At 31.2% G+C, this 114629-nt stretch overlaps 6 protein-coding genes and 2 long non-coding RNA genes across 29 annotated transcripts in view; 6 read left to right on the top strand and 2 right to left on the bottom strand.

The window, feature by feature from the left end:
• Positions 1 to 10812: 10812 nt before the first annotated feature.
• On the top strand, positions 10813 to 15667 carry LOC129953189 (uncharacterized). Its single transcript, XM_056066075.1, has 6 exons — positions 10813 to 11006; positions 11129 to 11313; positions 11383 to 11589; positions 11670 to 11840; positions 13395 to 13448; positions 13518 to 15667. Exons 3-6 carry the CDS (start codon positions 11494 to 11496, stop codon positions 14646 to 14648), a joined length of 1452 nt encoding a protein of 483 aa, XP_055922050.1. The 5' UTR covers positions 10813 to 11006; positions 11129 to 11313; positions 11383 to 11493; the 3' UTR covers positions 14649 to 15667.
• A 5036-nt stretch (positions 15668 to 20703) lies between these two features.
• Positions 20704 to 40806, top strand: LOC129953272 (slo-interacting protein 1). Of its 2 annotated transcripts, XM_056066280.1 has the most exons (8): positions 20704 to 21384; positions 28860 to 29033; positions 30757 to 31566; positions 36352 to 36639; positions 36721 to 37855; positions 37947 to 38173; positions 38357 to 38989; positions 39138 to 40806. In XM_056066280.1, exons 2-8 carry the CDS (start codon positions 29004 to 29006, stop codon positions 39219 to 39221), a joined length of 3207 nt encoding a protein of 1068 aa, XP_055922255.1. In that variant the 5' UTR covers positions 20704 to 21384; positions 28860 to 29003; the 3' UTR covers positions 39222 to 40806. The 2 variants fall into 2 exon arrangements, with proteins under 2 accessions (XP_055922255.1, XP_055922256.1); XM_056066281.1 differs by lacking the exons at positions 20704 to 21384; positions 28860 to 29033 and adding an exon at positions 29427 to 29742.
• A 4579-nt stretch (positions 40807 to 45385) lies between these two features.
• LOC129953410 (dual specificity tyrosine-phosphorylation-regulated kinase mbk-2) lies at positions 45386 to 64454 on the bottom strand. Of its 18 annotated transcripts, XM_056066617.1 has the most exons (9): positions 63939 to 64086; positions 63048 to 63169; positions 58247 to 59358; positions 56804 to 58084; positions 55034 to 55983; positions 54200 to 54944; positions 53543 to 54043; positions 51340 to 51371; positions 45386 to 48935 (listed from the first exon to the last, which is right to left on the bottom strand). In XM_056066617.1, the coding sequence occupies exons 3-8, from the start codon at positions 59043 to 59045 to the stop codon at positions 51355 to 51357; spliced, it is 4293 nt and encodes a 1430-aa protein (XP_055922592.1). In that variant the 5' UTR covers positions 59046 to 59358; positions 63048 to 63169; positions 63939 to 64086; the 3' UTR covers positions 45386 to 48935; positions 51340 to 51354. The 18 variants fall into 18 exon arrangements, with proteins under 18 accessions (XP_055922592.1, XP_055922584.1, XP_055922580.1 ...); XM_056066609.1 differs by lacking the exon at positions 63939 to 64086 and adding an exon at positions 64379 to 64454 and having other exon boundaries at positions 56804 to 59358; XM_056066605.1 differs by lacking the exon at positions 63939 to 64086 and adding an exon at positions 64260 to 64390 and having other exon boundaries at positions 56804 to 59358.
• LOC129953412 (uncharacterized) lies at positions 63455 to 63871 on the top strand. Its single transcript, XR_008782520.1, has 2 exons — positions 63455 to 63675; positions 63742 to 63871. It is a non-coding gene; the product is annotated as an uncharacterized LOC129953412 (long non-coding RNA).
• A 3351-nt stretch (positions 64455 to 67805) lies between the features above and the next one.
• On the top strand, positions 67806 to 69928 carry LOC129953355 (uncharacterized). Its single transcript, XR_008782502.1, has 4 exons — positions 67806 to 68432; positions 68512 to 68630; positions 68687 to 68840; positions 68904 to 69928. It is a non-coding gene; the product is annotated as an uncharacterized LOC129953355 (long non-coding RNA).
• Positions 69929 to 73416: 3488 nt separating this feature from the next.
• LOC129953301 (AP-1 complex subunit mu-1) lies at positions 73417 to 78237 on the bottom strand. Of its 2 annotated transcripts, XM_056066362.1 has the most exons (7): positions 78096 to 78237; positions 77969 to 78039; positions 77722 to 77835; positions 76887 to 77657; positions 76599 to 76829; positions 73881 to 74006; positions 73417 to 73819 (listed from the first exon to the last, which is right to left on the bottom strand). In XM_056066362.1, the coding sequence occupies exons 3-7, from the start codon at positions 77761 to 77763 to the stop codon at positions 73721 to 73723; spliced, it is 1269 nt and encodes a 422-aa protein (XP_055922337.1). In that variant the 5' UTR covers positions 77764 to 77835; positions 77969 to 78039; positions 78096 to 78237; the 3' UTR covers positions 73417 to 73720. The 2 variants fall into 2 exon arrangements, with proteins under 2 accessions (XP_055922337.1, XP_055922336.1); XM_056066361.1 differs by having other exon boundaries at positions 77969 to 78237.
• A 5490-nt stretch (positions 78238 to 83727) lies between these two features.
• On the top strand, positions 83728 to 91710 carry LOC129953291 (transcriptional repressor protein YY1). 3 transcript variants are annotated; one of them, XM_056066332.1, is made up of 8 exons: positions 83807 to 83822; positions 83915 to 84169; positions 87558 to 87829; positions 87891 to 88044; positions 88112 to 88539; positions 88601 to 88823; positions 90345 to 90464; positions 90651 to 91710. In XM_056066332.1, exons 3-8 carry the CDS (start codon positions 87625 to 87627, stop codon positions 90763 to 90765), a joined length of 1245 nt encoding a protein of 414 aa, XP_055922307.1. In that variant the 5' UTR covers positions 83807 to 83822; positions 83915 to 84169; positions 87558 to 87624; the 3' UTR covers positions 90766 to 91710. The 3 variants fall into 3 exon arrangements, with proteins under 3 accessions (XP_055922310.1, XP_055922307.1, XP_055922309.1); XM_056066335.1 differs by having other exon boundaries at positions 83728 to 84169; positions 87906 to 88044; XM_056066334.1 differs by lacking the exons at positions 83807 to 83822; positions 83915 to 84169 and adding an exon at positions 84235 to 84441.
• Positions 91711 to 97980: 6270 nt separating this feature from the next.
• LOC129953352 (ankyrin repeat and sterile alpha motif domain-containing protein 1B) overlaps positions 97981 to 114629 on the top strand; it is a 19626-nt gene continuing 2977 nt past the window's right edge. Inside the window, exons 1-15 of the mRNA XM_056066479.1 lie at positions 97981 to 98885; positions 103808 to 103888; positions 103950 to 104106; positions 104279 to 104819; positions 104876 to 104981; positions 106381 to 106748; positions 106832 to 107033; positions 107156 to 107264; positions 107406 to 107592; positions 107733 to 108454; positions 111561 to 111739; positions 111803 to 112033; positions 112523 to 112664; positions 112735 to 112902; positions 113007 to 113144. Coding sequence (XP_055922454.1) covers positions 98782 to 98885; positions 103808 to 103888; positions 103950 to 104106; positions 104279 to 104819; positions 104876 to 104981; positions 106381 to 106748; positions 106832 to 107033; positions 107156 to 107264; positions 107406 to 107592; positions 107733 to 108454; positions 111561 to 111739; positions 111803 to 112033; positions 112523 to 112664; positions 112735 to 112902; positions 113007 to 113144 — 3435 coding nt within the window. The 5' untranslated portion in view covers positions 97981 to 98781. The remainder of the gene's footprint in view (positions 98886 to 103807; positions 103889 to 103949; positions 104107 to 104278; positions 104820 to 104875; positions 104982 to 106380; positions 106749 to 106831; positions 107034 to 107155; positions 107265 to 107405; positions 107593 to 107732; positions 108455 to 111560; positions 111740 to 111802; positions 112034 to 112522; positions 112665 to 112734; positions 112903 to 113006; positions 113145 to 114629) is intronic.

Below are 114629 nucleotides of genomic sequence, written 5' to 3'. Positions count from 1 at the left end.
AATCAACTGCCGAAGAAGGGGCAGTTATAGTTATAATTGAAATCAACCCGAAAAAATTGTAAACATAGGAATTTCGCTGTGTTTCCGTTTGATCAGAATTGGAAATCATATCACTCAAAGAAGTATTTTTTCTATTTTCCTGACAGAAATTCATTTTCCTGAAGAGCTGATTCTATTATGTCAAAAATGAACCGATCCGTTGGATTGATTTGTATTTCAACTCAAAAAATTCCCTTGACAGATTTCGGATTTCAGTCAGTCAATTTTGTTTCCAATGATAGCTACTACAATTAACTTTAAAAAATGCTACTGATTGGTTGTAATGTAGAAAATCAATGCTAGCTTTGCAGTGTTAAATTCAAAGCCTTGGACATTGATACCATTTAAATTACCACCTGGAATCTATACTACAAATTTACACTTTAAATTCATTTTCTGGGGGGAGGGGATGTGTATCATTGTCATGTGAACATTATTGCCTTATATTTATCCTGGGTTAACACAACAGGCATCGTTTAACGTTCAGTTATGTCTGCAGTTTTAAAACCATGTTTTATGAAAAGTTATAAACAAAGTTTATAGAGAATTTTATATTAAGAAAAATATATTTCCAATCTTTGTTTTTTTTTGTTTTTAGAGGTCTGGCAAATTTGAAACTAATAACATAATAACAACAAGAAAAACAGTTATTATGCTTATAAATACACTAATAAATACATTAAAAAAAATTGTTAGAGTTGTTCTATATGGATGTACATAGAATAGTATTATAATAGTCAAAATGTTTAAAATTTGAATTTAAACTTAAATTAAAAAATACTTAAATTGGATAAAACACGCTAGCAATATACCTACTTTACTTATTATTAGAACTCAAAAAGTACGTACCTTTGATAGTATGTACTCTAAAAACTATAGTAATAGGTATTGATACATATTAAAATGCAAAAAGCAGATGTATGTGTACATAAGTAATCAATTTTAACAACAAATAGATTGACAGATTTATTCATTTGTATGTGTATATATAAGTAAAAAAATAAAAAAATAAAAACCATTGAGCTTCTTTAAATGTTAACGAAAAATAAGCATATAGTTTAATTTACCTATTATTAAATAAATTTTAACAACAAAAACAAAAATATAATATGGAACAAAAATAAACTAGTTATATTAACAAACTGACGCAATAAAGAAAGGAAAAACACACAAATTTCCATAAAATTAAACACATAAATTAAAATTATTTTTCGAGGTCATATTTAAATGAAATAACAACAAAATATTCTAAAGTATATAACAAAATACATCAAAATTGCTAAATGTTAATTAAAGTAAATATGATAGAGAATCTATCTTATATTATATAATACTGTGAATTTTTAAAATTTAATATATAAATTATTTCCTAATTATCCCAAAAAAATTAAATTTATAATAATGTCCTCGAATGTTTCATAGTATTCTTATTCTAGTGCAGAATCTATCATTCGCAATTCCGCCATTAAAAAATAATTTAGATATATACATATCTATTATGTATATAAAACACGGAATCAAAGCAAAAGAAAATTTATTGTGTGCGGACTTCCGGTATGAAGGCATAGCATATTGAAATACCGATTGCAAGAAAAACAGCATTCAACATTTTATTTTAAATCATTCTTTTTTTCCGACATAAGTAGACGAACAATTTAAACATTCGATATTTTTGAATTTGTCTTACAATAAAAGTAAAACAAATTGTATTTTCGAAATCCACAAAATACCTTAACCAATTCACATAATTTAATATGATGAAAGAGAAAAAAATTTCTTTTGCATTTCAAATAATGCAAACTTCAATCCTAGATGCAAGAATTCTTCAAAATCACGATAATTTATGTAGTTGTGGCTTGTTTGGTAATCTTTATCTTCAATCTCGAATTCTTACACTTGATTTTGTGGTAAATGTTGACAAAAAAAGAATTTTAAAGAATACACCACCATAGTTTCTTTTTGCAGCCTTCAAGAGGTTACCAAGTTTATTCTGCACACCTACTTACTTAAGGTAGCTAAAGTCCTGTGTGAACTAGGGCCTGCACACCTGCAGTGATTAAATATCTCGTTGCTACATACATATATTAAAACAAAAACAAATATCACACCACTCATTATTGAGTTTAATAAAATTAACCACAGACAAAAATTATATTGAAACAAATCTCTAAAAATCTAAAATCTAAACAAGTCTAACTAACACCTTCTAAATTAAAAGAAATTTTAATAGAACAAATAACAATAGTATACTTTATTTCAAAAGTCAAACTTCAATGATTTTTGAATTAAAACTTTAAGATTAGAATAGCATTTTTCTAACAAAAACAATACTCATTGTATTTAAAAAAAATAAAAGATGAAACTTGATAAAAAAAAAACAACAATACTGGTGTAATTACTATAAATCTTAATCTCAATAATATTTTGAAAAATAAAAATAATTAAAAAACATAATTAAACCTGCATGCAAAAAACAAAAATTGAAACAACAAAATATTTGTATTTTCTCTTGCATTTTTGAACCCTCCCCCTTCATTTGATGATTTTATTAAAATATTTTATTGTTTACCTTTCACACAACAGACTTTGGATTTTTTTTATAAATTTTGAATAAACGGATCTGTTTGCCTTTCTTTAAATTGAATTTAAAATTATAAGTAAGAAAGAAAATTATATTTAAAAAATGATATCTAGTGCCTATTCAAATTAAATTATATTTAAAAAATAAAGATATATATGAAAAATTACAAAAAAAACGCTGAGGATGATTAAAAAAGAAGGTATATTTACTTGAAATATTTAAAAAACAAAAAGATATAAGAAAAATATAATACATACAAATAATACACACACACATAGAAAATTTAGTTGAAATTGAAAATGGTAGTAATGACAGACATTTTAAATACAACATTTATTATTTTAATTTCAACAATTGTTGATAAAGAAATGATTGTCAATACATACATAAAATCAATTAAAAGAAAAATAATAAACAACTAAAAATTCTTTGAAATAAAAATCAGTTTTTAAAGTTAAAAGGTTATAATATAATTAAATTAAATAAAAAGGAGAGATGAAAATAGAGCGCCTGGGATTGCTTTATATGCATTTGGAAATAAAAGAACACAAACCAAAAAAATAAAAACACTAGAAGCATAAAAAAGTCATCAATATACATACATATAGAAAATGTAATACAGAAGACGAAAATATATAATTATATTATTTATTTGCAATTCTTAAACATTTGCAAGTTTAATTTTAAATTAAAACAGAAAAAATAAAAAACAGACCTATTCAAATATAATTTGAAAAATAAAAATTTTGAAGATAGCATTTTTGTCATAGTTTACTAAACACAGAAAAATAAATAAGAATCTAATAAAATGAAGAAAAAAAAACTCAAGTATGTAAAAATTGTTTTTATTTATAAATCCGCAGTCCTATAAACAACAGGATCACTTTCACAACTTCCATATGAATATTAACACTCTTAGCTTTGTTTGAAGGTTTTAGCATAAATGATTATTTGTGGTTTGAACTTTGAGTATGTGGCTTTGAGCGAATTTCTTGAACCCTCTGCGACTGACTTAACCTAATTTTAGCAGTTCTACTGACCAAGTGCGGTTCCAGACTTTTTAATCATGTGTATTTTTTTCATTGGGGAAACAAATCAATCTTTACTGTTGATATTATTTAGTTTTGTTAATGAAAATGGACTAACTGGGCTTATTTTGCAAGAGAAAACAATAGAAAAGATATTTATGTTTTGCTATGTTTCCACCAAAGGATTATCTCAGTTTAGATTAAATAAATCTTCATGGTGTTTCCACTGGACAAGAAGATTTAAAAAGATTAAGTTAAATTGATTAAAACAAAACTATATTTTTTGTACACTCACATGCAAATAAACAGACCATAATGCATTATCTGCAAAACCAACTCCTCCGCACAGGTTTTTCTTTACAAATTTATACTCGACTCCGATCCCCGACGGGATTAGAGTCGAATCAAGCTCATTTCAACTCGCTTCAGGTATATACAAAATGGAGGCGAGCTTGAAGATCGCTTCAACACCACATGTTAATGTAGTAGTCTACGAACAAACCCCCTCCTGGAAGCCATTGTTAAATGAACTTTTTTTTATAGAATCCAATTTCCAGATGTTTTCTTACCATTTTTTCTTGAAAATTCTTTTTTTGCTAAGTTAATTTTAATTTTTGCAAAACTTTTCTATTTGTGTGTTTTTTTTATTATTATTCTGACAGATCTTCTTTCAGTTGTACCAATTCTTAAACACAAAAATCTGGCTACTGCGGATCGTTTTGTTAGCAATTTCTCACTGTACTGGAATTCCAAAATAACGAACTTAATGATTCCAAAAGGAACAAAATAACATAATGTTAAAAAATATAACAATGAAACCATTTTGCAATCAATACATTCATTTATTCACGTGATATCGATAATCGAATATGAATTTTTTCCAATATTGCGTACTATTTTTTGCAGATTTTAATTTTAAATTTTACTGTTAAATTTTTATACAAAATTTACTGAATGCCGAAAACTATGTTTTCTATGAGATGAAATCAGTTCGGACAGGGACGTCTTTAGACTTTTGGGGGCCAAAAAAAGTAGGTATAATATATTTTTTTTATTCTTAAGGTTAAGAAAATAATTTTAAAATAAATTTCTGTATTGTATATATACATAAATATTTTTGCTTTTCAAGGACTAAAAAACATATTTTTTTATACTTTTATAATTTTTTTAATTTACGTTCAATGATTGAACATTTTTTTTACAGTTGATTTTTGATAATTTTAATTGTTTTTTTTTGCTGATTTCTTATATATTTGTTTTAATTGTATGTAAGTTTATTCCTTAATATATATATTTAAATTTAAGTATACAATAAAATATTATCAAAGGCATACTTTTCTGACTTTTTCAGTCGCGAAATCATGAATTAAGTCATCAAATTCAATTTCAAAAAATCTACAGGCAGTTTCTACATTTGGAAATGAGTTCCCAATTTCATCCACTGTATTTAGACTCTACACTTTTGATATTGTAATAAGATCTTCATTTACATCTTTATTTAACCTCAAGTTTTTCTGCATTAACATCTCTATGGTATTTTTTTGAAAACTGTTTGCAAGAATTTTGCAACTCCACTGAAGTCAAATATTGGAATCGACAAAAAAAAGCCAAACAATTGTATCGTATTTTTAATTGCAATTGGAAGTAATAACGTCAATAATTGAAAAAAAAACGTTTATATTTTCAACTTTTCTTTCTCAATTAACTGGCGAATTTTGCAGGACCATCAAAATAGGTGGCACGTGAACTTCGTACTATTTTTCGTTGCATCAAGTCTTTATAATTAGCATCCGGATTCTGAATTTTGGCACACACTTCAAATATATTTAAAAAAAAAAAAAAAAAAAAAAAAAAAAATTTAAATGAAGTAAAATAGATCTTAGGGCCGAAAGGCATTAGTTTTAAGTGTTATAGTTTAACTTAGAGTGTCCGTATGGGACCATTAAGTTAGTTGTAAATTATGGATAATTAGGCTAGTTTTATGAATTTTTGTCTAGCTTTAAGATAGGTTTAAGATTGAATAAATAAAAATGAATTAGAAAAAAAAAAAAAAAAAAAAACACTTCAAATATATCAAATTTCTCCCTTTGATCATTTATAAAAGAACATAGTGAACAAAGCAAATTGGCAGCAACGTCAATCGTTATTGTTTCTCTTTGAAGGCTCTTGCTGGTTTTGTGAATTCTTTCTAATATTGTGCTCCAAGTTTCTGTTAAAATGATGAACTCCAGTTTTGACATTTTATTAGACAGGCTGTGTCTGGAGCTTGCTCTGGATCTCTAAAGATAGATGTCAAGGCTTCAGTAATTTGCTTATAACCATGACCATCTTGTTTCAGAAAGGCTTTTAAGAACTCTATGTGAAACTAAACATTCATTCAATTTATTCCAGCGATGGGTAGAAGCAAAAAAAAAGTTGTATATATTTGGAACACTCTAAAGAAATTTGTTGCTTCCTGCATACAACCAGCCGCATGAAGGCTTACTAAATTAAGAGAATGGGCAAGGTACAAAGGTAGCAAATTCGCACTTCTCCTTTAATCTTGGTGGCAAACCAGAATATTTTTCCGACATATTAGACGTATTATCATAGCTTTGTCCTCTACAATCCTCTATTGAAATATCATGATTTTTCAGAATTGTCAAGATTGTGTCAGCCAACTTTTGCTCTTGAATAGGTATACATTTTGAAAACATGGGACAGTTGCCAGAAGTTTAAGATGTTGCGGATGAAAATTTCAAGGGAACGGAGAGTAAAATGAAACTTGTTTTTCTGCTACTGTCTGCTAACCTTATTTCGATTTCTATATAATTCTTGTATAGATTCACTTTGAGTTTTTGGATTTGGGGGCCAAATAATTGTGGGGCCCTGAGCCCTGGCCCACCGGGCCCACGCCTAAAGACACCACTAAGTTCGCAGTCAGTATCACAAAATTTAAAATATGTTCTGAATCTTTCTGTATATCAAAATTTTCTCTATATCAAAATTAATTGAAGTCGAAATCTTTTCTAGTTCTTGAGATATGACATACAATCACAAACATCTCTCAAAAATTCTTTGATTTGGATTCTAGGGACGTCGACGTCGAGAAATGTAAAATTTTCAATTCGACAAATCAGACCGATTACAATAACATCCTATGTGCAGTTAAAAACTGCCCGGATTGATTTTAATGATAGCTATAACTGGCCCTTTATTAATATTTAAAAGTTGAAACACTTATAAGGATGTGCGACTCATTCCAGAAAAACAAAATGATTGGACAAATAAATGTAAACTTTTCCTATTTCTTAAAGGGATGGCTTATGGTTGCAGATGTAGACTTTCTGGCAGATCAAGAAGGTTATGAAATTCATGTGTTCAAATATGTACATACATATTTCATGGCTTACCAGAAGTAATATGTTTTATTTTTTGTTTGCATTTTATATTTTTGCGCTTTCAAAAAATATTTATAAATGCATCTAGCGTCTTTAGAAAAATGAGCATTTAACCATTATAGTGTGAAAAATTTAACCAGTTCAGCAGCAAAATACATTTAACCTTTTGTATACATAGACTCATCGAACGCTGAATTAACATCAAGTACATATTTCTATTATTTTATCTTATCTCAGAAAACACGGGAAGAATAGAAGCAAACACATTTTACGTCGATGATAATTTAAATGTCGAAATAGGTTTACCTTGGAGGATGAATCTGATAAATGAACAAACTCGATCACAAACATCGTGTGGCATTTCCTCAGCTTTTTTAAGCCCTTATATCAATGAAAAAAAACCAAAAGTTTCTACCAATTACAATTTTTATCAGCTCTGTCACCTCGAAAAACCGCAAAATCATAGAACCTCAGGGAGAAACATCTGCTTTTGGAAAAAACCTTGGTGGAAATCTTAAGATTGAAAAAGCAAACAGAGCTCAACCGCATCTCATCCTCATACCCCAAGCTTCAGCTTTAAATCAGATAAAAAAACATCAAGATCAAAAGCTTCACATTCACATGTTGCAAATTAAAATACGATATTTAAGTCAACTTAATATAAACGAACCAAAGGTATCTAATTCCAATAGAATTTGCATATGTATGTATTTTTCTGAAGAAAACCGAAGTTGGAATAAAATGTTGTCCATCAATTATGCAGGTTATCTTTTCTATACCTAAACCTACTATTACCACTCCCTATCGCTCATGTTTTCTTCTTAATAAATTTTGGGATGCTGTGGCCTTCAGCTCCGGCGATGGCTCTTATTAAAACTACCTACAAATAGGTATACCAGATAAATCTGGGTAAAGAATGAGATACTCTTAGCGGGCTATATGCTGCACAATAATAAAGTGGTATTCTCAGTTAGGTTGTAAGGTAAGCTTTATATAGGTACTTCGCCACAAGACTACGAACTAATGTTACGAGTTTCCTACCACCTTCCTTCTCGAAGTTTTTGTTTTGTTTTTAGTTTTATATTTTTGCAAACTCGCTTCATGTCTTTCGCGAAATACAGTGGGAGCCAAAGTAATAAGAATGAATCAATAAATTTTCCAAATGTTTGTTTAGAAATGTACTGTTACTTTTGGATTTGTTGTCAAAATTTTCCAGAGTCACTGAAAAATGTCTGTAAGTATTTTCCAAAGCGCCATTATTTTTATTTGCTTCAGCGGACAAGATAATATCACTGCACTGTAAGTTTGCAATATTTCTGGGAAACTATTGTTGGGTCTTCGAATTTAATATCCAAAGAAAAATTCACCAATCCTCTAGCGAAAATAATTAAAGAAGCCATTAAGTGTCCAACTGTCCATTTGCAACAACCATCTTGATAAAAACAGATTTGTCGTTGGAAATGAAGAAATAAACCCTAGACACTCCGTAAAAAATGTTGGGGTGTTTGTCTTGTAATGGAGTAGGCCCTATCTTTTGGACCAAAAATATTATGACCAAAGAAACGTATGTACCTCCAAATATTGGAAAACATTATGTCTGATTCATTCTTATTTTTTTGGCCAGAAAAAAGATGCATGGAAATGTTTTTTTTAATTCACATTAACAATTAGAAAAAATATTAACTACAATACATGTGATAATTTTTTACTTCTTATATGAAGTTTTTGTAATCGGTCCGATTTGTCAAAGATTTTTAAGGAGATGTCTGTGTTTGCGTGTGTACGTACGTCCTTAAGTTCAGGAGGTTTTTCGTCGTCCATATCTCAAGAACAAGAAAAGAAATCGACTTCACATTCATTTTTTGTACATAGATAATAAAGCGGAAAGATGCAAAAAGGACTTTTCTGTACGTTCTGGAGGTTATTTTTATCGTCCATATTTCAAGAACTAGCAAAAAAAATAGAATTTACATAAATTTTTGTACATGGATAATAAAGCGGAAATATGCAAACAGGACTTTTAAAACAATTGAGCGGGACTTTTTTTTAGTACAGCAATTTGAAAAAAATTTGGTTCAACCCCAAATACATTACGAACCAATAAATCTAGCGACTTCAATAGTATCATGCTTCAAGGACATGTAATTTGATGTTATGCGATAGGTATTATAAAATAATAATTAATAATAATAATTTTGAGACGAAATAGAATGCAAACAAAAAGAATAGATAATAATTTTAAAAAAAATGTATATAACGAAAAATAATGTTTAAAATATCTTTTTAGAAGATTTTTTTTTCAGAACATTGAACATTGGTAAATATTTATTTTCTACTTAAATATCTCTGAAATAAATAATATTGCTGCCTTTAAATGTATAAAAACCAATTGACAGTTTTTTTTATAAAAAATAAAAACTTTCAAAAAATACAACTAAAATTTTGGTAAAAAATGTCTCCAAAGAAATGAGTGTATTTACTTTAAAATTATTTGATTCTTCCAAAAACATTATTGTTGACATGTGTTTACTTTTTGATAAAAATTCCATTGGCATTTTTTCCAAAAAAAAAATGGAAACGGAAACGTGCAAAAAATCCCCTAATGTCAAAAAATGATTGAGTTTAAACTCTCTTCAATTCGTCAATAAAAAATGTTATTAAAATGTTTTAAAGCTATAAAAAATTGAAATAAGAACCTGAAACAGGAAATATTAAAAAGTACTAAAAATTTGTTTAACATCTTGAGAATATATGAAGATACTGGGTTCCAAGTTGTTTTATGCCATAGAAATATTGTCGCAACAATTTTAAACGATTTAATAAATTTAGCAATTTAATAACAATAGAAATTCAAGAAATGATTTACCTAATTTTAAACGATTTTAATATCTTACTATTTCTCAACAATTTGCTACTATAACTTTTAGCAATTTTGACATCTGTACAATTGTTCTTATAATAGCATTGGATGAAACGGTCAGGTCTTCAGTTGGGAATTCCAACTGTCACTTTTTAGACATCTTTGGATGCTCGCTTTTTAATAAAAGCCAATTACCAATTTACTAGCTAGCAAAACGGAAAGAAAGGTTTACAATATTCGAGTCCCCTAGTAAATTGTTAAATATTTAGCAAATTGCTAACTAGTAAATTGTTAAACCCTTGAAAATACATTGTTTAAAATTTTGCACCATTGTGTTTGATATTTTGAATTATTAAAAGACAGTGATTTCCTATAAGAATATATTAATTTAACTCCTCCAAGACATCTTTACATACAAAAGCTTAAACTACCTTGTTGCAAAAACTACCATTTGAACATTTTTAAACAGCTACCAATGTCAAGTTATCAGTGTGGATGGCATCCTAGTTTTTTTTTAAATTTTTTAAGACTTTTGTGGAAAAATTATAGTAACAGAATTTTACTCCTATTATTTTGGCCACCACTGTTTTTAGTTCTATATCTACAAGAAGTAAACTATAGTTGTTAAGTGCAAGTTAAGAAGCATTGAAAGTTAAAAACCAGAAAGAAGAAGGCAATTTCCTATTGAACAAGTTTTTACTACTATGTATCTTTTAAACGTAAAAAAAATACAAGTTGTTTTGTATTTTAAAATTTCTAATTAAAAATAAAGGTAATGGAATTCACGGACTAAGTCAGAAAAGGGGGTATACAAAAATAATAAAAAGACGAAGCTTATTTGATGAGAGAATTGTTTTTGTAGGTCATAATTATTATAAGATTATAACAACAGCAACAACTATTGATCGACTACGTTAAAAAATCACAACACTTCACCAACTTTACAATTTTCTGTTTGTTCTCTTCTATCACATTCTACCTCCAGCCTCCACCCGTCCTCCACGATCAGATCACCAAGATCACCACGATCACCACCGACCGCCCGCCCTGAAAAAGCGGTGATTGGACACTGGAGCTGAATGTAGCTGGTTGGTAGCGGTAGCGGTAGGTAAGGTTAGGTAAGTGCGAGTTGCGAAAGTATCTACATAAAAATAGAATTCAAGAAATGCAAACAAAATAAATAAATAAACTAACTGGAAGTTGTAGCAATATAATTTACAATTGTAAATTTTGCCAACAGGTGTTATAACGTGAAAGTGCGATTCTCGCGCATACATATATCTACGTACTCGTCGTTGTTGTCAATGTTGTTGGAGGCTCGGTGGCGTAAACACAAATACCTATTAGATATTTTTGTTTTCATTTTTTTTTTTTAGATTTAGTATTTGACCGACCTAACGCTTATCCAGATGATCTTGTTGTGAGGTAGTTCATAAGAGTTTTGTGAATGTGCAATAAGGAGAAACTTGTTATGTTTTTATTGTTTTTAAACAGAGGAATTATAATATATTGAACGGTATAACAATCAAAGGCTTTGGATAAATTCAAAGCATATTCTACAGAATTTTATAAACTTGAAGTATTTTAATTGAAATTGTAAACGAAATGAATAATGCTGCTATTGCGACGACTAAAGCAATAATTTTTGGATTGACGTTTGTGCAAATATTGTTGATAACTCAGGCCTATCGCGAACATAAGGTAAGGGCCCTTGATCTTGATCTTGATCTTGATTTGCATTCAAAAATGTATTCCTGAATGTACCTATATTTTGTATGTAGGTTCATAACATTGTCTTATATCCGGATAAACATTCGTGGTGCAAGACGACAACAATTAAACAAGTCATAAGCTATCCGGGATGTACATCTATTGAGATTGATAATAACGTTTGTGTTGGGGCATGTTTTAGTTATTCGATACCACATACTGAACCATCTGATCCGGGAGAGGTAAAAAATAAAGCATTTCAATACAAAAATGCACATCAGATATTCACAGAGTTCTTGTATATTCATAAAAATTGAAAAACCACTAAAGGTAACCGTTTTCGGCATTTTTTTAAAAATTGTTTGGACAATCATGAAAAAGTGAAAAATTTATCATGGTTTGTAAAGCCCATTCAGTTAACTTTTGTTTATTAATCTTAAAACTGTCTTCAAGCTATACGAACATTTATGAAAACTAACTTACTTATATTTTTACAACTTACTTACTGGCTAGATGCGAACTTATAGTGTAAGGTTAAGCAAAATTAATTTCATTCGATTATCTTCCTACCTTTTGTATCTCTCAAGATATACAGTGACGCAAAAAATAATATAAACAATGAAAAAACTAAACAAAATTCTTCACTATCATGTCCGTGTATTTCGGATCGAATTTGGAGTTACTTGAGTCTATTTAGAAAAACGAAAGACAAATTTGTTCAGAAAAGATGGAAAAAAATCATGTCGAAGGAAGTTCGATCCCAAATACACAGAGATGATAGTTATGGATTTTGACTTAAGCACTATGAGTTTTTGTAAGTGTCTTATCACCATCTGAAGCTAGGTAATTTCTTTTAAATTAAATAAAAACTTGTGCTGTGGACTCAATATGGACTCCAAATATCGAAATGAAATAAAAAGGATTCACGTAAGATAAGGAATCGAATAACTCATACAAGTTCTTATTGTTTTTTCCAGGGAAAATTATTGGGAAATACTTAAGAGATTTTTTCCTCTTGTTTAAGTTTAACAATTTGATTAAGCTGTAATATTTTTAAATTTGTTTATACTCTTCCCAATTTTCAAGTTAAGATTGTTTCTATTATTTTTTTCATCGCTGTGTGAAGAAAACTAATATGCTCTCATCACAACTTCTTCCCATGCTCAATTTCATCTTGCTTTTGATTATGAAGTTATTTGCAATCTTACATTCTGGGCCGATGCTCATGGTAAATTGAAAATTTAACAACTCCTTTTTTATTCAAAATTTCAAGGTCAAAATATAAATAGCAATATTAGAGTACGAGCCCGTAACTTAGTTATTTTATAGAAGTGCGTACCGCCAATAAGGTTTTTGAAATTCTAAATCAAGCCCATTGGCAAGATTTTTTGTTCTGTTCTTCTGTATTTATTAGCTTTAAAGAAGTCTTAAATGAATTGTAGTTTTGGTATTCGGAATGCTAGGTCTGCTATAAAATTTGCTATAAGATGTATTAATGGTCGGCTAAGTAAAACATTTTTGGAATTCAGCGCTCCAAAATTTTGCATAAGATCTGTCATTAAGTATAAATATGTATTTTTCAAAATTTACTTTCGTACTTTGTTTTCAAAGTTACTTAACAGAATATTTTAAAAATTTGAACTGCTGCATACCAATTTTGTAGGATCTTTTATTTTAAAATTCATAGCAGAGTAAAAAATTTCGCAGAACAAGTCTAAATACCTGTTCTAAGTAAACGAAAATCCAAATAATCTAAATTAATTTTTATTTTTTTCATTTATTCAAACAAATTGAAGGTAATCGTTCCATATTGTGACAGCTGTCAGCCCTCGGACACGACTTGGCATCAGGTAGAGATTTATCTGGAGTACAATAACAATACAATATTAAAACTACAATTTTTCAACACAAAAACATAGATAACTTTGCAGTGTAATAAAAACGATGACACACCATCACAGCTAATTAAACATGTTCAAATAATCCACAATTGTTCATGTACTTCGTGCGAGAAAGGTAGTATCGGCTTGGCGAAATTTCCTGAAAACAATGAAGATTTCTACTTGCAACAAAGTGCTGATGCTGAATTATTGGATGTCTTGCAATCCCGTCTAAGCGAGTCGAATCCAAATAATCCGGAAAATGATCATTCAAAGAAGATGCATTCGTTGCTCAATCATAAGCTGATAACTTTGCTGCGAAACATTCAAGTGAACAATTCTAACCATGATAAGGAGCAGTTGTTTGATTTGTTTAATGTTATGCAAGATCCAATTAAGCACAAGGGTAACGCTAAGAACATCATTGATTTTATTGAGACACTGCAAAACAATAAGACCGATTTGAACACAACGAGGCTTACTGAGATCCTTCTCAAGTTCGAATATCCTAAGCACTTAAAAGGTGATATTCCTGCTATTGCTGATGAGGTCGAGGCAAGCGATGCTGTAAAAGTTTCTGTTCCAGAAGCTTTGAACTCCCCAGTAATTGGTGATGCTACTTCTATTATCGGTAAAGAAGATTCATCACAAGAACACCGCGTTCCCCTTGCTTTGTGGATTCAAAACCCAGCATCTAGTGAAATTACCATTCGAGAAGAAGACAACAAACATTCCATGAACGAAGGAAATGAAAAATCCGAGAAAGAAGCTGAAAAAACTGAAAGTTCTGAGAGCCACCATGATGCAGAAATACTCCCCCATGAAATCGTTTCGACGGAAAAGGATGCAGCAATTGCTGCGGTTACTTCAACAAGGAAAGAAAAGCATCATGAAAAAGATCAAGACCAAGAACAAGAACAATCACCAGAACTAGACGCTCATAATCACTTGCATCATTCATCACACTTGCATTTACATCAGCATCACGTTAACGATAATATTGTCTCATCGCATGGACATCTAGCTCGTGGGCCACATGGAGCTCTAGTCATTGAACCCGATAGAATTCACGAAGAGAAATTGGATGTTAATGCCCACGAATTAAAACCTAATCATGCTGGCACTTTGCTCAGCTATCACAGTCATTCGGGTGAAGGTAATGCACATTAATCACATTAAATTGTTTAGTGGAATGTTTTTTTTTATTAAATTTTATTTTAAATTATTAATTAGGTGTGAATATTTGAAAGAAATTTTAAGTATTTTCATTGTTTAGAAATATATGAACATTATAAGAATTTGGTACAAATACGTCCCTAAAGGGCAAACATATCATTTTATAGGCATGGGATCACTTTTCTTCTATTTCATTGTTTTTTACCAATAATTTTTTTATAAAAATATTTCAATCTTATATACAATTCAGTAGATCATAAATAACAAAAAAATGCACTGCACTTATCAATATTCATTCCTATTTCAATTTATGCTACAATCAACTTGCTGCACATATAATTTTTAAATTTTGTTTTAATTAACAGCGTACTCATTTTTGTTGTATCATGACTGTTCTTAACATTTATGTCATCTGCTTTTGGGCAGGTTCAGACAACATAAGGGACTTTATTTGCAAGTCAATTGCATTCTTTGAACGAAAATTTTGACAAAGGCAGCTAGTTAACTTTTCAAGTAACATACATTTTAAACTTACAGTTTTATTCTAACCTAAACCTTCAGTTCATCGTACAAAAACTATCAAGGCAATTATTGTCTACAAAACACAATACTCAGCCATGCTACAAGTCCTTAGCGACTTGTATTGTAAAGAAATATTACTTATTTTTTTTTTTCAATTTTACAAGAACCCTTTTACACCAAATGTTAAAGGCAATTGTGCAGAAAATAAATAATTCATAGAATAATAAAGTTCAGCTTTCAGTTGAATAAAAAAACATGATCTTATTTTGACATAAGTTGACTTGTGTTGATAGTTAGGGAGACTTTTCTTGACTTTTTTTCAGTCAACTTTCCACTAAATTTACCTTAATGGGAAAGCAATTTTTTGGCCGCTGGCCAGTCAGATACTAGAAACTAGCCTTACTTTCAAGTCCCTCATGTCGTCTGGACTTGCCCATTTTCTTTGTGATCCATTTAAACTTCAGACTTTGACATAAACTGTCACACATTCCTTGATAATGACACAAAAGTTTCGATGAAAGCTTAAACCGACTTGCCAATTAATGATCAATAATATGAATATGCATCCCGTTGATATAATTCCCGGAAACTGTACCATTCCTTTTACACCAAACTTATTTGTTTGGTCACTTACTTCCCTTTTTAGCGAACGAAAAGCTTATATCCATACACAATTTTTATTTTCAAAACTGTAGTTAGTATTTTGATTTAGGGACAATTAAATTTGTGATTCTAACAAAAAACATATTCGCTTATGAACTTAGTAAAAATTTAATCAAACATTAAATTATCATAATGATTAACGTAAGTTAACTGGAAATGGCTAAAAGCTAAAAAATAAATACATTTCAAAAGAAGAATATGATACGACAGTTATGATTTTAGAATTGAGATTAAATAAAATTTTAAAATTATTTTTTTTTTTGGAAACAAATTAATATATTTATAAATTTATAAACATAGGTACACTTTTAATTATAGTATTCAAATTTGACAATATACCTTTAAGTAAGTTTGTTTTGTTTATTCTGTTCTGTATTAATAAAAGATAGTTCGTATACATATACAATTTTTTTTAATCCTGTGTCTTATTCTTACATAGAAATCAAATTTTTTTAAGAACAACAGCTTTTAGAACTTTTTGACAGGCTTCTTACCGACTTTAATTTATTTTACGCTGTCACGTGTCATAAAGCATGACCTTAAAACTTGCAAAACGTAATGGAGCTTCAAATATCGGGCCTTGAGGAACAAGTTTATTTCCTTTTTTCTGATTTTTTTTTATAAATTTAGTAACATAGGGGAAGGCTGTGCTGCTACACACAGATTCTGAAATACAACAAATAAAACTGCAGTGACATTTGTCAAAGTGCGACAGAATAGAAAATAGATATATTCGGGTGTTGCGCTTGAGCTTGCAATATTAACGATGTAAAGCACATTGCCTCTTAAGGCGCCAGTTATTATTATCATTGGTTTTATTCATTGAAAACAAACATTGAAATTTTTCTTTCAGGTCGTTTATACATAGCTATCATTAAAAATTTGCTGATTGACATCCACGGAACAAATTTTACTGACAGAAATCTGGCATAGAAATTGTGTGAAATTGGAACACAAGTCAGTGGAACGATTCGTTTCATTTTTGAATATAAAAGTATTAGCTGTTCAGGAAAATGAATTTCCGTCCGAAAATTAGAAAAATACATTTTTAGAGAATAAAATAAACGTGCAATTATACTTTTTTTCACAAAAAAAATCGTTCTTGTGATTTCTAATCGATATTATAGAATTCGCATTTCTAATCGAAGGGAAACACAGTTAAATATCGATTCAAACATTTTTCCGAATTGATTTCAATGATAGATGTAACTGGCCCCTAAAAGTCTATTATTTCTATTCAATATGCCAAAGTCGTCACGACCGGAATGAAATTTACTACTTTATAAACAACAATTCCAAAAGCGGAATTTTGTACCAGGAAACTCATTTTTAGGTAGTACCCTTGGCATGTTAGTGCGTTGGACTGCCAATGACCTGCCTATCACTAAAGTTTTTATTTCACGGCTATTGCCTCTTGCAAGGAGTTGACAAGTCATCCAAGAGTAATTCCTGTTATGAAAAGTGCTTTCTCAAATTAGCCGTTCGAATTCAGCTTAGAGCTGTAGGTCCCCTCAATCCCTGAAAATATTACCCCGAGGTTCAGAGTTGTAAGCCCCTAGTTTCTAGTTCTCAACGGACTGTTGTGCCATCGAATTTATTTATTTTTAACTCGTTTTTGGAATGTCATAAGCTTTGTACAATGGAAAACTTGTAAGTATTTGTTAATATAAAGGGCCTGCAGCGTAGGGGCATCGATTTGGAAAACATGCAATTAACTAAATTAGCCAAAACATTGTTGGAAGACATTGAAAATAAGTTCTGTCAAAATTTCAAAATTCATCTTTAGTGACGTTATAGTGTTTTGTATGGTGGACACTATTCTACGATAACAGCCATCTAGAGGCAACCGTACTAACGTCTAAGAATGAAAACCTCTTCGATGCTCGAATAAAAATCAAATACTTTTCAACAGCATGATTTTACTTTACTTTTCAGTAAATTCCATCAGTAAAATGTTTTTACATTTTTGAACATGTTTGTACTTTATTTTTAGAAAAAAAAAATAATTGCAATGTGATGAATGATAATCAACAGGAAAAAGAAGGCACAAAGCTATGGATATAAATAATTTGATAATAAGAATTTACTGATTGCTATAAACGCTGATCTGTAAAATATTTCAGATTCGATTTTCAATTTTTACTGATGATAGAATTCATCATAAAAGCTAACTTATGAACTTTGTGCGCAAATGTCCTGCACGCATTTAATCAACTAATGAGAAGAGCTGTGCGTTTTAGCTTATAAGCAAATACCATGGACGAGTTCACTAAAATAAGGAATATATCTGTCGTGTGTGATAAGAGACAAAAGATATATAAAGATGAAGATTGTTAGAATAAAAACATGTTCAAGCAACAATGTCTCCAATATTATTCGTTCGAAGTTTGCAAATTTCGGAAACATTCAATTCACTTTTTATTTTTCCAAAATGGGGAATACATTGAACCTTAAATCAAGAGAAAATCTGTCTCTTTTACCTCAAATCGAGAGAAAATCTGTCTCCAGTTATGAACTGGCTTCCAAGTGGTGTGGGAAGCAACTTGTCAATAGTTTGACTAGAAAAGGCAAGACCATTAGGACTACCAAAATAACGAGAAATCCTTACAACTAAAACCAGAAAAGCAAATTAATGTTGTCGAGAATATTCATGAAAACGTATGTAGTTGTTTCGACATACTTGATAATCACTGCTAGTAGCTGACATCGAGGATGGCCCAACGGATTACTAGACGGCAATTAGCAAGACAAGACTAAACCATACTCAGCAATATAATTTTTACCCCTACTGATCTGGCAGTTATTTACAAAGCCTGCATTCACTTACATATTTGGGCAGGTGCCTTTAAACAAGTTTAAGTCTTTTAGATTGGATCCAAAAAATGGTTTTGAAAATGTGGGCGATCGAAAAATAACTGAAACAATTACGTCGCTTGAACACGGCCTCAATGTTTTATGCCTGTCGTTGTCTTACCCATAATTTTTCAAACAATGTTCTGCCAATTGCATTTCCCCCCTCAAACAATAATAATATTACTTTCACTACACTAATGAGTAGTCTTGAGGTTGGACGTACCATCAAGAATAAAAAAAGATTCTTGTTTTAACCACACATCGAGAATGTTGAATACTTTACACAACTCTATCTTTCCTTCTTTGTTTGATATTCAAAACTTTAAGACTAATTGTCACCAGTTTCCCTTCTTAAGTCCTTTCGTATTTTTCTTAATCTTAAACTAAGTTTAAACTTTAAACATATCGAATATTTTCTCTCTCGCTCTAATATAAACTCTAGTGCAGACTACATCTCTCCATTTTGCGACACTAGCAGCAAATACGGCATACGACGGTCGAAACAAAAAGTGACTTTATCGGTGAACATATACTTGGTTGTAATGGGAATACTGGATATCTCCCGGCAAGTTAAGGAAAACGAGAAAATATGACGCAACTGCGATGTCCGTAGCCTACTCGGACTGGCAAATAAAATAAAGAATGTGTTATTTTAATCAAAGAGAAAAAGACAATACCATCGGCATTATTATTTTAAGCTTTTATTGTCTCAGGAAGTATTTTGTGTTAATTATAAAAACTTACAATATTGAAATTGTGCAATTAGAAATTCAAATCTTTTATATTGAGTTTATAAAAAATTAAAATAGTTAGGTAAAATTTTAAAAGTTATTAATGTTGGCTATTGGCAAACCATCGTTAATGAAGAATTTCACATTCATCATGGTATAATTGATTTCGCAGTTTCTTACTGATCTTCATCATACTTGCTTGCTAAGCGAATGTTCATTTTTTCCCAACTGACTTAAATTGCTCTTCATCACATACAATTCCTATATTTTCGACTCATTCATAAACCTTTCCCGTGATCCTATATTTTTGATTTTGATCCTGCTCCTCTTTCTGACCTGTATCCCAATCCCCTCATTTTATGTTTTTCACACTGAATCGCAATGTCCACGATTTATACTGAAATAAAATGTTAATTCAAAAATTAAAAATGTATTGCTATTTGGCACCATTGGCTAGATAACTAAGTTGTCGGCAACTTAAAGTTACTGGAAATTGCTTCGACTCGCTCTGGAATCATGCAGCGTTCACTACCGCGTTATTATTGTTAAATGTGTTCCTCAATTCAGGAAGCCTATTCATTCTGCCTGATAAATATTGTCAGTAGACTATTATTTTAATTATTTTCCCATTGATCTAGATCAGATCATATATTTATTGCAACAAAGTGACATTCTGCTTCATCCTAGGATCTATTTTTGTGATACAAACATCATTTTTTCTATTTTACACCATGTGGTCAGTCAATCCAGATCTGTTTTATTAATGCAAATATATAAAATAAGATATATTTTTGTTTTGAGAACTTAAAACTTATTTTTTAAATTGAATAAAATAAAATACTTAATAAATACTTAACGATCATTTCCATTTTAAGTTCGTTTTTTTACCGAGCAGCTGATTGTGAAACGTCAAAATCAGGGTGCACTGAAAATAAGCTAAACATTTTAAACTACGTCGGAAAGGAAATTTCAACTCATTTTGTAGCTGCATTTAGCCAATGAAAATGCCTTGACTTCGTAGCCGCTAAATTATTGAACGCCCCCAAAGACTTCACATACATTTCATATATTCAAGGCAATGTCAGATGCCAAAAACAATTCAAACAATTCGATTCATCCTAAAATAATTGAAAATTGATGAATTGCTTGAACCAACTGATTTGCGATTTTTTGTGTGACTCAAATATTTTAAAATGATTCAGAAAGAAAATTTAAATCTATAACTAAATCAATGATTTTCCATAGAACAATTAATATCATCAGCTGTTTTCATTTTCGAATTTTCTTATCTCAAACAAACAAATCTCTGATGTCTTTTTTTGCTGAACACGGCCATTGAAGAAAATGTTTTCTCCTGTCTTTCATTTTAAGGATTAGGAGAGCGAAAACACTCAAATATTGAGTGTTTTTGCTATAGGCCTTACCTATCTAAAAACCCAGCCAAATCCGAATCCGAAAGCAAGAAGAAGTCTTTTATGAGATGTTTTATGGAATATGGATAATAATCTTTCGTCTTAATTCATTTTTCTCTTCCAAGAAACGGAGATGAGCGTTTTTGATATTATATCCCGTCCGTTCGTTGAAGAAGAGAAAAACAAACGTCGATTGTCGTGATTAATTTTTGTAAACCAAATTTATCTCAAATAAAAATCGCAGATAAGAAAAACAATAAATCTAAACAAAACTTAGAAAAGTGGTTTTCAACTTTTTTGTGTCCATTTCTTTGTGAACCAGATTAATAAAATAAAGAATAAAGTGTCAATGCCTACTAAACCAAGTGCGTGAGTTCACTGTTTCGTTTGTTCGATGCGAAGATTGTGTGTTTGTATTGATAATGAGGAGATAAGGTATCCCTTATAGCTTCCTCTCTTAGTTCCTCGAAATGTTAAATTATTTAAACAGCAGAAAATTTTCGTTCATATACATTTTCCAGCAAAAAAAAGAAAACAAATACAAAACAGGTAAGCGTGTTTAGTAAGACTAAGGATCTCCTTCTTATGACGATTTAATTAAAGTAAGAAAAGAAAAATTATTAAGAATTCAGTTTTAAGGAGTTTTTAATTTCTTTTTCCATCCAATGGGTGCATTGTGATATTTTCTTTCTGGATTCGTTTTTTTTTTGTTGGCAATTGTAATGGTTCCCTTTCATTCCTTATATTTGATTATTGAAAATAAAAAGAAATATGCAAGCCCAGGGTGTCATTGTACTCAATAATTACTATCAGCTTGGTGTTTTGTTTGCTGATGTTGCATTTATACTTCCTATCCTATGGGTAGGTAGGTAGGTAGATACAGAAATAGCTAGAAGGAATTAAGGAGGGACAAAGGCAATAACCAGAAGAAGATGAGAATTGACAAAGTAATACTCTTTGTTTGGATTGTCCATAGCTAGAAAGAAATCGGGATAATATGATCTCTTGGAAGCTCCAAATTAACTTTCATCATTATGCGTTGTTAAATTGAATAGTTTTATTAATTTAATACAAAAAAATCCATCAAATAATTTCGATTTTTGTAATAAGTTATGTCGACTTCCTCTCAACAAAAAATGCATCCGTTTTGAAAAATGAAAAATCGAATAGAGGTACCTATACTCTTGAAGGAGCCATATTGAAGGGTTTCTTCGTTGAGTTAATAGTTTCAGTAAAATACACAACATGAGACCAGAAATAGTTCAAAGTCACGACTGCAAGTGTTGGCATATCATATCATGCTCGCCGATTATACTTGATGATTTCGATAATCATTTGTTTAAGAAACGTTTTAAAAAACACTAGATTCCATATAGGCATAAGAATGTTGTTCTGCAATCAATTGAAAGGTGTAAATAAAAAAGGAGTGCTTAGAGGAAGGTACTTTGAGACAAAATATTTATCAATTTTGGATTTATGTATTTAAAGATTACACTGCTTGACCAATAACTTTTTAAAGGTTTAAGATGTCCGTAATTCAAATATCGCTTTAAATTTTTCTATCACATCGGGTTTTTAATATATGCAGGCTTATAAAGGCTAAACTCAATCAAAAACGAGGTGTTTAAACCTAATTTAAAACTCAAAACATCTCTTAACAATACATTTTATGATGATTTTGCAAAGTACAAATCTTTTTCTTAAATCAAATTATTTTAGTATCTTACTTAGTTTTTTTTTAATTCTTATTGGTTATGAATTTGTATATAGAGTTCTGAGTAAAAATAGAATTAAATACTTGCATAGTTTCGAAAAATACCTTTTGGAGTTAAAACCAAACTCTAGTTTTAACTATTTGCTGAAGTTTTTAAAATATTCCTTTTTTTACATTATTTTCATATTTTATATTATATTTCGAACACTTTATCTGTTGAAACCCGTTTTTGATGAATGGCTTAGCGTTTCTTTTATAATTTTGTAAAACCGGTGAAATCTAATAACTAATGAAGATTTTATATCATAACAAATAATATAAATATTTCAAGTGTATATTTAAGAAAAGGATTAATGATTTGGGAAACCATCACGGATTTTATGGACAAAATCTACTGCATAAAATTAGGTAGCCTCAAAAAGCGACGAGTGTCATTAAAACATTAGTGTTTGCTATTAGTTAGTCTTTGGTCATCTTAATATTCGATTGTTCATTTGTAGAAGATAGATAACAATTTCTGATAATTTTAAACCAATTAATGAGCTTAAAATTTAACAGTTCGTTTACATGATTGGTCGAAAATCTACTAATCTTGACCGATTTCCAATTATTTGTGGTAACTATCAAATACCTTATGGATGTTGAACATCTAAGATGAAAAACCTGGCTATACCTATTTCCTTCATCTTCAATCTAAGGAGTGATACATTAGCAATGTCCGTATGTCTATATTCTATGTATTCTAGAGCTATTCGATTGTCCGACAAAAAAATGTTAGGATGCATTTCAGCGGCAAAGACAATTCGCCCCATAGGTAGTCAAAAAAAAACATTTTTCGAGGTTGTTTTTTCTTCTTTTAAGTTGATTCTTAGGAAAGTCTTCACACCCAGCTACTCACTAAGTTGTGACCTGTTAGGATATCCATCAATAGGGATATGAGGCCTGTTTAGTTGTAAAATATATATTGTTTTTTCTTTCGAAATATTCGAACATAGGTTTCTCTGCTTCTTGCAGTTTCAAGACAACTTTTGGTGAATGGTAAATTTACTTGTTCTAAGGGTGTAAAAGATACTTGTTGGCTGCCTTAGACTGTGATTGACACTTGACTATAGATAAATATGTCCATGCTTTTGTTGATAAAACCGTGGAAAGAAAGGGCTTAAGCGGCTTCAGAAATCGCAAGTCACTGCTTGAAATACCCTGTAATAGTCTGCAAACTTTTTTGATAAAAATATACCAGATGCTAAGCCATCTTCGGTAATGCTTTTTCTCTATATTAATTTCAAAATAAATTTAAGTCACCGCAATCATGTTCAAGATTTCAAAAAAAAAAACTAATTGTTAATACTAATTCAAGTCCGTACATTATATGAAACTGTAGTTTATTTCCCTTCATTCTCTAAAGCTTTTAAATCTGTATGCGCTTGGCAAAAAATGTTCCCAAAAATAATCTTTCATCATTGCTTTTCATCCTTTACCAAATTCCATGAGATGGAATACCCATTTTCGACCATATTATTGGTCTTCTCGAGCAACTTCTTTCCTGTTAACGAAGAGAAGTCGATTCATTATACTTATCTCTCTTTCTTAGACCGTTAGGGCCAGCATTGTCGACCCTTCAGTGAATTGGGTCTTTGACTGCTTCTCACAGGCATTTTTCGGTTTCTTGGGTGTAGACTAATTTGAGTTTGATTTTGAAACTATCTGATTTACTTTTTTCATTAACTGCTTTGTACGAATCGGCAATAAATTTCTCGAGTTATTTTAGCTAACATTAAAGTGAAATCAATACAAAACTGATAAAGATGAAATGGGTTCACTCAAAATGCCAAAAATACATTAAAATAGCATATGAACAAAAGGGGACAAAGCTACTTCAAGTGACCAAGAGAGGAAAAGTAGAGTAAAGTAAGAACATTATTCGGACACTTTCAATTCAAACATATCGAGTTTAAGGAACATTAGGATCTTGGAATCGCCGCCTACCAAATCTTTTTACTAAGCCTAGAGTTCTATCAGTTTTTTTTAAAATGCAGTTAAAACGGTCACTAAAAGGAAATTTGGATACCTTGCACTGAGAAGTTTAAACAAGCCATTTTTTTTTTAATTCATAAAATATGTATTCAAAATCTTGACAATATTTATATATATACTTTTTTTAAAGCTATGCATCTAAAAGAATTCAAATTATTTTATTTTCTAAATTATGGTAAACCTTAAATTACATTGAAATTTATCAAAGAAAATCAAATTTGGAAGTAAATAAATCCATATAAACGTCTAAGAGTTTATTATTATTTAAATCGCTGTTGTTTTAAATTTTATTAAATGTATAACATTGATCATATGTATTACAAATATTTTAATGAGAGTGAAATGGGTAATGTCGCTGCGTTGGGTCTTCCAGCAGGACTCAAAGCACACATTCAACACGTTCTTCAATAATCATGAGATTACCGTAGTCACCATATTTGAATAGAATCGAAAATCTTTTTAAGGTCATTAACCGAAAATAAAAAGGAAAACGTTAAAAATACAAATGAAATATATAGGAGAATAGAGACAGCTTGGAATTCCATAAAAAATTTACGCTTTACCATTAAAGGATTTTAATTGCACCATTCCCACAGTCGAATTAGATCATCTTGTAATAATTCGCAGTCCGTTAAGGAATTACATAACTGTTCGAAATATTTTCACGTCATCAGAATTATTTTAAGATAGAGGGGAGTTCGTTCATAAACAACAACTGAACAGAACCTTTGCCAAACCCGAGGATTGAGTTTCAAGTTCTGGCCGTAGGATGTTTTATTTTTTTTTAAGTTTTCTGCCAAGGTGACTTGTGCGTCAAAGCCTTTACAGATAAATTACTTCTAAGCGTCCTTGACCTAAAAATGTTAAATTTTCGAAGTAAATTAGAGGACTGGGATGCCAGGTTATGTGTTGTTTTTTTACAGCCCAAAGCATTGGGTCGACTTACTTTGAAATCGTGAATTATGGCTTTGAGCTAATTCGCGTTCTTTTGATTTTTTAGGACTAAAAATAATAGTGTTCCACAATTTTTTTTTGTTGAAAAATCGAAAATTCAAACTATCTCAAAAATAATCCGATCAATTTTTTTAATTTTCGCTAATTTTGTTTCTTAAATTGACTCTTTCAATATAAAACAAATATTTCAGTATTAAATCATAATTTTTTTAAATCTATGTTTTGAAAAATTGTAGTACCCATGGCATGATGTTTAGTGCGTTGGACTGTCTTGCCAGAGGTCTTGGGTACGATCCCTGCCTATGCCATCTAAAGTTTTTTTTACGGGTACTGCCTAGTGCGAGGAATTGACAAATTCTCCAAGAGTAATTCTTATCATGAAAAGTGCTTTCTCAAATTTTCCGTTTGGATTCGGCCTAAAAACTTTAGGTTCCTTCCATTACTGACAACAGTACTCGCACACAGGAAAGGTTGAGAGTTGTAAGTAACTAGGCCCTAGTTCTTGATGGACCGTTGCGCCACTTTGTATTTTTTTTGTATAACAGATGTGCATATATTCTTTGAAAATATATTTAACTTATTGTACTATCGTAGTGCGCCACCCAATTTTATTTATTTTATTTTGAAAATTAGTCTTGCTTATTTAACGAAAATCAAATCTAAAACGTATATTAATAAGTTCTCAATAACTGCATACAGTTTTAAACTAATTTTGAAAAATGTTTTATACACAAAATTATTTAAAAAAAAATTATTAACGGTTTTCAAATATACGTTTTAATTTTTTTTTTTGAAAAATAAATGCCATTTAAAGTTCTTAAAACAAAACTTTTTTTTCCGATAGATATTTAAATTAAAAAATACTGGATATATTAAAATATAAAAAGAGGCTGGGTTCAACCCGCACTAATAACTTCCCATCAAGTCTGTTGATGTGTCTTGCTTAAAACTTTAACAAAATTTATAGCAATATTTTGTGTGGGATAAATAAATTGAATTCTATATCTTTCTTTGTTCTCCTAACACTTGAATCGAAAATCATTCCTTATCAGTTTTTTTTTTGTAGATTTTCGTGTTTCGTTAAAAAAAAGTTGTCATTTAAATGTTTCTAACAAGTTAACTTAAAATTACGAATAATAGAATATCAATTTTTACCAATTTTACGTCCTATTTTTGTTAATTTTAACTTTTATGGAAAAACTGACTGAATGTCGAAAACAATATTTTGTTTCAAGCCAATATCTTAAATTTTCGAGAAGATGTTTGTTAGTCGAAAATCATTTTTTATAAACTTTTAGTAAATTTCAAATTCGATTTTTCAAAAACGTTATTCTTCGTTGCAAAAAATTATATACTAGCTGACCCGACAAACGTTGTTTTGTCATGTAAATAATTTCTAAAGAATATTTTGCTGGAAATAAACAACTTATTGTTAGTGTGTAAGGATGTGGTACATAAGTGAATTAGGTATATAGCACTGTAAGAGACAAAATTAAAATAACAAATCACCAAACGCATTTTTTTAATTTATTAAATTGCATATGCCAATACAATAGGGATTCGCGGTAATAATATATTTTTACCTCGGAATTTGCCATTTAGAATTTTGGCTTCGATAATGTTTTTCATTAATTTTTTAAATACTAATCGCGTGCCGTTGCACAACCGTGGGGGGTTCAAACTACGAAACAAATTTACAGAAGATCCAACCTTCAGTTGCAGATTATACGGTGGCATGCCTGGTAAATCCAATAAGCTCAAAAACTCAGTTGAATAATTTACAACTTCGATAGCATTACAAACTGTATCAATAGATTTGTATGACATCAAGTCTGGTGTTAACAAATGTTGAGAGTTTATTCGTTGACATCCCCATTTTTGCTGCTATTTCTGCCAGCCACTCAAGATTTCTATATTGTCTGTGTATATCGGGAAATATCTGGCCAATAAGAGCATCTTGTGAATCAATAATCGTGCAGAAATCGACCGGTAGTTATATGCATCCAGTTTAATCTGTAGTAACTTTATAACTAACAGTTGTTTTGAGAATATTTCAGCGGATGGATCTCGACATTACGCAACATTTTCTGGAAAGAGTGCCGTCAAATAGTCTGTCGTTGTTTTGTATTGCTTTTATTGTCCTGTCCAACGCCTCAACCGAAAGTTTGTGTGCCATAGTGCATTTAACCCGGATGATAATTTTACACTGTTTCAGCACTGTGGCCATGGATATTTGTTTTTTTTTTTTTTTATTGCACACCGTGCCTGGGTTATTTTAAATTGAATGAGTTGATCTGCCTAAATCCAATAAAGTTGCCACAATCTCAGAAGATGCAACAGCCAATACGATACCATTATTTGATCGTATTTTAGCAAGAATTAGCGAAATAAGCAATGTTTTGCCAATTCTACTAGTGTTTCCGAAAGAAGAATCTACCTTGTCCTGCCGAAACTGCGAGCATGATGTGGTCTTAAATAGTTCCTTGTTCTTCATTCAATTCAGTGTCTATTAAATCAGATGCATATCGATTTGGTGAATGCATACCGAAATGACAGAGTGGTAAGTTGGCAATGATAATGCAAAGATCCTCAATAGCAATCAATACTTCATTGCATATAGCGTTACTGAATACTATCGTAAGATCGTTGCACCGTGTACGATGTTGATCCAATTCAACCATAGCACTTAGGAATATAAGAAATAGATACAAACCTATTCTCAGGCCTACCAAATGCATATGCAAAATTTCATTGAAATTGGTTAAGCCGTTTCGGAGGAGTATGGCAACTAACACTGTGACAGGAAAATTTTATATATTAGATAATGTTTCGTCACATATTTTGACTTAACCAAAATGTTCACTACTTTTTTAAATTACTACAGTAATTACACATGTAATTTTTTTTTAAATGATGCTCGTTTGTTTAAAGCGATGAGTCATAGAAATAAAGTATTTGCAGAATTTGGTTTGATTCAAAAGCAACACACTTATAAAACCGACAGTTTGTACTAAAAATGATTGCTCAAACTTTAAATAAAAAAAACGACGTCTTTTTGTTTGTAACATGCTTTAAGAAAGCACATCGCAAAGAATTTTTCGCTCTGAAGTTTTTCAAACGAGAGATAATTTCGCAAAGATCGGCTATAAAGTAAGGAACCTCATTAAAATAAACGTTTTTCAATCTTATCTTAAAATTTTTAAATGAAATTACTGGCTTGACCGATTTCCGAAAGCTGCATCCAAAATGTTTTCCACTAAAAAACTCCCATTTATTAATTTAACGCCCTTATACCATTTTAATGTTATATTTTTCATTTCAGAATAATGACATGGCATGGAATTCAAATATCAATCCCAAGCAATTGAAAATAAAAAAGAGGGCGTGATGTGATATTACCTTTTACTATAATACAAAAGTGAAAAAAGCCTTGACATCACTTTTATCGAAAGAAAACAAAAATAAAATGGCAGGAATGCATTTCATTATTTTAAAGGTACATTTTGTTAATACTTTTATTTTGGAATAATATTTAATCTATCTATCTATCTTTATTTTGTAAAACTTTTATATGCTAACTCTGTTAAGTTGTTTGATTAGTTACTATCTTTGAGTAGTGATTTATCCTGTTAAATTTAATGATATTGTTGAAATCGTAAATTGTATGAGTATTAAAACAATGGAGTACGTCACTAAAACATATAGTTAATAGGCCTCCATTGAGCTCAAGTATTGCATACATTATATACAGTGTTGGAAAAATAATAGAAACAAGTGTCTTCATCATTTACGATACACAATATTTTTTTTAGTAATTAAGTCTTTTGTCGTTAATCTTTATATGTATATTTTAATTATACCCAATAATGCTCTCAAATGGTAAAATTGTTTTGTGGAATCAAACGGTAAAAAGTTTTGAGGCCAATGGTGATTTTTCCTAGAAAAAATCAAGCTAATTTAACTGTTATTCTAAAGTAATTATCAATTTTTTTGTATGTAAATAGGCGTTTTGAGTTTGCTTATTAGTTTTCAGATGTTTTAAATTCGGTACTTAACAACATTTTTAATAGTCATCTATAATTTTATAAAATATGGGTCGTGGAATTCATTATACTCCACTTGAATGCGGAAACTATACATTCAAGCCCAAAAAAGAAACAAAATCAAGAAAAAGATAAACTTCTTTGCGGTTTGATACACTATTGGTAAGAATTCATAAGAAGAAACCATTTCTTTCTATAAAAGAACTCAAAAATTAATTGAATGAACCAGTGACAGCTAGAACTATAACAAACCGACTAATAGAAGCAAGTCTTTATAGTATAAGTGCCGTATTTGAGCAAGAAAAAAAATTACACAAACGCTTGCCTTTGCAAACAAACAGTTACACCGTTTGATAATGACCGAAGCACCCCCCAAATTGGCAAACAAATACTTACAATAAAACAAAATCAACGTTATCCATCACGATCCCCTGTCCTTAACCTAATTGAGAACCTATGGGGTATCCTAAAGTTGTGGTCGACATAATAACACATAGTCCAAAAAGTCTCCGTACAGTATCTGTCTTTTTTTATTTTGAAATAAAATATTAACTATAACAATATATTTAAAACAAGTATTTTGAAAACCACAATGAAAATTTTTTTAAACTTGGTAAAAATGTGAAGTTGGAAACTAGCTTTTTTTTTTAATGTTACCACTTTGGTTTTTACTTCTATTCCTAGTACTTAAAAAAAAACACACTTCACAAATACCTTTTTATGTGTTAAAAAGAATAAACTCGAAGCCTGTTTCTATTATTTTTTCCATCACTGTATAAACAGTGGCGATCAAAGGCTTTCAATTGTTTGCACGCATTTTAAATATACTTCATTAGTTCTCTTTAAAAAAAATCCACTGTACCACAATGCATTTTTTTATTCGTTTTATATTCCGTTAGATTGTATTATTTTTGATTGGATTTATTTTTATCTCATACTCTAAAATAAGTTATTGGTACATTCAAGATTCATTTTTTAAAGAGTGCAAAATGTTGGCCAATTTTGCTTGTGATTGTATGTTGTTCATATGCTAAAACAAAAATGTAATCATTTTTAAATGAGCTTACATGCAACAACCATAAACAAGACGAAATGTGTAAAAGCTCAAGACCTCAGTTTTTGTTTTTTTTTTTTTCATTGTGAATTAATCAACGCCATTATTCATTTTTCAATCAGGTAAATGGTGTTGATGTAAGTCAAATGCCACATGAAGAAGCCGTACAAATGTTCCTAAAAGCGTCCGAACCGATTTTAGTTGAGGTTCGACGTCGATCCTATAACACTACTACTGATGCTGAAAATTCAAATAATCACAAATATTTGGAAAAATCTAATGAACTATCACAACAATTGCAACAGCAACAAAGCGATCCCAGAAAACACTCATCGCCTACAAAAATGTCAACCAAGACATCAGCAGAACTTCAACAAACCGACTGGCCAATCAGCAAAACAACAGAAAACTCTGAAGACGTTGTTGACTCCTTAAAATTTCAAAGCTTAGTTATTTCGTCCAGCAAAAGTTCTACGGACATTGATAACTGTGCAAACTTAAAACTTAGACAAAGTGGAGAAGCTATTGTCGCTGGTGTGGATAAAGTTGGATGCTTACCAAATGCTGCTGCTAACTCAAGAACATCTTCTAGTGCCTTGGGTGCAGATAACCAAACGCAAAACCGAGGAAGTATGCATGAAAATTCTGCTGCTAAATCAAGACATACATCTGTTTCATCAATAACATCATCACCTGTCCGAAGTACACCACCGTCACCTCTTAAAGAATCTTTAACAAAACCATCAGCAATGCTGCCACTAAGCGAAGAAGATGACAAAAATAGCAAAGTACTCATATCTATTGGAATTCAGACTGACAACTTTACGAGCGATTTCATATTTAACGGATCGTCAATACTTAATTCAGAACAAATCATAGAAAACGATCATAATTTGTTTAGCGAATGTTTAGCTCCTGAGATCGATATTGAGGTGAGTTAACTTTAATAAGATTTACCACAAAAAGGTAAACTTAGGCACAAGACAAAATTACAATTCACAAGAAAACCATTCATAACACAAAGTTAGGTTAAAAGGTTGTCAAGTTACTGTCACGCTTAGATCAATGAATATTCATCGTTATATTTAAAAAAAAAACCTATGCTAAGAGCCTTCCACGGGTGTGAGTGTTGATTTAGGGAGCTGTAGTGCGGAAATATTGTACGATATCAAAGATAGGTTAATGTGCCAATGTGTGTGATATTTATTTTTCTTCTATTGAGTTTTTGGTTATTTACAAAAATCAAAATACAGTTCTGCATAAATAATTGATAAGAAATATAAAATGTAATAAATAAATTAGGTGCTGCAACAGTCCATAAAGAACCAGGGCCTAGTGACTTACAACACTCAACCATTCCTGTGTGCGAGTAATGTTGTCAGACATGGAAGGGACCTACAGTAAATATGCTGAATAATAAATAAATTAGGTGCCGCAACAGTCCATGAAGAACCAGGGCCTAGTGATTTACAACTCTCAACCATTCCTGTGTGCGAGTACTGTTGTCAGGGATGGAAGGGACCTACAATTTTTAGGCCGAATCCGAACGGCAAATTTAAAAAGCACTTTTCATGACAAGAATTACTCTTGGAGAATTTGTCAATTCCTTGCAAGAGGCAGTACATGGATACGTACAGGAGATTCCTTCATTGGCCAACAGTATTTTAGTACGTCCGTCTATCTGACTTCAAATTTAAAAATTAAGGTTTTAAGCCGATTCGGGTTAAGCGTTTTATTCATTTTGTTTAGACAAAAATAACAGTAGGCTTATACAAATTGTTTAGTCAAAAATCGATTATTCAATTTTTTTCAAAAACGAACCGATAGACTTCTATTTCTCAAATTTTGTTTAACATGACTTCGTTCAATAAAAACAAATAATTTTGTATTTATCCTGAAGGGAAGTCCCCATAGAATCGTTATTTTCTTAAAGTTTTCTCAAGAAGTAATGAATCGATTTCAATAATATTTGTCTGCACAAGCTCATGTAATGTCTCAATAATATTTGATAATTTATTTGTTTAAAAAAGAATATACATTTTTTTTCCAAAATTCGATATCTCAAAAACGGGCCATCATTTTTATACGAAAATCAAATTTTAAATGTATATTTAAAAGCTCTAAATAACTGCAAACAATTCTATTGTTAGCAAAGCATCCGAAAGAAATTTTCCTTGAATCATCTTTTTTAATTTAACAAATTAATCATCTATGAAAATTATTTTGTATGTTTAACTATAATTTGTCCCCTTTTAACCACATAAATATCAACAAGTCTCAATTAAAAAAATATCTTTCTATGGTTTTGAAAATTTTTTCTTACTTTTGAAAAAAAAATTGAAAGATATGTATTTATTAAATAAATAAGATCTATTTGTTTATCTAGGTTTTATGGTTTAAACGCACCTAATGAAACCATGATATTACTAGTGACACATGGAGTCACGGCACCTCACAGCCAACGTGTGAGCTTCGATTGGCGATAGATTTGTTTCGATTTGAGGTACAATGTATTTGTGATAAGAGAGGAGTAAAAAGTGACTCGCAAAACATTAATTTTATATCAACGAGTGGTGAAAGACAAATCAAAAACAAAATATATCTTAGATTATCAGTACAGGTGACATGGAAAGAAATCTTCCAGGTATTAATAGGTTTACCAAAAGATAAACTTTTCTAAATGGTAAACTTACCTAGTGTCTTTCGATGAATACTCATACTAATACAAATTCTCGCTCGGTTATGTCTTTAAATCATTCTATTTACACATAATAACTAGGTTCTATTTGTTCAAATTGTTCATTTCCTTTCTTCATATTTTTTTTTCGACTTTTAAATTTGTTTGCATCTTTATCCATTCATCCACCAAAGAAATTCATTTGCCTTTATATATCCTTTAGAATGTTATATCCATGCAGAGAACCCCTTCGTTAGGTTGTTTGCAAGCTATTTCTTTGTCCTCTGATTTGCACTCAGCAAATATTAATAAATAAATATGTGTGAAGAAAAAAAAAGTACAAACACAGAGTCTGACTGTAGGATATACTCGTATCAATTAAAAAAAGAAAAACATTCACCTTTGCACTTCGAGTACAACAATGTTAAAGATAATCACAAAATTCCTGTGCAGAATTACATTTGTATGTACCTATGTGAAAAACGCAAGAACTACTTAGTGCAAAATAAGGACATGCTCTCATTAGATGAGTGTATCATATAGTTTTTTTCTCTGCTTCCTACTGGCTCCTTATTTTAATCAACAGTTAAAAGAACACCTTTCCTATATCATTTAAAGCCGCCAACCCAGTTCAAATTCAAACCAACTGAACCCTGTGTGTGTATTCGCATTCATGTTTCGTGCATTTTAAGCCTAAAGACTGTTTTTCTTGTTGTTATTTTTGAAGGAATTTTGCGTTTATTTTTTTTTGGATCTTAATTTTTCTGATGCTTTTGTTGATCGTTGTTACTCGCGCACTCAAAGTTTATTCAAAAGTATTGGTGTATGGAATAAAAGACATTGTTGGTTTGAAATGTATTCACGACTCATGGCAGTGGCAATAAATTCGGGACTTGATTTCATGAACTAGGTTTGCGTGCGTTAAAGTTAAAGACAAAATAGTATAGGAGATAAAGTTAGTTGTATACCTTAACAATATATTTTCTAGGTAGTGTTAAATCTCATTTTAACAAGTATATGTCGAATTTGAAAAATCACGTAATATTGTTATTTTGACCAAAAATGTTTCACAAAACGAATGAAGTAATGTTAATGAACATGGAAATACTCGCTCGAAATAATCGAAATTGAAGAAAAAGAGTCAACACAAGTGAATAGTAAATGCGAACGATTCATAATTCATTTTTCGAGTATGATAAATCTTGAACAAAAAAACAACTAAAAAATATTCGTTGCGTTAAAAGCAAACTAAATAAATTAGAGTAAAAGTGAGTACATCGGTCATGACCCAAATGTTCACATTCAGTATGATCAAATTTATGCGATTCATGGCCTAAAAAATATGTATTTGGGGGTAATTTTGAAAGCAATGCAATGCTCGAGCCATGTTATTCCGATGGATTGGTGGTTGATTTTTGTAATGTCAATATAATCATTTTATTATCTACGGCATTATATTTAGCAGGATAGTGTTGATTGTATGTGGAATTCCTCCACAGAAATGCAATACAAAAACACACTTGCGGCATATAGGCACTATATGGCAAATTTTGCATTCGTAAAAATTCTCATACTCGATATTTTCATAAAAACATGACATTACGATCTGTCGCGCCCTGTAGGAGTTGTAGACCCAAACCATTTGGTCGATGGACTTGAAGCTTGGATTTTGAGCCTATTCGCGTTAGGCGTTTTTTTATGTTTTTCAAAGACTAAGAATAACAGTAGTCCACTTCAAATTAAAAATTGGAATTTTCTCAAAAAAAAAAACGGTTGAATTTTTGTTTGTATTGCTCTAGAAGGGTTTCTCCATAGAACCGTTATTTCGTTTTTTAAGTTTTTTTTTTATATTAATACTGTTTCAATAAGATTTCATGTCCAAAAAAAACGAATTATTATCCAGTTGTTGGGTTTTATTTGTTAAATAATTACTTAACGTATCCGTAACTAAAACGCCAGAATTTCTATCGTTTTACATTCCACAATGAAAGCTGACAAAGCACGTTATAATTTTCAATCTATTAACAGCTAGAGAAAAAAAAATGTCGCTCTTGACCTTAACAAAAATTATTTTTGTTGTTATAAAGTTTGAAATTTACTCACGTTTTCCATTTTCTAACAGTAATGCCAGAGAGTTCAAAGACTCCCATCCAGGCTTCCTAGTTGCGGTTGAAAAGACACTCCTCTTGCAATTTTTGGCAAGATGCTCATTTTGCTCCATGATCTCAACAAGTCTTTTCCTCTGTAGTTGACTTGTTCCTTTAACCCTTAGTACAAATTTAAAAGGTATCTTGGCTAGGTGAATAATAAAAACAACTATTTTGGATCAGTTTTTCTGTTAAATGTAAAACATCAACAAACCATTGTGTCTCCAAACGATCGAGTATGAATGATCATAGGCCTGAAAATGGAATTGTTGCAAGAAACTTATTTTATTTTCTTGTCCACACTGATAACTTGCCATCAGCGATACACATAAAAACTATTATCATTTCAAAAGTACTTTTAATAGAAAACTCAATGTTTCCTTAGATTGATACAAAATTTTTCAAAATTTTAATTTTTATCGTAACTTTTAATCAATTTTTTTAAACTATTAAATGTAATAATATTGTTGTTGAATTATATCCATAATGCTTTTTGCCTCCCTATATGAGTTGGTGTTAAATTGTTCGAGATTATCTTCTTGTTCATCATCCTATTCTTTATATATGATCAGTCTTCTTCCTGTGTCCTGCTCATTTAACTTTTCCTCTTTACTTATGTCTAACAAAATATACAATGACAAAAAGAAAACCACAGTTAGAGATAGGGATTAAAATAATGCAACAATAGTGACTGATATTTTGCATTTTGAAAGCCATTCGGTTACCTTTTTATTAGGAAGGGAAACAAATTCGGTTCTTATTTTTGATTAAACTTTATAATTGATTCTGAATTTTGAATTGAATTTTGAAAGCCATTCGGTTACCTTTTTATTGGGAAGGGAAACAAATTGGGTTCTCATTTTTGATTAAACTTTGTAATTGATTTTTTTAAGGAAATAACTCTAAGAAAATCTGAAGGCAATGAACGCCTTGGTTTAACGGTGTGCTATAGTTCCGGTGGTGGAAATGGCTCAGGTTCTGATGACACGGACACATGTACAGAAGTGTATATAAGTGACATAGTTGCAGACAGTATTGCAGGCAGAGATGGTCGTTTGCGACAAGGTGATCAAATTCTTCAGGTGAATGGTAAAGATGTTTCAAATAAAGAAGAAACTGAGACATTGATTGCGGAGAACAATAATGCTGTGACACTTTTGGTCAGTCGTTATTTATATGGAGTGAGTATTTTTCAAGGAAAACTTATCTTGAAGTTTCGTCTTTATTTTGTATGTCTCTTTATTTTTGTTGTTATTTCAAAGGATGACGATGAATATCAAGAACAAGGAGATTATTACGAAGAAGATGAGCCCAATATGGATTATGCCAAATGCTTCCTTGAGAATTATATAGTAAGTGAAGATTTACTAAAATCTGCTGTGAAAAACAATCAAGACTCGCCGGACAAAAAGCAGCAGAAAGAACAATTTCAGTTACCTGAGCAGCAACCACCAATACGTTGTATGACAGATGCAGTTGTTCCAAGTTCTTCTGACAATATTCCTGCAACAACAACTTTGGGTTCATCTATATCTAGGGATCCATTAAATCATCAAAATATTCGTGCTCACTTGGAACAAGTAAACCAGGAAATTGCGATATTAGATTCACGTGTTGAAATTATGATGATGTCGCAAAAGAAAAACATCGATCCAAGTGCTGGTGTTGTGACACAGAAACCGCTTCAACATTCACAATCGCAATCACAAATTCAACAAGAACCACAACTTAAAGAAACCATTGCAATGCCAATTATGGACTATGATACTGAACATATTTACGAAACTATACCTGAAGATTCTGAATCTGAGCCGTTTTACTGTTCTCCGTATGAAAGTTCGGAGCATCAAAATCGCATTGAACAATGGTTAGACATGCAAGACGGTTCTGATTTGAATGAAACTCGAATGCGTTCATTGCAAAATCATAAACACCAATCTAATCAGCAGCAACAACATCATGAAAACCTATCAATTTGGACAAAAGTAAAAAATGGGACTTTGCGAAGTACAAATTCCAGTGCTGGTGATGATCATGAAAATAGTTCAAGTGCTTATAATACTGGTGGTTCATGTAATAGCAACACAATGACGCCTTTAACTCTTGAACTAAACACTTCCAACTATCGGGATCGAGAGTTTAATCCTCACTCTCAGTCAACTCTGATTCTATGTTCTACAAAACACAATGTAAGCCCAATAAATGAAACACCATCGACACAAATTCTGCATCGACTACCGTTGATGCATAATTCATCTCAAGAACTCCAATCATCTTCCATTATCAATCAGCAGCGTAACTTGAAAGATAAACTTCCGAGTCCATCACATTCTTCATTAAAACCTGCACAGCCAATACTGCCGAATAAAAAGATATTTCCAACATCACAGAAAAATGGTGAGATTCATTTTTTGAAGGAAATATAGAGTTTTTTAATTATATTTGCCAATAATAATAATTTCAATGATTTTAATATAAATTCTTACAGCTGCTGCTGATATAGCAAAATCTACACAGAATAATATTAATACTCCAATACCGGCAGCGTCCAATACTATGTACACAAATGTTGCAAATCTACATCAAACAATGTTGCTACAACAGCAACTCTTTCGTCAGGCCTTAATTCACCAGCGAGTACCATCTAATTCGGTGCCTTGTCCACAGTTTACGGCACCAAATCTGAGCCAATATCATTTTGTGAGCAGTCAAGAGGCGAGTTTTAATTATTTACTCTATTTTTTATGTTTTTTAGTAACAAAAAGTTCAAACAATTATAATTATTTTACTGAAATCTATAAAACAACGTTGTTTCTATATCACTACAGGAAAATAAACAAGATGCAGAACGAAATTCAATGATTGTTTTAATAGAATTAAGTATTTTTATTTTTTTAGGTCAGTACTGTGAAACTGAATACACATCCAAATGAGGAACACATGGTGTGGAAAGTCAAACGTCGCCAAGATGGCAGCCGCTACATTGTACGTCGTCCTGCTAGGAACAGATTTCTTCGCAATCGAGCACTACGTATAAGCGCTGAACGCAACGACCAAACAACAGAAGATGATACAATATCTGAGATCAAAACTGGTCGCTATTGGACGAAAGAAGAACGCAAAAAACACATCGAAAGAGCCCGTGAAAGAAGACAGCGGCAACAAATAATAATCACGAATAAAAATAATGAGATCTCAATGCAGCCACCCTTATGTTCAGCGGTCAGTAACTTGAATTCCGAAGCTGCACAGAAAAATGTAACTATATGTGGAGGTGATTCCGTAGTAATTCAGCAAAATTCACAGCAGCAACAAAAACTAATACCGTCCGTTCAAAGTCCTGCTGCTACGACAGGCACCAAGATCCATCGCCAAAGTACTCCGTCGTCAACAACAAAGAAATTGGTGAAAAAAAATACTACTAATAGCCCTGTAGATGTTAATAACAGCAATACTCCGCTGGTAACATCGAATACATCTGTTACTGGAACACTTACAACTTCTACAACAACTCCCAACGGTACTAGAATGGTAGGTCTTCTTTCGGTTACAATAGTCTAATAATAATAATTTCAAAAAATGAGAGTAATGATCTTTTGTTGAAGTTGTGGCGGTAACGCAAATAAAAGGTTTCTTTTAAAATTTTCCTCTCCCTCCTTAAATATGCGAACATTTACAGTTTCAAGGCACTAACGTTGGAATTGGAACCGTAGCGGATAACACCAGTTCTTATCAAACGAGAGTCACCCATCCACCTTTGTAGACTTTCGCTGCTGTTCCCCATTTTCATCTTGATCATCTGATTGTAATATTTGTTAGATTTTGGAATCATCTAGCTTTAATTTAATTTTCAAGTTCCACACATTATTAGTTCCATTTCAAGTCAAATTATATGCATAACTTAATTATTAATACATTATAAAATCAGGGTGGACTGAATATTCAAGACAAAAACACCGTTGATTTTTTCGAGATAATGAGTGCCGTCTGAGGGGTGGGTAAGGTTTCTGTTGGATTTGTTTCACTGGGAGCCGGAGCACAATGGAATATTGTAGAATAAGAGCATATCATAAATGATATTTTAAAACCTACATTGATTAAAAACTTGTCAACATAAGTCAACCTTTACTATGCAGAAATTTACTTTATTGAATTACAAGAATCAATTCAAGAGTAATTGTATAAATATAATGTACAAAATTAATAGCGCGCTTTGTTTTTTTTTTTTTTAATTTACAAATGCTTCAAAATATTACCTTCTTTAAATATTTTGAGAACAAAACATGATACAAATATAAATACATCTCAGAATAAAAAAGGAAGTTTAATATAATTGATTTTTTTTCTACAACAAAAGTTTAAACTATTTTATTTGTATAAACATTTTATGCATTTGTTTTTCTTATTTAATAATTGAGTTTTTTTCTACAATTTGTTATCAATTCTTAAAATTTGAAAAATGATTTACAAATACATTCTTAACTCAAAATAAACATTTATATTCCACTGTGCGTAGTCGAAAAATAAGACAACGTGTAAAGTTTCTTACAATTGTATATTAAAAACCATGAAATGCTACTCTTTTCCAAGAAACCAAATCACATCAGTACATTAGAGGAGAAAACTCGAAGCTTCATCAACGAAATTGGCAATAGATATGAGCAACAGTCCCGCCCTAGATTTCAATGTGTTTTTAATTTAATGTATGAGGCTGTGAGTAAAGGATATTTTAAATAGTGATTACACCTATTTTGCATTCGCCTCATATGTTTCATTAATTCAAAAATTCCTATTAAAAGTGTACATTGTTAATAAAAATCCACTATTATAAACTAATCTATTTCCAATCTATTTTCTTTTTAAACATTATTGTATGAGTTGAAATTTATTTACGAATTTTTGTATTCAAATTTGTGGGTACAAATACGCTTTGCTTTTAAACTAAAACGAACAAAAAGTATAATACAATAAAAATATTAAATGTTCATAAAAAAAAAATAAAAGAGAAACAACTATTAGAATTTTGTATTAATTCTAATTGAATTATTGTGATATAGTTAAGGTTTGAATAGTTTTTTTTTTTTTAGCCATTGGAAAAAATTATATGTGTTAGTAATTAATTCTCAAACCCTAACTGTTCTCCAAAAAATGAAATAATAAATATATAAACTATCCATTATTACCAAAAAAATAATAAAAAGTAAGTAATTTAATTAAAACAATTAACAGATCGAATATATTTATTACTACACACATTAAAATAGTGTTTGTTGACTATAAGTACATGTAAATGCATTTATAAAGACAAATTTCATCTTCCTAAATTAAATAAAAATATATAACAAACAAAAAAACGAGAATTTATTTCTTAATATTAATGATAGCTTAAAATCAATATTTCAATGGAATTATTCATTGCAGCACTATCATAGAACACGCATTTTTGTTTGGGACTCGGAAAACTTTTGAGGAGACCTGGAGACTTAAGAATGAGAAGAGTTGGTATCAAACAGTTTCCATTGAAGTTATAGATAGTCTTAGTATAGATTATTATAAAGACCTTTGTCTGCCAGCACATAGTGGAAGCGTTTCCGCGGAGAAAGCCATTTCAAATGCAATGCATCTTGATGCTTTTGAATCGAATATGTGGGAGTATTTGTCCGGCAGAGATAGCCGATAAAGCGTTTTTTGACACAGACAGATATGCGCCTACTGATAGATATAATTTTGTATATTATGGAGGATAGCAGGTATTTAGTGTTTTTGCCTGACTTTAAATTTGTAGGAAGATTCCGTTAGCTGAGATTTATTTCGAAGTGTTCTGTTACATACTTATGAACAAAAAGAAAAACAACAAAATTCCAAATGTTTCCAAAGCTCCAAAAATGGTTAAATGACAAATTATAAGCCATAACTTACATTTAACTAAATGTGAAGTTGATAACATTATCAAATTTCGATACTTTGAGTAATTGTATCTACTGATAAAAAATATAATAATAATAAATATAAATTAGTCCAGTCAATGAACCAAAAAAGTTGCATTCACCTCAAAAAAATCCAACAGTTTTGAAACTTGGCACACTTACTGAGAGATGTCTGGTGATGGATGAAAAAAAAAGTCCCCAAGAATCCGACGTGAGCTCTAGCGGCAGTTAAGAGAAACAAGGAGTTTGTTTCAGTTTTTCACCTTTATTTTGAAAACTATTTATCGTATCAAAAAAATTTGTTCCAGAAAATTAAAGATCATTACATTTTATAAAAAAAAGCTTTCATTATTTTTTTCCTATCTCTTATAGTTTATAAAATAACTCTAGCGGCAGTGAAATGAAACAAACGTTTTTTTGGGTTCATCTTGAAAACTATTTGTTGTATCAAAAAAATAATCTTCTACAATTTTGCTTATTAGTTTTTAATTTGTAAAATAACTCTAGTCATGTAAGGAAAACATGTGATGATTTTTTGAAACACGTTGATGACGATGATAAACCTAAAACCCTAAAAACGTTTCTGGAAACTCTTATAATAAAGAAAACGAACATTGAAAATAGAAAAAGGAAGTACATCGTAATAGGGCATAGCATTATTTCAGTTATGCGTCCCAGATCATGCATGTCTCCAATACTAGACAGCCTTGCCTTATTTATATACAGAAAGCTTGGTTTTAAGAAGTTGGTAAACCTTATATCAAGCTTAGGGTTTTGTTCTTCATGCTATAAAGCTCAGTTGTTGGAGATATATTTCCAAACGCGATCAGATTCCAGCGGTTCATTTAACCAATTCGAGTTTAATAATGCGGACTTTAATGTCAGAACGGTAGATGAACTAAATATAGTACATTCTTTCGAAGGAATAAGATGCATCGCTGCATCTACTTCCATAGGAAAAGAAACCAACACACCAAGGCAAAAGATGAAAAAAACTACCTTGTGCTAAATCAGCTAGATAACTTGGAGTACTTCCTTTGGAAACATTTCAGAAAACAGATGGCGGATTAAAAAATTTAGTTTTTGAGAATGTGAATGTGTGTTCCGAAGAAATGTTACAACCAAAACCATATGACACTCTTTGGTTGGCATCAAAGTTTATTGTTTATGATGTTCCACTGTTCCAGGATGGAAAAATTGTCACTCCTTCGTAAACGGAGAGAAAAAGACCCCAATTTCGATTCTAAAAAGTGCGTTTTTTGACCAAGCTCAAGCATCATAAAATGTTTGCTTTTTTCGTATTATTTTCATTTAAAAAAGTAGTATAACATGTTTATAACACATTTTTTATAAGCAAAAATTAGTCCACAGATAAAAGAAAATGGGATTGGCTTGAATTTAGATATCTTATGACAGAGACAAAAATATCAAACTTAATATAAAGCAATTATAAAGATTAGCATATTTTTTTAAATAAAGAACCAATCGAAGTTTATGTCATTAGCACTAACCATGCAATTATTGGGCGAGGGTAAGTAAAAGGGGAAGTAAAAGTAAGTCTTTCCTTAAATGGTCGATTTCTCAAAATTGGACATAAAACCTCATTGTTAAAATAAATTCTTATACTAAATACCTAAATATATTCAAACAAAAATATTTCTCAAAATGTGTCCTTAATTTACCTACTTTTAAACTCAAAGCTTTGCTCAATTTTTTCAAACAAAAAGCTTAGAAAGTTCATAATACCATTTGAAAAAATTCCCCTTCTCTCGGAAAAACGGCCAACATAAAACTTCCTTTAAACATTTCTTAATGCTCAATTTAAAAAAAATGGTACTTACATATTAACTTTCTCATATTAGTTGAAATTATAATTCCCTAATACAATCGTCCAAACTCAAATCGCTAACAATGCAAAACTTCTAGACGAATTCGTATTTCACTTACTTTTTTATTCCTTAAAACTGATATGTTTTCCTTATTCAGCATAGTCTTTTCCTATTTTCGGAAATCTTACCAGTTTAATTAAATTCTAAAACATTTTCAATGTTGACTTTTATTATTTTGCTTTTCGTTGAATTTTCGAAATACTCATCACATTTTTTTTCTGTCAAAACTGGACCAATTTACTGTCGACAGAAAATCAAAGTCAGTAGTCTGGAGAAAAGTTCTAGATGAGAAAACATGTATGGCTCCAGATTTTAGTTACAATGAGAGTTTTCATTAGTATCACATCCATCATAAAGCAAAAGTTGTTTTTAAACGTAAAACTTTTTGTCAATCAGCATCACATCATAATCAGCTGAGCAACGATCAGCATCGCAAAACATATTTGGCGTTTGTGAATTTACCCTTATATACATAATAACTCCGTCCCACAAGAAATGCAGGGGACCTAGACAATTTAGTTGGGAGTTTTGTTGTTTGTTTCTAAACGCTTTTTAAAGGTTGACAAATTTTGTAGTTATTTTTTGCATACTAATAATTAAATAATTTAAATTTTTTATATTTCAAAAATATTATTGTTCAGACCTATTATGCTATTCACGTGGATCGTATATTCGATTCCCTTTCACACTGCCTTTGTATTCCGCTATCCATCGGGCGAACTACATTATCCCAAACCCATTTGACATTCAAATAAATAGATGTTCATGTAAAAATCTTGGGAATGTTGGATAAATTGTTTTGATTCATACAAAAATTAAGTTTTATCCATCCATCTTAACAGAATAATGTGTGTAATTTTTGGAAATGTGCAGTATTTGACTTTTTATTCCAACTGTAAGCAGAGGAATAAGAGAATCCTCCAAACAGGGAGCTTCGGAGAAATGTTAAAAAGTGTCTTCCTTGCACTAAAAATGTTAATATTCTTTTATTTATAAAACAAATATTCTTTATTTAGCAATAAATTAGTTTTCACTTACATTTTGCTTACAAAAATTAACAAACCAGTCATCAAATGAAAAATCCGCTGCATTTTATATGCGGATCTGAATTGTATAGAATGAATGCTTTCACGTGAATAGAAGATTCAGATTCACTTCGAATAAATAGCAGAATAATGATTAGTGAAATTTCAAGTAAAATTCCCCCCGAGGAATAGCAGAATTGGCCTGATTATTATAATTTATTAAGATATAATTAAAATTATAATGCTAATATACAAAAACGACAAATGTTTTATTTTTTCGGCTGATTAGACATATTCCAGTGCAATCATACTTCAATAAAATTAAAAAGCCAATAAGGAAACTTTAGAGGACTTTGCAAGCTTTTCAGGGTTAACAGCGGCGTCGCTCGGCTTAAGACACTTTTTTTTTTTTTTTGGTTATGGTCACGAAGAACTAAAACTTAACGATTAAAAACGTAACTAAATAAGCAGAAATAAGTTCGTTGCGTATCCATGTTAAAATAAGTTTTAGAAACTTTTGGTTCAGAGTAGTACTTAAACGCTCGTTTAACTATGGAACACATCACTTACTCAACTAAAATAGAACATCACATTACTTCAAAAGATCCATGCTTCGCACTTACTGATAAAAATTGCGTCAATTAATTCGATGATTTTTAGTATACGTTTTATTTAATTGTATTATTTTTTCTCCTCTACTTAGTAGCTGTACAAACATTTAGATTAATCAACATTCTATATATCATTTTAGTTTGTCTTTAATTATAATGTATTTCATTCTGTTATTTTAATGTTGTCATTTCATTAACAAGTTTAAGATGTGCTTTTACAATCGTTTAGTTAAACACCTTTCTTTACCTGTCATTTTTATTTTATACTCAATCGAATATTTCAGTGATCCTTTTATCAATTATTTTAAAACTCCTTTTATTCATTAGCTCTTCTAGCATTTATTATTAATTTAACAATTTCAATTGATATTTGTTTATAAGGAATATAAATCAAACAATTTTTACATCTCTCATAAAAACAAAAGCAAATAAAACCTTACACAGTCTACTCAAATTTATCGAACCTGTTTATACATTGTTTTTTATATATTTTTAAAAGATTTATAAATATTTGAGTGTGATGATTAACTCCAAAATTATCATCTATCGCGGGAGGCCGAATTCTAAAATATGTTAAGAAGGGGAATTAAAAAAAATAAATGAATTTTGTTCGATGTAAATAAATTGTTCAGAATTATTTAAATTTGTATATAAAGCGTCAAATGATATCAAACATCGTTTATTTTCTTTAATGCTGCTATCATGCCTGAGTAAGTGTATCACTCAAAAATGCTTTATTATTATATAATAAGTTTTTGCAAAGCTAAGAAAAGAAAAAAATCACCATTATGGCAAACATTTATCATTCTAGGTTAGAACAACCATAAGTTAAGTTTTCTACCAACTACAACAAAAGTTTGACGTCAAAATTGCATCACCTTAAAGTAACTCATATTTAAGTTAAAAGTCTCTCGATTCTCTTTTCAAGCATAACTATTTCTAACAGAATAATTGCAGTAGTCTGCCGATATTTAGGAGAGAACCTACGGCCTTCCTTGCAGCAAGTTCTTTACCCCATTAAAAACTGCTTCAATAACAATTCATTTAAAAAGTGCTGCATACCGTTAGTAGCGACATACTTTTTTCGTTATGCTGCATTATTAACTTCGATGGAAACATATTATGGTCCAAAGCTAAGAGAATAAAAATAAACAAGTCTTAAAGGAAATGTTATTTTGCGAAATCCCTTTTTTTATATCCTGGTCTTTTAGTGTCGTCATTATTTATATCGAAGTTTTTATTCACATTTTTGTGGGGTTTAAATGCTTGAGATCGATAAAAATATGGCATGATCACATTCTGCTAGGCAAGTAAATCATATTTAGACGATTATAAACGAGTTAACTAGACTTCATACAAAGATAATTCCCTTTAAATAAAAATGAGATGCCGAATCTTTGAGACACATATTATAATGTATGCCTATTTTCTTGGTTTTATTTTTTAAAGGAAACAACACGTTTCTATCGACAGTAATCAGTTTATATTTAATTGCTAAATAGTAACAAAACAAGAAAACGAAATTAAGAAAAATAACTTATTTCTATCTACAATAAAATCATTAACATATTTAAATTCTAAATATTTAAATACGATTTTGCAAGCTAACCAAAATCGAAAATAATAATTAATTTCAATGAGTAAAAAAGTAAAGGCAGTTAATTAAGTTATGAAACTTATATAACTAACAAGAGGCAAAACTCATCACTACGTCATATACATACAAGATTCATTTTGTTTTTTATAAGTAACTTTTAAGTTTCACATGTTGTATTATATTAGATTATATCACAAATAAACTAAATGTTTGCTTGTTTTTCCTTTATTTTACTTTAAAAACAAATTCGTCGATAGGGAACAACTTTTTTTAATTTAGTTTTTTTTTATAAGCTAGACAAAAATTACATTACATTTTTAAGACACGATAACACCAAACATAAGTTTTCTCATTTTGAAACAAACGAAAAAAAAAAAGCAAATAATAATCTATAATAGTTTACCTTGTAATGGGAATTATTTATTTGCGTCCATCAATAACTGATTTTTTAAATAAAAGAGCGTGTTTCTTACGCAAGAGAATCTTAAGAGACAAATGTAGTTAATAATAGTAAATATGAAAAGTTATAATGTGTTATAAATACAAAATTAAAATTTTCAAAGATGAGAGATTAAAGAAAATAAGGATTAAATCTTCATTTGAATTAAAGAAATGAGTTCGATCGCATAGTATAAGAATAAAATTTGATCAAACGATCATGAAGTCAAAGTTGTAATTAATTATGGACAAATTTGATTCATTATTCAAATACAAAACAAAATATTTCAATGTTCAATGTAAAACAATTAAATTCAAATGCAAAAAAAAATCAAACCAAACTAGATAATAATTGAGTACTGGACGCAAATAAATAAAGATACGGGTCTTTGTTCTCCTTTTTAATTTATGTTAAACAAGATTAATTTAGAATATAAAAGAGAGAGCATATTGTTTTTCGTTTATACCTTTACTTAACCAACTACAGGTTATGATAATATTTTTGTATTTACATTATTTTAGTAAAAGATATAAATGGTGTAGTTTTTGTGTTGTGAATTTATTTTGTGTATGCTGCCAAGTTAAAAAAAAACTAAAATAAAACCAAATAAGCCAACTAATAATAATGAATAAATAAGTTCATTCACATATGTATTTATAATTAATATACATATATATATATATATATATATATATACATATATATATATATATATATATATATATACATATATACATATATACATACATATATGTGTACATTATATTATATTAGAAGTCATACAAGTATTTTTTTAATTTTTTATTAATATTATCACCACACGAGGGATCTTAATTGTAAGCTACTTTGCATTAGATGTTACGGCAGTGATAAGATGCTTATATTTTTATATTTTTGTATTGATTTTTTTTATTTTTATAAATTTTATGAACTGCTTACATGAAATGATATAAACTAAAAAATAGATCAAACATACATTCATTTTGTTTGTATTCAAAAGAAATAATAAGAACAATGACTAAAGTAGTTTCATTTAATAAAATAAGCTTTTTCGTTTTTGTTCTAAATAATGAAACTAAAGGATTATTAAGATTACATTAATTTTGTTTGTATTTAAAAGAAATAATAAGAACAAAGTATAAAGTAGATTCAATTATTAAAATAAGCTTTTCAGTTTCGTTTTTGTAGCTGTACATAAATATCGTATATATATATGTATATATACCGCAAGACATATATAAACCTCTTAAGACTAGTACACTACTATTAAACAGCAACTGACAGCATATAAATTTTAGGCAAAGTAGTTAATATAATGTACATATATATTAAAATGAGACCATCATCACAAGAAAAGTATATGACTTTCTTTTTTTAATCAATTATCATTTTTTTAAATTAATATTATTCAAAACGCTTTTGCGGATTATTTTATATAAATAGCTATAAATGTTTATATATGAAGGTTGTGTTTTGCTTTTGTTTATGAACAATACTTTGCTTCATCATTTTAAGTATTACTTATTGGGCGATTTCGAATATTTATACCCATGTATTTAAATAATTATTGTTTTTCAAATTAAGATTTACATCAGAATAAATGAGTGTGTTGTATAAGGAACGGGCTAAATTTCGGGGTTTTCTCACTTTTTAGCTCTCATATTTCTTTTATATACACTTCGTAGGTTGGCTTAAAAAAAATCTTTATATTTAATCGCAACGGTTCCAAATAAACATAAATCCAAAAAAATACTTAGCCAAATTCTAATAGTAATTAAAGTTGTTCGTCCAACCTACGAATATACAAGTCTTAACAATGTAGAATATAGTTATTCTTCTTGCTTTTTAAATGTCTTAAAACTAAGTTATTATTTTTACTGTTGACTACAAAATCTTCTTTGTTAACATTTTTAGTTAACTGTTATTTCGTTACATTTATCTGTCTGTTTTTTGTTTTATTTTTTCCACCGTAGGTTTTAAGATTCTATCCTAAGGTTGCATCAGAATGTGATTGGTTTTTGTTTGGTTTTTTGTTTGTTGGTTTTGTTGGGAAAGGGAATAAAAAATAAACGAAAGTGATTTGTTAGTGTATGTTTTTTTATTTTTTACGGTAAAAATATTACGAGAAAACAAATGTAAGAAAAAAATAAAATTAAAATATTATCGATAAAATAACTAAAATGCTTTTATTGTGTCATTTGGAAGGATTTTTTTTTTACAATTTGCAGGGGTTATGTTACGAATCTATTCGTCTTTTATAAAATTTCCGAAAGATGTATTTAGACATCACTGAATTTAATTTTAATAAATACTTCTTTCGTCACTAGATGTGAAGACAAGTGGAAACATAAGCATATACCAATGTTTTTTACGTTTCGTAAAAATGCCGAGAAATGCAATTGTATTTATATTTAATTAATTTTAATAATTAGTTTAGGCATTGATTTTAAAAGACTAAAAATGTTATTTCTAAAACAATTACTTTTAATCAGATAATATTGCATTCGTTATAAAATCTCGACAGACATCTTAAGTTTTTTGCAAAATAATGATACGATTACTTTCCTCAAAAAATTCAGTTGGTATCGAGAACAAAGAGATAATTTGGTTGCCTTTTTCTTCATTACTTGGAAAATTTGCAAAATTATTGATTTCTTAAAAATCAATTCATGAGTAGCACTAACACAGAAATATTAAATAATAATAATGGCTTTGTATATAAAACCTCTAGCACTATCATCGAGTCAATTTGCTACGTTCTCCATAGTTTCTAGGGTTACCACAACTGTGTAGTCAGAGATTATGAAGAAGATTCGAAGAAAACGAGTAAAACAGAGACAAGTTATTATTTTCATAGAAAATTGGGAGCTTAATCGTAGACATTTGTGTGATGTAATTTTTCATAATTAATTTCCCTAAATTCAATGTTGTATTTAAAGGCAATAAGTATTGCAATAGTGTTGTTTGTATTAGATAAGATGATTGTAATTTTTGAAGATCAGGGAAATAGTTTAAAAGTTGATATGTAGCAAACCCACTCTCATCATCTAGAAACATTGTAAATTAGTTGTTTTATCATAAGAAATCAAGTGGCAAAACACCGACAGACATAAACATAAATAAGATCATGAAGAAGTAGCAAGAGATGCGCAAGCAACCAATTATAAAAAAGGCATACAAAACTACTACTAAGCCAATCGGGAATAAAAATATCGAAGGCGGATGATTTCTTAACCATTATGGTTCTCAATAAGTAGTAGCTACATTAAAAACATGACACAATCTGTGTAGCTTCGAATATATAATTATTTTTAAAACGTGTAAGCGTGTGTTATGTTTTTAAGGCTCCCACGCTTGAACAAGAAACAGCCAATGAAATTTAATTGCGAGTTTCACATTGTTTTCCAATAATCAGAGAAAACACCAATTTAGATGACATAATCTGAAAATACATTTATTTTCAGTGGATGGGTTGTTTCAGTCATTCGTTAATAAGTCCAAAACTGTATTAAATTAATGATTATATTTGTGAGATAAGACATTTGAGCAAATAATCAATTCATTATTTACATTTGCAAAAGTAGTTATAGTACCACTAGAGTTAGTCGATAATTTTAACGAATGCAATTCTATAAGCTAAGCTAATGTATATTCGTAATTAAATTAAATACAAGTGAATGTATTATTTCTTTCGATTTTGAATTAAAAAAGCAACTCTAAAATAACAAAAAATAATTGTACTTTTTTATTTTTGCGAACCCACTTAAGAAAATTTGGAGTCAACAATTTTAATGAAAAGGAATATAATAAAACATAGCAAATTCAGCCATATAACTTACTGATGAATGAGTAACTTAGATGAATATTTGTGTTTCTTTTAAAAAGGCCAGTTCACATTGATCAAGGTCTCAAGAAACTCATTGTGTCACTATCTTTACACGTAGAATTTTAAACATTTATGCGTTTACCCATGGAAATATTAAATAAACAGACTTTTTTTAAAAACTTGAAAAACAAATTTCAAGCACATTTTTAGTCTTAAATAAAACAGTCTTTTTATGTAGTAATAAATTGGAAAGTCTTTTAATAGACTTTTTGTTTCTCTTCAGTCTTTTAGATTCTTTAGACTTGGCTGTTTAATTAATGACTTCCAAATCAAATGAAAAAACTAAAATGTGAACAAAATTGTTTTAATTGAAATATGACTTGAGCAAGCACATACATTAAGATAGGAAAATCTGCTAATTGATTTTTTGATTTAGGGCAATGTGCTTATATTTTTTTTTTGTAAATTAGAGACCTCAATAATTTGAAAAGACCAAAAAACTTAAATAAAAATGTATTATTGAAATAAAAAAAACCTAAAAAGGAGTTAAATCAAATAAATGTTTACCAAAAATCATTGAGATCAAATTGAAAGGTGAGCTTGTAAGAAAAGAAAAAACAGAAGAGAAAAAGTAAGAGAATCATTGTAGTATGTTTTATTTGAGCGGCAATTAAGAATTTAAATCAATAAACAAGAAGTTTTAAAATCCTCAAAGTAATCTTTTTGCATTTAGTTACAGTCAAAATGTCAATATAGCTAAATAAAATTAACTTATAGTCTGTCTTGAAGTAAAAATAATAAACAAAGAAAATAATCAAAGTTCTCTTAAAACTAGGTAAGTAGCTACATTTCTTCATGTGAATTTGCTTTGATAAAATTGTTATTGCGGCAAGAAATTGTAATTTATAGTCCTCTTGCTTTTTGAACAACTACGAAAACTGAAACTCATTTTACTTACATTTCCAAGCAAGCAAGTTGATAAAAAAATTGTCTTCAAAATAGAAAGAACATTTTGTATTCCCATAAACAAAAAATATTAAATTTTGTACACTTCTACTTGCATTGACATTTTGGCCGTCATTTAAGACTTTAAGAAGTCTAAATAGTGATTTTGGCATATATTCAAGACAGTAACTTTATTTTGAGCTTTAGTTTGTGTTAGGGGAGGGGTGTTGATGATGCGTAGTTTTAAAATCGTCTAAAGTTTGGGAAAATTTAATATTGGAAACGATCGAGTTTTGTTTTAAATTTAACCAAAAATTAAATAACATTCACATAATATTAAAGTATCCCTTATCTCGGTCAATAAAGTACACTTTTTTAACAGGTCGGAATTTTTGTTTGACAAATTTTTCTAGGGTGGTATTCTCTTAGTTTTTGTTTCATTCGATTCGAGTTTTTAAAAATATTTGGTTTTATGTAATTTAACTTCCTATAATTCACTTACCATCAATTATTTGTATAAACACCTAACATATTTTAATATAATCATTTTAACTAGCTAGACCACAGTTGGAGTATTTATTTTGAATCAATATGTTAATAAGACTGCTTTAGTAAACAATCTTTTCCAATCGTTTTCAAATCATAGATTTTTTAAATTGAAATATGCAGCTAAAAATGATCGGTTTTAACTTCCTTTATATTGTGGTATTGACAACTTTGATTATTTACCTTATATTTGCTTTATAAATGTTTATTTTATGTTAGCTTCTATATTTAATATTGGAGTGATAATGGGTGTAAGGTGAAATTTTTCTGGAGTCAACAACAATCCATACCTTAACCTTGGGATTATTAGATGTTTTTTTTTTTTGGGGGGCAAATTACTACTTAATGAATATGTTTAAGGGGCCATTGTAGAACGTTTTTTGTCTGATTTTATTTTATTTGTATGCCATTAAAAATACAAATTTAGGACAAACATACAACATCACCTTCCACTTATCTAAGGACCATTAGTCGCTTTGTAAGCAATTTAAGCGGTAATTAATCAGTTATTTGTCTTTTTGGATTGTTAACCAATGCTGTTGAGGATTGCTTAAGAGATAATTAATTTTAAGAAAAGTAATTCGAGTTGCCTACAGTGGAAGCCGATAATCTGATGATTTTCAAAATAGCGAGCCAATAATGACCCAAAAACTTTCACCACTGTTGATTCTTTCAAATTTCATCCACTTGCTATAATATGATTTTATCTTATAAATTAGTCAATTCAATTTTGTTTGATCTGGATTTAAGTAAACCAAGTCCCTTTTACAATTACTATTTATGCACATTATTTAACTAGAGTAGTGAAAATTCTTTGAAAAGTATTTTGCGCTTGTTTGCAGTGCAATCATCTTCAGGATTACGAAGTAAGAAACATTATCACAAAACCACCGAGGTCCATTCATTTCCGGTACGCCAATTTACTTTGTGTTGAAATACACGAGGCATAATTGGTCCATGCGAGAAAGTGAGTCGCAATTTATTATTTTTTAAAGCAGTACTTATAAGTACTCACAATGGCTAAACTTGCCGTACCTTATGCGACCGTGTGGCGAACCTCACAATTTTAGTTTTAACAAGTGGGGAAATATGATAGTTAGATAAATATATTTCTAGAAATGTATACTTAAATGAGTGATGACTCACTGCAATGCTCGATTTTTGTTTTATCCAATTTTTTGGAACTTACTACTAACACTTTAATACTACAATTCGTATTGACAAGCAATGACTCTGTGTTTGCTGCTTGTGTTGTTGTTGTTGGTATTATTATCATTACCTGTGTTTTGATGATGATGTAAGACAGGCTGTTCCATATGAGGATGCTGATGCGAGTGGGTGGTATGATGATGGTGGTGATTGTGATGGTATAAATGCCGAGTTTGCTTAGTTTGTGGCTGTTGTTGATGTTGAGATGAAAATGATGAGTTACCTACAGAAGCAGCTAGATTGACGCCACCGCAGGCTTTTGATAAACTTTGTTTGGCAAGGTGTTCGGCGGGCACTGAAGAAACTGTACCATCAAATTGTGATTGAGCCATGCTATTATTTAAACTCATTGTGTATTGATTAAATGATGTTTTGCTAGAGCTGCTACATGATGAGCTGCCACCACCGCCGCCGACGCCACCGCCGCTACTAGAACCAATGCCGCCGTTGGCAGCTGAAGAAGGTAATTGAATTGCATTTTTAAGCTTGACAGTACTATTGTTACAGCTGGTTTTGCTGCTGTTGAACCATCGTTCATTAGGCTCACAGAATGTTAAATTACCAGGTGCAACTGAAGTAGGTATTTCAATTGCATCTTTAAGCTTTGAACCTAAATTGTTGCAGGTGCTATTGCTGCTGTTAACTACCCATCGTTCGTTGGGTTCAACAGAAACAATACTACCATGCGTAACTGAAGTAGGCAATTGAATTGCATTTTTAAGCTTACCAGCTATATTATTGCAGGTGCTATTGCTGCTACTGACCCATCGTTCACTGGCTTCAGCAGACACAATACTTGATGAAGAATGAGTAGCACACGATGTCACAACCAATGCGTTCGCGGATAATGCTGCTACACTGCTGGTGCACTCAACAGTTCCTTCAACACAGCTACTTCCACCGCTAACGCCACTTGTCACTGGTATTGGTTCACCATGTGGCGGTCGTGGAAGCCGTCGCCGTAACCAGGGATGTTTGAGAGCTTCAGCAGGGGTTAGACGCTTCTCTGGATCCCACTCAAGGCACCCGCGGATGAAATTTAAAAACAATGGATCTTTACAACCGTCCAATGCTTTTGATAGACTTTTCGAGCATGGCGGGCCACGAGGTTTACCGCGACGGGAATGCCCGCCAATCAGTACCACCTTACCATCAGGCATTGTCCTGACCATGCAATACCGCGGGTAGCCCTTTGGATTGAAGAAGTTCTTTGTGCGTTTCGCATTGGTTAGGATATTCTTATTAGGCATTCCCAATACTTCAATAATACAAGCCAATTGATCGTCTTCATTTTCACCCGGAAATAAAGCATGGCCCGACAACAGTTCAGCCAAAATACATCCCAGCGACCACATATCAATCGCCATTCCATATTTTGCTCCCAATATTACTTCGGGAGCTCTGTAGAAACGTGATTGAATGTATGTATAAACTCGTTGGTTTTCATAGCAAGATGATCCGAAGTCAATAACCTAAGAAAAAAAATATTTTAAAGGACAAATTTAAAATATTTATTATTATTATTGTAGTAGTTGGATAATATTATTTCTTTTAATTTTACCTTTATGCCAGAACGGCCTTGTTGTTTAAGCAACACATTCTCAGGCTTCATATCACAATGAATTATTTTATTTTTATACAACGCATCCAAGCATTGCAGCAATGAGTGAGCAAACTTTCGTACTAATTGCAAACTAAATCCTTTGAATCCGTTTTTCTTAATCAGCTCGTACAGATTTATATTTAGCAATTCAAACGTAATGCACATGTGATTACGAAATGTAAAATAGTCGTACATGTGGATTATATTCATAGTATTATATTTGTCCTGCTTGCGTAGGTGATATAGTATTCTTATTTCCTCTTGGGCCTGACGATGGAAACGCTTTTCGTTTCGAACCATTTTTAAGGCCACGTGCTCATGAGTCTTATGATCGTAAGCTTTTACCACTTGACCAAAGCTGCCTTTGCCGATGATCTTCAATACTTCATATCGGTATGCAACGTGATCATGGGGTATGTGAATATAGGCACCTTGGTCATTGTCATAATCAGAGTTATTAGGACCAAAAATCCCGGGTCGCTTTTTAGCATTTGCACCAATGAAATAAATTTGGGGATATGCTAATATTTCAGTTCGTTCATATGGTGTGAGCTTGTGCATGTAAAGGACCATAACTTGTTGTGGCGACACCACTAGAGGTTTTGGTTTCTCTTGAAGGGCGCTTTTCTGCTGACCAGACATTATAATTTGTTCATGCAGTGGATATTTGCTTCCATCAACTCGTACCATACTAGTTGACAATGCTGTTGCAGTTGTTCCGGATGTTGTAGCCGATGAAAACACACAGATAGATGATGTTGTTGCTGTGGCTGTTGCCGTTATTGCTGCTGTAGAGTGTTTGTTGTTTGTCGCTTGTGGTGACACTTCTGTTGAATTAGGCATTGTAATCGTTCCATTATTTCCACCGCAAACTACACTATCAGGCATTGATGAAGAATTGCAAGTAGCTAGAAAATGTTTAGGTATGTATTTAAAACAATCAAATAAGGACAAAATAAAAAAAAACTGAGCAGCTTTCAAATATTAACTAAAAATGTATTTAATTTAATGATGCCACACGTATGCAAATTTGAGTTTTTGTTTTATTTTCCAAGATTTAAATAAGATATTTTAGCTTCTGGTGTCGAAAGTAGAACGACTAAACTTCCATAAGCAATAGTAATTATAACAAAGTCTATGGTAATATTTTCGATTATAGCTATAATAGCCCAAAATCTATTCTATGTTATAGGATTAGAAATGGTTAATAAACAATTTATTGTTCACACATGAGGTGGCGTGATGTGTAGTGCATCGGCTCCTTAAGCTACTTGATCAAGGTTTCGAATTTCATCGACGGTAGAAGTTTTTCAATTAATATAAAGGAACCACAAATAAAGGAATCTGATGATCGGTTGGCACTCGTGAAACATATTTATATCAAACCTTATGAAAGCATAATCAAGTTGTTGTTATATCATTCAAACCCTATTAATATTCTAGACTTGAGTTGGGCCCGGTCATTGCTCACCATTTAATTCAAAAATCTGTGTTTTACTTTTTTTGTAAAAAAGGAATTGCTAAGCAAGAAATTTTGAAGAGCCCAGACTAAAATATTCATCAATTCCATCTCATTCTCGTTTCCTTTATTTACTTATATATATAATTTTATTGCATGTTTTTTATTTAATTTAAACTTAATTCTGTAATGTTATATGTAAAGAAAATTTGGAAAAGTTGGCATTAAATTGTTATTTTTAAATAATACTCAAACCAGGTTACACTTACCAATTGAAGACAACGATGTGCTCGCGTTTGATATAAATCCACCTGACAAGGGTTGATCAATATCATCATTTAGTCTATTGGTTCCTTCATTGGATAACGATTGAATATGCTGATTGCCTTGATTATTAACATTATTACTATTTGTAGCCATATTCGTTCCTCCCGCTCCTGTGTCCGAATGTAAATAGGAGACACATTGTTGACCAAGCATTGAACTTATATTGTTGGAACTATCGTTGTTGGACGATGCTGCTATACTTCCTACCGCAGCAGCAACTGTTGGTAAACTGTTGTGATGATGATGATGATGGTGAATATGATGAGATTGCTGCTGTTGAGTTTGCTCAGTACCCACCATTTTGACTTTTGAATTTGAATTTGATTTGGCAACAGCAATTGGAAAACCAGAACGATTTATATTATTATTGCACGGGAGTGACGACGAGAATTTATTTATGGGGCGAAAAGAGCTGCTACTAATAGAACTTGAGTTTGAGTCTCCGTTATTCCAATGATTGTTGTTGTTCATAAAATGCGGTAATGTCTCACAGCCCTTGTCATTCAACGAGGTCGATGATGTTTTATCAATTTTATTATTTGTACTTAATGAAGAGGACGACGATAATGAAATACTGCTGGGGACGATAGTATCGAGATCTGATTCAATGTCATTTAAAAACCTATTAGTAGGTGAAGTTGGTCTATTTAGGGTGCTATTAGATAGACTCTGAGTGGTTCGATGAACGTGATTTTGTGTTTGCGATTGTTGCTGTTGTGAGAGATGGTGTTGTGACAATGATGAATCCAACATTTCGTTATTGCTGACCTCTTCATTTACAAATGACGATGATCCGCATTGAATTGTATTATATTTTCGTTTGAATTGTGCTTGTTTTTGATATTGGTTAGGTTTTTGATTCTGATTATCTTTTGAATTTAGTGTCAATTCGTTATATTGACTTTCTTGTTCATCAACAAAATCCTCACTATCAATGAAATCTAAATCTTGATCTTCTTCGATATCATCGACGTAGTCGTCGTCATCTTCATTTTCGTATCTAGTGTAATATTTATTAATATAATTTGTATGACGATCTAGATTCTCGAAAATACTATTTCCATAAAATGATCCGTTCCGCAGCTGCTTTTTATAGCGACATTCATCTAAGGATAAACTCTTATGCGATATAGAAGGCGAGGGCAGTGGAATAGTTGAACGTAAGGGGAAACTTAGAACTGGAGAAAGTAGCTCGCTTTCTCGATCTCTTGACAACGATTGTTCTGAAAAGTTAATAAGGTTTAATCTTAAATTAGATCTACGCGAAGAGTGCAAATTAAATATTGAATTCTTTGGAAAAACATTATATTCTTCATGTTCCTCACTAAGAGTGGTTAAAGATGTCGATATCGGATTCGATAGTAGTATAGAAAAGTTATATTTACTTGCATTTGTATTACTTTCATATAATAATTGATGACTCCTGTAACCACAGAAACGAGAGCGAACAGAAAGTGGGATTGTTTTATTAGCACCACAACTATAAGCCGTAGTATTAAATTCTGACTTTTCTTGATTATTCTCTGCTTTGTCGGAGAAAGAATAAGAACGACAATCAAACAAATTATTGGATGTTAGCTTTGAATTCTGCTGCACTTCACCAAACAATGGCAATTGCTGACTTATAACACCAATGTTAGATAGATCAAATAAAGAACGAGATATAAATGGTGATGGTGATTGCTGAGATTTTGGGACAAATTTGCTATAAACCGCATTATTTTTAAAATGTTGACTATCAAAATTATTACTATATGGCTGCTGAATATTCACGTAATAATATTGACCATGACGCCATTGATGATTGGATCTAGATGAAGCAACTGATAATGTAGGTACTGCTTCTTCTTGGGCCTCTAAAGTTGATGATGTGATAATTGATCTACGTTTTGCTGTTTCTATGTTTCCTAACGATCGGCCAAATATACCGTTTAGTAAATTGAACCTTATAAGTTTCTTTTGATGTTTAGTTAAGTTGTCATTATTTTCTACTTTAGACGATGAGTCATTCCAATTAGAAGTAGTAGAAGATAAATTCTGATCTGGATTCTGTTGACAATTTATTTTGTTTTCTCCTATGCTTGTACTTCTTTTATCTTGCCTATCTAGTTTGGAAGTTCTTTCTCGGCGTTCTGCTTCTTTGGACGAATATGACTGTTTCTTTGAATGATTACTAAATATCATTGCCCAAACTTCAATTCAAAATGAACTAAGCATATTAATTTGACTAAAATTTCTATAATATGATGCTCTAGGCCAATAATGATGATGCTAATGAAATAAAACTAACATTGAATTTATTTGTTTCAATGATTGGTCTTCGTACTGCGGCTGATATTGCTCGTGCTTTGGTTGATGATGAATTCGTTGTTTATATTGAACATTAATCGCTGGTGGTAATAGAGGTTGATTTGCAGCCACCCAAATTGGCCAGAAACGTTGAAATTTTAAATCCATTTTAGTTCATCTACTTAAAGTAATAGAATCTGTCTTTTTCCTGTAAGATCGAATGAAGGAAACATTAAATTTATGAAAATGCTATAAATAAGTTAAAGTATTAATCACCAACAGGACAGAGGAATGACTAGGAATTGACTAAAGGAGTGACTACTTATTTTTAATTGTGTTTTTTTTTGTATATCATACTTTTCGTAGCATAATAAAATATTCAACAACTGTCGACATCTCAGATGAAGTAGCTTGTGACATTTGAGTTGAAGTAAGTCATGTCATATTTTCATAATTATACTAGTGGTTCTCGATTTATAACAGGACCCTTATTTATGTATGTATTGCATTTTGGATGCAGAGCTGCATACTAAAATAAGCCGCATACAGCAAATAAGTAAAGAGAAAAAACCAGGCTAGTCTAGACACGGTGTTAAATTTATCATGTTTGTATTTTATTTTGGTCTAAAATATTTAAATTAAAAAGATACTAGCAACCTTAGCAAAACTTTTAGGAATATTAGGTGTACTAACTGGCGAAGGTAGTACCCGTGAAATGATGGTTATTGCGTTAGACTGTCATGCAAGGGGTCTTGGGTTCAATCCCTGCCTGTGCCACCTTAATTTAAAAAAAAAAATAATAATTTTCGCGGGTACTGCCTCTTGCGAGGAATTGACAAATCCTTCAAGAGTAATTCTTGTCATGAAAAAGTGCTTTCTCAAATTAGCCGTTCGGATTCGGCCTAAAATTGTAGGTCCCTTCCATTCCTGACAACAGTACTCGCACACATGAATGGTTGGGAGTTGTAAGTCACTAGGCCCTGGTTCGCAACGGACTGTTGCGCCACCCAATTTATTTATTTTTTTTAACTGGCGAAGGTAGAAAACAAAATAATCGATTGAGACTCCACCAAATGTTTAGATGATGTCACAACAGAAATATTTATAACAACCATCTACCCGAGTACCTTAAAGACAACAAAAAAAAGACTGTTTGTATTAAACAAATTTATCATGTAGCCAAAATACTAAAAAAAAAAATGTATAATACAATGTGATATTAATGTTGTCGGCTATGAAAGAGTTATAATCTTATTATCTTATATTCTTTTGGTAGGGACTTATAAGGTGCCCAATTAAGAAGAATTATCTTGGCCTAGCCGAAATGGTATGCAAAAACTCTCTAAGTATATAAACGTCGGGAAATATTAGGCACAAAAAAATAATTATCAGTGGGAAGAATCATGCCACGAAAGTTAAGAACTTATGCTAAAATCCACCTCTCGGGTTGAAAACAAGATGATAAAAACATGAGGTATCAGTTTACTCTGAAAACGAAGTCGCTGCTAACAATATATTGGTGAACACGATAAAATGGGACCTGAATTCGTTTTCACCTTTTGACCAGGCCCTGATAGTTTATTTTCTATGATGATACAAAAGAGTGCTGAATCATTATTCCAAATATTAACAATTCATTCCTTATTAGCCTCAAACGGACATAGGTTCCTAAGTTGTTTCGTGAGGTCAGAGTACCTAGTTTTTATTCCAAAAGCTGGAAAAGACTACAGACCCATCAGCCAAACATCGCTTGTTTTCAAAACCTTAAATAGGTTTCTAGTAATTCACATCAGAAGTAGTGTTAGGATTGAAGTTTTATCTCCTACACAGCATACGTATTCTAAAAATAAGTGTAGAAACTGATTCACACTGTCGTGAAAACAATAGAAAAAAGACACAGATATACGAAATAGTCAAGGAATATTCAATCGCTCAGTTAAAACCTTTTTTTATTGCAAGTAAAATGTTCGCAAAATATACAAGAATTTAACACATTTGTTTTGGAATTTCTAACTATGGTTTGATTAATAAGGGCATATATTTTAATTCTTTGAATCTTCTCTTTACATTTAATCTTTTTAATAAAAACGTATATTTTTTTAATCTCAAACTATTATGTTGTATTCGGTTGTAAGGTTTTTTTTAGTAAAATAGGGGGCATTTGAAAACCCTTTTATTTGTTCAAATAAAATTAAGAAATTGTCTTTTTCGTAAATGATTGATCCTCTTGTAGAATAAGGTTCTATTAATCCTTTGGAATTCATAGCACTGATAGCTTTATTTATTATTCATAGAAATTGGGAGTGACACAGTCTTTTTCGCAGTTTCAATAGGGATTTTATAAAAGAAACAGCAGTGGTTAAGACTTATGTACAAGTTTGGAGAAATGGCATTTTTTTTATAAAATCATCGAGATTTCAAGAACATTGAAACTTGATGTATTTCATTTTAACATGATACTGAAATTGTTTTAAAACCGTTCTTAATAAATAAACACTTGGAGTCAACTAATTTACTGACCATACTTGTGATAATCTTTTTTTGGGACTATATAATATTGTTCTTTGCATTCCAGATTATCAATGATAAGGTAGTTTTTATTTTAATAAATGAAAGTTAGGTCTTTTGGTTGGTAGGGTTAAAACAATGTATTTTACTAACTAGATAGGACACTAAGCAAAGGGATCAAAATTCTCAAAGTTGGAGAAAAATCTAAAAAAAAAGGAAAACTAACGGAAGCAACAATTAGGTTTTTTTGTATTCCATATGGAATGACTAAAGCTTTTTAGAAGGCTCAAAACAAAAAACATTCAAGAACAGTTTTTAGAAAACAAAAAAGTCAATGCCCTATTAATTGTTTTTGAAAAGCAATCGTAATATCGGAACAAAGAAAATGTAACTTTTCAAAAACCATTATTTACCGTAAATTTCAATTATTTTGAAAGAGACACCTAATTTTTTTATTTATATGATTAAAAAAAGAGTCACCTCTTTAAACATAGATTTTGTATGGAAAAATAATATATGTTGTGTCCAAAAAGCATTGTATAAAATAAAATAATGAAGAGAAATTACTTGTATTTACGTATTGTTAGATTATTATTCTTTGTTTTTGAGCTTATTTTGAAAAGCGTATCCTGAGCCTTCTCGCTTTGATTAAATGACAATAATAAGGATGAATATACCTGATGTTTCATATAGTAAATGGGTCACTTAAACTTTATTTTTTAAGAACCGGATATTCGTAACTCATGATTCACCAGGTATCCGTCTATCCAGGTTATACCGACCAAAAAATAGTTTGTTTTTATAGCAAATAAACAAATTAAAGTAATAATTTTAATATTGAAACATCCCAAATAACCAGTTTAACTTATTTTTATGTCCCAAACTCAAGGAAGAGTCACACGTGAAAAAAAAACATAGGTGACCGACTATGCGGTTAAAAACCCTATACATTTCTGTTGAATCATTTCATTGGCCAATAATTTTCATTAGGTTCTTTAATTGTTGAACATCAGCAAAAGTCTTTATCCAGCAGAATATAACTATTTATGAAAATAAAAACAGGTGGATGGGTAGTGTATAACATTTACATTTCACCTGTCGTCTGTCCTAATGCAGATACTTTTTGCTTACATTTTTACTACACTCAAATGACAAAAACACTTGAATTAAATATTAAAGGATAAAGTCGGATAAGGTCATCTAATATAAAATTTTCATAATCGATCTGAAATCAATAGGACAGCCTTTAACGGCATTTGTTGGATTTTGGAATGTGAAGCATGGGAAAAACATGGGAGTCAATAAATCAACAGAGGCGGCTGTGAACACCATAATACTGTATAAAAAAAACACTACAAACTGCACTTTAAACATTAAAAAAAAACTTACCTTAAACGTATTCATGTTTAACAATAAGTTATTATTGTACGATGCTACACAAAAGATCAGGACCCACGCGGCTTTTGCAACTTTTCTTTTCTTTAACTTTGTTTAAGTTCTCAAGTTGTTCTCTAAATAAAAATCATAATACAAAACATTTTAATGGAATGAATTAATAAATCGTTTTTAATTGGAGTTCTGTCTTTGTTTAAATCAAAATATCCTAAATAGAAAAACAGAACTCTTTTGAGAACTCTTTTGACAACTTTCAACACCACTTTTACAAAATTTCCTCATCACCCGGAATGTAACAAGAGATCTCATAAACTTTTATTCACAAAAAAAAATAATAATTGTGCCTTTCTGTTGTCTGTTCAACGTGGTAGTGCCCCAGGACGCATTTTCATATTATTACACTCATTTAGTTTGAAAAATATCTCATCAGAATGTATTGTAGTAACTTTTCATAACATTTTCCTTTATATTTTAAAACAAAAAAAGGAAAAATTATAAGTTTTTGCAACAAACTGTCAAAAATTATTGTAAGTTTTATGTTTTGCTTGTTAGATGGCGCACAAAGAGAACAAAATATACCCGCTAGTGCATTGGTTCAATACAAAAGGAGGAAAGAACAAAGGTGAGGAACGAATATGAAACAAGAACCATGGAATTAACTGCACCTCATCGGGTATCCTTTAAACAGATCAACAAAGCAACGGGAGTCGGGACTGACAGAAAGCATAACCGAAGTTTTCCTCTTGAAGGATACTTCCGAAAATTACCATGCTTATGAATACATGCTACAAATAAAAAGGCTGCTAATCTAACTGAAACTTATTTTAAACTTTATATAAAATATTGGAAACAACACCAACACACAAGAACAAAACAAACACGCACATTTTTGTGTAATTTAAATCATGTCTAAAAGAAAATATTATACGAAGTACGGCAGTTTACAAAATATCGCTCAAAAACGTTTTCAGAATCTAGTAACTCTTTTTTTTGTTTTTCGTTTATTTTTTGAGTTTGAGTTATGGAACAGATATTCTTTGCTCTTCTCGCACAAATTATATACTACGCCTAGTTCGAATTCGGAGATCACCAGATTTTTGTGTCCTATATAACAGTTATACGGAGAGTGAGGAAAGAAATTAAAAAAAAAAAACAAGAACCGCATTCGTGTTAATCAATTGTTCTGAATTAAAATATGCGAAATACCTAATTGAATTGATGTAATCAAACGGACGCGACTACTTTTTTATTGATTAATCGGAAGATTTTATGTAAGACAAAGACTTTTTTAATTATTATTTATTTTACATCGCAAAAAACTTCACCTTCCGTTTCAGAAGTAGAAAAAGAGAAAGATACCACAATTTCTTCGTAACATTAATTGTGCATTTTTTCTTTTACTCATGGACGACCAAACGTCTAAAAAAAGGCGAGTTCATATTAGTGTTGGTGCAGGGATGGCATTAGGTCTGTTATAAAATATCTGCATCAACAATCAAAACTGACTACTGATTTTGAGGAATGCATGTTTATAAACCTGGATGTCAAGAAAAATTGGCGAAATAATAGAAATTGGGTAGTTTATATTTTTCACTTTTGCTGTCAGAAATATGAGAGTAACATTTTTAAGATTTATTTTTCTTCTATCCTAAAATTTTAAAAGAAAGAAAAGAAATGCAAAGGTAAGTTGATTACACGGTGAGAATTGGTACTGAATTGTGTTTATGTTTAACTCTCATGCTCTGTCAATCCATCTAAAAAAATTCCCAGAAATCTTAGGTACATAAGCTGGCCAAATGGCTCTGGTTATATTTTATTCGATAGAAATGTGGCAGAAAATAAATAATAGTTATAGCGAGGGCAAATATAAGGGAAATACTTTTATAATGATTATACACAGTGCGAGCAATTAGGAAGGGAGGATAGGAATAGTAAGGAGTTACCGATGAACATTGGTTTTGAATGTCAACACACTGTGATGAGTGGAAAATATTAAGTCTGGTAAAGCATTCCACATTCGTGTAGTGCGACTAATGAAATAATCTTTGTAGTTAATAGTACGCCTGAAATCGAGTAAACTGATGAGTATTCCTAGAAAAAAGGTATTACGGTTGAATTCTTTGATGGGATATGGGAATTGTATTCGAGTTTCTGACGAATATACGCTTTGTAAATTATATCCAAATCAAAAGGGGTAAGCACTTTTGACGATGTCAAATATGTCATCACTCCACAACAGTGATAAATTAATGGAAATATTGATTATTTTTTGGATATTTCATTGAAATTTGTTCATGTTTTTTGATTTTATTGTCTACTTATTCTTAAATTTGGAGAAACAACATGTGCTTTATAGATTAAACAAAATAAATTAAAATTAAATTGGAAGCGAGTATTTGGGGCGAAATTGGCTGAGGTTATGGTTGGCTGTCATTTTCTTTTGGCTACCAAATTTTGTCAAAAGCAAACCTCTATGTAAATGTTCAAAGCTAATTTATATTTTTCTGTTGTGTTTGTTTTCGTAGCACCAAATTGGAAACAAATATTTTAAATGCATATTGTAAACAACAAATATGTATGTTTTTTTCTTAGATATTTTTCCTTTTCTTTCTGTTCGGTATTTTCATCTTTGTGTTTACAAACAATGCTACCTGTCCGGTTCTGGTAGTTTGCAAACGTAGCCGACACTAAAGATTTTAAATAGCCTAGCTGAAATTCAACCGAACGCGACCAATGTAGGGATCACAAAGCTGACCTGTCATTTCGGTTTTACTACAAGCTCAAATGTCGTCTAAGACGCACACTTATTATGCTGGAATCAATTCACCGCACTTGACTTTCACATATTAACATGATTTAATCAGAAGTCCATGATAGTGTTCAAAAACTATGGAAATTTGAATTTTCAGCATTAAAAAATGACATGAAGGATTAAAAATGTGTACAAACACAGTAAAGCTTACCAATTAAAAATCGCTGAGCATACGTTTAGGTATCGTCGGGTTAAACCTTATCAGCGAGTTGATTTGCGTGTACCCTAATGACCAAAATAAACATGTCATGTACTAATTAGCCTCTTATTGCATTACTTACTATTTTTGCTGTCAACAAGACAATGTAGAAGTGACATTAGTAATATTATAAAAAGTAAAAGTAAAAAACAAAAATATTTATTTCAACAAAATTGAAGAACGATTCAACCATTGAAGACATATGTACGAATCTTAAAAGTTATTTCCAAAGCAGAGACAAGTTTTTTTAGACTACAAGTGTACATTTTTCATTGGCGTCATCCAAGTTGCTACGTTACTCCCCTCAAAACTTTATACACTTATAAAAGCAATAACACAAAATATTAAAATAAGTGTTATTCCAAAATGGGTTCTATTAATTGATTTTATGATAGTTTTTTTTTTGTTAAGTATTCACTTATATTAAAATATTAACAATATTTAAAATGTTGAGTTTATGGAATACAACATTCTCCCCCATGAAAACCACAAACAAAAATTTTCAAAGAAATTAGACTTCAAACTTTCACACCCACCGCTCAAACTGTCAAATTTATAAACCATTATTATTAAAGATACATGATGATACACACAGTTAAAATCATACGCACTCGAACCCGTCCAGGTATTTTTCTTTACATGTTAGAGCTTTGTTTTTAGAAAAAATTAATGCAATATGATGAATTCTAATGCCAAGTATTTTTCAAAAATAAAAAAAATCATGTGCAGCTAAATTTATTTCGTACTACGTTATAAGCTGACTGCAAAATTTAAACAAAATTCTTTTTATTGATGGTGTTCATATGACACCATTTAAGGAACATTTTTTACTTCATATGGCAAGTCTTGCATGCGTAAAAAATTCGAACTCGAAATTTTAACCAAACATAACATTAAGATGGTAGAGAAGTCGAAAAATGTGGGTTCCCCGGTTCCGCCCGGGTATCTGTACATCCCGGTCCCTGCAGCCCAAGGCATATTGTCGACTAGCTTAATATTAGGAAATTAATGTTTAAAGCCTATTTGAGTAAGGCATTCTTTTCATTTCCTTAGACACATACAATTTTTTTGGTCAAATTTAAAAATTCTAGTTTTCTCAAAAACGAACCGATATATATATATTTTTTTAATTTCTGGCAAAAATTATTCTGGCTTCTTTCAATACAAAATAATATTTTTGTATTGCTTAAGAACACGCTAAAAACCGTTATTTTGTTTTTAGAAGAAGTGAATCGATTTGTATATTTTTTTTATTAAAAACACTTTATGATTAAAAATGTCATTGTTTTTATTTTTGATTAAAAAAAATATAATATTTTATTTAAGAATTTGAAAATAGATCATCATTTTTGTACGAAATGTGAAATGTATGTTAATAAGCTTTAAATAACTACATACCAAAAATATTTTAAAACTCAAATTAAAAAATGTTTTACACAAAAAATGAATTTAAAAAAAAACTCGCTCAAACGATTTTTAGCTCAAAATTTTGAAAAATAATTTTTTTTTGAGAAATCAAATGGCATTTAAATTTTGAAAAACAAACTTTTTTGCAGGCACATTGTCAAAGCCTAAAATACTCCTGTATTTTTTAAAACAAACTCTTTGAATACATTAACTATTACCGCGTTTACAAGGAGAATTGAATCCGAATTGAATCAGGATTTAGCGCCGTATAGACCTGGGTCCATGTTCTGTAACTCAGGTAAGTTATCGCATCGTTAAAAAATGAAACGATTCGTTCCCCACTTATCGCTTCTGGAAAAAATTGGGTTTCTGTAACTCAATGCGATAATTTCGATTTTCGATTTGTTTAGGCTGGAAATTCCATTGGAAGGCGATAAGTAGAACTGTCAAATTGACATTTTAAAACAAGAAAAAAACATAAAGTGAAATTAAAATTGCATTTATTATTCTTGATTTTATTAAATTATTTAAATAGTGTATTTTTATTGAAAATGTTCGCTATTTTCATTGAAGAAGCTTACCAATGCCGCAACAAAATGCGTATAGAACGCCGCATGCTTCGAGACAGCACAAACCCCTTCGAAATGCCCCAGGAACGTTTCCGTGAGGTATTCCGGCTGAGCCGTAATCCAGCGCTGATTTTGGTGGAGGAAATACGTCAATATTTGTCACAGGGACAAAGAAGAACTTTTATCCCTATCCCCCTCCGCGTTTGCTCGGCAATCCACTTTTTTGCAACGGGATCCTACCAGAGAGACATTGGCCATGATTTTTCCGTAGCAATGAGCAGATCCATGATCTCACGGTGTATAGCTGATGTGTCAAAAGTTCTCCAAAATAATTTGATGAACAAATGGATTAAGTTTCCAAGGATAGAAGACTACGAAGCCATTAAACGGAGGTAAGATTTTGATTGAATACAAAATATTTGTTCGCTATACTTACTAAATATACATATCTATGGTTTTTAAAACAAACAGGCTTTCCTGGGGTGATTGGTGCAATTGACTGCACCCATGTACGGATACAAAAATCAAGCCGTGACATTGAAGCCTGCTACCTTAACCGAAAAGGTTTCCATTCGAAAAATGTACAATTGGTAAAAAACCTTTACCTACTTATCGTCTATATTCAACAAAAATTATGAACTTTAAGATATGTGACTTCGATCTAAAAATCCTAGAAGGTTTCGCAAGATATGGAGGTGCTGCCCATGACGCCTACATTTGGGAGGCTTCTCAAATAAATGTGCTGCTAGAAAGGCGTTATGAAGCATGTGGACCCGGTGAGCATAATTCATGGCTCTTAGGTAATTATAGTTTCTATTTAAAACTTAAACTTTTAAGCAGCTTTTATCTTAATTTCTTTAAAGGAGATTCGGGATACCCTCTACGTCCTTGGCTTATGACGCCATACCGTGCTACATCAAATACAGTCGATAGACGTTTCAACACTATACATGCGCGCACAAGGAATTGTGTAGAAAGATTAAACGGTGTTCTGAAGTCCGTGTTTCGGTGCCTTCGAGTTGGGCTATTTGCCAATAAAGAATATAATCAAAATAATTTGCGCCTTTATTTTATTGGAACGGTTTTCTTTAAGCTTTATTGATATTTGTGGTTCATGATTGAAGTGTTTCTATTTCGCTCGAAATTTTTGAGTTACATACAAACCACCATCATTTCAGAAATATGTTCTTTATTTGGGTGGTTGAAACTGCTCTGAGTTCTAATTTATGTCACGTAAGTGTTCATTACACCCTCTTTCAATTTATGGAATTTTAAAAAATAATTCCCATGTAAAAGTATTTTTAACATTTTTAATTTTCAAAAAAAAATGTTGAAACGTTTTTTATATGGACATTTTTTGAGATAATTTTTTGAATTAAAAATGCTTTCCGGAACTAGTTAGAAGACACAAATAAGAACTCAGAGCAGTTTCAATCATCCCAATGGAGCAAGTAGTTTTGAAATGACAGTGGTTTGTGTGTACCATTTACAAGAATTTCGTATGAAATTAGAGAGAAATTCTTGTAAGTGTTGAGCTTTGGTGGGAGTTTGGGCAATTGAATTGCCCCCTGGCAAACTCTTTGTGGTCCTCCATAAATTGCACCAAGTATTCTTTTTGGGCCCTTGTAACCCGGGAACATCTCTGAAAATACAGTTTATTTATTTATTTATTATTATTCTATCAATAATAAGCAATTTATGTACATTTATTTATGTACCTTAATACTTTGTACTTACCTTTGCGACTTCGCTCATTTTTAAGTTTTATGTTGTTTTCTATAATTCCTTCCTTATCGCCGCTTTTAATTAGGTGATATATTTTGACGTTTAATGTGAAAAAGTTATCGACTTTTAGAGATACAGAAACCCATTTTATCGCATTTTTCCAGTATTCTATTCCGTTTATTCCAGTCGATAAAGTTATCGCCTGTCAAAGTTACAGAAACCCCATTATGCGATAAAATGAGTTTTATTTCATTTCTCACCGTTTCTCGACAAGTTTTATCGTTTCGCAAGTTACAGAACATGGGTCCTGGATCGGATCGAAATAGGATTACTCGATCCGATCCCACTGAAAGAGGTGAATCGAATCGAAAATTTGTTTGTAAACCTGAATCGGGGAATCCAATTATTGGTGTGTAAGGTCTTGCTTGTGTGCGTGCGATAAGTTTTTTCTATCTTGTTTGTTCTAAGCAAAAATACTCCATTTAAATGGAGTATTTTTGGTTATAAGCTGAATTTTATTTAGCGCTCGTCTTTGTGTTGAGAGCATTGTTTTAAAATTTGAAAATTATTCATGTAGCAGAACGCACACAAATACAACCCAAATGTCATTTCGATTCCATTTGAATTCGATTCCTCGATTCAGTGCCACCATATACCTGGATCGAAATCTCAATTCGATTCGATTCGATTCCTCGATCTCCTCTTGTAACCAGGGTATATGTATGTATAAGCAGATCGCGTCGCACGACTCCATCTGCGGCACTGGACACCTTACTCTACCTAATCTTGACATATTTAGCAAACAAATAGCTGCACCTCTGCTATTCGCTTCAAAGCTTCGTCGCAGTGGACTAACAACAACATTGGCCACTCCTTAATTATTTGGTATTTAGAATCAATTTCGAAGCACATAGACTACACCACCTCCTAACTGCAATTCGACAGATTTCTATACCTCCCAGATCTTTTTGGGAGGATAAGACATTCTTGGAGGATGAGTCAATACATTTTTACACAGATGTTTCAAAAACAAAAGAAGGGGTTGGTGGAGGTGTGTATTCTGAACGACTGAAATTAAGTCTCTCATTGCGTCTTCCCAATCATTGTAGCGTGTTTCAGGTGGAACTTTTGGCGATAAAGGAAGTCTTGTCCTGGCCTAAAGAAAACGTGATATCAACATCTGATATCCGTATTTTCTCAGATAGCCAGGCCGCTATCAAATCTCTGGACTCTGTCTCTACAAACTCTATAACAGTCCATAACTGTCTATCATCTCTAATGGAGATGGAACAGTTTAATATTCACCTTTGCTGACAGATGAACTCGCACGTTTGGCACGTGCTAGCATACCAATCACTACTTGTAAACTGTTGCTAATGCAAGACGCTGTGAGGAGGGCAGGCACCAGGTGGAACAACACACCACGTGTCAAGTCACAAAAAACATAAGCTCGATAATAGGTGTCATAACCGGACTCTGTTTAAATAGGTAAGCACGCCACGGACTAGGCATATTCTCAAATGACTTTTGCAGAAGCTGTATGGACGAGTAAGAGGAAGAAACAGTTCTTTATCCTCCCCGCACATGCCTTGCTCTGGCTCGAAAACGCAAGAATTCCCTAGGAGAATACTTCTTTAACGATCTAAATCATATCAGTATAATCAGCCCCTCACGTTTCGTAAGGGACTCAAACTGGTTCCATTGAGCTTAGGAGGAAGCCTCAAGATTCATGTGGTATCACAATGGGCCATTAAACTGGCCTAAGTGTGTCCTAACCTAACCTAGTAACAAGTTAACGTTACATTTGCTTCTGAGATACGACTATGCAATTCAAATAGGTACATTAAATTACTTATAAAATATTAATATAAGTACAGTCAATCAAACTCATATTCGTACAGCAGCTAACAACTTAATTTTTTTCGGAATTGTAAATTGGTCATAATTTAATTTATTTCTTATATTAAAGATCTGAATACCATCTATTGTCTTCCACAAGAAAAACGCCATATTTCAACAAACAAAGAACATTTAATAATACAAATTATAAAAATCAAATAACAATTTCATATTCGTACATTTTATTAAGCGCAGATAAAACATAAATATAAGTTTATTTTAATATTTTGTAGCATAACCCTTCTTCTTAATAACGTGCTTGAGTCGATTAGACATGGACTTGACAAGTTTTATCGTTGTTTCGTTAGATATTTTGTCCCATTCTTACAGAATCAGCTCTTTAAGTTCTCTTGCATTGGTTTTGGTCAGTTTCCTCTGCTCCTAGTCCAAATGGTCCCATAATATTTTCATAGGGTTAATATCCGGTGATTGGGGTGGAGTTTCCATGACCTTAGGACAATTATAAAGCAGCCACGAATTGGAATTATGTGCCTTATGTTTGGAATCATTGTATTGGTAAAAACTGAACTGGTTTTGCAGACCCAATTTACGTGCACTTTCACCCAAATTTAGTTTTAAAATCTCTATACATTTCTTGTGGTCCATAATTCCTTCAATTACATGTAATTTTCCTACCTCAGCCGCAGAAAAACAACCCTATACCGCCCCCATGCTTGACAGTTGCGACAGTATTTTCCGGAATTAGCTCCGTATTGGGTTTCCGCCAAACCATTTGTCGTCCATCTGAGCCAGATATATTGAACTTTGACTCATCGGTAAAAATTACGTTTTTCCAATAGTCGAAATCATTTGATTGGTGCTCTTTTGCGAAATTTAGCCGTTTCAACCTGTTCACAGAACTTATGAAAGGTTGTTTTCTGACAACTCTACCGTTAAAACCGTGATCGCGAATGCAGTTTCTCAACGTCTTGATAGAAAACTGCTTGTTGAGTTCCTGTCGCAACTTTTCAGCAAGTTTTGCAGCACTGATCCGGGGATTTTTCCACCTATTAAGGCATTTATCATGCGAATTGAAAATTTCGCGGGTGGTGTTTCTTGGCATATCTTCGATTTTTTTTTCCGAACGATACCTTTTTACGATTGATTGGATAGTTGATCTGCCATTTTTTAATGATCTACCATCATTATGGTACTTTTATTATTATATTATCATTTTTTTTTTTCAATTCAACCGATGTTTTGCCCTGTTTTCTCCCTATTTTTTTTAGTTTTTAATTTTTTTTTATAAATTTAGGACACAATCGAATTACGAAAACAATAAAATGATGAAAATATTTTTGACATTTTTTTAAGGCTTACTTAAAGTAGATTTTGGGAATAAAGAAAACACTACGAATATGAATTTGATGTGAGTTCTTAGTAAAATATTTTAGATGACCAATAACGTTGGTAATGCATTACATGCTTAATTTTTTAAGAATCGCATAAATTAAGTTAATGCTTAAGAAAAATTTTCAATTGTCAAATAGAATAGAGTGTACGAATATGAATTTGATTGACTATAAAAAAATAATCTTTTAAACAGAGAACAAAGAAGAATTTACCGATCGAAACCTGCGGTCTGAAAATGGAAATGTTTGACAAAAACGAAAATAACTTGTCATTTTTTCGTGGGATTTTTTGAGACTTGTTAATTGTCAATAACGATGTACCTTTTTTTATCGACATGCGAATTATTTCTAGGTTTGAAAACACACCCTTCATTTAAAGATTCGTAAGAAAAACTAGGTCTATGTGCAAAAAAGATGTGCTTTTATTAATTATTTAAGTTCTTGTTGTAACTAATCAAATTTTCAACAAAATTACTATATGTAATAAATACAAAAAAAAAACAACAGATAAAGAAATTAATAATTACAATGATCGAATGTATGTATATAATATGTATAATTTAGATTGTTTAACTTAAAATAATTATACTTATGTAATTTTTTGATATATAAAGAGCAAATTTTTCTGCACAATAAAAAAATATACGTATGCTGCATAATAAGTAACTTTTGATTAATTATTCTAAACGGCGGCGGCTTGTTTCTTAATTGGTTCGCAATTGGTAGTCACCGTTTTGAGTAATGTAACGCACCCAAGGCAAAGCTTGATAGCCACTTTTTTCAATGATTTTTAAATAACGAACCTACAAAAAATATTTTTCGAAATGTAATTGAAAGAGGCAAATTTAAATATTAATTTCTTACCTGAATGCCAGATGTTGTAAAGTAAGGTATTTCAAATTTAACTTGTATTGGTGGTTTTCCTTCAGTTTCCTCGCACTCCACACTAGGTAGACCGAAATGGGCACGCATTAAATATTCCTTACCACCCTGAAATATAATAATTTTATACTGCTAGTCGTGTAAAATTGTCTGGGTTTGGGACCTGAAATTTCTGTTTATGCATAAAGAAAATAAAGGAACCCCCAAACTGACAAATTCGTTCGAATAATTGCAAGTATCGGTGAAATTCGTAAAAAAGAAAGCCAACTATGATTCACTTTTGAGCTTAAGTGCCATCTTTCGGGGCCTTCTATTAGCATAGTAAATACATAAACAGTCCATTCATTGGGATGGAGGGGACCTACAGTTTTAAGCTGAAGCCGAACGGCTTTTTTGAGACAATTTCTTTTCATACCACGAAGGATTTGTAAATTTCTAGCAAGTACCCGTGAATAAAATTTAAGATGGCTTATATAAAATTAAAACCTCTAATTATAGAGACAAATTATAAATGGCCCTGAACCAGCATACAAAAGTCAACGTTTTTTTTTAGGTAACAGAACAAGGTAGGGACAAGTCTTTTTTATTTATTAATGATCTCCTGAGTCTGCAACATCTAATCCAATACGTTGTTTCGCTGACGATAGTACTCTTAGCTTTTCATATTCTTTTTCAGACTCACACCCCTTTTTTCGGATGTGGAACTGCAACTATAAAATATGATAAGCTCATTTAATTCCGACCTTTCAATGGGGATTAAGAAACCGCGTGGAATTTAATGCTTCGAAAACGCAATGCTGTCTGGTATCGTTAAAGCGAGATGTAATCCCATTGCCATTATCCATGGATGGCACTTGCATCAATGAGACTGAACACCTCGATATTCTCGGTATTTGTGTCACCAACCACCTCTCGTGGCATGATCACATACGCGATGTCGCCAAGGTGTTTGGGTTTCCTTAGGCGATGCAAGAAATATTTCACCCCTTCTGATCTGGCTGTTATCTACAAGACTTACATATGTCCAAAGCTTGAGTATAACTCCCATCTCTGGGCTGGTGCTCCTGTAACTTACTTAAGCCTCTTGGATAGTATGGAACGTAGAGCATTTAAATTGATAGATGATAATATCATCATAAGTTCATTTATTTCGCTTGAACATCGTCGTAAGGTCTCTTGTCTGACCCTTTTTTACCGTTATTTTAGCGGCTTATGCTCTAGTGAAATAGTAATTCTCGCGCCTCTAGGAATGCTCATCAGTATACCCTGGAGCCCAACTTCGGCCCTACTGTCAAATACAGAGATTCGTTCTTTAGCAGTACTACGCGAATGTGGAATGCCTTACCACATTTTGTCTTTCCTAGTCATTGCAATATTCAGGAATTCATAACCAATGTTCACCGACATCTCCTTTTAAAACCTCTCTCCTCTTCCTAGTGCTCACACTGTGCCTCTGCATAATAAAGGTAGTAATATCCCCTTGAGGGTGTGCTTATTATAAAAAAAATATAAAGAAAAAGACATGCTATTCAACGCAAAATAGCGAATAGGGGCAATTTTAATGAAAATTAGTTAAATAGAAACAAAAATATGTTACAATAAAGTAATATAATATACAGTTGTTGTAATAAGAGTGATATGTTGATATTGGATTTACATATGATAATATCATAAGATCCAAGTTAATATCAATCTAGATTCTTTAAAAATAAAACGTATCACCCTACCCTAAAACCTATAATGCGATGAAGCAGGGTGCATACTTCAATGGCACTGTATCTATGTAAGGAAACTTGCATAAGCACCACACTCTTTTGATATGGCTTTACAAAGCCTTCATTCGTCCAGAACTTGGAACATAATTCGGATATTTGGGCAGTTCTATCAAAAAAGAACTTTGAAAATGTCAAGCGACACTTTAATCGCAATGTTTTACACTTTTAGTATTTTACTAACAATGTTTTGTCTTATTAGCCAGTTATATTCCCCCATAAACAAATCAGCCATAATACTCGCACTTCCAAGAATGTTCATCACTTTACTTTTGAGCTTAATTTGGGGAGAACTGTCAAGTATACATCGAGAATGTGGAATGCTTTACTGAGCTCCCATTCCTATATTCAAAATTTTAAGACCGGTATCTTTTCTTAAATCTTTTCCTATTTTCCTCATGCTGGCACTGTGTTAAAACGTTAAGGGTATTACTAAACCATTGAGTGACTGTAAGCTATACACAAAATAAAAATAAAGTAGGTGGAGCAACAGTCCGTGGAGAACCAACCATTTCTGTGTGCGATCAGGGTTGGAGGGGACCTGCCGAATCCGAACGGATAATTTGAGAAAGCACTTTTTCATGACAAGAATTACTCTTGGGGAATTTGACAAATCCTCACAAGAGGCAGTACCCGTGAATAAAACTTTAGGTGGCACAGGAAGGGATCGAACCCAAGACCTCTCGCATGACAGTCCAACGCACTAACCATCATGCCATGGGTAAGCTATACAAACAAAACTAAAACTGCCTCCTGGCAAAACCCGGTATAGTACTATATTGTAAGTATTACTTTAGTTCTTAAATTTTTTTTTCAATTTAAGTCACTTTTTCCTAAGCGTCAAGTTGTCGTATAACAGAATTTTCTTAGCTTATTTAGGGTATAGTAAACAATTTTTTTTTTAATTTTAAGGTTTGGAGATACTCACTGGAAATGACTTAATTGTCCATGTTATGGCGTTCTGTTCAGGAGCGTACTTCACACTGCCAATCGATGTTTTAAATTTAGGCGAATCAGCATCGCCTGGCACTGGAATGACAATTTCAACATTATTTGCTGTCGAACGACGTTTGAACTGCGATTTGGCCTTAATCATATATTCAACACGGCTATGAGCATGGCGTTCGATCACCGATTCAATCCATATCAATGGCTTAACCTTAAATACAAACGAAACTGTTAGATAGAATAATTGAAGGAAAGAATCATTTTTTACATGTGTATTCAGACGATAGGACATTAATTCAAATTCTCCATCGGGTGGAATAAATGAAATGGTACGATCGTTTTCGAATCTCGATAGTCTTACGCACTGATGAAACTTTACGTCCTCTAACTCAACCGACTTGGACTTTCCACGACCAGTGCTTTCAAAGAGAACCTTATCGTTTAGACCTAGACGTAATTCTGGCATTCCAGATAAATAAACCCTCATTTTAATCGCGCCTACAATTTCACTTCGTAAAACATTTCCGTTTGCGTTCGCCAGTAGATTTACCGACTCGATCACATCTAAGAAGACCTCATTTTTGCGATACTTGATTCCCTCTGAGCGCCACGATACAGCATTTGTCACAGCCATTGGTATTCTTGGTTGGATTTCTAATTTGTGGCCTTCTTGTGTTATGTACTCTTGTAGGATCTTACTATCTGTTGTCTGGGGATAACCAAAGTCTATCAATTCGTCCAGCAACTCGTAAATGACAACAAAATTATCACGAATACTCTCCTCTTCCAATTCTTTAAAATACTCCACAAATACATGAGCGATCTTGTGCAAGAACACGAAAATAAGAGCTATATTGGCATTCTTTCGGGTTGTTGACACAATGTATAAATTATTTGTTTTAATATAAGCGAATGTGCATTCGGCCATTTGAAGAATTGGCGTTATCAAACCCTCCTCCTCTCGTTCCATTAGCAAAGGCATGAATTTGTCGATGACTGACATATCGATGTCACCGCGATAGTTCCTTGAAATCAGCACCTGTATCGTTAAGAACTAAAGTTTAGAAAACATCAATCTTTTTAATAATTTCTTATTTGTTTACCTTTCCCTTCACATCGAGAACGTATATGGCCGAGGATGACATTTTTCTGGTTCTTATATTAAAATACTCTTCGGCATGTAAGGGAAATCTTTTATAAAATGTACACCAAGTGATCTGAACAAAAAGAGTAAAATTGTGTTACCGATTTATGATTGATTGATTGAAAAACACATTGTAACTAGTCACGGTACAAATACGACAGGTAGTTAAGTGATGACGGTAGCACAATGATAAATTTCACCCTCACCTTTTCTTATAATGCGAAAGCTCTATTGTTACTAATTCAATTAATTTGATTTGTCAATTTCATTATTTTTCCTTTAAAATGCATAAATATAAAATATCTCAATTAAAATTGTTCTATTATAATTTACATTCAAAAAAAGACTTCGTATTTGTGATTTTTCTTCACTTTATCGTCAAAAAGTAAAACCAAAAAATTCTTGGACAATCAACTGTTTTCTATGGCATGAATTTTTAGGCGATAAGGTTTCATATTTGTCTCTTGTTTGCATCGACAGTACGTTATGCGCAAAACCTCTCTCGCTCTATTGAATATGGGTTTTTGGCAAAGACACTCAATGTTAAGATTTCCAACCTGGCTGAACTGAAATGTCATCAGACACGAATACTTCTAATGTTGGGATCAAAATATACACACATTGAAAGGTTTGATCAACTCACCATGAATTAAAGGACCGTTTATAGGTATCAGTAAAATCCATCAGTAAAAATTAAAACCGGACGTATTTGAGATGTTTTACTGATGAGCGTTTGTAGCAATCAGTAGACTTCTGTCATTGAATTAAGGGACCAGTTATAGCTATCATTAAAATCAAAACAGAATTTGTTTTGAATTGATATTTGTCTGTATTTCCTTTTCATTATAAATTAATATTATATACTTATCGATCGGAAATTACACAAAACATTTTCTTTTGAGAAAAAAAAATTGCGCAGTTATTTTTGCTAGATATTTATAATATATTCTATTTTCCTGACGGAAATTCATTTTCCTGAACAGTTCATTAGTTTATGTCCAAAAGCGAAATGAATAGTTCCACTGATTTTTGTTTCAAGTTAACGCAATTCCAATGACTGATTTCTGTCAGTAAAAATTTTCGATGCATTTTAATCAGAAAATTTGTTTCAATACAGCCATTTTTAATGATCGCTATAAACGACCCACCAAACAAATTTTAGTAGTGTCCTCTTAAGGTTAAACGAGAGTTTCGCACCTCCATTTTGCTGTTTATTTCATCAGTCAGTTTTTGCAATGCCATCGGAACATTACAAAATTGGAAAGCGAAATGGAATTTGTTGGCATTCAGTTAAAATTAAATTTCATCATTCAATTTAATAAAACGTAGTTTTTTTTTTGAAGAAGTATTTGACATTAGATTTCATCCTATTAAAAAGTCTTACAGATGGATTTTTGTGATAGCTTTAACCTTTTACTTATCAGAAATGCATGATAGAGTTTGAAAGTATGCAAATTAGATGAACAAATCATGATTTAAGGTCACAAATACAAATTATAAATGCTATTACCACTGCTTGTGGTACAAGTTTCTTTCAACAATTGATAAGTAAGGAAATATGAGTTAACTCAGAATCAGATTCAGAAGTAGGGAAAATAAACCAAATCAGAAGAGTTGACATTTCTGTTTTACTTTCGCTGTCGATGTTCTTACACTTTTATTTCGTCCCATTAATTTTAAAAATGTTTAAATTTTTTTCTTTAACTAATTAAATTACTCTTACAAAACGTGAATTTTAAAATCAATCCCTTTATAAACCAAGCTTATATAACTTATGGAAATGGTACACTTTTATGCCTTACTTATTTCATGTCAGTCACCGACTAACCTTCAAGCCGGCCTGTTTGATTTAATATATTTATTTTTTTCGGCTGTATAATATTGTCTGCTTTCTTTGTAGTAAATTCTCTTCGTTTTTAATTTTTCCTCTATTTTTCTTTGGTTATATTTTTTTTTAATTTACCTAGTCAGTGAAAAATCTGATCAACAAGTGAGTTACATTTCTTTAAATGATTGACCCTGGGTCATGTGGTCCGTATGGGATTTTCTGAACAAAAACACCAATTAGTTCTAATTTTTCACACTGCAAATTAACTGTAATCGCTTCAGACCCAGACAAAAAACTGACATCATTATCATATTTGTGCTTTAAAAAGCAATTAATTGCATAAGCATAAGCACATATCTCAACTGCGCGATGTAAATTTATAGATCTTAACAAAATAAAAAAATTGCCGATATCTTCCTATCAAAAAATTCTTTCTAACCTTTGTCCAATATCAGTGACACTTTATTCCAACCTCAATCAATCCAAAGGTACAGTCTACGCACCCTGTCTCAAAAATGTATCAGAAGATGAAATTGTTCATGAAATGAAAGAACAAGGGAACACACGATGCACTGCCGTAATTGTCAGCTGCTTGGGCACACTTCTAAATGGTGTAAAAGTAAAACTTCTTGTGTCAATTGCAATTTACAGCCTAACTCTGAACCATAGCCTTTGTCTTACACGCTTAAGAAATACTGAATATAAAAACTGTCCAAAAATGTAACATGACTGATGCAAGACAAATTTACAACAAACGAAATCCCCCAACAACTATCTCCTTTTCTTATTTCACTGTAATAAACAGTTTATCTCAACTAAAACTTACTGAAAATACAAAATAGAAACAAAATCTACCACGTTAGAAAAAAAAACTAATCCACCACTCTAGTCCAACTCAGCTGCTTCCAATCTAGTCCCCCTACCAACCAACAGCAGGCATCAGCCCACAATAACACTTCATCTTCTCTTGCCTCAACCTCCCAACTCCGACATATTCAAGTTCCACAGATAGCTTGAGGTCTTCCACATCTGGACTGTAGAGTCATATCATTATCTCAAACACCCACAATTTTTTCAACGCAGTTTTTTAACGGCATAACTCTAATTGAATTGAACCCAAAACAAAGTCAATGTTTAAGATCCTCCAGTGGAATATTAATGACTGATTCAATAACTATCACGAACTACAACTTCTCATTAAAACCCTGCCATTATATCTCTTCAAGAGACCCGCATTAAATTCAACTTTTAACCACAATCACCCAATAATTATCCATTTTACTTTCAAAACTTACCCTTCAATACCTCTTCGAATTGAGGTGTAGTTCATCCAGTACACAAATCTATACCTCATACTTTCAAAAATATTAATTTTAGACTCCCCGCTATAGCAGTTGAAATAGAGCTTAAAATTAAAATTACAATAATCTCAGTCAATGGCTTTCAAACACCAATTATATTCACAGGAGACTTCAATTCATGGAATCCTTTTTAGGCCTCACCTTTTCAAAATAGTCGTGGTAGAATAGTAGAAGATTCCATAAACCTTGTTCTATTAAATTCTCGGATATAATTTACAAATACGGTTTGATTGACTTGAGTTTGACAACCTTTTTTTTATGGAAGCAAGTAAAAGAATATCTTTTCTTTAAAATCACCCTCATTGTTGTTATAAAAAATTATGAGATCTCCCAAGTTTTATATAAAAAGTTTAGCAAACAAAAACTGCAATACCTTATGTCACCGTAGTCACTCAAGCATTATCTCACAATGGATTGAAGGGAGAAGTTGCAAGCAACTTTAAATTAGTTGTCGTTGGTAACTTAGGCTAGGCGCGCACATGCAACTTTTTCGAAACCAAATAATTCCATCGTTAGTTGCCCAAGTCATCACCTATAATTCCTTGTGACGCAAACTAAGGAATTGGTTCGAGCAGATCGTCTAGTTTGTGTCAAAACACAAACTAAAAAGTTGCTCGAATGGGCGACAGAATGGTTTCTGCATGTGCGCGGACTCTCATACAAGTATATAGTGCTCAATTTAGAACAGTTTCGATACTAAAAGTGTTGTGCGCGCCTAGCCTTAGAGTTATTTTTATAGCCCACTGAAAACATTAACAAACCTTAACGGGATAAGTTATTTCTACTTCTTCATACATTTTTGCAAAATTTTTAAATTATATGTTTCATAATTTTAAGAAAAACATCACATAAATAAAAACTAGCTTATTTAGAGAGTACAGGAAATTGGATGTTGTCAGAAACTTAATTGCACGTCTAACACCTGACTTAAGTCAAATTTATTTAATTGCATACAATTTATAAGATGCTAGGTTAGGCTACAAAATTATAACTTTGCTTGTGCCTTTTTTGTTTGCCCAAATGGGGGGTAAGCAGTAAAATTTGAGCATTGTAAAATCTGTTTTAGTTCTGGTGTATACAGATTGTTTTCACTTTAAGAAAAGTGCCTGATTTGAATTTTTTTCACTTAAGAAAATCATCAATATTGTAACATTTCTGCAATTAATTTTTAGAGGTGTTCATATTTCCTTTTTTTTCAACTTGAGGAACAGAACGTGTGGTCAACTTTGCTACATTGTACACAAACACGGCTGTTGTGTATATTCTGGACAAAACCACTTATATACACTTATACATATAAAGCGTGTTCGATTTAGGGTAAGAGAACGGAGCAACAGCAAACAGTTATCTGTTTTATTCTTTTTTATGCTCAAGCCTTTTTCACCTCTGGTACTATATATTTGTCTCTTTCTCAGGAGTTTTTCTACAAAAGAACTTCCCCTTTTTTTAACAAGCGTGTTCAAACTAATGAACTTCAATTTTCCGGTATGAAATTTAAGTTAACTCTGAAACGTGCTGTTAAAAGCGAAATTTAATTTATCAACATGTTCAATACTTTTGGTTTCCGAACTGGAATTTAAAATGTCTGTCAAAATAAACACCATTTTTGGTGTTGGTTATAACTGCTTACTTATATAAAATTAAATGGGGAGGAAGGTATTTCATCATACTGTATGGGCAGTTATAGCTTTAATTGAATTCAATCCGTGCATATTTTTTAATGGATATTTGACTTTATTTCCCTTTGATTTGAAACGAAAATTATATACTGATCAATTGGAAATCGCACAAAATATTTGTTTTAAGAAATAAATTGATTTAGCTAAAACAAATTATTTGTCTATTTCTTTGCCGGAAATTCATTTTTCTAAACAGCTGATACTGTTTCTGTCACTAAAAATGTTTCGGTATATTTCAACAATGGCTTTTTTTAAATGATCGCAATCAGCGACTAGTTAAACAAAATTCCATTGATTGGTTCTAATGATGAAAACCAATGATAGCTGTAATTGGAACCTTAAAACAAAAACTTGGGCCCTAAAATTATACAAACTTCTTTTTTGATGTTCATGATAAGGTGTAATTCAATTATTACTAATTTGTTAGTAAAATGTGCACATAAAATCATATAAATCTATATTATATTTGCTTTATCTGTAGCTCATTGACTCCTTCAGGACTGATTAATGTACATAATCTATGATAATAGCTTCCTTCGAGCTTCAATGTTTGCTGCATTAATAATTCACTTAGTTCAATTATACTTTTACCATTTATTAAAAATGTTCTAAAAAAATTACTTATCTGAAAAATCATATATGAATAAATATGGTTGGGTTTTACAATTTTATATCATTTTTGTTCGCTTTCGATGATTTTTTTCATAAACAATCATTTTTGTCTGACTTTGTTTTAAAATAAATTGTCGTTTTTATTAACAAAATACAATTTTGAGTTTACTGGGTTTATCATATCACTTTCCACAATAACCTCTTTTAATAAAATCATCTACTCTACAGAAAAAATCTCATAAAAGTTTTGACAATTCATTTCTGCCGTTGTTTTCGTCATTTCTTAAAAAAACATATTTTCATTCTTAGTCGCTGTTTGTTTCAATGTTAATAATCCTTACTAGAATGTAGAACTTTCTTAAACCTCCATAATCTGAACTTGCCCATTATTTGCATATGTGTGTTTAGATGCTATGCATAATAATAATTTGCGCTACAAATGTGTGTGACCTTCAGCATACCAAAAATCAGTCAGTTTTTCACCACACACCGTTCAAGTTTTTCTCAAAGTGAAAACGTCGGCCATTTTGAGTCAACCATTTTTGGTTTTGGAATTAAATAAATTTACAAAAGACGCCATGTTTGTCTGACATCTTTAAATTTTTAATAAACAATAATAAAACATTTTTTGTTTGTATTTTAATTTTCTTATAATTATAATTTTAATTATAGTGTGTGAATTTATGATCAAAACAGAAATATTATACCAAAGGTTTGATTAAGTGAATATTCATGTATGAATGTAAGTGTGTGAATTGAAACAAAAAACAACAAAAAAGAAAGAATTGCAAATGAAATTACAGAAATTATGCATTCTGTGCTTTCAAAATAAAGTATCATCACAAGAAACTAGTGAAATGAACTCAAACTGAAACACCACCTACAACAACTGCTGACCTACCCCCAATGCCATTATTATTATAAAATGTACGTAAATTAATATTGTAATTCAAATAGCGCATACAAAAAAACTTGATTCCCTCCTACTCTATGTCTTCGATTTACTTTGATTTTTATTGCTCATAATTTAATCTTAAATGAAAACAAAACATTAACTTGTCACAATTGGATTGGTTTTATTATATTTTCAATTAACCGTCTAGCTGTTTTTGTCTGGTTTTGTGCGCCTGTAGCATACATACATTTTGTTGTTTTCTTTCATTTAATTTTTACAAGAAGTATGTACTCAAATGATGTAGGTAGGTTTGTTATTTATATAAAATAGAAAAGAACATTTTTTGTATGATTATTTTTTTGTAAATATATAAATACACAATGTAATTTAACGTACATGTACGTATGTTTGTGTGTGTATATATATATATATATATATTTTAGGGGCGACGGACGGATGACAAGATGAAGTTTAATTTTTCCTTTGTTTTTTTAATACTTTTTCCAAGTTTTACTGCACTTTTCTAATCAAACAAGCAATAAGATTGAAGAGTAAGAAATGACGTATGAAATACAAATTGTTATGTTGTTTAAAACTCTTGGCGATGTCTTATGTGATCTTACATTAGTCGAAGGATATACACAAGCTTATCACGAATTCCATCATAATCTTAAGGTGGTTTTACGTTTCCGAACAACAGTAGCACGATATCCGTACTTATTGCAAAATGGTATGAGAACTTTCATTGCGAACATATTTGGTAATATTTTTTTAGGGATTCGTAAAAGTTTCAAATCACGTTGGAATTCGTGATAGGCAAACTTACGATTCCCGTAAAGATATATCGCCAAATCCGTTCATAATGCAATATAATTTCCCACGACGATCGTATTTGTTTCAGTTTTTTGCATCATTTGAATAGGTCTCCGATAGTGATTGGGCTGCTTAAATACTCAAACAGGAGTGATTCTTGAAGAATTACAAAATTCTGTATGAACCCAATTCTTCAAAACCTTTTGCATGATATTCTTGAAGTATGTATGTATATCATGCTGTATTGTGAAGTTCCGCTTTCCAAAACTTTGGGAATTTTCTTTAAATGATAAGCCTAATACATACTTCCTCGTGAAGTGAACGTTCGCCAGTGGAGAAAATGAACTTTTGACATTGCTCACTGGTACACACTTGTGAGTACACGTTGTGAACATTTGAAACCAAATGTCAAAGCTTCACCAACAGTTCCCGTACATTTTGCACGTGAATTGCCCGTGAACGAAAACTCTCCACTTTGTTCTAAACTCAACTTCACGAGCAAGTTCACGGGTGAACCAAAAACTGAAATTTGTATGGGTTCACGAGATGGTTCACAAGTATGTACTAGGCTATATGTATTAATTTTAAGGCACATTTATTTATTATTATGGCATGTGCCATTGTTAAAGTTTTAACTTTTATTTACAGGTTAAAAATAAAGTACATTTAAAGATATCCTCAGTTGAAACCGAAATAATTTCCTAATATAAACAATTAGAACGATTAGGACCATAATCTTGTTGATTCTCATTAGATCTTGGCGATTTTTAGTTTACTCGTTTTTAAGTTTTCGAATAAGCAGAAACTTTCAAGTATTTTGTCAAAATGTCTAGGATCGTAGTAGGAAATTGTAACACTTGCATTACAAACAAATTTGGTGATAGTTGCTTTTTGGGTTTCGCCAAAGTTTTAATTACGATTTTATAACACTGATCGATAAAATTAATTTTTTTGGGAGAACAAATAAAAAAATACTTTTTTTTAAGGATTAACATGTCTGCACAGTATAGCAGGACGGGCATGATAAGGGTCTTATATAGTAACACTTTGGTCCCTCGAGAGAGAACTTTACCACTCAGTTGCTTTCTAAGTCCAAAGAAACAGCGGTTAGCAAGAGTTATTCTGCGTTTCATCTCAGCGCTGGTGCTGTTTTCTGCGTTTACAGCGGAGCCTAGGTAGACGAAGTCCTTGACTACCTGAAAGTTACGTCAGTTGATGGTGACGTTTTGACCAAGACGTCGGTGTTGTACATAATATGTCATTTCTTGACGACAGCATGTACCTCATTAACCGTTAAACCCATTCTTGGCACCTCTGCCTCAATACTCACAAAAGCATTGACATCACGCTGAGTTCTTCGATTATGTCAATGTCATCAGCATATGCTAGTAATTGGACAGACTTTTGAAAGATAGTGCCTCTAGTGTTAACGTGTGAGCTCTGCACTATTCTTTCAATCACGATGTTAAAAAATCACATGACAGCGCTCCTTGTCTAAAACCCTTTTTGACATCGAAAGGTTCTGTTAAGTTGTTTCGAACCTTTATGGAGCAGCGTGAATTCTCCATGGTCATCCTGCACAAGCGGACGAGTTTGGCAGGGATGCCAAAACTAGACATGGCTCTATACATCTCGTCCCTGTAGATGCTGTCATATGCGGCCTTGAAATCGATGAAAAGCTGGTGGGTGTCGATTTGGTGTTCTTGGGTTTTTTCCAGGATCTGCCGTAATGTGAATATTTGATCGACTGTGGACTTTCCTGGTCTAAAACTACACTGATAAGGACCTAGCAGGTTGTTGACGATGGACTTTAGACGTTCACATATTACGGCAGAGAAGATTTTATAGGCGATGTTAAGTAGTCTGATTCCTCTATAGTTGGTGCAGTTTAGAGGGTCTCCTTTTATCAGGATCGGGCAAACAATACTGAGGTTCCATTCATCGGGCATGCTTTCTACTAACCAACTTATCTTCAGCTGCTTTAAAGAGCTCGGCATTCAAGCCATCTGTCCAGCGGCTTTATTTGACTCTAAATGAAATTTTGAGCAAACCTTGAATAGTATACTTTTATAGTTTTGAAAAATATATTTTGGAGTTAACTTTAAGTGCTGATTTTGAATCCAAACTTTAACTTTTACTATTAGCTCAAATGTTCTTTAACATTTTTTTTTAAATAGATCTCAAAAACTTGATATAATAGAATTGTTTAGATAACAAGGAACAAACCTTTTTCACTCGAAAACACTATTAGCATAAATGGTTTAGCGTTTGTTTCAGTTTTTTTTAAAAAAGATATTTGAAATCTATTAACTTATGTGATTTTTCTAATATTTTATGAAATAATATAAACATTTGAAGTGAATATTGAAAAAAGTTTATTACCTCAATAATTTAATTTATGTCAAAAAGAAACATACGGACCTTTGACTTTTTCTAATTTGCTATTCTTAGAAATACTAAAAAATTCGTAAATATCGGCGACAATCCCTCTCCGATCGATTATCTCTTTAGCGGTGATAGTAAATATTACAGACATGCATAAAACGTATCGAATAAGAATCATTTTTAAATATTTGCTCTATATTTTGCTTATTTATTTTTTTTTAGAAAAGATACAAAAAAAAAAAAAACAGATAAAATATTGCGTCCTTAAGGTGTTTTATAAAGTTAATGAATGAATATGGCTCATCCAGACATAATGTGCGAGGTAGAGATATCTGATTCATCAATAGTAGAAGTAGTAGATACTGAACACTTTTCGGACATGAATGGAGTACCATATGAACACTATGGTATACAAGTGTGTGATGATCAATACGAAGAAGTAACATGTGAAACTGAAGATTCTCAAGGTTTAATGATGCAAAATATTGATGATGGTATGTTTGTCTTTAAAAATATTGAGCTGATTAATTTCGCTTCAATTAACGTTAATAACAGTTTTTATATCTGAAGAAGTAGTCTTACAAAGTGACTCTAATATGCAAGGACATGAGGATGGGTTGGATGGTTCTAATGATCATTTTCGTTCATATGCAGATGCATCACCTTTCGGCTCAGATATTTACGTTGAACAAATACCTGGCCCTTCAAAGTAAGAACCATAGTTTTCCGTTTAAATAAATAAAAGTTTATTAAATTTTGTACTCAAATTTTGATAGGAAAAGAAAAACTGGTTCTACACCAAAACAACGACATGTAATAAGTCGACTAAGAACATCAAAACCAGAAGATGTCATCACAACTGAAGAGTCTGCAGTAAAACCACGCCGTTGGGAGCAAAAACAAGTACAAATCAAAACAATGGAAGGCGAATTCAGTGTAACAATGTGGGCTTCGGGGGCATCAGATGATGAAGAAGGATCAAATCCAGAACCCGATCCTGATTACACAGAGTATATGACTGGTGGAAAGAAACTAACACAAGACTGCGTACCTGGTCTTGATTTATCTGACCCGAAACAGTTGGCTGAATTTGCAAGACCGGGTCATAAATTAAAACTTAAGAAGGGTATAGCTTCACTGTCATCAAACGCTACTCTTCCTTCGAACACCCATTTGCCAATTGAATTGCACGATAGAAAAATTGGTAGTGTTATATTTTTTAGATTTAAATATTTTAAATATTTGCATTGTATATTTTTCAACAGCTTGTCCTCATAAAGGCTGTAACAAAATGTTCAGAGATAATTCTGCCATGCGTAAGCACCTTCATACACACGGCCCTCGCGTTCATGTCTGTGCCGAATGTGGCAAAGCATTTGTTGAAAGCTCAAAATTAAAACGGCACCAGTTAGTGCACACGGGAGAAAAGCCATTTCAATGTACCTTTGAGGGTTGTGGGAAACGATTTTCGCTTGATTTCAATTTGCGGTAAGTAGTTTCAAAATATTAAAGAGCTTGTTCAGTTCAGACTGTGAATTTATTGATGAATGTATTATATGTATATAATAGCAAAAATAATCATAAATAGATATCTCTAAATAAAATAAAATAAATAAATTGGGTGGCGCAACAGTCCGTTTGAGAACTAGGGCCTAGTAACTGACAACTCTCAACCATTCCTGTATGCGAGTACTGTTGTCAGGGAAGGAGGTCACCTACAGTTTTAAGCCGAATCCGAACGGCAAATTTGAATTGAATTTGAGAATTACTCTTGGAGAATTTGTCAATTCCTCGAGGCAAAAAATATTAATAATGCATATTATCCAGTGCATCGGAAGAAGGGAGAGGACAACTCTTACCCATCAAATCTTCGGTCGATAAGTCTTCTTCCGAGCATCAGCAAGGTTTTCGAAAAGATCATCAATAGGGCTCTGACTAAGTGGGCTGCGGACAACAAAATAATTCCGGATAAAAAGTTCGGGTTCAAGGCGGGTCACGAAACAATGCATGCTGCGTCTAAACTAGTTTCTGATATCCAATGGAATAAATCAAAACAATAATGCACAGGTGCTGTTCTGGTTGATTTGGAAAAGGCCTTTGACACCTTAGGGTTAGAGGGTCTTTACCTAAAACTGAGCAGGCTTGGTACAAGCAAGCCACTGTTGTATATACTTTATGATATGCTTAACGGTAGAAAGTTTGTTGTCAAAAGTGGCAATGAAACTTCTACCACAACATTCTCAATTAAAAATGGTCTTCAACAGGGAGCGGTGACTTCGCCGATTCTCTTCAGCATTTACACCAGAGATCTGATAGGCAGTCTTACAAAGGCAATTGCGTACGCCGACGATCTAATTGCGTACAGAACGGCCCGAAAGGTTGAGGTTATCAGTTTTCTTTTGCAGCGTGATTTCGACAAGATTCAGCGATATTGCGACGACTGGAAACTGAAAATAAATGTCCAGAAGTCGGAGACAATTCTGTTCCGGACTCCGTTGGCTAGGGCCACGAGGTATACGTGCAAGAATTGGCGCAAGATGGTCATTGTTGATCTTCACGGCTAGCCATTAGCGAGCAAAAGTGTAGTGAAGTACCTCGGTATCTGGTTAGATCAGTATTTATATTTCGACAGGTATATAAATGCTGCTCTGACCAGGGCCAGAGGAGCCTTCTCTCTGACAAAACGGCTGTTTTACAGCAGTCGGCTTGACCCCAGAGTAAAGGTCATTTGCTACATGGCCCTCATACGGCCGATGATCGTTTATGGTTGTCCTGTGTGGTTCAGCGTTGCCCCTTCCCAGATGGAGAAGTTTCGGGTGTTCGAGCGGCAGTGTTTACGTCGCTGTACCGGCTTATATCGAACAGCCGAACAGTGTTTTGAAATATTGTCTTTTCGTGTAAAAATCTATGTTATGATTATCTGTTTTTATTATTTTATAAAATATTTAAGGTGTTTTTTATTTTATTTATTAAATATTTTACTATTTATGCTTTAACTTATTATTACAGGACTCACGTTCGGATACATACAGGTGACAGACCCTATGTTTGTCCATTTGATGGATGTAATAAAAAGTTTGCCCAATCGACCAATCTGAAATCACATATTCTAACGCATGCGAAAGCAAAGTAAGTCAAATTTAATACTTGATACTTTTATCTATATGAAGTATTTTTAAATTCCGACTTTGTCCAGTTTATCCAACCCGTTTATATGGATTAAATCTCTAACCAACTAGCTTCTTTTAATTGAAGTTTTATTTTTAATTGTTCACTAGACCACTCCTATTAAAGATTTTAATGAATTATTTTCAGGCGTAACTCTCAAGCGAGTAATAGAAATTCCCTTCAACTTCCCAACCAGAGCTTCATAAAGGTTGAAATGTCGGAGCTGGAATCTAATTCCCCATACATAGTGTACACAGAATGAATGTCAAACAAGAAATGTAGAATTTTTTTTTTATAAATGTATGAATATAAGATAATATTGTATTGTTTGAATACCACTCACTCAAAATAAGGACACATAGGCATTGGTAACAACAGCACAATGTTACAATGTAATAATATTAAAATTATCATCGAAAAAAAGGATAAACAAAAATTGTACGTTAAAATTTTGTAAATGAAAAAAAAAAAAAATATGAGTGGAAAAAATCTTTCTAATTATTTTATGATGTATGTAATAATATTTTTCAACTGTATTTTTATTAAAACATGAATTGCTTAACAATAAGAAATCAAAACAAAACCTCATTATTTATAATTATTAGTGAAACAGTCTACAAATCAAAACAGAGAAGTATAAGAAATCAGATCTTGGCTTAAATAATTATCGTATACTCGTATTTAATATTTAAACTAGAAAGTTTCATGAACAAACAAAATTTTAACTTAATTTTGTTTTCTTTTCATACACAACTACTGTTAAAAATTTAATTTTGTTGTTTTTTTAATTTTAGAAGGAAAAAAGAAATTAAAAAAAAAAACAATCGAATTGTCAGAATGTGAAATACACAAGATATCAGTGATAACATGAAAATACGGAGTAGACTAAGTGAATTTTCGATAAAAAAGGTAAAAATTAATTGTAAAAAAAAAATAATTGTAAAAACAAAAAAACAATGAAAACAAAAGTAGGGAGCCAATATCGGATGTTTTGTGATGGGCAGGTACCAAATATGTTAACTAAAGTAAATATTTTTCTTTAAGTAAGTTATAGATGTAAACCACAAAAATTAAGAAAGAAACAAAACAGTTATGTGAATCGAAACTGCAAACTATAAAGAGAGAATAAGCATAGTGTTACATAAGTATCAATTATGTGTAAAAAAATAAATGAATGAAAAAAATATAGGATTTTTAAAACAATCAACTATTGCATTTTTATTTTAGATTAATAAACTTTGTATATCTATCCCTATAACCTCCAAATCACTATTTGTACCTTATTTTAGTAGATAATTTGTAGGACCTAAATGAAGTACTATTACAACTCTATTTTAATCCATTATTTTCGTCCGACTAAACGTTTCCATTTATTAAAGTCTTGAGCATTGTTGTTTTTTTTTTTAATTTTAACTATGGAATAACAAACAAGTTAATATGCAACAAAGAAACATTACAAAAATGTTATAACATTTTTGTATACATTTAAGCATTTAAAAGTTTGATCAATTCGAAATAATAGTATTAATAAGAGACAAAGGCATAAAATTGCTTACAAAGTACATAATTTAGTCAACTCAAAAGTTATGTCATGATGAGTTGTCCGCTGTGATGAGCTGGATTCCGATAACTTGATTGGTTGATACCCAACTACCAATTAAGAGACTTTCAATTGCTTTGAGATAGGGTATTGTAAGTTGTTTTAAAGGCGAACAAAATTAACGTGTTAAGCATTTTTCTTCTGTTTAGACGGAAGGCTATCAAAATTAACAAAAGTTCCACACAAAACCAGAAACGAAAAATGGAGTCGAAAAATGCATTATTTTATTTACAAATTAAAATTTTAAATTCAAAAATAAACTTGGAATTTTAAATAACTTTGTATGTTGATTTAAAATAGATTAGTGACTAGATTAGATTAGATGACGTTTATTTAGCTTAATTAAGCTATTTTAACGATTTTAATAAATACATTTTCTAATTCGTAATATTTTCTTAAATTAAGTAATTAATTTTTTCAATGAATAGTGCGTATTTTTCAAAATTAATAATATTTGTTTCAGTTTTATCTTATAAACATAAATTTGTATTACTATCGGAATACATATTTTTTAATTATATTTAAATATAATTTCTTTGGCAATTAATTTATGCATAAATTGGAAATGTTTCTTAAAGGTAATGGTTTAAATCAGTTTGAAGAGCTAAAGAGAATAAACCTTTAAAGGTAATAGTCTTGCTGAACATCCTGAACACATTTTATATTTCTAGTGGATCTAGGATAGATCCTTGGGTACGCCTGGATTTTTTTCAATAGGTTCATATACGATATCGTTAATTTTAAACAACCTTACTAAATATGTCTTTTTTCATTAATGTACTTCTTCTGTTGTATTTGCATACTTATTTTAAAATAATAGGCGCCTATTATTAATGATTTCTACTAAAAACAAAAAATACAAAAAATTACCAGCCCTATCAGGAGTTTCACACATGTATTTTACAATAAGAATAACTTATAACATCCTTGTTACAACGTTGAAAACATGCAGTGTCACCCGTCGGTGAAGGGAATATATTTTTTCATTAACTTGGACATGGGAATTCAAGAGTTAACATACTGACGCCAAACAGTTCGACGCGGTGTTGCAACCTCTTCTTATGTAAGCATCTTCAGATTTGAGTTTCTGTTCCCATAACAGAGATGGGAGTTTTTTTTGGAGAGTTGTTTTCTGAACATTCATATTTTTCGAACCGTGAGTTCTGAATTCAAAGATAAATCTTATTTGGGTGAAGCTGCTGATAGCTTTATCGGGCGAGATTCTTCATAGGGCAGAATACCTATAATGATTTCGAGACACTTTGAACATTGAAAATAAACCTGAATACATATTACACTGCTTATACGTTCGCCGTAGTCCATAGTTCCTTGGTAACAAGGTGTTGCTTTAACATACTTACTTGCATTAGGGAACTGTATGGCTAGTAATGCATTTGATTTTTTTTTTCGAAAACGGTTCCCATACAACTATTAGGAACTATTGAACCAATTTTTTTTTATTATTTATAAGTCCTTATACGTCTAAATAATATTTGATGATCAAAAAATCCATGTTGCATTGAAAAAATAATATTTCTAAAATAAATTTAAACATTTTGTATATAACAAATCGCCATAACGATCTAAGAAACAAACTTAATAAATTCAGATTCTTTTTGGACAAATATCATTTTAATTTTTGAGGATTAACTGAATTTGCATGTGTACTTCTAAATCTTAAAATTTATAAACTGAGGGTATTCACAAAATGACGTAAAGTACTAAATAAGTTAACCATTTTGTTAAGTTAACATTGGGTAAATGAACTGTAAGATTTTTCATGAGAAATGCTTTACATAATTTGAATAAAATCTAATTTTTGTTAAAGCAAGCAACAATTTTTAATGTTTAATATTGACTTTTAACTATCATTTCAGGAACAACTGATTTAAATACAATATTTAACGATATAAATAATGAGGACGGCATATTACACAAATTGTAAACTTATAACGTTGATTGATTGATACCTTTGCTATTTTGTATTAGACTTTTTGGATACATGAACAATTTCGTCGTACATTTTATTTACCTTGGCTTTTATATGTAGATGCGTTTGACGTACATAGGTAGGTATAATCGTAGACTTCGTTTGCTGCACATGCTGTGAGAAATTTTATTACACTCCAAAGAAAGCCATTCCATTCATGCCGAAAAATCCAGATATGCAGATTTGATCTTAGATCAAAAATAAATCAATTAATGTTGCCCCGGGGAATGCAAAAACAAACACAAAAATGCGTTTTGATAGATCTAGATTAAGAATAAATTGATTTATTTACCCCATTATTAAAGCTAATTACTTTGAATTATTTTTTAAAGATTCAATTTCTAGGGATTTTTTTAAACCTGATAGAATCTATTTTAAGTATTTACTGATTGTTTTCTGGGTAAATTATTACCCGATTGCATTGCCGAAATGAACGGTTAAAAACTATCGACCAATTGCTAAACTTTCTCATATCCCCAAAATGTTTGAAAGGATTTTATATTAACTCCTCAGTTTCCGTTGAAATGCCATAATTATCCCAGCTCTGCAAGGTTTCTTGAAAACCAGTTCTTCCACCAGAATTGTAGAATTGTGTTTTTTTTTAAATTTGTATGGGGACAACTGTTTTTTTTGTCTTTAAAAAATTTAAAAAAAATGCCTAAACATATACAGCACAATACACCCAATGGTTTGGGCTTTAGGGGCAAGGACAGGTAGATGGATGGAATTTGGGGACCCACTATTTTCGACTACCATCTACCATCGTTGTGTCACATTTGGTTAAAATCTCGAGTTCGAATTTTTTTACGAATGCAAAACTTGCCATGTAGTTTTTATATGTCTCAACGAAAAAATGTAATAGGCAATGTTTTCCCTTTCAAGTTCAACAAATTTTGATTAGTGCCTTTGATTTAGAAAATCCGGTCTTTACAAAAATGAAATAGAATGCACGACAGCATCTGTCAGGTCCGTAGAACAATCTTAATTTGTTTATTTTTTACAAAAAAAGTTTCAGAAATATGATTTTTTTCACACAAAATGCTTTATTCTCTTCAAAGAAAACTAAAACAGGACTATCGGCCTGTCATCAGATAATCCAATAGAGACCGACAATCCAACATCCAATACATGATCCGGTCATCGCAGTTTGAATTTTTCGAGCGGATCAAAATCCTGTCATCAAATTTGACGTTTGTGTTGTAGTATGTGAAACTGAAATTTAAATTGTCGTTGAGTGCCTAAATTCATTAATTCAAAGTTATCTTTACTAGGCACAGAACAGCTTCAAAGCTGTCGACCGACATCCTACGAAAATTCTTATAGTGTGCACAGTCCTCCCATAGTAAGTTCTTGAGTAGGTGCGCCTCCAAATCATGAAACTCCCTTACTTCGAAAAATGGATTCAACCAAAACCTGTGTTTTCTTCTATTCTCTTGGATAGTTAGCTCTTGTAGTTCCTACAGCTTCTTAACCAGCATTCATTTTTTTTAAGGACTAATTTTTGTTTACTGAAAGGCATTTCTTTGATATAATTTGTTTGAAATTTAATGTTTTTTTTTAATTTTGTAAAAAAAAACAATAAATACCGACATTAAAGGTTAATCAACAAAAAAGTAAACAACAAATTAACCGTTTCTAATGTCAAATGTGACATTTGAGGTTGCTCATGGCAAGACATAATTTGCCTAGTCAAAAAAAAACAATGGATTTCGGATGAGATTGCGGAAGAGAAGATGGATTTGATTTTACTCTTGTGGAGCCTCAGGATTAAAAAGAAGATAAGAAGGTTCCAATTTATGGCTTAGTAAATTACTAAATATATAGAAAATTAAATTGCTACTTAGCAAAATGTTAAGCCCTTAATAAAAGGTTGTTTAGAACTTTTTATTCAAAAATTAAAACCCTCGCCAAGTAATACTTTACTTTTAATATACACTAAAATGCCCGACTGGGTAGCACGAAATTTCTCATGAATAAAAGAGTCTGCTTTAAAATATTTCAAATTTTAAAATGTGCCCTCAGAAAAGTTTGTTTTCAAAAATTTTAATGCAATTTGATTTCTCAAAAAAATTTAGGTTTTCAAAAATTTTATTCGAAAATCTTTAAAAATATTTGTAATAGTTAGTTACATAGAGCTTATTAATAAACGTTTTATATTTAATAATATTGGTAGAGAAGTCGTAAAATGTGTATCCCCCAATTCCGTCCGTCTGTCTGTCTTTCCTCGCCCCTACAGTCCAAACAATTGGATCGACTGAATTCGCTTTAGGCGTTTTTTATTTTTTTAAAACTAAAAGTAACAGCAGTCCCCATACATATTTGTTGGTCAAACATCAAAATTTCGAATTTTCTCAAAAACAAAAACATTTTTTTTAACTTAATTTGACTTTTTTCAATAGAAAAAAAATTTATTGCTCCAGAAGTGTACCCCCTAAAACTGATATTTTTCTCAAGAATTTATCAATCGGTTTCAATAGCTACACCTCTTATACTGTCTTAATAATATTTGATAATCAAAAAACTAAACCTTTTTTTCGAAATTCAGTATTCTAAAAATAAGTCATCAAATAACTAAACACTAAAAATATTTTTAATCTCAAATTAAAACATGTATAATGTATGTATAATAAATTAATTAAAAAAACGTCTCTAACGATTTTCAAGTAAAAAAATTAAAAAACTAAGTTTTTTTTTGAGAAACTTTTTGACATGTTTGTACGACCCAGTCAGGCATTTTATTTGTGTAGGTTTTCGTGTTTTGTAAAAAAAAGTTGACAGATAAATTTTTCAAAAAAGTTAAATAAAAGTTTTGTTTGTGTTATAAAATAACTTTGATTTCAATATCCGTCTTTGTCTCCGATATTCTAGTCGAAACTCAATATTTAGCAATTTTAGTAATGTTTTTTGAAAGGTTTTATTTTTTATAAAAAAATAAAGGTTGGATTTTTTGAGGACATCATCTTTTTATTTAGGATATAATAAAATCAATTTGACATCAATACCTTTATTTATTCACGAGATATTCGAATAGAAAATCGAAATTTTAACAATTTTGTGCAGTATTTTTTGCAGATTTTTTAATAAAAAATTAAAGTTGAATTCTTAAGATTTAATTGAATGATTAAAACTATGTGTTTATGGTCAAAAATCATTTTTACCAACATTTAATAGTGGTTTTATTTTATTTGAAGCTTTATTTTTTTTAAAAACAGCCCCTCTTCGTTTTTTCTAAAAATTGTTCCAGATGTCAAAAACGTTATCTGTTGTTGCATACAATTAGTCTACAGAAAATTATGGAAGTCTGCTGGTTCTTGAGATATGGACGACGGATAGTGGTATCCCGAACGTCAATTCGACAAAAACGTGTAACTGCAATTTAATTGTAAAAAAAACTGCAACTTATTGATATTTAAGACGAAAATAATAAAAACATATAATTGTCATTTCATATTATAACAAGAACTGTCATTTTGACATTTATCTTACAATCCATTAAGGATACTTTCTCTTTCTGCAAAAAAAAAAAAAAAAACAGAATCAACACGAAGGACCAAAGCTCTTTTTCTATAAAGGAAAACTCTCCTTGCGCCTGTGACAATTGTAACAATTTATGTATATTAAATTCTGAATAACCCCCAGTCTTGGTAAAAACAAGGATGTTATGACACCAACTTGTAGACCAAATATGTAACTATAACACACCCCCAGTTATGTATTGGATGTAGCAAAAGTACATTCACATTTTCAATTAATGGCGATAGTGAATTATTTTTGAATGTTTTTGAATTTTGTGATTTAGTTTTTTAAGGAATTGACTTTTTTCTTTAATTATTAAAGGTGTTTCTTTGAAAATTATTTGATCACAAGTTTCCACGGGTTTCCTAAGATAAAAAATAATCGGCTTTAAGGCATAGTTTCTTTTTAAACTTTATTTTGTTTAAATAAGACATACATATTATGTTTAAAACTTTTATTTAAGTTGTGTTTGTTTAAAAGTGTCTGGAAAGGATAAGGCATAGTTAAAAAAGTGTGCTCTATGGATTTACGTGCGAGAATGTAGATATTGTTATTTATGTTCAGCGTATCTGAAGTGAAAAAGGTGTGGACTAAATTATAAAGAAGAAAAATTCTGTATTCAGTGGAATATGCATTACGGGAGCTTGTGGCAGTGAATGACTTTATACAAATAACAAGGGCGAGGATATCCCCATTGATTAAAATATTAACAATTACAAATTTTGTTTTATTTGCATTGAGTGATTTGAATATCGTTGAGATAAACTATCTAGTTAACTACATTTTAAACTTCAGTTTTTGGACGACGCGACGCGACTCTAAAAACAAAATATGCGTCCCCAAGTAAATTCATAATTTAAATAAAATGCAAAACTATTCAACAGCACAATAACAATGACATTAATTATGACACTAATAAGATAACAATAATACAGATTTATAAGTGCAGATGATGTATCTGCATGGAAGGCAGTGATAATTTGTTTGTCACCTAGTGATAATAATGATTAAAACTATATTTGATTCAATATAATTCATAATAAAAAGTTAGAGCTTCGAGTTGCAATGCGACAGTTAGAACTTATATTAGAGTAACATACCTACCTAGTTGTAATAATAGTAGACTTTGGGCGCTGTAACAATATAAAAGAGATACATAAACAAAAAGGAAAATGGGAAAAGATCAAGAATTTTTAGAGGCCGCTAGAAATGGAAATATAGTACAATTTGAGAAATTACTTAATCAAAAGAGTAAGCGTGGAGGTCCATTAGCAAGGTAAGTTATTTTATATACATATACGAGTTAAGTAGCTCTTACTTTCTTATTGAGATGAAAATACTTATTTTTCTGACACACAATATGTTAAAATATATATCGTATGTTTTGAAGGTACAAATGGTATCTATGAGTGCCTCAAATCTAATAGTTTACCCATACTTTTGTTTGAGATGAATTTGTAAGTTACTAAGATTGGTCTAGTTTGCATTACAATGACTGTTTTTTTTTTTTAAACCACAAAGCTACGTATTTGATATATAAATGGCAGTAAAGTATATTCTTAAAGTATCTTAATATAAGTCCAGTAACTATAAACGTATATAAGACCATGTGTTGAATTCGGTAGTTATGATTTTTTCTAAGACAATTAAACGAAATCATTTTAAAGTCAGTAATTTAATTTTGTTTTTGATTTTTGTTTTTGAAACAAACTAAGTCTTGCATTTCTATAAAAATTTTACTGAATTTCGAAAATTTTATTTTTAATAAGATAAGATAACTTCAAAGCTAATATATTAATTTTTGGAAAGACATTTTAGTCGAAAATCAATTTTCAGTTGAAGTATTGTTTGTTTAGCTTTTTATATTCGATTTTTCTCAACATTTTACTGAATGTTAAAAACTGAGATGAAAATAGTTTGAAGCCAATTCTTTAATTTTTAAAAAGATAGTTTAGTACCCTTAGTGTGATGGTTAGTGCGTTGGACTGTCATACAAGGGGTCTTGGGTTCATTCCTGCCTGTGCCACCTAACTTGCAGGAGTAATGCCTCTTGAGAGGAATTGACAAATCCTCCAAGGGTCATTTTTGTAATTAAAAGTGCTTTCTCAAATTAGCTGTTCGGATTTGGCTCAAAACTGTAGGTCTCCTCTATTCCTGACAACAGTTATCGCACACAGGAATAGTTGAGAGTGGTATGTCACTAGGCCCTGGTTCTCTACGGACTGTTGCGCCACCTAATTTTTTTTATTTAAGTCGAAAATCAATGTTTACTACCGTTTAGTATTGTTTTTTTATATTCGTATTTATTGTAAGAAACACTGTAAATTCTTAAAATTATTTTGGAAATATAATCATTTTTTGTTCGAAGTGACAACTATTCTTTTTTTTTTTTTCGATTTATAAAAAACGGTTAATTTAGCCTGTTTTCAAAATTCATATTCATTTTCATATTCGGATTCATCACGGTACTGCAGCCACTCTTTGTACGAACACTTCGAATACAGATTGATTATGTGCTTAAAATCATTAGCAGAAGAAGACTTCAGGATTTACTCCGAACTTAAAAATATTTCCATTGACTACTCCAATATTCTATACTCTGACTATATTATAAAAATTGAAAATGAATTGAAACAGACCCCAAAAAACTTCTGGGATTTCGTGAAAAGTAAAAGAAAAACAGAGGGTTACCCAAACTCTATGTCTTTTAATAACACAACAAGTCATGACTCCCAAATAATTTCAAATATGTTTGCTAATTTCTTCAAAGATGCTTTCGACTTGCCTCCTTCTTTTTAAATTCCCGATTCGTTCTTTCCAGCCCAAAATTATCCACACCTTAACTCACTTGACTTGACAATATGTGAGGATTGGCCCTGATGGAGTACCATCATGTGTTTTAAAAAAATGTGTGTCTCATTTATCGTACCCTCTGTTTGTTTGGTTCAATGAATCTCTAAGAAGCTCCATTTTCCCACTATTATGGAAAAGTGCATTTATAACTCCGATTCATAAAAAAGGGTCTGAGAATGAAATAACGAATTACCGGCCGATTGCCAAACTTTCCGTTATTCCCAAACTATTTAAGTCCATTATCTGTAAGATGTTATCCTTTAACTGTAATTCAATTGTATGTGAAAATCAACATGGTTTCGTCCAGAATAAATCAACAATTACAAACCTACTTCACTTCACTTCTTTCTGCCTTGACTCCTTCGAAGATCGTAAGCAAGTAGATTGCGTATTCACAGATTTCAGTAAAGCCTTTGACAAATTGTGTCACAAGACTTTAGTCCATAAACTTAAGGCCTTAGGGTTTAACGACAAATTCTTGACGTGAGTCTCGTCTTTTCTTAAGAATAGACAATTTGTCATAAGGTATACCATACGTCTGAAGTGAGTAAATTGGGGCCAAAAGAAGAAGAAAATGGATGGGTTTGGGGTTATGTATCCCCCTGTTAGACGAGAGGGTGACTTTATCAGTAAAGTGAATTGACATACAAATCCATAGGCAAGATCGGCACACAAAGCCAACACATATACATTATTTTGATATAACTTTTCTGAAATCCAAAAGCCCGCATTCTTGCAGCAAACAAATTAAATTTAAATTGCTTACCTGACCTAAAACGGACATGTTTCTTTATAACAATTGGTTCATAAGGAAAAATGATTAAATCTGATCATTCTGTGGAACTGTTTCTTTATTACTTGCGGCTTATAGGAAACTATATGGCAAGTTTTGCATTCGTAAAAAAATTAAAACTCGAGATTTTAATCAAACATGACATAACTGTGGTATGGTAACTATGTCATTGTTTTTATTTTTGGTTTTTACAAAAATATTTTAAATTTGTCATAATTTTTCATGAAATTAAAATCTAATATATGCTCTAAATAACTGTATATCAAACATATTTTTAAACTAAAATTTTAATAAAATTAAAATACAGGAAATATTTTTAAATAGGCTCTTTGGTCTTTGGATACATGGGCAAGTTCGTACGACCCAGTCGTCCATTTAATTTAAGTATAATAAGAGTTTTAAAAGAGGAAAGAATGGTTGGTAACAAGCACAAGGAAACCATCTTTTTTTTTAAAGACATAATTTCCAGTAGACTTAAGCCTTTATTAATCTAGACCAATTTAACCTGTGTAAGGTGACCGACAGTCCCAAATAAAAGCTATCACAGAAAAAATGTGAATGTCGTTTTTTAAGGAATTTGACGTTTAATTAGCAAATAAAAAAGAATGTAGCTTGTGTTTAATTATTTTTTTTCCAAATTTTCTCAAAAACTAAATATATTTTAAGATTTTACTTTTTGGTTTTTGATTAGTAATTGAAAAAAGAAATTATTAGCTTGAAAAATATAGTAGTAAAGTAGTAGTATAGTAAAAATAACATAAAAAAGTGATGTGTGTTGTTTTTTTCTAAGTCTATGAACAAAAGCAACATTTTGAATTTAACATAAGAAGTTATTCCAATCGGTCCGGTTTGAAAAATAAAAATGTGGACATTTCTCGACGTTTCAGGGTACCTAGAATCTAAATAAAAGCCTTTTTTAGAGAGAATTCTGTGTGTACGTCAGTAGAGATATTGACTTTAAATAAATTTTGTTACACAGATAATAGTGCTTAAAGATGCAGAAGAGACTCTTGGCCAACCCAAAATATCTCAGAACCAATAACGCTAGCAACTTGAGTTAAATGTTTTATTATAAATTATGATGTGATACTAAACTGATAATTTTCCCCTCTAATATCTTACGAACAAAAATGGCTTTAGCTCCAAATTATTCGTATGCAACGAAGAATAACATATTTGCTCTACTATATGAAACTCGATTCTACTTTTGATTCTATTCGAAACTCACTTCCGATTTTACTTTAAAATCGTACAACATATAAAAGTAGAATCGAATGCCGGTTATACCAACTTGTTTTCAAAAAAAATGGAATAATTATTACAAAAATGGACACACTTGGAATTTGGTTAAAATTTCAAGAAAATGAAGAACGGTACAAGCGAATTAAACGCAGAAGAATAAGAGATAATTCTAAAATAATGGAGTTGACTGAGAAAAGGTTTGTACATCTTCATATATACGGTAGAATATTTGAACGCATTCTTAATGAAAATATACACTTTTGTTTTAGTTTTGTTAAAAGCTACCGTCTTTCTAAAGACGGATTTATGTTCACACTCAACACCATATTATCCGAAATGACTACTCTCAGAAGACAAAATGCTGTTCCGATTATCATTAAGATATCAGCAGTATTGAATTTTTTGGCAACAGGAGGTAACCAAAACCAAATCGGTGGTGATAAGAACGCTGGAATTGCATAGCAAACCATGTCAAAAATACTTGCCGAAGTTTTGACTTCAATGGAAAGAGTCATGTGCCCACTGATGCTGAATTTTAAAATGAATTAGGAAGAGAAACGAAAGTCCAAACGCTATTTTTGGCAAAAATTACTCATTAAACTCATATTCAACATTGAACTTACAGTTTGACAAAAAAAAACTTCACTCGCAAACACATTTGATGTAGTGTGATTATTTTCGATTTTGCCTTGTTTTGAATTCTACTTTAGAGTTACGTAGTTCCTCTTTTATTCGAAAGTTCATAAGAATATAGTTGGCACTGCTAAAACTATTCGATTCTCGTTGGTTCGAAAGTAGTCAAATAGATACATAGTACTAATATTTCGAATTCAAGCAATTCATTGTAGAATCGAGTTACATAGTAGGGCCCCTGGTCAAATTTTCAGAATTGAATCCAATTGACAGCTTTTTTATACAAAAAACGAAAAAAAAAACAATACCAAAAGTTAATACAAATTGATTTTTGACTCAAATATTTGTTCCTAAATTTTAGATATTGGCTTTAAACTAATTTCACCTCATAGAAAATATTGTGTTCGACATTCAGTAAAATTTGTAGATATTAAAATCCAATAGTCCGATTTAAAAAAATTTACATTTGTGTTCGGTTTCAGAAAAGTTATATCACAATAATGTAGGTGTTGAGGCTTTCTTTCATTGTTTGATTTTGTATTTCAACAAGCTTTTCTGATAAATTACCCCTCCCTTCGGAATTGGGGTCTTTTCAGGATCGACCATATTTTATATGTTGTGTTTACCTTTCTTTCTTTATATATACTCAAAATCATTTCGTTTCTTTCTTGTCTAAGTTTACGACGAGGACCTGGAATAAACGTTCAAGATAGTGTTGGTTATTCTGCATTACATTATTCTGCTTTAAATGGACACACGTAAGTTTCTTCGCATTAATAATGTTATAAAAAAAATCTATTATATAGTTTGAAACTTTAGCGATATTGTTCGTTTGCTGTTATTCCATGATGCCTCACCGAATCTCCTTGATTCACGTGGGTCTTCTCCACTTCATTTGGCAGCTTGGGCAGGTCATCAGGAAATTGTTAAAATGCTACTCACACATCCCTACAAACCAGCTAATCCTGATATGCAAGTAAGATAAATCTGCGTTTTCTACATACATAAACAAAGCTTGATGCAGAACTTATATTTTTTAAATAATTGTCAATTAATAGTAATTGGTTTTGTTGTCGAGTTTTTTTAATAATGAAAAACTAACTTTGAAAAGATTACCTATACAACATTTTGGACTCGTATTTTTCCAGACCATTGAGAACGAAACACCATTGCACTGCGCAGCGCAACATGGTCATACGGGGGCTCTAACAACCCTTTTGGCACACGGTGCCGATCCGAACGTTAGAAATTGCCGAAATGAAACACCTTTAGATTTAGCTGCACAATATGGTCGTTTGCAAGCAGTTCAAATGCTCATCCGAGCCCATCCGGAGCTCCTTCAACCGTATAGCGGTGAATTGGATTCCTCATCATCTATGTCTTCCAACGCCGGCGGCGGCGTTTCGACTCCAATTGTGGTCAATCATTCAGCTTTACATTTGGCCAGTCGAAATGGTCACAATAACGTGGTTGAGATTCTCCTTGCAGCTGGTGTAAATGTCAATCTTCTTACACATTCTGGAACAGCATTGCACGAAGCGGCATTATGTGGTAAGGATTTGGTGGTAAGAACTTTGTTAGAAGCTGGTGCTGATTTAAATGCAACCGATTCTGAGAATCGAACACCTTTGGATGTCCTTCAAGAATTTCCTCCCCATGTTACTAAGAGCATCATTTCAGTCATTAACAGTAAGTACAGTAATACAAAACGGTATACATCTAATATTAGTATCATACTTTAACAGGCTTTAGGAGGCACGATAATGATGGAGAATCGTATGAAAAATATTTATCAGAGGAAACTGATGAAGCTGATGATATTCCCAAAGAGAATCAATCAAGATTTCTGAAGTATGTGTACTAAATTATAATTTCTCTTGTCTAATACTCCAATTCTCAGATGTGTTTTATATTATTTTTTAAAAGTTAATAAATAAACTTGTAATTTTATTCTGGAACTGAAATTGGTGGCCCTAAGGTTCGGTATATGTTCGCCTTAGTGTATAGTAAAAAATTATGTTATATGTGAAAATCCTTCAGACAATTTCTTTTTTTATTTTTGATCAGTATTTTATCAACAGAAAACAATGCATTTTAAATTGAAAATTATTTCGTAATTCCATTTTAATACCAATCAGATTACTTTGGATGGCGCTCCAATTTTTCGACTTTTTACAAATATTCTGAGAGCACATTATACATGTATATTTTTAAGGCGATTCTTACGGTTATTTAATACCTCTTATTTAATAAAGTAAATTTAGGGATTGCTATATAAGGTCATTAGTAAGAAATTTAAAATATCTGATTTTTCAATTCTTATTGATAGATTTTACTAATAATTGATCTTAACATTTAATCACAAAAAATAAAAGTAAAAACGCATGCAAGTAGTTATTTTTTGACTCTTAGTCCAATATGATTCAAGTGCAATACTTGGGCTTATCGCCTTCTAGATGTTGCCCTACATTTTTAAGAGAGCTTTTAGTCTATATAAACTGTGGGTCCCCTCTAGCTTTAACATTTTTCGAACCTTTGCATATGAATTCATGTGCAATGCTCGCACACAGCAATGGTTGAGAGTTGTAAGTCAATAGACCCTGGTTCTCTACGAGCCACCTTATTTATTTATTTAGTTAAACCGAATCAAATCACTTACTATACTTACAAAAAAAAACCTTATTTTTATCATATTTTGCTTCCTATTTTAGTTAAGCTCTGCGTGTGTCAAATATTTTGTAAAAAGTTACCAATCTAGAACTCTGGTTTTTAGAACCGTAAGCAAATCCAAGCTGAATTTTATCCACAATTCATTTTGAATAATTAAATGGTTATATTTAAGTATAAATATGGTTAGACAAAATAAAAACACTAACAGTTCTAATAATTTATAAAATGTCTTACAACCCACGTTATGACTGCCTTCAAAACGGTAACAAAAAGGTAACTCAAAATATGTAAGTGAATTTTTTGTTCAGTGTATTGTTTTTACATAATTTAAGTTTTTAAAATATTAAATTAAATTTAGTATTTAGTAATCAGCCCGTCGTTTTATCGAATAGTCATTAAGTTTTAAAAAATACATATATTCTAATCTAAGGTTGGCCATTCGCAAACGAGCTTTCTGGCTCGCCCAAAATGACAAAACAAAGAATGAAACGTAATGAAATTAAAATAAAACACATCTGTCTTAAAATTGTCTTAAAAATACAAGTATTTAAAATTATCGAATCTATTTTTGATTTTGCAGTAACGCTGCTTCGATTGACTCATCTGACTTAACAGAAAACTGCAAACATTCAAATTTATCTCAACAAGCAAAAACTACTTCAAATAGTGAATTAACGGATTTCTATGTTAAAATGGAACCTATAAAATTACAAAAGGCTGCACCTAAAAAACCTCCCCGCCGTAATCTTTCCATATCTCCAACGCACTTACAGAATTTCTTTCAAAATAACGAACTGATTAGACATAAAACGGATTTTCGGGGAAGTATTGCTGAAACCGAAGTACCAGCGGCGCACTCGGCATCCATTGAAAACTCATTACATAATCGTGGTTCATATGAATTTGACGCCTGTACAGCTAGTTCTGGATCTGGAATATATAGTAGCAGTATGTTTGCCAAAAAAAATACATGACCGGATACATATACAAATAAAAACTAACAAAAAACCAAATTGTTCCTATTTTTTCAGATGAAAATCTAATAAAAGCAAATAATACAACAAGCGGAACAAATAATTCATGGTATCCGTCAGATACCGGGAATCTCGATTCCACATCAGACTTCAATTCCATAGCTCCAAGAAAACTTAAAAATTCCTATCCTTCGTATGGAAATACGACCCTTAAATCATATAATCCAAATAGAAAACTTAAACGGAATAGGGAGCAATAGTAAGTGTAATTTTCAATGGAATACAATAAATACCTTAGCGATAAAACGCTTGCAGAACTTTAGATGAATTTTTAAACTTCATGCTCAAAATCTAAATAACTTTTTTTTTATATAATAAAAGCTTTTCGAAAGGCCAGTTCAGTTTAGCAATAGGTAACAATAGTAAGCACCTCCCAGGAAGCCACAAAACGCCAAATTCGATTAACAATGAAACGAGACCGTTAAACCAAGTAAGTTATTTTTTTTAATTTAAAATTTCTATAGTCTGATTTTTGCTTCGTAAACTCTTGGATCTAAAAGTTCCTGGAGTTTCATTAGTTCGTTATATTTAAGAAAGGAGTTATACTAAAGTAAACAATTTTTAATTTTAGGATCATAAATATCGTCCTGATTACGCACAACAAAATACTTTGGACGATTCTGGAATCTCACCACAAGATAACAATTCGTTGTCGTTGTGTAATTCTAGTGGCTCAATTAGCTCTGGCGTATCTCCATCTGACCGTAGTCTTTCTACGGATTGCGTTGAAGAATATGTGGGTGATGAGCCTTTTGCAGGTAGGTACAATATAACATAAGTTATTTTAATAATAGATTAGTTTCCGACATTTAGTATTTCAAAAGTCAAACTTAAGATCAAAATCAGCTGACTTTTGAATCCTGAAAAACACTTGTTTTTTTTTGTATTCTGGTTTAAGGTCTGTTCAAGGGTTCAACAATGAACTTAAGCAATGCATGTTCAAACAATATTCCCAAAGGTTATAACATATCCAAGGAATTTCATAAATCATCAGCTATAAAGTCCCGACGAGACACTGAAGATACTTATAAACATACAGCATCATCCACAACCGATTCCCATTCAGAATCTTCAGATGAAGCCTCAGTAACAATTGTAAACGACAAGGGCAATAATAGAAATGTCCGTACGAAAAGAGACAAACGTTTGGGCTCCGATCGAAGAAACAAAATGAAAGAATCTCATAATAGTCGAAAAGTCAAGCCATTTTCCTCTTGTGAAAATAACTCTCAAAAACTATTTTCTAATTCGGCTGTGAAGTCTGAGTGGAAGAACGAAGGCTCGAGTTCAATAATGGCAACAGCGATGACACCTCCTATCAGCAATTTGCCTATTAAGAAACAGTCTTCTTCATTCGATACACATCAATTTCCTGTGGTCTCTGGCCAGAGCTCAAAGATTCTGAATTCATATAATGAAAATGAAGCTTGGGACAAGCTGTCTCAGATCATGGAAACATTTGGCAATAACACTTTAAATGGTCTAAGTTCATTTCTAGATAATGATGATGTAAATCGTGGGGGAGAATATGGAAAACTTGCTAAGTTATTGGATCAAAATGGATTAAGGCATTTGGAACGTTCATTGTACATAAACGGCTATGATAACCTACAATTTTTGGTAAATTAAAGATTATATCCTTAAAAAAATTTGAGTCATCTTTTTGAAGCAAGTGTTTATGACGTATTAATACGTCATTGTGTAAGGCACCAGTTAAGTTCTAGTTTAAGTACGGCATTAAACTTGTATGCTTAACTTTGAAGTAAACTTGATTGTAGCCAATTAAATTCACATCTTTTACTTACACAAAAAATACAAGTCTTCAAATAGAATGTATTTAGTTTAACCTTTCCACTTCTCACGCTTTTCAATATAAAAATAAAAAAGAGACTCGGAAGCGACCCATACTGACAACTTCCCATCCCGTCTGTCGATTTGTCTTGCTTAAAAGTTTGTAGGTTTTCGTGTTGGGTTTAAATAGTTGTCAATTGAATTATTCTTACAAATTTTAAAATTACCAACAATATTTTTCATATAAAGAAATAGTTTAGTTTAAAAATATATTTTTGTTAAATAGATTTTTAGTCGAAAACAAATTTTTACCAATTTCAGTAGCATTTCTTAAGTTTTTACAAATTGGATGAATGAAATTAATTTGAGAGATATCAAGAACCGAACATCAATTTTTACCAAATTTGTGTACAAACGGACTGTTGGATTTTAAAAAAAAATTACTGAATATCGAAAACAATATTTTCTATGAAATAAAAATAGAAGACAATATTTTTAATTTTTGAAAAGCTATTTAAATCGAAAGTAAATTTTTACCAAGTTTTAGTATTAGTTTTTTTAGCTTTTTATTTTTTTTTTTTTCAAAAACGAATGTTGTAAACAATATTTCTTAAAAGATAAAATTAGTTGGAAAACATAATCTCCAATTTTTGAAAAGATATTTGAGTCGAAAATCAGTTTTTACCAACTTTAAGCAATGTTTTTTTTATGTTTTGTTTTCTTATAAAAAAAACTGTCGATTCGATCTTTCTCAAAATTTTACCTGATGTCAAAATCTTAATTTTTTGTTGTACAAAATTAGTTTGGAGATAAAATAATTTTGTATTCGTAAAATTTTGGTGGTGACACATTTTTTTCAGATTTTGATTTATAAAAAACCGTTAATTTGCTTTTTTTCAAAAAATATATTTGTTCTGTATCACGTTAAAATATATTAAATAAATAAATAAATTAGGTGGCGCAACAGTCCGTGGAGAACCAGGGCCTAGTGACTTACAACTCTTAACCATTCCTGTGTGCGAGTAATTGCAGGGATGGAGTAATTGCAGGGATCATGCGAGAGGTCATGGGTTCGATCCCTGCCTGTGTCACTTAAAGTTTTTATTCACGGGTGCTGCCTCTTGCGAGGAATTGACAAATTCTCCAAGAATAATTCTTGTCATGAAAAAGTTACAATATATTATATAAAATTCAATGCAAGTCTCTAGCGTTTTTGGTTTGTGAGATATTTGGGGTTAACTAAAATGTCCCCTTTTTTTAAAACTGCAATGGTAAAAAAACCGCCCACGCAATTTTCTTGAGAGCCCTTTCTGCATCTTTCTGTCTTTTTATCTGTATAAAAACATTTTTTTTAAGTCGATACCTCTTCTGGTTCTTGAGCTATGGACAACGAAAAAAATCCCGAACGTACGGACATACGGTAGTACGGACGTACGTACACACGCACGCACAGGCATCTTTCTAAAAATCTTTTATTTCGACTCTAGGGACCTTGAAACGTCGAGAAATGTCAAAATTTGCTTTGCATAGTGTGGCCATACCTTAGTTGTTAAATACGGTGGTACTAGTGTTGTCCATATTTAAACTTTTCGCACTTTTTGTGCACCTTTTAATCATGTTTTTTTTCTTTTTTTTATATAAAATACTAAATAAATCCCCTGAAGAAGCTGGAAAACAACTGGCGAAACGTAGGGTAAAACCAAGATGGATTAGTTTTATTTTATTATTAATCGCATCCAACTGACTGATCATCAAAGCCCAAGAAACAAAAAAATGTCTCACATATTAAACATATGATCAAATTTCCATTATCAAATTTTCAATTTGACAAATCGGACCCATTACAATAATTATGCGATGCAACAGTCCCTAGAGAACTAGGGCACTAGGCCCTGACTTACAACTCCCAAAGATTCCTTTGTGTAAGTCATTTCAGAGAAGAAGGGTACCACAGTTTTTAGACCAAACCTGAACGGCTTATTTGAGAAAGCACTTTTCATGTGAAAAATTACTCTCGGAGGTTCGTCGATTCCTCGCAAGAGGCAGTGCAGGTGAACAAGAACTTTAGGTGGCACAGGCAGGGATTGACATTTAGCTGTACAGTCCAACTGTCTAACCATCATGCTTTATATACCAATTTCTTAAATTTGTTTTTAACTTTTGAAAAAGCATTGAACAAGTGATTGAAGAACATGTTTTGAAATCCATGTTGGCTAATTCCACTGTTACCATGCAACCGCATATAAAACTTCAAATATTCTGAACATACTCATTTTTTACATGTTAAATATTTGAGATTGAAATTATAAAAAAATAGTACTAAAAATTTTAATCAAACATGACATTACGATGGCAGAGAAGTCGAAAAATGTGGGTTCCCCTATTCCGCCCGTCTACTTGTCCTCCCGAATACAGCCCAAACTTTTTGGCCGATTGAGTTCAATTATGGAAATTAAGGTTTTAAGCTGATTCATGCCAGACATTTTTTTTCATTTTTTAAAGATCAAAAATAATAAAAGACCCAACATAATTGTTTGTTGTCAAAAATCGTAGATTTAAATTTTCTCAAAAACGATTTTGTTAAGAAATAAAATGTCATTTAAATTTTCGAAGACAAACTTATTTTTCAAGTGTATGTATTCTAAAATCTTAAAATTATAGTTATTTTTTTAAACAAATAGACACACGAGCAAGGTCGTTCGATCAAGTCGTGAATTTTATTTTTTTTGATTCAAAAATACAAAATATTTATTTGTTTGACTAAGTATAGACTTTTAACCCAATGTTCTACCGTTACATTTTTGTAATTAGTTTAAAGAGCTATAACTGGTGTCAGCACATAAAAGTCATACACTGAATAAAAGTTCTGCAATACTAATTGGCAATTTAGTGTTTTCTTTTTTCCTTCTTATAATAATACTAAATTTGATTTTAGAATGGTATTTTTGACGAAAAAGACTTATCCGTTCTTAATATCTCCGGCGGAGATGCGAAGAAATTACTTGCATTTATTACAACTCTACCACATGTTCATTTTACACCGCTGCCAATCGAAGCAAGTTTGGATCAATGGCTTAAAAGCATTCAACTCCACGAGTATAGTGAACACTTTAAGTGAGTTCATATTTATAATTTTTTTTTTAAATTTCGTATTTAGAAACATTTTTGTATCTACAGAAAACATTTGTATAACAGTTTGAAAAGTGTTTGCGGCGTTTGGGAAATTGAATTGCAAACTGTATTGGAGATAAATAAAATCGGACACAGAAAACGTATTTTGCATTCTGTTGCTCATATTCGTCAAACAGGTGATGTTAAGTATTTGGCATCTGATAGTACAGCCAATATGCCACTCACTGCCAAGGAAAACAATCCTAATGGAACCTTAGGGCATAAAAAGAAAAATCGGTAAATAATTAAAAAAAAAGAAAATGTTTAAGCAGATAATTTACATTAGATTATTGGGTTTGGGTCAAAATACTGTACGAAAGATACTGTTTCTCAAAATGCTGTGTATAAAATATACTGTATGATCAGAATACTGTAACCCGAAATTCTGTACTTCAAAAGTACGCACTTTTTACATTACCAAAACGGTTATTATTTGTCAGCCTATTTACAGCATTTTGAAATACAGAATTTTTAGTTACAATATTTTGAAATACAATAAATATTAAAATAGAATATAATAAAGAATTTTAACCATACGGTTTTAGAATACAGCATTTCGACCCGCTCCCAAGAATATTATTTACTTTGACTTCCATATACAATAAATACCTACTTAGTTTGGCTTAGAACTTTAAAACACATTTTTTCAAACTTAAAAATATTAATATTTTTAGAAAATTTGGTTTTATTTCTTGTTTTTTTTTAACACCGATTTGCCTTGTAAAGACCAGCACCTAAGCCACCTACTAAAAGTCTTGAAATTCGTGCGCCATCAGAACTCCTTATTGGTTTACCTCATAATCTTCAAATAAAATGGCCGCATTTAACGAGCTCTCTCATATCAAATAGCTTAAAGTACGAAGTCTGTGTAAGAACCAATATTTTTATTTTATATTTAAAACAACCATCTTAAAAATATATATGAAATTCTCTTTAAGTACCTTGGATCAACTGTTGTAAAGGAACTTAGAGGAACGGAAACAACTCGCAAGTCGATACAAAAATTGAAGCGTGCGGGCCAGATGACTCGTTTAAAGGAAAAACAATCGATAGTTCAACTATCTATTTCATATCGAGGTGTCGAATTTATTGACATTGCTAAAAGTGTTAGTACCGACTTTGTCTATACCTGCTCCATTACAAAACATTACATTGCATTACAAACAAATAATATTATTTCTTTTCGTATAACCCTTTCTACTAACAAAAGGAAACAATTTGTGAGCATGAAATTCGAAATATAAACTGTGCATGTCAAGATGCAGACGATATGCGTCACTTTGCATATATAACCAAGGATAATGGCCTAAACTTACACTACTGTCATGTATTTAACGTGGATAATATGGTAAGATTATATCAAACTATCTTAACAAATAAACTTATTAAAACAAAATTAGACTTTTTTCAAACGAAATAATGCTAAGTTTTTTTTTTAAATTTGTCATTTTCTTTAGCCATGGAAGAAAGAAAAAATTATTTCTTTATTAAAACCCGATAAAAGCGTTGCGAGTCCACTCACTATAGGCCAATAAACTTATTACTTCACTGAGAAAATGCTTTGAATTGTTTATTAAATCTAAAATGTTATTTGACACATAACAAAAATTGTATAGTTCTTTCTTTTCGATAGGCAGTTTCAAGTTTATGTGAACGACAAACTTTTCGATTAATTTAATATAAATGCAGGCGTACCTCAAGGGTCTGTTCTTTGACCAATTTTACACATAATATATACATCCGATTTCCCAAATATGTGATTGCCGATGAAACTTGCATTCAAGTATCACGCCGCAACACGATCTAAAATTATTTCTTCATATTATAATGATTTCAATAAAAATACAAATATTATTGTAAATTGTGAAATTGACACTTAATTATGTAAATTGTGAAATCGACATTAAAACAAAAATTAAGGCTAATCTATTATATATGTATAAATTACTTTTCATGATGTTTGTCCGCGATGGACTACTGAACATCTGAAAGGATTTAAATGAAATTTGTACACTGTGTGCAATTTGATCCAACTTGAAAGATAGGATTACTTTCATCTTTCATATGCAAAGCTTCATCTCAATTTATGATCGCAATCAAATTATTTGTCTATTGTTTGACGGTGACAATTATCTGTTAGCTCCAAACGATAGATGGAGACACATCTGTTGACTGGATTGAGTAAGTATTCGATAGATGGCGGTTCCACGCGTTTTATATAAACTAAAATTTAATAGCATAACTTATTGGAATTTCCACTATTTAACAACGTTATATACTTTATTCAAAGTATATATTGAGAGTGATTAATATAACATACACAAATAAGAAAATACTAAAGAATTGCATTGCTATATGATAGATGTGAATTTAGACTTTTATAAACAGCGCACAGTAGTGCTTAAAAGTTATGAACACGTTTGGTCATCAAAAAGATAGCGGACATATCCTTGAAGAAATTATTTTAACTTGAAATTTTAAAGGATAAGTGTTCCTGTTGCCACGTATTCCAATGATACCGTCAGATTCTACCATACAGTTACAGTTTCCAATTTGTCTATTAATAAGTTTCAAAGCCAAGATTAGATCTGATAAATCTATGTTTTTCTTATGGGCAGCACGTCGAACCTATTTGTGTTAGTGAAAGAAAAGTAAAATTGAAATTAGAAGTATTTATTATTCAATATATTAAATATTATTATAAGAAGATCTTAAACTATCGGCCCTTCCTACTTCATGTATAAGTTAAGTTGTCACATGTTATTTAAAAGAACATTTGTAATACGAGTATACTCATTTGTTACAAACTTGAATACTAATAGTAATACATTTT

This window comes from Eupeodes corollae, chromosome X (assembly GCF_945859685.1).
Source record: "Eupeodes corollae chromosome X, idEupCoro1.1, whole genome shotgun sequence".
NCBI lineage: Eukaryota > Metazoa > Arthropoda > Insecta > Diptera > Syrphidae > Eupeodes > Eupeodes corollae.
The sequence above is the reverse complement of the archived record's forward strand: the minus strand, read 5'-3'. Positions and strand labels throughout refer to the sequence as shown.

Coding starts and splice junctions, on each gene's coding strand:
- LOC129953301 (XM_056066361.1), bottom strand. CDS start 77,763: ATGTCATCCTCGGCCATATACGTTCTCGATGTGAAGGGAAAG. Junction 77,658..77,721: donor TTCTCGATGTGAAGGGAAAG/GTAAACAAATAA, acceptor TTAACGATACAG/GTGCTGATTTCAAGGAACTA. Junction 74,007..76,598: donor GGACAATTAAGTCATTTCCA/GTGAGTATCTCC, acceptor ATTATATTTCAG/GGTGGTAAGGAATATTTAAT.
- LOC129953272 (XM_056066280.1), top strand. CDS start 29,004: ATGGCAGGAATGCATTTCATTATTTTAAAG. Junction 36,640..36,720: donor TCAGTCGTTATTTATATGGA/GTGAGTATTTTT, acceptor GTTATTTCAAAG/GATGACGATGAATATCAAGA. Junction 37,856..37,946: donor TCCAACATCACAGAAAAATG/GTGAGATTCATT, acceptor AAATTCTTACAG/CTGCTGCTGATATAGCAAAA.
- LOC129953189 (XM_056066075.1), top strand. CDS start 11,494: ATGAATAATGCTGCTATTGCGACGACTAAAGCAATAATTTTTGGATTG. Junction 11,590..11,669: donor AGGCCTATCGCGAACATAAG/GTAAGGGCCCTT, acceptor TTTTGTATGTAG/GTTCATAACATTGTCTTATA. Junction 11,841..13,394: donor AACCATCTGATCCGGGAGAG/GTAAAAAATAAA, acceptor AACAAATTGAAG/GTAATCGTTCCATATTGTGA.
- LOC129953291 (XM_056066332.1), top strand. CDS start 87,625: ATGAATATGGCTCATCCAGACATAATGTGCGAGGTAGAGATATCTGAT. Junction 87,830..87,890: donor GATGCAAAATATTGATGATG/GTATGTTTGTCT, acceptor CGTTAATAACAG/TTTTTATATCTGAAGAAGTA. Junction 88,824..90,344: donor TCGCTTGATTTCAATTTGCG/GTAAGTAGTTTC, acceptor TTATTATTACAG/GACTCACGTTCGGATACATA.
- LOC129953410 (XM_056066609.1), bottom strand. CDS start 59,045: ATGATATTTAGTAATCATTCAAAGAAACAGTCATATTCGTCCAAAGAA. Junction 55,984..56,803: donor CACATCGTTGTCTTCAATTG/GTAAGTGTAACC, acceptor AACATTTTCTAG/CTACTTGCAATTCTTCATCA. Junction 54,945..55,033: donor AAGGCCGTTCTGGCATAAAG/GTAAAATTAAAA, acceptor TTTTTTTCTTAG/GTTATTGACTTCGGATCATC.